Raw genomic sequence first — 140,259 nt, 5'->3', positions numbered from 1 at the left:
ACCCTTTTTCCATTCTTTAGTCTGGCTTCTTTCCAAGTGGCCGGTAGGTTTTCTTTCCCATCTACGTCATGAGAAGTAAGGCATTCCACAATTAGCTTTAGATGGTAGTAGTGTATCTTAGCCAACGTCAGACACAGCTTTAAGCATTTTGTGTACATTATCTCATTTGACCTTCCCAGTCAATAAAACCAAATCACAGAAAAGCTAAGTTCTGTGCCCAAGCTCACATAGTTGGTTAGTGGTAGAGCCAGCATTCAGTCCTCGAAAAGCTGGCTCCCGGGATCATGAGCTTCACCGTGTCAATGGGCTGCCCTTCAGAGAGCATGTTCTGCTGGGAAGAACATGCAATTTTAAACGCTCCTGATCTTCCCTTTTGCCTCTGCTATTGGTAGAAACCAGTCATTCCCCAAGCCTCAACAAGGCTCCCCAGTTCCCGATGTGATGGTGCTCCCACGGGCCGCACAACCACCCAGCTTCTAACCTCTCTGAATTTTTCTTTCCACTTCTATCAAAACTAATTTATATTTGCTACATTCATAGTCAAAGTAGAGGTAAAGATAAGTCAGCAGGTCAACCGGCCTCTTGCCTCAGAGGGAACCCCATTACAGTAGCCCCTCTTATCTATGGCTTCACTTACTGTGTGGTATCTTTCTTTCTTTTTTAAAAGATTTTATTTATTTATTCGAGAGAAAGAGAGAGAGCTCATGCAAGGGAAGAGGCAAAGGAAGAAAGAGAAGCAGACTCCTGCTGAGCAGAAAACCCGACGCAGGGCTTGATTCCAGGACAGCAGGACCATGACCTGAGCCAAAGGCAGACACTTAACTGACTGAGCCACCCAGGCGCCCATCACTTTCTATGGATTCAGTTACCCTGGTCAACCTCTGTCTGGAAGCAGATGGTCTTCCTTCTGAGCATCATCAGGTCAGGGTAGCCAGCACTACGTCACAGTGCCAAGTCATTCCCCTCACTTCATTTCATCACGTAGGCACTTTATCATCTCATGTCGTCACAGGAAGGGTGAGTACAGCACAGTAAGTTACTTTGAGAGAGAGGGACCACATTGATACAGCTTTTATTACAGCATATTGATATAATTGTTCTATTTTATTATGTTATTGTTGCTAATCTCTTACTGTGCCTAATTCATACGTTAAACTTTATCACAGGTACGTATGTATAGGAAAAAACAGTAGACATGGAGTTTGACACCATCCAGTTTCAGGCATCCACTAGGGGACTTGCAAGACAGGGACTGTCCTGGGCCATTATGGTAAAGTATTCCTCAGCCAATTCTGTATTTCAGCACTGCAAGTCCTTATATCCAGTTCTAACCATTATCCCAGAAGATCAGCTCTGGGAAGAGGCTGATATACAAACCAAGAGCCCAATTTACAGGGGAAGCTACTCCTGAGAGTAAAACCTATCTAGGGCATTTTCATAGGATACTAACTAAGAGGTCTTGTGAGACAAAAGGGAAGACTAACTGGGTGAGATGGAGAACATCTGGATCATAGATCAAGGTATTGTGTGGTGAGGACACATTGTCAGCCAAGAAATGAGATGCTTTTAAAGAATATTCCAATAAGTTAGTGCCATGAGTGAACTGCCCTCTATCCACTCTAGAAGTATGGGGTCCTGGAGCTTGGCAGTAGTCCTCAGGTCCAGAATAGCCGCTCTCCTGCACAGGGCCGCAGACCATATGGATGGACTTTCCTCTCTGGCTTCTCTGAGGCTCCATGTAACCCACCACCCCTCTGTCAGAGTCCTACCATATTCACACTTGTGGCAGTGTGCCAAGTGGAATGCATGTCATGTGCACACAGCACAGTCCAGGCTTTCCTGGTGACATGTCTTGCCCCACGGAAACTTAGGAGGTTCTCATGACTACTCAGCATGACATTAGCAAACCATCTCTTGGGTAGAGTTACATCTGAAATGACTCATCTCACATCCAGAGTGACACTATTTCTAACTTTCTGAGAAATCTCCCCATTTAGAGCTAATAGCTTCCTGATGCAGCAACTGGGGATTCAACCTTTGTAAATCAAGTGATAATATGTGATTGTGGTGATTTGCCCAAGGGAGAGGAAAAGAAGGAGAAAGGACACTGTGGTTGAGTTAAACCTGTGTAGTTGCCCATGATAATTTAGTCCACTAACTTTAAAGCTTTTTACTTGCCTTGTTTTATCTGCCTTGCAACAACTAATTTGTTGTTCTCTTGTTATAAGAATGACCTTGGAATTGTTACCCTTGAGTAAGGCAGAGGTCAAGTTAACAGAATCCAAACAGATCTCATTTGAATATCTGTAAGAACTGTAGCACTACATATAGGGAAAATATGAAAATAATACAGCTTAGAATATAACTGGCAATAATCTATTGGGTCCACTCAGTTGGTGAATCAATGTGGGTGGGGTGGCAGAATTAAGTCAGATGTGAAAATTAGATATCACACCCTCAAATGCAGCGTTAGTGGATTGTACGAGATCCCCTTAACTGGCATAGAGATATGGAAAGAGACTTCTAGTAGTACTTGTCTCCAATCATTGTGAGAAAACACATCTTACATGTTGAAATAAACTTGGAGGCCTGAGATGGAGCCGCTCCAACCCCTGATACCCTGTCAGCAAACCCCGCTTGCGTGCCCTTAAATGCTCTGCTTTATCCAGAAATGCAGTGTATCCAGTCAGCCAATCTCTAAATGCCAGGCCAACTCTGGACTCTATACTTATTTCTTTGTTCCTTGATCTTTCTAAATCAGGTCAGATATGCAACCTTAACCAACCATGCCCTATTTTGGAGCTGGAAATTTTAATCCTCTTAAAGCTCTCACTCTTTCCCAATGTCTTATGAAGAGCGTTCACTTCTTGTGAGGCACTGTATTCCCTCAATCCATGGATTGTGTTCCCTTGAAGAAAGAACATCGGACTTGTTAGTTTTGTCATTTGACAATGTCTACCAGCATAAATATTTTTATCCGAACAAAGTCTCAGGTCTATATGCAACCTCAGCTACCCAAAAGGACAATGTCAAATTACTTGGGAGGAAATGATTTACTCCTTTATGGGTAAATTCTGAAGAGACTTAGAATTAAGTCTAAAGATGGTCAAATAAACCAAACCCTGAGTTATTACTATTCTGAACTAAAATGCTCTGGGAATACTCCATAGCTATATAGTATTTTAAGTACCTAAAACATGTGAGAAAATTAAGATAATTTGACTTTGCTATACTTATTTGTTTCTATTTGATTTATAAGGTTTACTTAAGGTTTGTTTGTCAGTCACAAAATTGATGTACTTTAAAGAGAAAATTAAATATGTTATTATTATTATTATTTTTTAGTAGGCCCCATGCCCAGTGTGGAGCCCAATCCAGGGTTTGAACTCAGGACCCTGAGATTAAGACCTGAGCTGTGATCAAGTGTTGGACACTCAACTGGCCAAACCACCCATGTGACCCTAAATACATTAAGTTTATTAATAAAGTCTAAGTTTCTCAAGGGAGTTTAAATAGCATAACCAAATATTAATTGGGATGCCTGGCTGGCTCAGTTGGTTAAGCAGCTGCCTTCAGCTCAGGTCATGATCCCAGCGTCCTGGGATCGAGTCCCACATCGGGCTCCTTGCTCATCCGGGAGCCTGCTTCTCCCTCTGCCTCTGCCTGCCATTCTGTCTGCCTGTGCTCGCTCTCTCTCCCCCTCTCTCTCTCTGACAGATAAATAAATAAAATCTAAAAAAAAAAAAATCTTTAAAAAAAATATTAATTGAACTCCCCCTTAAAAACTGATAAAATCTGCTAAATTGTATGGATAAAATAAGGTTTATAAGTTGAACAAATTATTAAAGAATAATGTCTTTTATTACAACTTTAATAAATCGACATTAATTTTAATAATCGAAGTGAAGTGGGGAAGCTGAAGGGACTCTGTTTTAGAAAGACTCCATCTCTGCCAGTTTTCTGCTAGGCCCCATTTACTCTTGTTCTATACTTAGCCTCCAAAGAAGCCAAAGAATCTGTGTTCCCACTTCAAAGCAGAAGCAAGAAAGTGCGTCATTCTCTGAGTTTTGTCTTATGTCCCAAACACCTGATAACAACATTTATCAATCAATCAACCAACCAAGAAGAGCTCTATCCCAGGCACGTTCCAGGACATTAGCTTTGAAAAAGTCTTGGCTGATGCTGGCATCAACCCCTCCCCCAGCCTTCAGTGATTCATGAGATAACACCTGTCTGACACTTGACACTTGCCTTTGATTGGACCCTACCCTGGATTCCTAAAGGAACATGTACTCTAGACCCCTTTCCAGTGTAAACCCCTAACATCAAGCGATGACGAGACTCAATCTCCTTTCCTTTCTGAGTCTCTCAGACACTCTATCTGCTGTTTTCTGTTACTCACGCTATTCAATAAACTCTGCTTTCACTTCTTCGGCTCGCATTGGATTTCTAACCTGGGAGAAGCCAAGGACCCTCTTAGGCTGGTCCAGTGGAAATCCCTTCTGGGTGCTCGGACCCAACCTGCCTGCATCAAAAATAATCCCAGAAAAGTCTTTTCTGCAAAACCTCAGGTAACACCTATCATTACAAAATGGGCTTTGAGTCTACGGGTTCCTGGGTAGTAATAGAACTTCTATGTGAAACAAGGCATTCAAATTACTCAATAGAAAAACAGAAGATGAGAACACTCACTTTACAAATCAGGAAAACATCAATAAACATATGAAAAGAAACGTAACCTCCCCAGTGGTTAAAGAAATACCAAGTAAAACAAGAATGACTTTGCAATGACCAAGTATCTTGTTTGTTTTGGTTTATTTTTAATGTGGGTGTCCAAGGTTAACAAGAACTCAGGTTACCTGGGTACTTAGGCACTGAGGCCTAAGGGGAATTTGGTAGCTCATTAAAAAATTTTAAAACCCACATAAATTACGTATGCCCATAGGGATGGTATTATGTATGTACCAGTATTTTTATTCTCAAAAATTTATCTTAAGTTAATAATAAAATAACAACTTACATATTTAACCTCCTTGCAGTGCTGTGGATAATTGCTAAGAACTGGAGAGAATGCAGCCAGCCAAGAATAAATAAAATGTGACTTGTTAACAGAATAAAAGTGATGTGATCTAAATATGACATAAAACATATATAGCACTTCTATATATATTAAAAGAAAAAAGTATCATATAAACACTATGACCCATTTTAAAAGGATATAAATACATAAAGAAAAGTCTGCATGTGTGATCCAAAAAAAATTAAGACTGGTTATCTCTCAGTGGTAGAATTACGTTCATTATCATTTCCTCCTTTTGTGTTTTTCATGTGTTACAATGTCTTATGACTAGCCTATATTGCTTATATAATAAGGAAAAACAATAAAACTGTGTGTATGTTTGGCTTATTTGTTCATTCGTGTCAAGGTATGAGCAAAACTTAAGTTAAAAAGGGAGAAACAGATGAGAGGTCAGGACCTACAGCACAGGGAAGGTTTACTATATGTATAATTGAGCACTCACTTTGTAATCTGTCCAAAAACAATACAAACATTGCTGAAAGGGGGAAATACACCTGACAAATGCACCTTTTCCTCAGAAAGCAACCTAAATGTGACGTTTATCCTACAAACATGACTGAAAACTTCCTCTGAGTAGGACACGGTGCTATGGGTGGAGCGCAGAAATGAAAACAATGCCCGTGACCTCAAGGAGCTCAGAGTCTATGAAGGAAGAGCTTCATGCATATCAATAAAACATGGCAAGCATGCAGCTGTGGGAGTGGACAGAATAGTCACCTCACAGGGGAGGGATCTGGGGAAGGCTTCCCAGAGGAGATGATGCTTAAAAAACTCTCGAATGACTAGTGGGAATGGCTTGGGTGTAGAAGACATTGTGGGACATGATTTTCCCTTCTAGTAATGTTGCCTAGAATAGTTTTTAATCTCCAGAATAGACTGAAAGGTGAGGTTGATTCTAATCTGATCTGCAGATCTGTCTTAGGAAATAGGACTCTTTGTCTCCCCAGGTTCCCATCAACAACCTTTCTAAAAGCAAATGAATGAAACAGAGGCAATGGAGATCCTATCATATTTGTGCATTTGCAAGCCATTTTGGTTAAATGGGAATGAGAGGAGTGCAGTGAGCTGTTAGACAATTGGATTTTTTTAAAGATTTTTTAAAAATTTATTTTCCAGAGAGTGAGACAGCAAGAGCAGGAACACAGCAGGGGGAGTGGGAGAAGAAAAGCAGGCTTCCTGCAGAGCAGGGAACCCGATGCAGGGCTTGATCCCAGGACCCTAGGATCATGACTTGAGCTGAAGGCAGATGCTTAATGACTGAGCCAACCAGGCCCCCCAACAATTGGATTTTTTAAAGTAATCTCTATACTCAGCATGGGGTTTGAACTTAAAACCCAGAGTTAAAGAGCCACATGCTCCACCAACCGAGCCAGCCAGGCACCCCCAGACAACTGGACTTTTAAAAGCCTGCTCCAAAGGCCAATTAAAATAAATGATGGGGAGGGAGGGTGGGCATCTGAGTGACTCAGTAGTTTAAGGGCCCCACTCTTGATTTTGGCTGAGGCCACGATCTCAGGTTTGTGAAATTGAGCTCTGAGCTGGGTATAGAGCCTGCTTAAGATTCTCTCTCTCCCTCGGCCCCTCTCCCACTTTCCCTTACTTAAAAAAAAAACTGAGATCTTAACTTTCATGGGGAATTGGCTTAGAGAAAAGAAGAGACAGAGGGTCACCTGAGTGGCTCAGTCTTTAAGCGTTTGCCTTTGGGTCCGGACATGATCCTGGGGTCCCGGGATCGAGCCTCACATCAAAATCAGGGAAACTGCTTCTGCTTTTCCCACTCCCCCTGCTTGTGTTCCCTCTCTCACTGTGTCTCTCTTGTCAAATAAATAAATAAAATCTTTTTTTTTTTAAAGATTTTATTTATTTATTTGTCATAGAGAGAGAAGCGAGAGTGAGCACAGGCAGACAGAGTGACAGGCAGAGGCAGAGGGAGAAGCAGGCTCGCTGCCAAGCAAGGAGCCCGATGTGGGACTCGATTCTAGGACGCTGGGATCATGACCTGAGCCGAAGGCAGCTGCCTAACCAACTGAGCCACCCAGGCGTCCCTAAATAAATAAAATCTTAAAAAAAAAAAAGAAGTAGAGACAGAAATAAACACAGGTAGCAGAGGCCTCAAGGAATCAGGAATATGACTGGTTGTGTTTAAAACTACTGTTTTGCCCAAGCTTATCATGATGCTCTGCTCTGAGGACAACTCTTTGCTAACATGATCTCTCTTCACCCTTTAAATGACTCTGAGAAGCAAGATATAATTATCCTCACTGTAGTCATGGTGACGTGTGGGACACGGTCTGCGAAGAGGAGGTGTCATGAGCCCTCATGAAAGGTGGAAGTGGCCTCTTGAGCAATGGGATGTTCCAGCCCTAAGAGGACAGTGACCCCTGTTTTTGCTCACCATCAAAGGGTAGAGTGCCATTCTGACAAACTTGACTTTGACCAGGGCTACTGTCAACTTTCTACTCTGAACAAGTTATGTAACCTCTCTGAGTCTGTTTCCTCTCCTCCAAAACAGGAGAAATAAATCTTCCTAAGTCTAAAGGGGATAATGTATGTAAACATATGTATGTAAACGCTTACACCAGGAGCTGGCACATAGAAAGGGCTCAACAAATGTTTGTTCCTAGTATTATTTTCTTTTTCTCCTATCTTATTGAAGACTTTCAAACCTAGGACAGTAGGAGACTCCTACTTTGAAAGAGCTAGTGACCCGACACTAACTTTAAGGTATCCTTCTTTTCTACTGGAGGATCAAAAAGACACCCCCACTGGCAGGTTAGAATGGGTCTGTGGTAAACATTTCTCTCGTACCTTTGTCACTTATGAACAGCTCAGTCATTCACATTTAATCTTCCCCAAATGTAAGGAAAACTGACCTGACATTGCCTGACTGTTCCTTCCACCTCCAAACACATATTATTGGCTATGGATGTCTCACATCCTCGGGCTACCCACCCTGGCTCCCTGGATCATATCAGACCTCTGAGCTTACACTGAATGAAAAGGTTGTCTACCATTTTTCACTCCCAGCAGGAGTGTTAAAAGGGAAGCCATTGAATTCTAAAACTGGAAATTGGAAACTGGAAATGTTGGGTTGAGTCTTCAAGCTTACCTAAGAACTTCATATTCAGTCAGTTTTCTGAATCTTGTCTGTTGTGGGATTTGTCAGGACTTGACATTGTATTGGAATTAGTGTCACCAGTGCATTTAGCATAAACTGCTATATATGGCCCCCAGAGGGACCATAGAGTGGGTCTACTCACTTTACTATAGGTTTTTCCTAGTTCCAGTTGGACACACGGGTTCTTCCGAGAAAGCTAGTACAAGAGAATGATATAACATAACTTGGCAGAGTAGTGAAGATGGGGATATGAAAAGTCAATATAGGCCCCTTGCTGTCTGTCCCTACAGAGAGATTTGCTTCAATCAATAACATTTATAAATAGGTACAAGGGATAGACGCCTTCTTCAACAACGTGAAGGAAAGAGACCTCTGGGGAAAGTGTGGAGTAAGCCTGAGAGTTGCTGGGGTGACTGCAGGTCCTGGAGTTTCATTCCTAAACCCCAGCCCGGCACTGTAGGTAGACGCTTCCTCCTTTGAGTAGGGACCTCAGCTTGCTTTTCATGACACCACCCATTCTAGATCATTTCTAGTTAGCTTTGCAAAATAACCTGATTCATTTCATCTTAGAGGAGGAAGGCATCTGGGAACTGACTTACCCCTCTCTTTGTACTAATTAAAAAAAAAAAACAAAAACCTAAACCCAAGGGAGCCTAGAGATGTTAAGAAACTTGCCCAATATCACCCAGTCAATCAGTGGTAGACCAGAACTAGAATTTCAGGGTTCTCTTGCCCAACGCCCATCGGGGGCACAAATCTCTTCTTTAGATGCTCAGTTGGTTTTACATCACATGCTCAGGGCTGCCAGGAAATTTGGGCTTTTGTTTCTCAGTTGTCAGGTCAAAGATGGTTGTAACTGCTGCATACGGATCTTTCCAAATCTACCTGGCTTGAATAAATATTAAAATAAGTTGGCAATCCTGGAAGAACCCAAAGCAAATTACAGAGGCAGGGTGGAGCAAGGAGGCTGAGGGTGAACTAGAAGTAAGATGATTGGGTGGGAGGCTGAGTTAAACCTGCCTCGGTTGGAACGTTGGTGATTAATCCACAGTGTCAACTTGGCTGCCTGCCTAACCGACTCATTCTTTAGACTTGGTTCAGTGCAGAAGGCAAAATGGAGTCTCTGATGTCAAGCAGGGGCCTGTGTCAAGGAATGTCAAGCAGTTCAGACACTGCAGCTAGGGGATATCGCCGGGATCCATGTCAGCTGACACCCCAGAACTGATAACAAGCAGAACAAGATGAGGTTGACAAAGACACCGAAACTGATGAAATCACTTTAAAAAGGGGAGAATTTGGGGAGCAAACTGTCAGACTCTTCGGACCTGACCCACCTATGTCTGACCACTTGAAAAAGGCAGCTGCCACCCCAGGCTCTGCCCAAGAGATCTCCAAACAGAACCAAGATCCTTTGCTGCTTCAGTGTCAGATGCAGTAATTGCTGAGAGCTGACCCAGACCAGACCTTGGCTTTATCTCAGCTGCGGGCACAGACTGACCTTGCATTTGTTATGTTAACGTCCTGCACCCCTCTGTGGTCTCGTGGGAAAGATAGGCTAATGCTAGCACATTAAGGAGAGCAGCTACCACAGTGTCAGACCTTAGGAAGCTGGTTCTCTGGAGACTAAACCAGCCCGTTGAGAGACTTAGGCTACCTGTGGTGTAGGAAACAAAGGCAGAAGGAAATATAGATAGAATGAGAAGTCCTTATAACCTGACTCCCACTGACAAATACTTGAATCAGTCAGAGTACAGTTCTCCAGGATGCTCACATCCGTCTTCATGTTAATGCCTTGCTAGAGGGAGAAACTACCTTAGTTTTGACAATAGCAAGGCCTCCAATATCCTGTGAGTCTTGTTTAGCCTATGAAAATCTTTTTGGAACTTCCCTTATCTTTACTTTCCCAACCCCAAAATATATAATCAGCTACTACTCACAATCTGGGGGTGCAGTCGCAGCTCTTCCTACCCAGTGGGCCTGTTCCCATGCTTTAAGATATCTGCACCAAAGATATCTCACGTTGGCTCCGGACCCCAACAACACTGCTCCTCAAAAAACCATACCACATGGATCAGAGCCCTGGCTGGGGCTCAGAATCAGTTGTTTTGAACCAAAGGTCAAAAATACTTGAGTGGGGCACCTGTGTGGCTCAGTCACTTAAGTGTCCCAGCTGGATTTCAGCTCAGGTCCTGATCTCAGAGTTGTGAGATGGAGCCCCCCCCCCTAAGGTTATCTATCTCACTCTCCCTTTGCCCCTCACCTCCTCTAAAAAAAATACTTGATTGCTGGTAGGAGACGACCTACAGTTTTCAAAGAACTTCTACGTTTAGTTTTCTCTGCCTTCTGGAGAAACATGGACCTAGATTTCCTCCCCCCCAAGAATGCTGTTTACCCTTTGGGGGTGAAAGGGCTACACAAGGGTTGCCAGGTTTTATTTTATTTATTTATTTGTTTATTTAATTTATTTTTTTTAAGATTTTCTTTTTAAAATTTTATTATTTATTTGACAGACAGAGATCACAAGTAGGCAAAGAGGCAGGCAAAGAGAGAAAGGGGGAAGCAGGCTCCCTGCTGAACAGAGAGCCCAGTGTGGGGCTCGATCCCAGGACCCTGGGATCATGACCTGAGCCGAAGGCAGAGGCTTGACCCACTGAGCCACCCACGTGCCCCGGTTGCCAGGTTTTATGATGCAAACTTTAACTCCAAGGTAGTGAGGGAACTTCCAACTATGGGATGAAGAGATCAGCAAATCCTTTTGTCCAAAAGCAAGTATAAAATTGGACAGAACTGTCAGAAGCAATGGTTTAAGTTCTCCGGAAATTAACCAACAGTAAATAACGAATTGAGAATCATTTAGTCATGAAAAACTGCCAGCTCTTCAAATGAGATCAGCAGGAAACTGTGATCTCCTTGACTGGGGTCATTCCCCTATCCCCACTGGAGCTTAACAGGCAAGAAGGGCAGAGCTGCTTGGAAAAATTAGCATCTTTGTGCCTGAGGGGGCAGGCTTAATTTCAGGCAGAAGATGGAAACACATCACAGCCTTATCAGTAAGAGCAGCAAACTTAGTGATGTAGTTTTGGAACGTAGGTGAGTCTTGGTGGGTGAGGTCCAGAGCCAACCATCAAGAAAGATTCTTGAGATGTCCTTGGTGCACAATGGTGATTTTATTAAACCACGGGGACAGGACCCATGAACAGAAAGAGCTGTTGCACTGGGGCTGTGAGAGACAAATGATAATATACTTGGGAGCCGGGGGAGGTAAGGAAAAGGGAGGTTTCCAAAGGATTTTCATGTTAAAAGACTCACAGGATACCAGGGGCCTTACCATTTTTAAGGTAGTTTTTCCCTCTAGTCAGGCATTAACATTTTTTTTTTTTAAGATTTTATTTACTTCTTTGACAGAGATCACAAGCAGGCAGAGAGGCAGGCAGAGAGAGAGAAACAGGCTCCCTGCAGAGCAGAGAGCCTGATGCAGGGCTTAATCCCAGGACCCTGGGATCATGACCTGAGCCAAAGGCAGAGGCTTAACCCACTGAGCCACCCAGGCGTCCCTAGTCAGGCATTAACATTAAGAGGGTTGTGAGCTGCCTGCAGGAATATCACATGTGTCCCACCCAGTGGGGAAGGGGAGTTACAGAGTATCATCTCGTGCTTTGCCCTCAGCTTGTCTTCTGCTCCCTCATCAGTAGGACAGGGAGAGGGGAAAACTCAAAGCTCTTCTAGCCTCAGTTTATGGACACAGTTGGGGCAAGCAGAAGACCCACCAGAAATTTAGATGTGAGGTCCTGGAAATAAAAGAGCCACTAAAAGGCTGGAAAAAGCTTTTCATATGTAGGTCTCTGTCTAGAGCGCTCTTCACATGCACAGGAAGAACGGTGAACGGTGGGAGCCCAGCGGAAAGCTAAAGCCCGGCTAATTCGAAAACTGACTGAACTCTGAATGACTTCCCAGGGTGTGACAGTGACAAACGTCTCCAGCCATTTCCAGATATCCTTTAGCAGGAATGGGGGAGGAATATTGCTCACAGTTGAGAACCACTGCTCCAATTATTAAGGAAATAACATTTTTAAAAAAGCCTTAAAAATGAAGAGTGGAATTAAAATGGTCTATTAGAAACTTTTTTTTTAAATTTTATTTATTTATTTGACAGAGATCACAAGTAGGCAGAGAGGCAGGCAGAGAGAGAGAGAGGAGGAAGCAGGCTCCCCGCCGAGCAGAGAGCCCGATGCGGGGCTCGATCCCAGGACCCTGAGACCATGACCCAAGCCGAAGGCAGAGGCTTCAAGCCACTGAGCCACCCAGGCGCCCCTATTAGAAACTTTTTAACGTAAGATATGGCAGTAAAGGAGGAACAGAGGAAAAATGATATAAGACCTAAAGAAAATAAATTAATAAGAAAATATTATAAATTAAATGATAATAGAAATAGCAAAATAGACAAGAAAATAAATAGCAAAGTGACAGATACAAATCCAATAACATTAAGGTGCCTGGTTGGCTTAGTCGGTTAAGCATCTGACTCATGATCTCAGGGCCATTGGGGTTGAACCCTGTACTGGACTCAGGGAGAGTCTGCTTAAGGTCTGCTCCCTTTCCCTCTGCCCCTCCCCTCATTCATGTGCATTCTTGCTCTCTCAAAAAAAAAAACCACAACAAACTAACGACATTAATAACTACATTATTGTAAATGAACCAAACTTTCCAATCAAAGGTAGAAATTGTGAGACTGTATAAAAAACAAGACCTAACTATACAGTCTATAAGAGACATGTTTTATTTATTTGTTTGTTTGTTTGTTTTTAAGTAAACTCTACACCCAATTGTGGGGCTTAAGCTCACTACTCTGGGATCAAGAATTGCACACTCTACCAACTGAGCCAGCCAGGTGCCCCTAGAAGAGACATATTTTAGATCCCCAAACACAAACAGATTGAAAATATGAAGATCAAACAAGTTTTGCCATACAAATAGTAATTGTAAGAGAACTTAAATAGCTGTATTAATCAACTTTAAGAATACAAATATTACTAGAGATAGAGACATTGTATAATGTCATGATACCTTTAGAAGGATAAAATTTATAATGTATATGCACCTAACAACTGACCCCCAAAATAACAGGAAGCAAAATGAACAGAACTGGAAGGAAAAACAGACCACTGGAGATTTAAGTGTTCCTCTCTTGAGTATTGATAAAACAGAAAATTAGTAAGATAAGGAGACTTGAACATTATCAACCAACTTGACCTAACCAATAGCTATAGAACACTCTACTCAACAAACAGAATAACTTTCTTTAAAAAAAAAAAAAAGACTTTATTTATTTGTTGGTCAGAGGGAGAGAACACAAGCAGGGGTAGCATCAGGCAGATAGAGAAGCAGGCTCCCCAGTGAGCAAGGAGGCTTAGGTGGGGTTCAATTGCAGGACCCTCAGATCATGACCTGAGCTGAAAGCAGATGCTTAACTGACTGAGCCATCCAGGCGTCCCTAGAATAACTTTCTTTTCAAGCACACATGAAACATTCTCTAGAGTAAATAATATATGAGGCCATAAACAAATCTCAGTAAAATTTAAAAGACTGAAGTCATACAAAAGAGAGGAATTAAATTGGAATTCAACAAGAAAAAATTTGAAAGCACCCCAAATATTTGGAAATCAAGACACATCTGAATAATCCTTAGGGCAAAGGAAAAAATCACATGGGAAATCAGAAAGGATCTTGAGTTGAGTGAAATGAAAACAAAATTTATAGGATGCCACTAAAGCTGTGTTTATAGGAAGTTTTATAGCATTTCATGTGCTCGGTATCATTAATAACAGGGAAGGACAAATTTTTTTTTTAGGAAAATACAAATTAAAACCATAAAGGGATACCACTGCATGCATAGTGGTGTGGCTATAATCCAAAAAACTGACAATGCTAAGGGTTGTTGAGGGTATGGAGAAAACAGAACTCTCACATATTGTACATTGCTGATGGGAATGTATAATGATAAAATGTCTTTGGAAAAACAGTTTGGCAATCTCTTAAAAAGTTAAAAATATCATATGATACAGCAGCTCCCCTCCAAGGTATCTACTCAAGAGAAATGAAAGCATGTGTTCACATGAAGGCTATTTGAATTTCACAGTAGCATTCTTTATATTAGTTCCAAACTGGAGGCAATCCAAATGGCCATCACTGGTGAATGGAGAAAATGTGGTAAATCCATATTATAGAATACAATTCAGCAATAAAAAAGAATGAACTCTTGAGTTATGCAGCAACATGGATAAACCCAAAAACATTATTCTAAGTAGAAAAAAAAGCCAGACACAAAAGATTACATGTTGTAGGATTCTGTTTATATAGAATTTCTAGAAAAGTAAATCTATAGAGACAGAAAACAAATCCGTGGAAGTGGGAACTGATTTAATGCACAAGAGAACATTTTGGATAAAGAAAATTTTTTTTCAGTACTGGTTTGTGTGATGGTTGCACAAATTGTATAAATTTAGTAAAAAAATATTGAATTATACAGTTACATAAAATTCAATAAGTGAAGTCTGTAAATTATATCTCAACAAAACTATTTTAAAACAAAGGTAAGTATCTCTATCCTGCAAAGGAAACAACCCAAAGACCAAAGCTGATTGATTCTTAGAAGTGTTTCCAAACTCTTCTCAATTCTCTGCTGTTAAGAGAGGCCTGGGTTCCTAAGAAAAGGAGAATTCCTGGAGTCTTCATAGACACGTCCCTATCATCTGACCTAAAGATTCAGAAGTATAATTATTAAACCTGTCAAATACCAGAGACTATAAAAGAAGAAGCTATTGCTAAAGATCCCCCAAAAGAATTGGTTTATTCTGTGTGGCAGAGACTGCCAGCTTTCCCACAATATACATTCTCTCCATTATCCACCATAATTGGATTTTTAGCTGAATCCATGGCTACTCAGAATGAGAACAACCTCCCTTGCAGCTAGGTCTGACAATGTGACTAAACTCTGGCCAATGTACTTGAGCACAAGCAAGATGTGCAAAACATCTGTGCTGTACCCTTAGAGGATAGAGCCCTGTCCTTCTTTTCCCCATTCCAGCTGGCTAGAGCCATCCTGGACTGTTGGATAGCAAAGCAAGAAGACTGAAAAACTCTGAGCCCCTGACAAATCAATAGAGAGAAGATATCATACCATGCCAGGTTTTTCCATGAGAGAAGAAAGAAATACCTGTCTTGTGTAATCCACTCTTAATTTGGGTATCTGCAGTAAGAATATGATCTTTGTATACAATCCAGAGGCTATTGAGTGTGTCAGTTATTTTCAAATGTATCCATTAACCATTCAGAAGTAAAGAAGAATGAGAGAGGGAGGAGGGAAAAGAAGGAGAGAGTGGAGGTGGGGCAGAGATTTCTATCCAACATTGCCATCTGAAGCATTTTCTTGCTGAGCAACAAGGAGACCATTATATACCTAGGGAGGACGGTTCTGATTGGTAAACTTCTCTTCCTTCATGTAAAGGACAACAGAAGCCAATGTGGAAATCCCAGCAACTACTGAAGCCACACTACCATGGGAGGGGAGGTTCCTTCAGGATCCCAGTTCCAAATCTTAGCACAGAGCTCATGAGAAGCCCCTATAAAGAGGCACCCTAGGTCCTCCTCTTCTGTCTTTTGGGAACTTATCCTCTCTCCTGGTTTTCCCAGGACCCCGATTCCTACAGCTACTTGCCAACAGTTTCCTTCTTTTTCTAGTTCACAGTAAGACTGTGCTAGACACTCCAGTAGACAGAGGTCCAAAGTCCAAGAAATTAGATGGATTCAGAATGGACAAATGAAATTTGGGAAAGATCAGGAGAAGAACCACCTTTTTCCAGAAACTGCTATGGCTCCCCATTGCACAGAAGAGAGAATACCCATTCTCTAACTTGACCTGTGACTCACTCACCAGGTCCATTATCTGACTCTATCTCTCCATTTCAAAGTTTTTCATGTACATTATCTCAGGGATGCTTTATCACAGTCCTACTTTACTGGGAAAAAAACACTGGATCACTGAGAAGTTAGATGACTTACCTGAGGTCACACAGAGTGGAGCTGGAATGTTTTGCAGGTATCCAGACTCCAACTCGCATATGCTCCATTGTACCAGTATGTGCAGGAGCTCTGGGCAAAGACCTTGAATGTGGACAAGCAAGACCCATTAAAAAAATGTTCCGATGATCTGAGGTGAAAGAAAACTTTTTTAAACAGGACGTAGGGTATATAAAAATATTTTTTTATAAAATTATGAAGTACTATACAAAGATTACTTGTTATTAAATAGTTTTTACTAATAGGAAGCATGTTTATATACCTATGGCTACATACCATAGACTATGACTAAGTAGAATTAGCTGCAGTCTTGGATCCAAATCATTATTCTTTTCTGCCAAAGTAGGTAATTAAGAGCAAATTTTGCAATTTAATAGTGTCTCTCTCTTATTTAGCAGGCTGGTGTCATCTTCTCATGGGACCAGTATTTGGAATAAGAGAACATCTAGATTAAGAGAAATATATCTATGTCATACCTCCGCCCTCACACACTCCTTCCCCCACTGGGTGGCTGCAGAGATGTTCTCTGTCTTAGGGAGGCCCAGGACCACCGACTCCAGCCTCTCTGACATCTGGCCTCCCAGCTGCTGGACCTTCTCCTTCTGACACACAGCCAGCGCCCTCAAGCCTTACAGGTCCAGCTGCCTGGCCAACAGGTTCCCGAAGCATGAGTCACACATAATAATTAAGCCATTGTTGTCTTGGACGTGGCCAACCCATCACCTGCCTCTTCTGGTACTAGTATGGAAGGTGGTAGAACCCTATGTGGGGATGGGGGATGGAGTGTGTGGGGATGGTGCTCCTCATTCTTCAGTAGAAGGAGAAATTCAGACCTCTCCTTCTCTGGCAAACTTAGAAGAGCTGGCATTTCTGTCCTTATTTTGAAAGGCTCTTGAAATTGCACAAGACAGGAGATGTCACAAGATTTCTAAGGAGAGTCTCAATTCTGCCTTTGAAGCTGTTTACTGCCAGTTCATTTTCATATCCTGGTTGAAACTTGCCCCTGACTATTAAAAACACACACACACACACACAATTTTAAAGATCCTTATACCTCCTGCTCCTCTGTTGGACATTACCAAAGGAACATTTTGTTTGTTGTTCCAAGTTTGACATTAAAATTCTCTGTATCGGGGCGCCTGGGTGGCTCAGTGGGTTAAAGCCTCTGTCTTCGGCTCAGGTCATGATCCCAGGGTCCTGGGATCGAGCCCCACATCGGGCTCTCTGCTAGGTGGGGAGCCTGCTTCCCTTCCTCTCTCTCTGCCTACTTGTGATCTCATTCTCTCTCTCTCTCTCTCTCTCTCTCTGTCAAATAAATAAACACAATCTTTAAAAAATAAATAAATAAATAAATAAATAAATAAATAAATAAATAAATAAAATTCTCTGTATCCATTTGTTCTGGTCCAGATGCAGTATTTACACTTTTGTTGTTCAAGAATGTCTCAGACAGTCTGGCCAGGTGATAGTTCAGTGACCAGGCAGCCCCATGATACTCTGGATTGCGCTCTCTCCTCCCACCTCCCCCAGCTTCTGGGTTGAGGTTCACTGGAGATCAGAGAGCTTGCCAAGCCTCGGGGGAAAGGCAGGGCAAAATCCTGTAGAAGAGGAGACCTATGGATGACAGTGGTTCCTCTGCCTTCACAGGGAAAATGCTGGAAGAGAGGCTCAAGCAAGGCTGGTTAGAAGAGGTTAGGAGAGGTTTCCAAAGGTTCATGGGAACAGAAGCAAGTCACATCACAACTCCTGGCTAGAAAACCCTGCTCCAAATGTGTGGGCACAGAAATGTTCCCTGGGATGAATAAACAATGACACATTCAAAGATAGGATTTTAGAACTAGAAGGACCTGTTCTGCCAGTTGCTTGTAGGGTATGTAATTATTCTCTCTGGGCCTCTAGTTTCCTCATTAAAACTAGAATAATATCTATGAAGGTTCTTGTGAAGATTAAAGTGCCTAGAACAGTGCTTGGCAGGTAGGAAGCACTATATAAGTGTATGCCCTTGTGTGGGGGCTGGAATCCTGACTACCACTTGTTAGCTATATAATCTTGTGCAAATGACTTAATCTCTCCAAACCTTAGTTTCCTCCTCCATAAAATAGGGGTAACATCAAAGGGCTTGTTAGGAAGATTAAATTAAAATTAAAACACTAAGCACTTAAAACACTGAGTGCTTGGGATTGAGTAATGTCTGATAAATGTTAATTATTTCTGTTTCTATTATTTTATTGGTATATTTCTCTCATCATATCTACTCTTGCTCCTCCTGTATCCCTCCAACCAGGTTCATTCTAACTAATTCCCCAATGGCAGCAAAAATGATCTTCTTTAAAAATAAGTAGCCTCAAGGGGAACCCTCTTACACTGTTGGTGGGAATGCAAACTGATGCAGTCACTGTGGAAAACAGTATGTTGGTTCCTCACAACGTTAAAAATAGAACTACCCCATGACCCAGCAATTGCACTGCTAGGTGTTTATCCAAAGGATACAAAAATAGTGATTCAAAGGGACACACGCACCCCAATGTTTATAGCAGCAATGTCCAAAATAGCTAAAATATGGAAAGAGCATAGATGTCCATCGACAGATGAATGGATAGAGAAGATGTGGTATACATACACAATGGAATATTACTCAGCCAACAGAAAGAATGAAATCTTGCCATTTGCAGTGGTTCAGTCAGTTAAGCCTCCTCCCTTCTGCTCAGGTCATGATTCCGGGGTCCTGGGATCAAGCCCGTAGTAGGGTACTCTGCTCAACAGGAAGTCTGCTTCTCCCTCTGCCCCTCCTCTTGCTTGTACTCTCTCTCACAAGCCCCGCCCCCCATAAATAAATAAAATCCTCTTTTTAAAAGATTTTTTAAGATTTTATTTATTCATTTGCCAGAGAGAGAGAGCACAAGCAGGGGGAACAGCAGGCAGAGTGAGAAGGAGAAGCAGGCTCCCCACTGAGCAGGGAGCCCAATGCTGGATTTGAACCAAGGACCCTGGGATCATGACCTGAGCTGAAGGCAAATGCTTAACTGGCTGAGCCACCCAGGCATCCCAAGTAAGTAAAATCTTAAAAAAAAGGAAAAGAAAAAGAAAAAAAAATCTTGCCATTTGCAATGATGTGGATGGAACTAGAGGGTATCATGCTAAGTGAAATAAGTCAGAGAAGGGGTGCCTGGGTGGCTCAGTTGATTGTCTGCCTTAGGCTCAGGTCATGATCCTGGAGTCCTGGGACAAAGCCCACACTGGGCTCCCTGCTCAGAGGAGAGTCTGCTTCTCTCTCTGACTCTCCCCCCTCTCATGCTCTCCCTCTCTCTCAAATAATAAAAAAAAAGAAATAAGTCAAAGTAAGACAATTATCATATGATTTCATTCATACGTGGAACTGAAGAAACAAAACAAATGAACATAGGGGAGGGGGAGGAAAAAATAAGATAAAAACAAAGGGAGGCAAACCATAAGAGACTTTTAAGTATAGGAAACAAATTGAGGGGAGGGGATGGTGGGTGGGGGGTGTGGTAACTGGGTGATGGGCATTAATTTTTTTAAGATTTTATTTTATTTTTTATTTATATTTATATTTATTTTAAGATTTTATTTATTTGAGAGGGCATTTGATATAATGAGCACTGGGTGTTATGTGCAACTGATGAATCACTAAATTCTACCCCTGGAACTAATAATACACTATATGTTAACTAAATTGGATGTAAATAAAAAATTTTTTTAAAGGAAATGAATAAAAATAAGTAGCCTCAAAAGAAATCTATAGAGACAGCAGGCTCATCAATGGTTGTCTAGAGACTTGGCAGAAACCAGTGTTATTGAAAGGAGGAAAGATTTACCTCAAAGAGGCACCAGGGAGGGCACCCTGTGGCTCGGTGGGTTAATCCTCTGCCTTCAGCTCAGGTAATGATCCAGGGTCCTGGGATCAAGCCCGGAATCAGGCTCTCTGCTCAGCAGGGAGCCTGCTTCCCCCTCTCTCTCTGCCTGCCTCTCTGCCTACTTGTGATCTCTCTCTGTCAAATAAATTAAAAAAAAAATTAAAAAAAAAAAAAAAGGCACCAGGGAGCTTTTTGGGATGAGATAAATGTCCTATATCTTGGCATGGTGGTTGCACAGATATATTTGTAAGTCAAAACTCATCAAACTTTATAGTCAAAAGGATGCATTTTGTTTAATATAAATTTTATCTCAATAACATTGGTTTAAAAAAAGGTAAACAACCTCCTTGGTCATCTATTAAATTACTAAATTTTCTCTGCTTAATGGCATTTATCAGTATATAAAATTATTTCATTTATTTTTTTATTTGTGTATTGCCCAGCACCTCCACTCCATCAGGATATAAACTGCTTGGAGGCAAGGACTCAGTCTTGTCTACTACTCTAACTCCAGAATCTAGAACTACACCTGGCACATAGTAGGAGCATAATAAATTCTTTTTTTTTTTAAAGATTATTTATTTATTTATTTGACAGACAGAGATCACAAGTAGGCAGAGAGGCAGTCAGAGAGAGAGAGAGAGAGGGAAGCAGGCTCTCTGCTGAGCAGAGAGCCCAATGTGGGGCTCGATCCCAGGACCCTGGGATCATGACCTGAGCCGAAGGCAGAGGCCTTAACCCACTGAGCCACCCAGGCGCCCCGGAGCATAATAAATTCTTTTTTGACAGAGTAACTGATTAAAATCCTTCAATGGTTCTGCCTCCAAATTATATACTGATTTCATTCATTCTCATTATCCCTACAACCACCACTTTAACCTATAGTACCATTATTTCTTTCTTGGACTATGCATTGCTCCCTTATTTCTGTCTCCACAGAGCCCTTTCCAAAATTTATTTTTTTTTAATTTTTTTTTAAGATTTTATTGATTTATTTGACAGACTGAGATTACAAGTAGGCAGAGAGGCAGGCAGAGAGAGAGGAGGAAGCAGTCTCCTTGCTGAGCAGAGAGCCCTATGTGGGGCTCGATCCCAGGACTCTGAGATCATGACCTGAGCCGAAGGCAGAGGCTTTAACCCACTGAGCCACCCAGGCGCTCCCCCTTTCCAAAATTTAAATCAGATCATATTACTTCTATGCTTGAAATCAAAACAAAACAAAACAAGAACATGTGGAGATAATTTGATTAAGAAGTTGAGTAAGTGCGGGACGCCTGGGTGGCTCAGTTGGTTAAGCAGCTGCCTTCGGCTCAGGTCATGATCCCAGCGTCCTGGGATCGAGTCCCACATCGGGCTCCTTGCTCATCGGGGAGCCTGCTTCTCCCTCTACCTCTGCCTGCCATTCTGTCTGCCTGTGCTTGCTCTCTCTCCCTCTCTCTCTCTGACAAATAAATAAATAAAATCTTAAAAAAAAAAAAAAAGAAGTTGAGTAAGTGCAAAAAAAGGTAACTTAAAACTTCAGGAAAATACAAAAGCTATACAAGAAAAGTTATCCTAATATGAAAGAAACTAGACTGTAATACTGGAGCAGATTTTATTTTATTTTTTAAAGATTTTATTTATTTATTTGACAGACAGAGATCACAAGCAGGCAAAGAGGCAGGCAGAGAGAGAGGGAGAAGCAGGCTCCCCACTAAGCAGAGGGCCCGATTCGGGGCTCGATCCCAGAACACAGATCATGACCCACTGAGAGGCTTTAACCCACTGAGGCTTTAACCCACTGAGCCACCCAGGTGCCCCTGGAGCAGATTTTAATCTCAGCCCACAAATTTAAAAAAAGCAAACAAACACCTTAACCATTAATGATAGGGTGGGAGGCGGGGATAGCCCTTAGAGCAAAAAATCAAGTCTTCTGTATGCATAGATTACCACTTAAGTGTCTGCCATCCCAGTCTTTATATGCTCTTTATATACTCTTTGTATCTGGTGAATCTCTACTGCCTTCCTGTTATGGTGGGACACAGGTGTCTTACATGAAGTCACCCAGGGTCTCATCTACCTAAACACACAATGAAGCTGTCACTCTTTCGAGTCTTGCTACCTCCCCAAGGTTCTTCCACAAAGTGAATGGCCTTTCCTCCTCTGGAAGAGCCAAACCTCATTTGCTTATCAGCCAGAGTGAATCTCCTTGTCTTGGGGAAAGGGGCCTGCTTCTCTGAGGCACTGTGTACATCCACAAGTAACATTCCCTTTTGTTTATTTCCCCAATTCCAGTGTTTTCTCTAAAAATATTAAGGTTGGAGGAAGGAACTAAAGGGGGAGAAGATGCAGGAAATGTATTTGTTCAAATATCTCACCCTAGGTAAAGCAGTACTAGATTATCCTCCTACCTGAGTAGGGAAAGGAGAAATGGGAAAACAGGGAACAATGAACATGTAGAAATTAATATCTCAAAATATTACCTAGTCATGGTCTATCCCAAGTATTCTGCCTTCAGGAAAGAAAATTTGTTTTTAACCTAGATTCAACTCTCTTAATAACAGAGTCTAAATTTTGAATTTTTCTGGGCAGTAGGCATTATGACTCACTCCCCACCATGTCCCAATTAATCTAAACTATTCATAGCAACTTACCCCCTTGTCCATGATTTGTTCAGGGATGGACAAACCTAAGCCAACTGGGGACAAATTTGTGTCTCAAGGAGAGTCTTGGTGAAGGCTCTGGGAAATAGACTTCCTTAATCTTTAATGCCATGAAAAGACAGGCCCTTTCTTCCCCAGTAAATTGTGAATGGAAAAGCACAGAGTCCCCAGTGCCACTGGCAGTCACACCACAACAATAAAGATAAGTAGGATAAAGCCAAAACTGGATGGCAGAGCAAAGTAGAAGGAATCTGCATCATCGATGCCATTATTCAAACACTGAATCCTGTCCTTTCTTTATTGCTAAAGCCATAATTCCTGGAACCCGTGAATGTGACCTTATTTGGAAAAGGGGTCTCTGCAGAGGTAATTAAACATTCATTTTGTCATTTTCAAGTTCAGTCGGATGTTGAAGAGACACCAATAAAGACATTTTAATTTTAAAAATTCACATTTGACTTTTATTACATAACCACTCTCAAGATCAAAAAAGTCTTTTCAATAGAATTTCACATGACTTAGAAGTTTGGTGGGTTGTTTTTTTTTTTTTTAATTTAGTTTCATGACTTATTTGACAATGTTACTAATGTCAAAAATATATTCTCTATAACTATAACTCTGGGAATCTGAACACTGAGTTTTGTCTTGGCCATCACGTTGGGAGGCCTTGGATAGGTCACTTCCTCCTCTGAGCATTCGGTACTACTGTGGAGCTATATCGGTGGTTCCCATGAACCCAAGGACGTCAGAATCATCACCTTGTTACAAACACAGATTCCTGGGCCCCGTCCCAAGCTACTGAATCAGATAATCTAACATTGGGGCCAGGAATCTGTATTTTTAACTAACCAGGCGATTATGATGTACAGGGAACTACTGGATTAGATGGCCTCTGGGTTCCTTGTAGCTAAAAATGTGATTTTCTGATTTCTGTTTCTTCTGTCACTCTTTGTCCTATCTCTGCTACTAGATATTGTGTTAAAAAACAGAACCACAAAATAAAAAATAAAAAAACCCAAGACCATGATTTAATCCTCTTTACATCCTTCCAGCACTTACATAGTGCCTGGTATGTTGTAGGCACTCAATAAATACTTGAAAAATTAATCAATGGTGATTAAATAAATGAATGTTATTTTATGTGGATCCCAATCACCTATGAACAGAGAGATCTATATAGAAAGAAAACGTCATAAACTTTTACTTGATATAATCTTGCACTCCCTGTCTGCTCTACTACATATTATAAATAATGGGTTGTGGGAATGAGGTTAATACATATTTAGAGACTCAGTAGGAAAGTTGTTGAGATGCTTCTGTGGGCTAGATTATCCTGCAGTATTTCCCAGTGGTGGTGATAACTGACAGAGGCTCATGATTCAGCAGGAGCTCGGTTTCCTCCCCTTGACATTTTCACATCCAGAAAAACCTGAATCTCTAATGAGTCACAGATGTTCTTGGGGCCATGCTATAGGTCTTTGCATCTGCAAAGGCCACCTGGGGTTTCTGTAGAGTCCCAGTAAGTGGGAAGAGGCACTTGTCTTCTGCTAGAAGTTATCCATAAATTCTCCGACAGTGAGTGTCAGCCAAGCAAAGCGTCCCTCAGAATGTCTGATACCACCTCTTTGGACCCTACAGTCTCTTCTCCCACCCTCTTCCCTCCTCCACACTCTACTGACCACCCCTGGACTTCCCCAGCTCAGACACTGTCTGCTGGCTTTGGAAGGTACCGGCTCAGGATGAAATCTGTCACAGGGGTGGGCAACTTAGCTAATGGGATGTAGAGGAGTTTGGCATCCAGGCCCGGGTTATAGCGGATGCGGGGGCTCCGGGAAATGATGGCGTGCTCCATGCTGTTGGTGACCTCACTGATCCTTGGCTCTGCCAGCTGCATCATGTTTTTTAACTTGTCAGTATCTGTTTGAGGGCACAAGAGGGAAGGAAAGTCAACGGCTCTGTTACTCTTCATAGGACATGGTTTCTTCTGAATTCTATCCAAATTCCCTTTCCATCAGATCCTGGATCCCACGTTTCAGGCAGATCTACCACACCCTGCAGGTTGTCCCTTAGGCAAATGCCCTGTAAATAATCTTCTCTTCCTGAACTCAACAACTGTATGTTGAATTAGCAATGAGAAGAACTGTGCCCAGTTCTGCCACTTATTAGTTGTGTGGCTTTGAGCTTAAACTTCCATCATCTGTAAAATGAGGATAATAATACCTGCTCTGGAGAATAATAAAGATGAAGGGTAGACGATGTGGGAGGACAGAATAGAAAACAAGTGTATACAAGTGCATGGGAAAAATTGGAGGAAAATAAGTAAAAATACTGTCTGGCTGGTGGGATTCCTAGTCACTGGAGGCTCTTTTTTTCTCCTATATAGGTCCTAGAGTTCCCAGATTTTCTACAAAAGCATGCAAGAAAAAAAAATGTTATTAAAAAATAGTAACAGGGGTGCCTCAGTGGCTCAGTCAGTTAAGCATCTGTCTTTGGCTCAGGTCATGATCTCGGAGCCCTGGGGTGGGGCTCCCTGCTCAGTGGGGTGTCTGCTTCTCCCTCTGCCCCTCCCCCGTGCTTGTGCACATGCGCGCACTCTCTCTCTCTCTCCCTGAAATAAATAACTTAATTAATTTTTTAAAATGTTAAAAATTTTAATTTAAAAAAATTTAAAGATTTTTTAAAAATCTTTTTTTTTTTTTTTTAAAGCCCTGGCCTTTGTCATGAGACCATTGTGGGGCTCAAATGATCTAAGGCACAGACTGGTCTGTTGTAAGGCTCTAACAAACATGAGGGGCTATTCTGTTTGCATCTTGTGCACAAGCCTGAGGCTATGAGGAAGGGAGCAAGGCATCTGAGTGCTCCAAGTCTGCCAAAGCTCACAACACAAATAGGAGACAAGCCACATGGCACACTTACAGGTCCCTGATGTACACCTTTGCCCGGGACACCGGCAAGTCACTGGGACTGCTTCAGTGAGAGCCCCAAGAACTCCGGAGGAAATGGTACCTGAGAGTCAGACTTGCCAATAAGGGATTAAAACTTGAAAACCACAGTAACAACAGCTGGCCCAACTTGGGAGATGGTCTGAGAAGATAGAGAATTCACCTCTTCTGGGCAAGACCTGGGTGAGTGGTGGATGAGGGCAGGACAGTGTAGTTTAAGTACCCTTCAGCCAATGCCAATGAACCCCCTCTTTGTTTCCTAAAGAGAAAACTACTGCAGTGAACCAGCTGTGCTCTGAATAACTTCTCTGCACTCATAGCAGTGCATTTTCACCTGTTTGCTTACAGAATAATGAATACCAGGGGTCAGGAGTGGGCAGCATCTCCCCTAACACTCCTCTCCCCACGAAGGCTATGGTTCTGCCACTCTGAGCAGTTGCCCCTGGTCTCAATCGTCAAATCCCAGCCCTGCCACTAGTTGTGTGACCTGGGGTCCTTAACCCTCCTGAGCCTCTGTGCCCTTAACTCTGCAATGAAAATGAGTCAATGATCCCCAAGGTCTTGCTGTTCCTGTCAGAGACCCCCTCTCCCTCCCAGAGAACTCACAGTTGCGGAAGTACTCCTCCCCATAGCTATCCCGGGTCTCCTGAGGCAGCCGCTCCCAAAGCCTTTGCATGCGGGACACCAGGCCCTCCTTGCCCAGGATGGATGTTCGATAGTTCCCGGGCTCAATGATGCTGACTTTCACCCCAAAGTAGTGGAGCTCACGCCTGGGAAAGAAGAGTTGGACTCAGTCTGGGGCCCCAAGATGACAAAGCATCGTCGGGGAGAGTCACTTCTGATGCCTCTACAGGGGCTTACCTCCCCAGGAACCTAGAGCCACTCCCCCACCCCTGTACCAGGTTGGCACTGCCTTCATGCAAATAAGGGCCTCAGCCCTTTCCCAAGCAATCTGCATTAGGCAAACGCAGCGGGAAAGAAATCAATGGTGAATCTAGACCAAAGTTCTGCCTCCTACCAGGTTCCTCCCACTTGGCCCCATACCTGACAACCACATGGCAAAGGGAATGAGGGGTCTGGAGAAGGCCTGACTCCTCCTCTGAGGGTCTCCCTTGGGCCTGTCTGCCCCCAGACTTCTCTGTCTGCATGAGAGACTCCCCCTCCTACTCCCATAAGCCCAAACATAGTTTCAGTCGCTTTGGGACAGCTCAAGGGAAGGGCAGGAAGACAGCACCCATCACCAGCCTCCTCTTCTCCTCATTCCTTCTCCTGGTCCTTGGGGAAGGCCCCTGAGGACGAGGCTTCTTCCTGCTACTGTGTTAGGTCCCCACCTCCAGAACTCCCCTGCCCACATGCTATCCTCCCTAGCCCTCTCTTCCCGAGGTGAAACCCACAGGACTCCCACCCAGAGTGGTTTGGTCCCGGGGCTCAGTCACCTGATGCTGTCAGAGAAGGCCTCGACACCAAACTTGGAGACACAGTAGCCGCCACCAATGACAGCCACACGACCTCCAGAGCTGGACATGTTGACGATCCTGCCCCGAGCTTTTTTGACCAGGGGTAGCATATGGAGGGTCACTTCGATCAGTCCTACCAGGTTCACGTTGATCACCTTCACGAAGTCCTCCTTCATCAGCCATTCATTGGGTCCACTGGGCAGGCCTACACCAGCATTGTTCACCAGGGCCCAGAGGCCTGGGGGTGTGATGGAGGGAGAGAGAACCACACAGAAATCATTCGCGTCTCTGGAAAAGCATCAGAGTCCCCCACCCATCAGCCCAGGGCTGCCAAGGCACAAGATGGCCTGGCTGGTGGCTTGTGGTGGGGAGTTGTGATAGGCCAGAGGAAGAAATACCTTTTACTAATTAGTTTTCCTAAAGTCCTTCAGCCCTCATGCTTCCTCTTCTCTATTCACCTAAGTGTAAGAAATGCACTCCATTTTGCACATTACCAACTCCGTTCATCCACTCCCACATTCATCCATTCATCCCTCCATTATCTAGTCTTGGTCAGTTACAGGGGAAGGTGATAGAGACATAAAGTGAACAAGACAGGGTCTTATCCCTCAAGGAGCTCACAAACCAGAGAGGACATTAATAATATTCATAAGTAAATATGTAACACATTTAAATAAAACATGAAACATTAAATAAAACATGAAAGAAATGTAATAAGGGCTCTCTTTCAGATATTTAATTTGAGTTGGTGTAAATGGAGAGAAATAATGCTGAGTATTATCATTCAACTCTGCAAGGACCCACGCTTGAAGGGCCTTAAGTTCTAGTCCTGGTTCTACCTCCAGCTCCTGACAAATCACTTCCTCTCTCGATGAAAGGCCTCAGGTCCTTCATCACCTGGGCAGAACATCTGCTTCCAGCCTGCAGTCTGCAATCCGGAGACCGTTCCAGGCTAAACCCCAGAACCTGCAGGGGAGGCCTCACTTTCATTTGTTTTACACACTGAGCTTCCAAGTGAAATTCCACTTGGAGGAGGATGTTTGATGCTAAAAACATGTTGGAAAATCTCTAAATGATACCTAAGGACACTTTCCAGCTCTTTCATTCAAAGATTCCATAAACCCCACTGTCCTGACTCCTTCCCTTCCCTTCCCCTCCCCTCATTCCACCAGCCCACCTTGACACCTGCAGCCTCAAGAGTCCCTTCCCAGCAAAACTCCACTCTTCCAATGGCAGGTCTAATGTAAACACCACTCGTGGTCCACTGCTCATTTTAGGCCTGGGGTCCACACACAAGCCATGCTCCCACCATACCTTCCTGCCTTCCTCTAACTAGAGAGATGCCAGGAGACCGGCTGCCCGGTAGGACTCGGACCTTCCCAGGCACAGGAGACTCTTTTTCTTACAGATGAGGCAATGAGGCTCCTGGGACCCAAAGACTATAAAACCCAAGTGGTCTCTGTCTGTGGAGAAGGGATACACACTTGCCATGACCTGTGATCACCCTGGCCAATAGCTCTGTCTGCTGGCAAACCATTTTTTTCCTGCAAAGAACAACTAGAGAACCATCAGAGCGGTGTGAATAGCTCTAAGGCTGTGCCAACCTGTGATGCCCAGAGATCTCAGGGGCAACAAGAAAGCATGCCAGAAACCCCGCCCCCCCGCTTTCCCAGCACTTTTTAGACCAAGGATGTTGCCCATTAGGGTAGGCAGAATAACAGCCCCTCCAACATGTCCCCATACTAGTCCCTAGAACCGATGAACATGGTTACAAGGGAAAAAGGAATTAAGAAAGCACATGGAAGTCAAATTGTTAATCACCTGACCTTAAAATGGGAAGATCATCCTGGACTAGCCTGGTGAACCCAATATAATGAGAGAGGTTTTTTAGGTGGAAGAAGGAGGCAGGAGACAGAACCAGAGAGAGAAAGAGCAGTGTAAAAAGGACTTGGCCCTACCTTGCTGGTCTTGAAGATGGAGGAACAGGATCATGAGCTAAGAAATGCAGGAAACCTCTAGAAACTAGGAGAGGCAATGAGATGGACTCTCCTCTAGGGCCTCCAGAAGCAACGCACCTATGTTGACACCTTGATTCTAGCTCAGTGAGACCCATTTTGGACTTCTGACCTCTAGAAGTATAAGTTAATAAATTTGTGTTGTTTTATATATTTTTAAAGATTTTATTCATTTATTTGAATGAGAGAGAGAGAGAGAGAGAGCAACCAATGGTGGGAGGGTAGGGAAGATGCAGAGGCAGAAGCAGGCTCCCTGCTGAGCAAGGAGCCTGAGGGTGGGGGAGCTCGGTCTTAGGACCCTGGGATCATGACCTGAGCCAAAGGCAGATGCTTAACTAACTGAACCACCCAGGCACCCCTAAATTTGTGTTGTTTTAAGCCACTAAGTTACTGCTTTAATTTATTACAGCAGGAACAAGAACCTAATATACCAATGACTCATGAACACAAGTGGCTCAAGGCTGAATGTAGGGCACTGGGCAAGGCGGCCTATTGAAGAAAGAGACTGACTCTCAGTGAATTATTCATCAATTAGTTCATTCAACAAAAATTTACTGAGCACCTTACTAGATGCCAGACACTGTCTGGGTACTAAGGATAGATAAGGTAAAGAGACAAAAAGCCCCTTCCCCTCCCACCTCTGGCCCTGCCCGGGAAGCTTTATTCTAGCAGGGGAAAACAGACAATAAATAAGAAAAATAAGTAAGTTGTAATAAGTAAGTTGTATATTGGATAGTGGTAAATGCTAAGGAGAAAAGGAAAGGAGGGAGTTACTGTTTGGCCCCTCCTGGGCCCCAGGGCTCTCTGGCCCCCACCCGCTGTGGGGGCCCCCAGACCAGTCCCCTTAGGAATCAGTACTTCCCTTGGGCTGTTCCACACCAGAGCCATCCCGTTCCTCCTGTTCCTGAGCTCATGCCCTTCGTGCAGGAAGCTTCCTGGGCAGCCCAGCCCAGCCAGCCCACAGTCTCTCTTCCCAGAAGGAGTGGTCACTCTGATGTCAGCATTTAACCTGAAGTCAACCCAACATCCATCATGATATGGGGAAGAGGACAGATCTCTCTCTCTCTCCTGCCTTCTAGCCTGACAAAGTCAAGGAGAACAAACACCCCCACTCAGGGAGTCCAACTTCATGTTCCCTTTCCCCTCCCCCCAGTCCAATCCCAAGAAACGTGCTCTCATTGCCATAGGAGCTGATGGCCGGGACTTCCCAGGTCCTGGAAAGGCAACTCCATCTTTAGCGCCTTGGATGTACAGAACACATCTTCCTTCTCCTGCCTCCTATGGCAGCCTCCCTCCACCCCTCTGAGTCTCTGGCAGAGAAAACTTCCTTGGGAAATCATCCCCTTCATATGAACTGACCAAACCACACAACGGTTTCCAATCCCGCTGAGCCAGAGCCCCAGCCCCCTTCTCTCCATCTCCTCTCCCACCGCATCTGAACAACAGTGTCCTTGGTCACTGTCAGACGTCTGGGGGGAGAAAGAGAGAAGAAAACACCGAGAGAGCCGAAGAATGCGATTTGCCCCACCTTGCTCGCCCACTTGGTCTCTCACCCACTGGGTCGCTGCCTGTATGCTCTCCGTCTTGGTGACATCCAAGAGGATGGTCTGCAGCCGGTAAGAGGTATCCTGCCGAAGCTTCTGGGCTCCCTCCTCCGTGAAGCAAGCAGCCAGCACCCGCATGCCCCGATCAACCAGCTGCCGGGCTAGCAGGTTCCCGAAGCCCGAGTCACAGCCCGTGATGAAGACGTACTTGTCTGGAAGGTTGCGCACCAGATTGCAGTTCTTAAACCAGCGGTACATAAAGGAGAGATCCGTGAGAGCCGCCATGGAGCAGGGGGAAGGTGACCGCCAAGAAGCCTGGGCTCAGGAGACGGTGGGAGAGGCTGGTCCTCTGAGCCCCGGCTGGCAGTCTGCTGGAACCCACTGAGAAGAGCTCTCCTCCCTTCTACCACTGGCAACAGACCCAGGGCTCCCGGGTGAGCCACTTTATAATTTCTAGAGGTGGATGCATCAACACACCAATTAGCCTAGATGCAAGAAATTCAAGTCCAACCTGAAGTTGTGTGACCTCAGACAGTCCTGGTGGCTGCCTCTTGCTCTCCCCCAGCCCTGATGGGGGAAGCTGCCAGGGATGGGAAAGACCTTGCTGGTGAGGTCGATGCTGAGACGGGGCTCGTCCTGGGTGGTCTGAGCAGTGCGGGTGAGAAAGGAGGACTCCGCCCAGAGAGCCTCCCTGGAAATCCCCACCTCCGGCCCGGGGACCGAAATCATTTGTCATGAGGCCAGACACATTGATAAACTCGATTTTTATTTTCAGGGGAAAAAGTTAAGACAAATTCATTAATGTAAAACAAACAGAATTGGTTTTGCCCACTCCCCCAAAACCCCCAAAGAAATGAGTTTTAGGTTACTAGCTCTTTGGAATTCTCTGCCCTTAGGTGAATCTCCATGATAAGAGAAGAAGAAAAAGAAAGCATCACTCCCAGAGTAGATGTGCCTCCAAGATCCTGAGGCCAGAGGTAGCAGGGCCCGCCTACAGGGAGGCTATTTCTGAAAACTGGAAAGAAGAGAAGTTCCAGGCCTGGGTCCTTAGGAGGTGATACCAACGAGGAACCTCACGGCACTCCAGGCAGGCCCAGCTCTCCTCAACCAGTGACCAGGCAAATACACAAAGTTAAGAACAGAAGACACAATAGCTACTACCCCAGGGCAGGGCCCCCAGTGGGCATTTCCTTCCACCTCTAGGACTAGGCACACACTAGGTGATCTGGTGAGTTGAGAAGCCTGGCGGGGGTGTGTGACAGTGGAAGGAAGGGATTATGAAGTCAACCGACACAGTGGCTAATCGGATGTACAGAGGGTAGTGGAGACCAGGAATCAAGGGGAGAATCCCTTTAGAGAACCCCATTAGAATAATGTATGGGGCTGATAACAGGTAGAACCATAAGTGGCAAGAGAAGTCAGGGTCGAGGATGTTTTGGGCATAAGGAAGGGAGGCAGGAGAAGAGACAGTTATGATATGAACATCGTTGAGATGAAGTCCAGCCAGATGATGAAGACAGGCCATGAGATCCCTGGGCAGATGCAGGAAAGACCTGACTCTTAGCTCTGAGAAGGGATGACATATGGGAAAAGCAGAGGACTAGAGTCAGAGACTTGGAGAATTCTCAGGGTCAGGATGTGGAGAGTAGGGACAGAGTCCAGGAAATTGAGCAAAGAACTCACCGAAGTTAGGAGGGAAGCTGATAAAGAAAAAGAAGTAAGAGATGAAAGAGAGGAGCCACACCTAGGACCCTGAGATGCAGGGACAGAAGGATGTTGGGGTCTATGGCAGCTCTTGGAATAAACCTCTAGAGACATCATTCCCCAAGATGACCCTGGCCACCAGCTCATCCTGAGGGACTAGGGGCCAGCCACCCACATCTTCCGGGTCCAAAGGCTCTGACAGAAGCAGAGCCACAAATTTCCCAAGGTGAAGAGCCAAAGAAGCATCTCTATGCACCACTATCCATGAAGGTTAGTGAGCTTCAGAATCAAATAACATACATGTTGCCTCAGGAAAGACCAGAGAGCTTGGCCATTCTATAGAAAGGATGGTGGGAGCGAGAGTTCATGGGCACACCCCTGGGGTGCAGATCCAAACCCTGTGTGGGAGAGAGATGGGAAGTGGTGGAGGCAAACCTTACCCACGGCACACCCAGCCCAAGGCACAACTCCCACGCTCTGCTGGGGAGGTATGTCCCAACTCTGACTCCCAGGTAGGTGAATAGAGCAATCTTGGCTAAGGGAAGTCCGACAATGTCGCTCAAGGGCTGAGCAGTCCCAGGAGTATCCTAGTCCTTGAGAAGACAGGTGACATCCAGGGGTTGTCTCTGGATTTAGAAAAGGATGACTTGGAACGATTCCAACACAGGACCTGGCCTGACTCACCCTTTCATGGGCCTCTGTGCTGACGGATGATCACGGCAGCGCTCCCCTGGGTTCAGACTCTCAACAGCTATGAAAAGCAGGTCATGCAGTGGGGAATGGGAACCACGGAGAAGGGCTTCTTTTCCTAGGGCTCAAAATGCCCCCTGCTGAGTAGGCACCTGAGGCTGACAGGTCAGGCCGGTGGTTGGGCTCCATCCACACCTCTGCTCACTAGTATGGTCAGCAGAGAGGGGCTTCGAGCTCCTCCAGACCATTTCTAGCATCTACTGCATGGGTCAGAATGAATGACACACCAACATCTGACCTCGCTTTCTGTTTTCACCAAGAACACTGATGTCATTCTGTAGTATCAGATCCCCCTAAAGGCTCCATGGCCTTGGTCTGAAACTGAGGGAACAAAACTAAGACACCTGATAAGACAGCTCCCAGCTCATTTGTCCTCAGCTCAGGAAACAACACCACTCTCTGCAAATGCTTTCTCTGTTCAGTCTCTACTCAGAGAACATCATCAGAGCAGTGGGGACATAGAGAGTTCCCGGTTGCAGGAAGCGCTGGGTAATTGAGGAAATTCCTGCCTGGCACACAGTAGGTGCTCAGCAAAGGTTAGCAGGAAACGAAAGACTGGGGTCCAGAAGTGACTCCCACTCTCCTCCCCTGGAGGATAGGGGAAGGGAGACCTGGGCTGCGGAAGCTGGGGAGGGCCGCAGTTGGGGGCATAAATCTAAAGGAGGGGACAGAGGGCTGCAGAGAGGATGCTGCTGAGGGAAGAGGCTTGATGTCCCTGGGAAAGGGACCGGGGCCTGCCAGTGCTTTAGCGACTTCTCCTTGTCTGTCCACCCATGGGTTTCCTGTGACCCCACGTTACTTGATAAATCCTGGAAAGGAAACATTGGCCCCCCACTTCTGTGGAAGGAAGGGGGTGATCTAACTCCCCTCTTAAAATCCCCTCAGGTTATCCCCCTGCTCCCTTGATCTCCATAAAGGCACCGGGCTCTTCCTTTCATGGACTCACACCCCACTGCTCCCCAAGGCCACAGTTCGCATCACTGGATCTAGGCAAATTTTCAACTTTTGAGTAAAAAATAATCAATGGACATCAAGGTTTCAAGACAACTCAACAACTGGTTCGTTCATTTGTTCATTCCTTCCTTCCTTCCATTCTTTCTTTCTTTCTTTTTATTTATTTGCTTGAGAGACAGAGAGCACGCAAGCAGGGGGAGTGGCAGGCAGAGGGAGAGGGAGAAGCAGACTCCCCGCTGAGCAAGGAGACCAACCGGGAGGCTTGATCCCAGGACTCTGGGATCATGACCTGAGCCAAAGGCAGATACTTAATCGATTGAGCCAACCAACTGAAAGCCGGTAACTGGTTTCTGTGTCCTGTGTCATGATCCCAATTTTAGACATGTCCTTTCAGCCAAGGTCTGGGAGCTGGCCCCTCAGGCTAATGGCGCAGGCTGGGGTCATCATGCACATCTCCATTCTATCACAGGTATCTTCAGTGGAGAGGGACATTAACTCCCCCAGGCTGTGTCCATCCTGTGGGAGAGGGACACCCTGTGTAGGGGGACAGAGGCAGAGCAGGTGGGGGGCTGAGACCCTCCCCCTGCTGCTGACACTGCCAAGAGTATGGATTCCTCAAGGTGGCAGGAGGGCCAAAAATGCTCAAAGCCTTGAGAAGCCATTCAAGGAACAAGGCATAGGTGTGTGCTTTGGAATCCCTATTCCTCAGCCACAAAACTTCTTTCCTCCTGATAGCTCCAGAGTCCTGAGTAATGTCCCAGGGAAGCCTGGGGAGGAGGTGGGGAGGAAGGTGAGGCAGGTGTCCTTTGTGATGTGAGATCCCCCCTCTCTCCATCTCTCTCCCTCCCCCTGAGGCATCCCCACCCTCACATTGGACCCAACTCACTCTTACCATGCACTGCAGCTTGGGTTACAGAGCCTTAAGGGGCTTCAGAGAGCTCCAGGAAATGATGGTGTCCACCAGCATGGTGGGCATGTAGCTCATGGGGAGGTAGAGGAGCTTGGCGTCCCAGCCCGGGGAGTACCGGGTACGGGGGTGGCAGGCCATCAGTGCGTGCTCCATGCAGTCTGTCACCAAGTACAGGTTGTTGCAACACAATGACTCCAGCTTTTTGACTGATTTCTTGTCTGTCCAAAAAGAACGACATAGTCTCACATTCCAGTCTTCTTGCTTCAGGATCAACTGAAGGAAAGAGTTACCAAAAGCGCCCCACCTCCCCACTGCTCCCAGGTCACCTCCAGGTTGACTCCATGGAGTTCAGCGGAGCCTGTCCCACCTCCTATCACAGCAACACTTTCCTCACTAAGCACCTTCTGGCTCCATCATGGGAACGTCTGTTCTGCAGAAACCGAGGTCTCTGCAAACACTAGCCATCTGAGCACCTGAAAACCAGCGGTTCTCACCCCGGCTTGCCAGGTATCCATGTCTGTCTTCTTCCCTCTCTGGCTTCGGGTTCCTCCCCAAACAACGAGGGCATCAGAAGAAACAGTGGTCCCAGGTCTAACAAGCCTGGGTCTTCCCTGAGGTCACCATGGGGATGAAGGAAATGTCCTCTCAGTGTGGGGGACTCCGAGCCTGGAGGAGGGGCCCAGGTCTGTAGGAGGCGCTAGGGATGGGCTTTACTTCCCTCTCCCCAGCCCACAGCTCACTCACCAGATGCCAGGAACTTCTCCCCATAGATCTCCTTCACTTCCGGGCTGGCCTGATCCCATGCCTCCTGGATGGCCCTAGAAATATTCTCAGGGCTGCAGATGTTAGTGCTGAAGTAACCAGGCTCGATCACAGCTACCTTCACTCCAAAGTAGGAGAGCTCCCTCCTGCAAGGCAGACAGGCAGAGGGGCAAGCAAGGACTTGGGAGGCCCCGGGGAAAAACACAACAAACAAACAAACTTGGTATACACTGAACTTGACATTGGGGTGGGATCAACTCAAAAGCTTGGGAAGGTTCCAAGAGCAGCGGCCAAGGGGAGAAAATAATGATCGGCGTAGTCTGTGCGTAACGTGTGTGTGTTTCCCAGCACTGTCTGCACTCCTGAGCTCACGTCCCACCTTGGCTGCCGCAGGACACTGTTCACGGGCCATCTCCTCCTGTTTCCGCTCACATCCAATCCGTCTCCAGACTTGGCCCATTTTACTCCAGCTCACCCCTCCTCAGACCCCCTCCCTTCCTCTTCTGCCTTCGGTTCTCTGAGGAACACCTTAGCCTGCATCTCAGCTCCCTCAGACCCAGAGCCAACTTCTGCCTGGTTCACCAGAGGCTGATTTGGCAAACCTGAGTAAACACCTTCCACGGAGTCCTGCTGCCAGCAGAATGAAGGTTTGCAACCTGTCTGGACCCCCACCCCCACCCTATCCCCATGCCCAGGTGCCCAGTAGGCCCCCTGTCCAGCCGGGCTTTGTCCAGTAGCCTGGAGGACCTGGCAGTGTAGGGAGGCAGCCATGATTCAGCTCTGGCCCTTCTCCAGGACCCTCTCCTCATTCCACTAGCCACCACCACCACCATGGCTAACTGGCTTGGTCACAACCATCATGGGAGATGGTCATAACATCTGTGTCTCTCTTGTCCCTTTTCTCAGCTGTCAGACTTTTTTTTCTTTTTTTTCTCCAATATTTTATCTATTTATTTGAAAGAGAGAGAGAGAGTGGGCAGAAGGAGAGGGAGAAGCAGACTCTGCACTGAGCCGGGAGCCCGAAGTAGGACTTGATCCCAAGACCCTTGAGATCATGACCTGAGCTGAAGGCAGATGCTTAACCAACTGAGCCACCCAGGTGTGCCTCAGCTGTCAGACTTTTTAGATCAGACACATATGTTGTATACTCACAGAAGTGTCAAGAGGTAATTACTGAACGAAGTCAAATGCTGAACCCCTCATGTGAAAGGCCCCCCAAAGCTGAACATTGTAGGAATTACGGACATGAGTTCTGTAGCCAAACGATCTCAGGTCCAATGCTGCCTCAGAAACTTCCCTACTGTGGGTCCTCCCCCCGGGCAGTGGTGGGTGAAACCAGTTCTATACACCTGGGGCCCATTCCAACACCCAGAACACAGGATGGTGCTTCCCAGGGAATGTCTGGCACAAAGGAAGAAAGAAGCATCTGGAAGGAAGAGCCTCTGAGGCTGTGAGGAAATGAAGCCCTAGAAAATCCTCCCCCAGAAGCACAGAAGCAGGAGGACTGAAGGAGGGCCTCTGTCCTAGTCCAATACCTGAGGGAGTCTGAGAAGGCCTCGACGCCATACTTGGAGATGCAGTAGCCCCCACCCAAAACGGACAGCCGGCCCATGATGCTGGAGACATTGACCACGCGGCCCCTCGCCTTCCTCACTAGCGACAGCAGGCTCAGGGTCACCTCCAACAAGCCCAACAGGTTCACGTCGAGTATCTTCATGAAGTCATGCTTGGTCAGCCACTCATTGGGTGCCGTGGGCACAGAGACGCCAGCGTTATTCACCAGGCCCCAGAGTCCTGGGCACAGGGCAGGGAGAGAGCAACATTGTCTGTGTGCCTGAGTGAGATGCAGCTATGGTCCCAAGTCACCTCCCAATTCACTTTTTTACAGAACCAACAACAATGCCTACATGGTACAAAGGACAAGAGTGCAGGAGAGGAACTGGGGACGAGGTGGCTATGAGAGGGCCAGGGTCTACACGCACACTGATCTTCTGGATGCCCACTGAGCTAGAATGAATGCTCCTTCTCGTCTTCCTGCTCCTATGGACCTGGCACACAGGAGGTAATAAACCCCTTTTTGTGAAAGCATGCCCAGAGTTCTAAATAATAGCATGGCATTCACAACTCTCATAGGAAAGAGACAGCAAGAGGTAGATAGGAATGGCTAAGTGACAAAAATGAAGAGGAAACCAGCGAAGAAGGGAAAAGAAAATTTAAAAATAAGTGAAAGGAAGAAAAAACACATGAAAACTGACTGCCCAATCTCTGTTGGGAAAGACAGACCTGAAATTCCAGCATCAGGGTAATCTAGAGACCAGGTCTGCCCTGGACACCTGGGGACAGGCTTTGCAACAGCCCGTACCACATCCAAGGCTGTATCTGTCAGGAAGCCAAGGCCGGCCTTTGTGCTAGGGAATTCCAAAGTCCCCCCACGGTGAGCCTGGGCCAGGCTTCTGGAGGAGGTGAGACTGAAGGTCTTACCTTAGCCCCAAGAAGGGTCGCCCTCTCCTTCACCCTCCCAAAAGGTCACTCTCACCCCCTCCTCCTAAGTCCCCAGCCGCCTCAGCTTTCAGGAAAGCTCCCCGGAGAGAGATGGGGAGAAGAGACACACAAGGGATTTGAAATAGTCCTCAGTGACAAAGGGCTGGTGGTAGGGAGAGGTGGGGGGTGGGGGGAGGCACAGGGTTTGACCCTGGGGATACTGGATAGGGAAGAAGGCCCCCTGTGATACTCATCCCTCCCTTGCTCAGAAACCTTCTCCGGTCTTAAAGAAATGCATGCTCTCTGATCCAATTCTTGTATTTTACTTAACATTACTGAGAATGGAAACAAAGCTTTCGTACAGAAATCTCCACTGAGACATTGTGTCTGCCAGCAAAAGTGGAAAACACACGTCAGCAGACAACGCTATAGGATGGCTCCAATGAATGGTGGTCTCGTAGTATGCCTGGATATACAGACATTGAATATTACGTTTTGGAAAAGATGTGATGATGAAAATGCTGATCAGAGGATACATAATAATATAGAGAATGACTATGGAAACCGGCCTTTGGGAAATGTTCTTTTATCTTAATCCTCGTCTATGTTTTCTATGAGTGTGTTTTATACTTTTAATCACAAAAAAAGACATCAGTGATGTCCTCTTTCCCGAGAAGAGCAGGCAGCATAATAGAGGAGAAAGAGCAGGACTCCTCACCCATGTTTGACTAGAAATCCCTTCAGTTCTCCGAGCCTCAGTGTCCTCCTAAGTCAAGCACGGCTGATCTTAAAGCCCTACAGAGGCCCGGGTGTGAAGGCCCCATCCAGAAACAGTGCACCCGCTGGGACCAGGAGCCTGGGTCCAGCCTGGCCCAGCCCTGTGCTGCCCCATCACAGCCTCGAGGGCCCAACACCTCCTCCAGAATTTTGGCCCCAAACTTAGGCTGGGCTCATCTAACCCTGAGCTCAGACCCAGGCACTGCAGGCCTTCTGCTCTGGAAACTCCAGAGCTTGAGGCTTTGAAAGTCAGAACATCTCAGGAACCTCCCCAGTTTCACAGAAGAGAGGTCTCCCCGGTGCAGAGAGAAGAAACAAAGAGACACAAACAGGAATTGGGGCCTTACCTCTGTCCCCCACTCGCTCCTTCACCCACTGGGAGGCCGCCGATATGCTCTCTGTCTTGGTGACGTCCAGGATCACTGTCTCCAGCCTGTCTGACGTCTGGTCTCTCAGCTGCTGGGCCCCCTCCTCCGTCAGACACGCGGCCAGCACCCTCAAGCCTCGCAGGTCCAGCTGCCGGGCCAGCAGGTTTCGAAGCCCGAGTCACAGCCCGTGATGAAGACGTACTTGTCTCGGAGGTGGCTCACCACCTGCCTCTCCCGGTACCAGTGCAGGAGGAAGTAGAGGCCCACGAGGGCCGCCAGGCACAGCCACATGGCTTTGCAGGGAATGCACAGGCTGAAATGAAACAAGAGTGTGGCCAGTGGTCAGGCAGGATGACTTAAGAACACATGCAGCTGGCCAGCCTCCAGGGTGTCTGACAGAGCGTCCTTGAGTTTTTCCCGGTCGCCATCTTCAGTGGGTATTATTGATTCCGGTGCCATCTTCCACGCTCTTTGGTACACTTATGCCCTTTCTACTAGATGCCATCGGATTTCACCAAGAATCCTTTGACACAGAGATGCTTTTCCCAGATGCTTTACCTTCTTCTGGTCCTTGTGCTCCTCCCATTTCCCTCTACCCACCTTCTCTCTCTCTCTCACACACACACAACCCCCCCCCCCCACACACACACGCATGCACTGGGGTCCCCTATGTCCTAGATCTCATGCTTCAGAACTGTCTTCTTCATTCTTACTCAAGGCTGGAACCCTGGTCTCCCTGACTTACTGGAGATTCTTATAAAGATGACAGATACACCGTGAATCAAGATGCATGTGGTTTTGGGGCACCTGGGTGGCTCAGTTGGTTAAGTGACTGCCTTTGGCTCAGGTCATGATCCTGGAGTTCCAGGATCGAGTCCCTCATCGGGCTCCCGGCTCTGCAGGGAGTCTGCTTTTCCCTCTGGTCTCTCCCCTCCATGCTCTCTCTCTCTTGTTCTCTCTCTCAAATAATAAATAAAATCTTTAAAAAAAAAAAAGGCACACGTGGTTTAAAAACACAGCTTTGCTACCAACCAGCTGTATGACCTGGGCCTGCTGGCTTACACTTGGGCCGGGGTTTCCTCCTTGGGCTCAGGATACAGAGCTCAGTCCTCAGAAATCTAAGCCACTGTCAGCCTCTCCAGAGGTTAGAAGGAGAAGGCACAGAATAGAAGGTCCCCTCCAGCTGCACTAGTTCTCTGAGGCAGACAGATGTTCAGGAGCCTGAAGGGGAATCTGACCTCAGAGGCAATGAAGGGGGAGAAGGGAATGGGAGAGACACGCAGGAGAAACATGGCTCCCAGTCGATGGGAGGGTGGAAAGGAAGCACTTGGCCCAAGGGGGTCTCACTCCGTGGAGATGCCCCGTCCCCAGGCCCGGGCCGCCAGCTTGCCTTGTGCTCTGCCCTCCCACAGCCAGAATCCAGCCCAGACACAGACTCCAAAGGCAGAAAAGACTGGAATCCAGCCCAGACAAGACTCCAAAGGCCAAAAAGACCAATTTGCACAGGGGCCAAGGTAGGGGGTGTCCTAAACCCCATCCGAGCAGGCAGGGCTGTAATCCCATGTAACTGCAAAGATGTTGGTTCGGTGTGTGTTTGGGTGATGGTGGGAGGAGGTGGGAGCTGCCCCCTTAGCAGACTAAAGAAAGGACTGGAGAATGGCTATCCATGGAGGGGGTTCAGGGTGAGGCAGAGGACCCCACTTCCACAAAAGGAGAGTGGACAGAGCTGAGGCTGGGACAAGAACAGAAGCCATTTGGACTGCTCTGGGTGTAACTGGGTATCTCCCGCACTATCCACATTTATACAGCTCCACCTGGTAAATGAGAAATAGGAGAGGCACGGCGGGGCGGGGGGAGCGGCAGAGAGACTGCCCCACAGGAACCAGAGGCTCACCTGCACCCAAGTCACCCCCAGCAGGTGAAAAAGACATGAAGGGGCACCGATTAAGCCTTTAATTTTTTTGTGTGGGGAGCTGAGTACAGTCTTAAAGTGTTTGTCTCTTAAGGTGGGAGGCTGTGGCAGCATGGACAGGGCTGCAGAAATGAAACCGTCCCTGCTTCCTGGGGTCACCACCAGGACCCTCCTACACAGGCTGCCCAAAGGCTGGGGGAGGAACAAAGAGGAAGGAAGGAGCCCTGGAAACGCTCAGGGGTGCAAGGCAACATGCGCATCCTAACTGGACACCAAACCCCAGTAAGGGAGCAGACCATATTCCTTTACTTGCAAGAAACCAGAGGGTTTCTTCCTCGGTGACCACAAATGCCTTCCCCACTAGTTTTCAAGGGGGCCAGGCAGCAGAGACATCTCCCAGCCCTCACGGCGCGCTGGCGCGCTGCTGCACTCTTGGAAATCCTCAAAGCAACGTGACAGCTTGCCGCTGCTCTCTGGGGTTGCGAGGAGCTTCAGAGTCCATTTCAGGTGGGAAGAACCGCAGGAAATTCAGAGAGGGCAGTAAGAGAAAAGAGGCTGGGGTGCCCCTCACTTACCTGGGAGCTGTGGGGGCTCGAACGAGAAAGCCTGCAGAGGCCCCAGGGGGATGGAGACTGGTCGCTGCGAATCTCTGCACTGAGATCCCCAGTGGCGCCCTGAGGAGGGAGAGTCAGGCTCCTGGACCGCCCCTTTAAGCCAAGTGCGCGCTGGGACGGAGGCGCGCGCCCTCTGGTGGTGCCCTTCTGGAGGCTCAGCGGGACCACCTTCCAAGCGGCGCGACCCCCACCCCGTTCCCTTTTCTCCATCCAGTGTGGCTCTTCTGAAAAGGGGAGCCACAGGTGATGGGAAAGGGAGCTGGAAAGGGCAAGGCGTGAGTACTAGCTGTGCAAGCTGTGCAAGTACTAGCTGTTTCCAGCTCTACAGGAATGCCCCCTCTGCCCCCCGGAGTGGGAGCCCCGAACTGTAGAAACACAACTCTGCCTTCAGTGTGAGGATGGGGCGCATGGATTTCAGCGGAGCTTGTCCCACCTCCTACCACAGGAACACTCTCCACACTAAGCCCCCTCTGGCTCCATCATGGGAACGTGTGCTCTGCAGAAACCGAGGTCTCTACAAACACTAGCCATCTGAGCACCTGAAAACCAGCGGTTCTCACCCCGGCTTGCCAGGAATCCATGTCTGTCTTCTTCCCTCTCTGGCTTCAGGTTCCTCCCCCAAACAACCAGGGCATTAGAGGAAACAGCGGTCGCAGGTCTAACAAGTCTGTGTCTTCCCTGAGGTCACCAGGTAATCACATGGGACCATGGGTATGGTAAGAAATGTCCCTTCTGTGTGGGGGGACTCTGAGCCTGGAGGAGGGGCCCCGGTCTGTAGGAGGTGCTAGGGATGGGCCCAGGATGACCACACAAAGGTTTGCTTCCCTCTCCCCAGCCCACAGTTCACTCACCAGACACCAGGAACTTCTCCCTATAGATCTCCTTCACCTCCAGGCTGGCCTGATTCCATGCCTCCTGGGTGGCCCTAGAAATCTTCTCAGGGCTGCTGATACTAGTTTTGAAGTAACCAGGCTCAATCACATCTTCACTCCAAAGTGGAGAGCTCCCTCCTGCAAAGCAGAGGGGCAAGGACTGGGAGGCCTTGGGGACAAACACAACAAAGAAGTTTACCAAGACATTATGTATATTGAATGAAATGAATACAATGTCGGAAACAATTTCACAGCATACTACGAGGTACTGTTGAAGTGCTGAGAGCAGGACCCAGCCCTGGCAATGTCCCCAGCCACCGATGACAACCTTTAGGCAGGTCCCCTGTCTCAGCAACTCCTCCAGGAAGTGAGCCTCCCGAGACACTCAGCATCAAGAAATCCAGAACTTCTGCTGAGAGAGGGCACCATAAAGGGGAATTCTGGGAAGGCAAATCCTCATCAGGTCACACTCTCCCCAAAAGTCCAGAGATCCAAGGTCTCAATGTTGGTGGGCAATGGGGAGAGAAGAGGTTCTGCTGATAAGCTGGGTGAGGTGAAGAAAGCTAGCATGACTTCAAGATCTGGAAAACATCCTGGGAATCTTCCCAGTTAGCAGAAGAGAGGTCTTTCTTGTACAGAGAGAAGCAATGAAGGGACACAAATGAATCTGGGTGTTACCTCTGTTCCCCACATGCTCCCTCACCCACTGGGCAGCCCCAGAGATGCTCTCTGTCTTGGTGATGTCCAGGATCACCGTCCCCAGCCTGTCTGACATCTGGCCTCTCAGAGGCTGGGCTGCCTCCTCTGTCAGACACGAGGCCTTCACCCTCAAGCCTCGAAGGTCCAGCTGCCAGGCCAGCAGGTTCCCAAACTCCGGGTCACAGCCCGTGATGACGATGTACTTGTCTCAGAGATACAAGCCCAGGAACTAGTCGAGGCCCACACGGGCTGCCAGGTACAATCACACGGCTTTGCAGGTAACAGATGGACAAGCTCTGATCAGCAGTCTGGCCTCCTCAATCCAGATGGCTGTGAAGGCAGTCGGGCCTCCTGGCTCTCTGGCATCTTGAAGTCTTTCATTTCCCTCCTGATCACTGTCTTTCTGGAACATTTTTTCCTACCCCCAACCTGTCTGCTCTTTGGACTACTTTTATAAGTGCTGACATATGCCCTTGAAAAGCCCCAGTCCTGCCCAGAAAGGAAACATGGCTAGTGCAGTTCCCCCTCACCCTTTCATGGCACTCTGCTCTCGGGATCCATGTGGCCACACTGAGTGACACGGACCACTGCTCTGGCTTCCAGCTTTAGAACAGTTCCACTTGTCTGCTGACATGCAGGACCTGGAGATTCCCCAGCTCAGGAAGGTTCTTACTAGAAAATACACCTTTTGGGTTTTTTTTTTTTTTTAATTAACATATAATGTAAGGAAGCTACACTTTGATTCAAGACATATTTGCTGGGGTGCCTGGGTGGCTCAGTGGGTTAAGCCTCTGCCTTTGGCTCAGCTCATGATCCCAGGGTCCTGGGATCAAGCCCCACATCAAGCTCTCTGCTCAGTGGGGAGCCTGCTTCCTCCCCTCTCTCTCTGCCTGCCTCTCTGCCTACTTGTGAGCTCTGTCTGTCAAATAAATGAATAAAATCTTAAAAAAAAAAAAACAAAACAAAACATATTTGCCTTCAACATGTTCCCTGAGCCCGGGTTTCCTCTTTGGGCTCAGGATACAGAGCTCAGTCCTCAGAAATCTAAGTCAATCTCGGCCTCTCCAGAGTTAGAAGGAGAAGGCACTGAGTAGAAGGTCCCCTCCTGCTGCACTAGTTTTCTGAGGCAGACAGATGTTCAGGAGCCTGAAGGGGAATCTGACCTCAAAGGCAAGGAAAGGGGAGAAGGGAATGGGGGTGGGTACACTCAGGAGAGACATGGCTCCCAGTCTCTGGGAGGGTGGAAAGGAAGCACTTGGACCAAGCAGGTCTCACTCCATGGAGATGCCCCGCCCCCGGCCCAGGGCGCCAGCCTGCCTTGTGCTCTGCCCTCCCACAGCCAGAATCCAGCCCAGACACAGACGCCAAAGGCAGAAAAGACCAGTTTGCACAGGGGCCGAGGGAGGGGGTGTCCTAAACCCCACCGAAGCAGGCAGGGCTTTAATCCCGTATAACTGCAAAGATGTTCTTTTGGTGTGTGTCTGGGTGATGGTGGGAGGAGGTGGTAGCTGCCCCCTCAGCAGACTAAAGAAGGGACTGGAGACCGGACAGAACAGCTGTCCATAGAGGGGATTCAGGGTGAGGCAGAGGACCCCACTTCCATAAAAGGAGAGTGGACAAAGCTGGGGCTGGAGCAGCTTCCTCAGGGCACCCCAGTAGCCTCTGACAGGATTGGGCTCAGGTCCATGCCTACATCCACTGGACTACACCAGCCACCTTCTCCCAGAAAAGAGGCCTAGGAGGGAGGTGAGTCATGTGGAAGCTCAGAAGGATACTGAGCCTGGCTCATTTTGGCCGTCTTTGTCCTCACAGCTGTCCTGCCATCATGGCGGGCCCTTGAGCTGTAGCTCAAGCTACAGCAAGCTTCAGTGTTTGTGTCCTTCAGGAAGCACTAGCAGAAATAAGACCCCTAGCCAGTGTACAGCTCCCTGACACTCTGGAAAGGACATCTAGATGTGGTCCCAAACCTCTTGAACGTCCTTTCCCAAGGAGCCACAAAATGGCTGGATGATCATTGTTTGAGGGGGAGAGATATGGTAGAAATCCAGAAGCTCCAGGTGCAGCCTGACACAATGATTTCATGTGAATGAGGCAATGTGGGGTGTACCCCATTGTGCTAAACCCCTAGAGCATTGAGGACTGCAGCCTCTCGGGGGTAGGGACAGGTCTAGCCCCCGGCAGTGCCCCACATCCTGCAAGAGGAGTGTGTGCAGAGCTAGGTGACTGCCACACCCCGCCTTGTGCTCCATTTTCACAGTGCGTTTCTCACAGTGTCCAACCATGTGAGAGTGCGCAGGACCTCCATCTCCTCTTCTTTATAACGAGGGAGGAGGATCAGGAGGGTCTCATGAGTCCTCTCAATTCCAGCTCCTGGGGAGTTTAAGAACCCCTATGTTGTCATCAAGACGGAACCCTAGGAAGTCGAGGCCTCTGGAAACTCTGGAGAATTCAAGGGGCATTTCTGCCCAGTACCCATCAGGCGCTCAACCAAAGTGAGCACAACAGAAGAAATCTGGAATCAGCAAGGGACTGTCAGGACATCTACAGAGCCCCCCAGGGGAGGTGCTGGAGATTAGGAAGTGGGGGGATTCTACGGGAGGAACTGAAGCCAGGAGATGGACAGGAAACTGCAGAGCAGGGAAGAGCTGAGGCATGCCTGGAGGCTGCTGGGGGGTGCCAGTTCCCTGGGGGCCTCCCAGCCTTCAGTCTCTCCTCTTCCTTGCACTAACCTTACTCACCTCCACATACACTCTCTTGGGAAACCACGGTGAGGAAATGGTTGTTCTTCTTCATCCTGTGAAAGCAAAGACAATTCTCCTCCCCTTTCTCAACCCCTCCCCAGGTCATCCCATGAGGGGGGTGTTCACCCTCACTCAAGAAATTTCCCAGAATTCCACAGGCTGAGTCACCTCCACAGAAGCCTATAGCATACCCCACTTATTTTTTTTTTATCCCAGCCCCATCCATGAGAAGTGCTTCAGGGCAGTCATTTTTGGCATGATGGATCCTTTTGAGAATCCAAGAAGACTCTAAGCCCCATAAAAATGACTTAACAAAATATATGGGATTTTGAATATACTTTTCAGGGGGTTCACAGATCACCTAAAGCCATTAGGTGCCAGGAATCTAGGTCAAGAATCCCCACAGTACGGGTTTACTGAAATACTACAACAGTGGGACTCAGGCAAGTTGTTTGACCTCCCTGTGCCTCATGCTATGGTAGAATCCTTGTCTCTTGTAGTAGCCACCTCCTCAAGTTGTTATGGGGATTAAATGAGGCACCTGGCGACATCAAGCACCTCGCAATCATGCCTGGTAAATGGTAAGTATTCAATAAATGTTAACTGTTACTATTACTACATCTCTTTTGTGGTAGTTCATAGCACCATTGGGGATGTTCTTGACCTTCTATGTAAGAAACACAACACCAGACAACTAAATAAAAGAGGAAGCTGGTGTTGATCCAGTGCAAAGAAGAATGGTGGTGGGACCAAGGAGAGGTATCTCAAGGTAATTCCACAAGAAGGAATCTCTTCTTCCTCATCCCTAGAAAGCGGGTAAGGGACATATTGTACATATCTCATCTCTGGCGTCCCATACAATAACACTTATCCTCACTTCATATAAAGGAACTGAGACTCAGAAAGGTAAAGTGGGGGTGGCTTGGTGGCTCAGTTGCTTAAGCATCTGCCTTCGGCTTGGGTCATGATCTCAGGGTCCTGGGATCAAGCCCCACATCAGGCTCCTTGCTCAGCGGGGAGTCTGCTCCCTCTGCCATTCCCCCTGCTTATGTGCTCTCTCTGTGTGTCAAATAAATAAAAACATAATCTTTTTTTAAAATTTAATTTATTTATTTGACAGACAGAGAGCACAAGTAGGCAGAGAGGCAGGCAGAGAGAGAGGGGGAAGCAGGCTCCCTGCTGAGCAGAGAGCCTGATGTGGGGCTCGATCTCAGGACCCTGGGTTCATGACCTGAGCTGAAGGCAGAGGCTTTACCCCACTGAGCCACCCAGGCATCCCAAAAACAAAATCTTTAATAAAAGAGAGAGAGAGAGAAAAGAAAGGTAAAGTGGTTGTGCAAAGTCACATGGCTCCTAAGTGGGAGAAACAGGTATCAAAGCCAGGTCTGGCCCCAAGAAAGTGTTATGTCCGCCATGTCTCAGTGAAGAGTGAGTAAGCAGGAAGGACCTGAGCAGAACCAAGGACAGGGCCACTGGACCACATCCTTCTTTGGGAAACCTTGGGGAGCTCCTTATCTGGTGCTGTTGGGCAGACAAGGCTGCCACTCTGGCATGGGGAAGCTGTGGGAGGAGGGCAGAAGGGCTTCTGCGGCTGGGCTGGGCTTCTGCACACAGGGACTTCCGGGAAGCTGGCCAAACTCTTCAGCCTGGACCCATCCACAATCCATCTGCCCTCCACACATGAAGTGGGGTTCTCAGCCACACAAACCAGCCAAATGGGGGGGTGCCTGGGCTGGCCTGCCCAGCCCCTTCCTCTGGCATCCAGGCACAAGCCCTTGGCCCCCACCTGACCCTGGGAAGCTGCCTGCTTTTATCTCTGTCTCCAATAGCTCCTCCTTGGTACCTTCCTTCCTTTCTGATTGTTGATTACAATGTCTTGTCTACATTTTTTGAAGAAAAAAAAACAACTGGGGGGGGTGGGTAGGAAGGAGAAAGAGCAAATTTCCAGGAATTGTTTTGCTGCTGCTGTTCCTGTTACTTGGAGCAAAGCTGTTTGCCACCCCCCTCCTACTCAGGTTGGCAAAAAGCCTGGGTCCTCCCCCTCTGTCTTTCCCTTCCTTCCAATCTCTCTCCAGCTGCACACCTCCTCCCTCCAAAGAAAAACAGCCCAGTGAAAACTGCAGAGCTGTCAACTTATCTCTTCCTGAGGGAGCAGCTTTCCCTCTGAGCCTCTGCCAGAAGGCACCGCCAGCATTTCCTCCTGCTGCAAATACACAGTCAGTGATGTGAGGGCAGGGGCCTGGGAGCAGGTGGAGGTGAGGCTGCAGGGAAGTGATGTCTCTGTATGAGAGGGAAAAAGTCAGGGGTTGGAAGATTCTGAGACCCCAGAGACACGAGCCACTAAAATGTAGTCTTGAGAGGACTGGAAATGGCAATGAGTCAGAATGTGTAGAGAGAGCAGAGACAAGAACTAGGGTATCCCTGGAGGGTTGGTCTAACAGAGCCTCCCTCTGCATGGGTCAAAGGAAAGGAGAATCCTCAGAAGGCTCCCTATTGAAAAATGATATCCATAGGATAGAAATTGAGATCTTAGAGAGAGAGAGAGAGAAAGAAAGAGTAGAACTGTCGGGGAAAAAATCAAAGTAAACCACATTTTACATCATCAGAGCTCATCATGACAGAATTCTTGATCTAGGGGCCATCTGATGTGGGAGGAGAAGTGTGACATAATAAGAAATGTATCTGCCCCCAATTCCTGAGCTCCTAAATCCCTTAGGAAATTTCCTAGATAGCTTCAGGATGGGGACTGGTTCCCAGAAAGACCAAAACTTGATTAGAAGCTTAGAACTTCCAACCTCACCTCCCATCCTCTGGGAAGAGGTCAGGGACTAGATATTAAATTAATAATAGATCACGCCTATGTGTTGAAGCAGCCACAAAAATGCCTGAACTATGAGGTTCAGAGAGCTTCTGTGTTGATGAACATATCTACATGCCAGGAGGGCAGCATACCCCAACTCCACGGGGACAAAGCTCAGGACCCTTCCCAACCTCACACTATATATCTTTTTATTTGCCTGTTCATTTGTATCCTTTATAATAAACCAGTAAACACAGTGAACGCTTCCCTGAGTTTTGTGAAAAACTCCAGCCAATTATTGAAACTGAGGTGGGGAGGGATTGCGGGAACTTTGTAACCATGTTGGACAGAATTGTGAGTACCTTAGGGACCAATGATTTGTCACTGGCCTCTGAAGTGAGAACAGTTGTGTGGGACTGAGCCCTTGAACTTGTGGAGTCTGACACTAATTTCAGGTTGGTGTCAGAAATGATAAATTTCAGGACACCCACTTGGTGTCCGGGGGAGGGGGTTGGAAAATTGGCTACCCCTACATGTTTGGTGTCAGAAGTGTTGTGCGTAGAGAACCAGTTTTTCTATAGGAGGCTTTAGGAAAACTGAAAAATTAAAAATATCCCCTCTCATGGCGATGATTGGTGGTGATGGTTGTATAACAGTGCGAACATATGTATTTTTTTTTAAGATTTTTTTTTTTTTAATTTGACAGCAAGAGAGATACAGCAAGAGCAGGAACACGAGCACGGGGAATGGGAGAGGGAAAGTAGGCTCCCCGCTGAGCAGGGAGCCTGATGCAGGGCTTGATCCCACAACCCCAGAGGATCATGAATTGAGCTGAAGACAGACGCTTAATGACTGAGCCACCCAGGAGCACTGAACACACATATTTTATTATTTATTTAAGTAATCTCTATGCCCAGTGGTGGGGCTTGAACTCATCATACCCCAAGATCAAAATTTGCATGTTTTACCAACTGAGCTAGTCAGGCACCCCTTACTTAAGGCTACTGAACTGTATAATTAAAAATAGCTAACATGGGGGCCTGCTTCTCCCTCTCCCTCTGCTTCTGCTCTCTTTCAAATAAATAAATAAATAAAATCTTTTAAAAAATAGCTAAAATGGTAAATTTGATGCTATGTTTATTTCATCACCATATAAAATTAATTATTAAAGTGAAAAAGAAATCTTCTCCTTGAATGAATAAACAAAATGTGGTGTAGCCTCGCCATGGAGTATTACTCAGCCACACCAGAGAGTAAGGAGGTGCAGATACCTGCCACAGCGTGGATGAAGTTCCCCAGCACTGCCAAGTGAGAAACGAAACAGACACCAAGGTCGCACGTTGTATGATTCTATTTCTATCAAATATCCATAACAGGTAAATTTGCAGAGACAGAAAGCAGAATGGTTGCTGCCAGGGGCTGGGAGAAGAGGGAAACAGGGAGTACGTTTTGGGAAAACGTGAGGACCTACGGAGAGGTGGTGGTTACGCAACAGCGTGAATGTACTGAGTGCCGCTGAACTGTACTCTTGGTTGACATTGGTATGGGAACTTCACTCTGATTAAATACGCACACCTAGACCCCTTGGGCCAGCACACCCTTGGCCCTACAGGCCACAGAGCCTGGGCCTGGCTCCAGGGGGCTCTGCCCTCTGCACCGGGGGGCCTGTGTGTGACAGGTGACCTCTCTGTGCTTAACCAACAGAGGATAAGGAAGCCCACCATTTATCCCCACAGGGGGTACCACAGGGTATCTCAGAGACCAAATGCTTAACAGCAGCGAAAATGCTCCGAGAAGCCGGAAGCTCTGCTGGCACAAGACAACACAAACCCACGGGCTCTAAGCCTTCGCCCATGGCTTGAAAGGAGAGAAGCGTGGTGTCTACCTGCCTCTCCTGACCCATCCTTGGCCACACTTCGTGAGAAGTGTGAAGCAGCAGGGGAAGGATGCTGCTCTCCCCGCCCCCCCACCCAGGAAACTCCCTGAAGTTCAATGCAGCCCCCTTTCCACCCCCCACCCCCCGTTCAGTCTTCCCTCTCTCTCCAGATTCTCCCCCTCAGAGCCCAAATGCAGGGTGGGTGCAAGGCAGTGGGGAAAGGCAGCATGACTGAAAGTCTGGCTGATTTTTGGATTTATTTTCGCCTGCCCACCCCCATCCAGTTTTGCTTTAGTAGGAATCAACAGACAGGGGAGAGCGGGATTCCAAGCCCACTCAGAATGGAAAACAGAAACGTAGGTAAAGCATTTACCACAGGCCTGGCCTTGTGCTAAACACTTCACCTTGTGGGCTCACTGAATTCCCACAACACCCCTATTAGTAGACAGTATTGTCCCATTTTGCAGAGGAGACCAACTGAGGCTTAAAGAGGTAAATTCACACAGCTGGTGAGTTAGGAGTCGGGATCTTCGTGCTTGCAGCCTGACTCCTCCCTGCCACTGGCATACGGGTCATCTGCTGTGACTTCCCCTCTATCTGCATTGGGGGAAGGCAGGAAAAACCCTGACCCTCTCCCACGGAGCCTCAGCCAGTGATACTGCTTCCCGGATGAGAAGGACGGCCCTGAAGCCCACAGCGAAGCCAGCCTCACAGCCATCGGCCCTCCATTCTCCTCACGGCACTGCAACAGCCCAGACCAGAAGCGCTCCTGACAGAAACGCAGGTGGGTATCTCCCTCTTAGGAAAGAAGGGAATCAGGGCTTGAAGACAAACTGACTTTTTTGTGCATGACCCACAGATGTCCCCGGGGATAAATGAGAGGTGTGTGTATGTGTGTGTGTGTGTCCCACATCCATAGCCCGAAGGTGAGACAGAGTAGACTTCCTAAGGAAGGCCCAGGTGAAAGGGCTAAAAGGTGAGGTTCCAGGAGAGAAGTAGAGGTTGGAGCCAGCCTGTGGCCCGAGTTACGGTGGGGCCCCCCAGGCTGGGAAGGAATCTGGCTGGGCACAAATAGCTCTTGTCTCTCGAGCCACCGAGTCCTAACAAAACATCTTGGCTCACAGGTCAAGGCCAGCAAGTGAGCTGCGTACTAGTTCTCCACAGTCTGTACATTAAAACTCTCTCTCTTGCCTCTTCAGACCCAGAATCCTTTCCCAAAGCCTCCTGGTCCCTGTGGCCCGCTAACTTGAGACCTAAGGCTGCTTTCGAGGTCTCTATTCTCTTCCAACCCTCTCTTCTCCCCACCAGGCGTGCACCAGTCCTAATGTCGGTCAAGGACAACATGGCACCTGCCCCCACAGAAGGCTTCACCACGGCACCTGCTAGTGACTTTGGAGAGATCCACAACTGGAATGAGCTGCTCTCCTTCTTCAACCACACCTTGCCCGAGTGCCACATGGAGCTCCGAGAGGACACCAAGCAGGTGATCCTCTTTGTCCTCTACCTGGCCATCTTTGTGGTGGGCCTGGTGGAGAACCTCCTGGTGATATGGGTCAGCTGGCGCTGCTTGGGCCGGGCAGGGCTGCTGAACCTCTACATCCTCAACATGGCCATCGCAGACCTGGGCATCGTCCTGTCTCTGCCCGTGTGGATGCTGGAGGTCATGCTGGACTACACCTGGCTCTGGGGCAGCTTCTCCTGCCGCTTCACGCACTACTTCTACTTTGCCAACATGTACAGCAGCATCTTCTTCCTGGTGTGCCTCAGCATCGACCGCTACGTCACCCTTACCAGCACGTCACCCTCCTGGCAGCGCCACCAGCACCAAATGCGGCGGGCAGTGTGTGCAGGAGTCTGGGTCCTCTCGGCGATCATCCCACTGCCCGAGGTGGTGCACATCCAGCTGGTAGAGAGCTCTGAGCCCATGTGCCTCTTCATGGCGCCCTTTGAAACCTACAGCACATGGGCCCTGGCCGTGGCCATGTGCACCACCATCCTGGGCTTCCTACTGCCCTTCCCGCTCATGGTGGTCTTCAACGTGCTCACGGCCTGCCGGCTTCGGCAGGCGGGATGGCCCGAGGGCCGGCGCCACTGCCTCCTGGTGTGCGCCTACATGGTCATCTTCGCCATCTGCTGGCTGCCCTACCACGTGACCCTGCTCCTGCTCACACTTCACGGGACCCACATCGTCCTCCACTGCTACCTGGTCCACCTGCTGTACTTCTTCTACGATGTCATCGACTGCTTCGCCATGCTCCACTGTGTGGTCAACCCTATCCTTTACAACTTCCTCAGCCCGAGATTCCGGGACCAGCTGCTGAGCGCCGTGGTCCATTACCTTCCCAAGGCCCGGGCCAGGGCGGACAGACGGGCTTCCTCGTCCTCCTCCTCTTCCACTCAGCATTCCATCGTCATCACCAAGGAGGGCACCCAGCCTGCTGCGGCAGGCCCCTAGGACCACCAAGCCTGAACCGGTAGGCGCCAAGGACCTCACCCCTCTCCGCCCCTCAGTGTAGATCCCACTCTCCATCAGTGAAGAAGAAAGCTGCGGATGTAAGTGAGAGATTTTGGGGGGAGTGGAGGGAAGGGCCAAAATGCTTACGGTCAATTTTGAGTATGTCTTATAAAAGTGAGATGGGGAGGGGGGGGCCAGGGAGGGGCAGAGAATAGGTCTTTGGTGGTGTCCTGTTGGTTTCAGTCCTCGGGACTCAAGAACACGCTCAGGGAAAATGGTGAAATAAGTAACAGACAGACGTGACTCTGGCTCTTTCCAAAATCTGTACTTCCAGCTGGGATAGGCTAAAGAGAGGCTCAGCAGAAACTTGACACACTCATTTCAACAATCACCCTGGCCGGAAAGAGTGTGCTCCCCGCGGACCTCCCACAACTTTCCTTTTGTACTTGTGTGTTTGCTGATTCCTCCCCCGGCCCCACCTCACCACACTGTGCAGGCTGTGAGGACAAGCGGTCAGAGGCCAAGGAACCAGGAGGCCTCAGCAGTTTCCTAGCATCCTCGGTGATATGATGGATGGAGGGGGTGAAGCAGAGGTCTGGTGCCCCACCCCCACCATCCAGGAAGTGGCTCCATTTCCTTGCTGATACTCTCCCCTTCATCCATTCTGCTTTCCTCCCCACGAAGCAGAGGAGCCATCCCAGAGTCGATGCTCCTTGGAGCCCACCTGCTCCCGCCTTCAGATGTAGGACATTTCCAGACTTCTAGGAAGAGATGCTATCAGAAATCCACCCCCATCCCTCCCTTTCTCTCTAGATCATGGGAAAATATCAAGGGACATCCATTCTGACAGCGGACCTTGGGAGAGGCAGCGGCAGACGCTCCCAGAGGCTCTGTCCCTCAGCCCTTGTCCACTTAGCAGGGGATGGGGAAGTAGAAATTTTCCGATTCTGTCACAAGGCAGAGCTCTGGCATTCTAAGTCAGTCCTCACCCTTAAACTTCATTCTCCCTGGCCAGGTCTTCCATTAATTTTCCTGTCCAGCAACTTACTTCTATTCACGCTTGTCCTATAAATAGGAAAAGAAGCCTTCTTGTTGACAAGTAGGTCTTCTGGAAAAGACTCATTTATCAGTTTGGGAATCTAGGACCATGTCCATGAAGGAAAAATCTAAGAACCGGTCCCCAGCCCACTAGTTCCAAGTGCTTGGTGTCCTAACCCCGCCCGAGCAGAATAAAGGGTTTGTGAACATAATCACTGATGGCCTCTGCTCTGCTCAAGAGCTCAGTATTTCTGGAATGTTTCACTTGGAATAACCATTCACTGACCTGGAGCACGTCCCGCCTTTAGAAATCTGAGAACTGCATTTATCTGATGCACTAAACATGTGCTCTGATAGTGTATGTACCCGTCAGTCAGGGGCACAGAGGGAAATGCGGCTGCAGTCCCGCTCGCCGGACCCAAATCCAAAAGGGTCTTAAGTGACAGGCAGCTGCTCCGTGGCACAGAGCTGAAGGCTTTTTCAGCCAGGACAGTCCGGGTTGTGACTTGGGGTTGCAGGAAGGGATTAGCCGAACAATACACAAAATGCATTAAAAAAGACTTTCCTCCTTTGTGCCCATATAAAAACCAAGCCCAGGGGCGCCTGGGTGGCTCAGTGGGTTAAGCCTCTGCCTTTGGCTCAGGTCATGATCTCAGGGTCCTGGGATGGAGCCCCGCATCGGGCTCTCTGCTTGGTGGGGAGCCTGCTTCCTCCTCTCTCTCTCTCTCTCTCTGCCTGCCTCTCTGCCTACTTGTGATCTCTGTCTCTCAAATAAGTAAATAAAATCTTTTTTAAAAAATAAGTAAATAAAAATAAAAACAAAAACCAAGCCCAAGGGACGCCTGGGTGGCTCAGTTGGTTAAGCAGCTGCCTTCAGCTCGGGTCATGATCCCAGTATCCTGGGATTGAGTCCCACATCGGGCTCCTTGCTTGGCAGGGAGCCTGCTTCTCCCTCTGCCTCTGCCTGCCACTCTGTCTGCCTGTGCTCACTCTTGCTCCTCTCTCTCCGACAAATAAATAAATTTAAAAAAAAATCTTAAAAACCAAGCCCAAATCTGATGCCCTTATCACTGCCTCTGCTAACTTGAAGCTCCAGAAGTTTCCTAAAGGGAACCCAATGTCACATCTGTCACCTCCTGGGTTACCTGGGACACCAGCCCCCCAGGGGGCTCACTCTTCTCAAGGATTTCTTTGGCAACACATTGTCACCCTGGGTGGCAGGAATACCTCCTTAGGGGCTTGGGAGGCAGAGCCCAGGGTGTGCTGACAGCGGCAAGGCTCCTCCGTTTGGCATTCTCTGAGCCCTGACCGGCGCCACACCTGACCCACGTGTGGAGACCAGATGGACCACGTCATGCCCCAACTTCTGATGTCTAGCTCCTTCCTTGTGGAGGTACGTTTGTTAACTACCCCATGAGACCATGCCAAACTTCCACCTCCTCTGAGTCTGCCTCTGTCCGCCCAGACATGCCACATCAATGAATCAGATGGCACTGGCAGGACAATCTGAGGCTGAACCTCTAGCCCAACTAGACATGAGCAGAGTCCACTACTATCTGGGCCAACAGATCCCCCCAGGGAGGTTTCCCCTGGAAAGGCTGGGCTATTGACTTAGTTTGCCGCTAAAAACAGGTCAACAGGTTAACCCCGGGGAACTCCAGCTACAGGAAAGGAAACCTGTGGGGGGGTGCCTGGGTGGCTCAGTTGGTTAAGCATCTGTCTTCAGCTCAGTTCATGATCTCAGGGTCCTGGGATTGAGCCCTGTGTCGGGCTCCCTGCTCAGCAGGGAGCTTGCTTCTCTCTCTCCCTCTGCCTCCCTCCCAGCTTGTGCTTTTTCTCTCTCTCAAATAAATAAAATCTTAAAAAAAAAAAAAAAAGGAAAAGAAACTGTGCTACCCGAAAGAATCCTGGCATCAGGGGTGCCTGGGTGACTCAGTTAGTTAAGCTTCTGCCTTCGGCTCAGGTCATGATCTCAGGGTCCTGGGATAGAGCTCCAAGTTGGGCTCTGGGCTCAGTGGGGAGTCTGCTTCTCCCTCTCCCTCTGCCCCTCCCCTCTGCTCATGCTCTAATAAAGAAAATCCTTTAAAAAGAATCCTGGCATCTGCTGAGTACAATGCTGCCGCTACCGAGTGTTGGGCCCCAATCTTCTGAACTCAAGGGACAGAGTAACCCCAGTCAAGAGGAAAAGAATTCCTGTTTCAAGTTTCCTTTTTTTATTCTAAATAAAAACCACACTTTGTGCCGAACAATGGAATATAAAAGAATCAGATGTACAACGATTTTAGACATCTACTATTTGGGAAAAGAAGTTTACAAAATATACAAAACTTTACAGCAATAGATAGTAAACACTTAAATATTAGGAGGTCAGTACTTATTAATTTAATGGAAGGAAGTTAGGCGTCAACAACTCTTCTCGGTTTCATAAGAGACTTTCACTAGCAGAGGTGGGAGGGAAGGGTGGACTGGACAGGGGAAGGGTGTTAAAGAAACAGCAAGATCAAAACAGTTTCATTTTCATTCTGATCTTAAGTTTGCCGATGAGTGATGACAGTGAAATGAATGCTGTGTGCCCCCGGCTTCCTGACCCAATCAGGGCGGGACTGAAGCAAAGGATGTGAGGGGACATCCGGACGGGCAGACTTCTCCACAGCCCACTCCCACACCAACAAAATCAGTGTCCACCTAGAAAAGGATTTAAATTCACTTCCAAAGTTGAGTAGTCTCAGGAACAGGGCACAGTAAGAGGCTAGAAGACAAAGAAAATTCATCAGTAGCAAAACCTGACTGGGAGAAGGTATTTAGGCCCAAAGGTTTGTCCTGGAGACAAAGGGGTGCTGATGGATCAGAAGGGAATAAAGTAAAAAAAAAAAAAAAGTTTACCCATTTCCTGGTTCTTAGGGGTCACCCGGGCCCAACCCCCACCTCCTTTCTTTCCACCTAGCCATAAACTATAGAGACTCCCTGGGGTCTTAAAATGTAGGACCAAATACTAAAATGTAGCAGAGCTTCCCAGCAGGCACTACGGCATCAGCAAGCCAGCACCGGCTCACAGGAGAGGCGGGAGACGGACCCCTTCCTGTGGCCAAAAGCAGTCTCTGCTGTTTATTCTGACGTGCTATGCAAGTATTACCTTCTTCCCTTAAGGAACAGGTCAGGAATAGCCTCGTGCCTGATTTAATGCTCTACAGTCGCCATCTTGAAATTCTTCATTTTTAAACAAAGGACTCTGCAAATTATGTAGCTGGTCCTGAGTACAGAACAACAGAGAAGAAGGGGAGGAGAAAAGACATTCAGGGGGTCAGAGAGAACCTCAGAACATTACAGCAGACTGCTAAACTGGGCTCCAAGGCAGAGGGGCAACAAAACAGAAGGCTGAAAAAAAGTTTAAAAAACTCAAAATAAAATGAATACCTTCGACCAGGGATCCCAGAGTGCCCTTTGCCACAACATAGAGTTTCAAGTAAAACAGTTCGGAAAAGGGTGAGCTGGAGGTGGAGGCAGCAAACATGACTCTAAACAGGGGGAGGGGTCAGGTGTGAATATGGGGACAAGCAGAGAAATGGGGTTTGGTCAGTGAGCCTCACAAGCTACTGACCCCTGCTACACGTCTGACCGCAACCCACCCCCCACCCCCCAATCAAGCGCTTGGCCTCAGGACGATCAGGGGGTGCAGCTTTTTGTTTAGTGTTTCAGGGGCAAGGTTCAAGGATTTGCTTTTTGGTTTACTGGTAAAAAGGGAAAACTTCACAGTTTCAGGTTAAGTATACAGACTACCCAGCATCCACGATGCCCTCTGTTAAGGAAAAGGATTTCTCCAGCACACTGATCCATGCTTGGCCAGCTGGCTGGGTTCCAGTAAGTACCACCTCTCTCAAATCTGACCGTTCAAAAATTGGTCCTCATTGACAGTCTAGGAGGGATCACTCAGCCTTCAAAAGCTTAGCAGATACTTGACGGCGGTCTTCCGCACATTCGCCTTCTTAAAATTTCCAACGGTCAGTGCGGGAAAAGAAAGGGAGAAGCCAGTCAGGGACAGAAAGTCTCAGCACTGCTTTCTTGACAAGAATGACCTGAGGGGACGAATAACAAGTTCGATGGCGAAAAGCGGCCACTGGTACACATCCCTTCATGGAACAGTCACCCCACCAGAGAGCCAGGCACCCCAACTGGGAGGCTTTACCAATTTAGGGCTAGAGAGAGAGGCAGCAAGTCTGACAGGGACGGAACTTTGGCTTGCCTGTGTGTCTTAATATAGCTTTCCAAGTTTAGGAAGGATGAGAAAATGTGCAAAAAGTTCCTTCATTTAACTTGTTCCCCTCAACCCGGTCCCCTATCTACTCAAGCGCATGCAGGAAAGGCCGAGGAATTTAATAAGCTCCAACTTTCTAGAACTCACATCCATTACCTAAAGGGTTCCCTGGGCTTATTCTGCAAGAGACTATCTGGACAGAAAGAAAAGGAGTCGCTTGTTTAAAGGCTAGACACCTTCTCCCTGAGTCCGAGCCCCCATTTCCAAACCTCTGGCCAGGACCATCCCCTGGACTATGGCTACTCACTGGGGAGAAACTCATTTTCCTTAAGTCACTTATCCAAAAGAGATGCTGGGTACTATGTATATAAAAGCAAAAATAAATAAATATCAATGTTCGAAAAGGCTCTGTGAGTTAATTAAAACCACTCGCTTGTGAAACAGCCCGGGTGCTGCTGAGTCCCCCCAAGGGCAGTGTCAGGGCCTAGGCCAGGGACTCCCAGAGCTCGCCTGAGCAGGCTGAGGTAGTATGAGTTACTGAGGTGCTACCTTGTGAATATGCGGGATCCGAAGGCCCTCTCCCTCAAGCCTTCTTTGGGCAAGAACCCCTCAAAAGCCACAGAGAATGGAGCAACCAGCCCCAAGGACTGGGCAGACTCCATCCCAGCCACCTGGGGCAGGCCTGCACCAGCTGCCGTCCAATAACGCCCCCTGGTGGCGATGCAATGACAGATCAGGATAAATTCCAGCAGGTCAAAGGTGAGCTGCCAAAGCTCCTGGCAGTTAGCACAAAGTAAACAACAGGTTACCCGACTGGGACAGACAGACCGCACATCCCGCTACACTTGGGTCCCTTCGATCCTGAAGGGCTCACAGTCCATCACTCCGCCACCCCGTGGGGTCTTCTCATCTACACCACAGGTCAAACACACTTCTAGGTGGGAGACTGGATGTAAATTAAGGCAAGGTTGCTGCTGTCAGAGACATCCCCACCTCTCCACCAGGAAACTCAAGGTCGACGGAGGTAGCCAGATGACAGATGACTGCATCAAAGGGCTCCCTGTCCTCTTTGCCCCACAGGGAAGGCCTAACCAACCACCTGGGCTACAACTCCATAAAATCTTATTTCTTTGGAATCGAGGAGAAAAGAGAAGACTCCCTTCCTGTCCGTCCAGGCTGCCACTTCTGGCGGCCCTGGAGGACACCTCTTCTGACCAGCAAGGATTCATCCCAAAGCTTTCTGACCTAAACAGAAAGCTCTGCCCCCAGTTTGGATCTAGCTGCCGAAAGATTTTCCTCCCCCCAGCAGATGAGAGCGTGGAAACGAGCAGGCGCCGCCGTCCCATCTGCTGAGGGCCGGGCCTGGCGCCTGAAGTGAGCTGCCCTGCAGACTAGTCTTTTCTGAAAGACCACATTCCCCAAATCTCTCTCAGAGCTGGGCATCCCAGTTGGAAATCTGGCAATAATACCCACAGTGAAAACCTCTCTCCACCTCCTCTATTCAGTGAGGCTGTTGGTTGGATTCTTAGCAGCATAAATACCTATCAGTAAACTAAAACTTGAGAGGTGTGGAGAGGGGATCTAGTCAGGGGATCTAGTTGACATCAACTGCCTGACCAGATCCCAAGCCCGGCCTCCGAAGACTCGAAAACACAGCCCACCGTGGGCAAGAACAGGTAAGGAGGTAAACATGATAGGGCCATTGCTTCTCAAAAACAGTAACAGCTTGTGTGCTCTTTCTTCCTCTTTCAACACAAGACAGAACAGAATTTCCTAGCAAGGCCAAATTGAAAACTGCAGAGGGCCCAACAGCCATTAGAAAATCAACGTCCTGGCTGCTGCCTGGGAGCTGCCCTTGGCTCCGTGGGGACCCAGTCAGCTGTCCGGGTTCTTCTCCGCCTCTTTGGAATGGATAATGTACATGAAGGTCTGCTCAATGGTGAAGTCAGGTGGGAGGCTGCCTTTGTGCACGCCCACGTGCTTGCTCATGAGGTTGAGCGTGGAGCTGTAGTGGCCACAGACCGTGCAACGGTACATGAGGGCCCCCGAGTGCGTCTTCAGGTGGCACTTGATGGTCGAGCGGCCTCGGAAGAACTTGTGGCACACCTTACACTGGTATGGCTTCTCGCCCGTATGGATGCGCCGGTGGTAGTTGAACTCACTCGTGTGGGCAAACCTTTTGCCACAGACCTTGCAGCTATACTTGCTGTTCCCGGGCTGGCCCTGCAGAGCCAGTTCCTCACTCAGGAACTCCTCCGCCGGCAGCTTTCGCTTCTGGAGAGTGGGGTGCTGCAGCCCCGCGGTGGGCCGGGCGTCAAGGCCACTGCTGCATTTGTGCTGGCTCACGTGGTAGCGGTAGGCGGCCTCCGACTTGAAGCTCTGGCCGCACAGGTGGCAGCGGAAGAGGGCATCCTCCAGGCTTTGGTGCACGGCCATGTGCTTCTCTAGAAGGTGCCAGTCCACAAAACTGTTTGCACAGACGGAACAGGAGAAGACGGAAATGCCCAGGTGGGACAGCGTGTGCCACATGAGGCTGCAGAGGTTGAGGTGGCGCTGGTCACAGACACTGCAGGCCTGGCCCTTCAGGTGCAGATGGTCAAGGATGTGTCCTCGGACTGCATGGAAATCTCTGGCCAGTGCCTTCCCACAGGCAGCACACTTCAACTCTGCAGCGGCTGCCCCAGAAAAGAGAGCCAGCTTCCCAGAGAGGGGGTCGTTGGGGTGGACGATGATGTTGTTCTCAAATATCCCATCCCGTCGGTGGAGGGTAAGCTGCCACTGGGTAAAGAACTTAGTTTCACACATGTCGCAGGAGAAGAGGAAAATGCCGATGTGGGACAGAACGTGGGTCACCCTGGAGTTTCGGTCCTGGAAGTGGGTTTCGCAGACCTTGCAGTTGCCTGTCAGCAGGTCCACATGGTCCCGAGCATGCTGTCGGATGAGCTGAATGTTGGGCTCTAGAACTTTCTTGCACACCTGGCAGGGCATGGCCTTATTCTCCCGGTTGTCACTCTCGCCAAAAGTCAGCTCATCCTCACTGTCGTCACTCAACTCAATCACCTCCTCAGCTGTGCCTATCTCCTCGGTGGGGTCTTCAAACTGCAAGTCATCATCCCCCAGTTCGTCCAGCTGGAGCTCATCCATCTGCCCGAAGCCCGGATCTTTGGAGTGGTCGCTATTGCTCAGACACGAGTTGGTCCCCGGGGCGATGTCAATTGCACGGTCAGGGGGGAAGAAGCTGTTTTTGCTGAAGTCTCCGTTGCTCTGAACCTTGTACGGCTGACAGGAGCTCGCGCTGGTTTGGATGCCCATGCTGACGGTGCCTAGGACTGGCTGAGTCACCAGACTAGGGACGGGGTTGAAAGGAGCAGGGCCGTCGTGGTCTTCCGTCTTTGGCGGCATGGGCTGCTGCGACAGAGGCAAGCTATGGTTAGTGTCACTGGTGACATTTCTCTCTTCCTCTTTACAGCTTCCTCCAGCATCACTAGGTAACACATAGTTCCTATCAGGACCGAAGTGCTCCCCGCCCCCCCGGAGGTCTCCAAGCGGACAGGCAGGTTCTGCCGAGCTACAACTCTGGGTACCGGAGTGGCTCTCCCCGCTGCTGGTCAGGGGCTTGGCCACGGCGGTGCTCTCCAAGTCAGGAAAGGTGGAGTGACAGGCCCGGAGGAGATCCTCCATGCCCAGGCGCTCGGCCACCTCATAGATGACCCCAACATTGATCAGGTCTGTGAAGAGCTCCGACGTGTAGACAAAGCTCAGAATCTTCTCGAAGTTGGCAGGGGTGATGAAGTCCACCACGTAGGTCCTGGCAGCATCCAGCCCTGTATTCAGGAAGAGGTTCTGGAAGTAGCCCGCCGCACAGGCCAGCACGGCCTTGTGGGCCGGGAAGGAGCGGCTCCCCACCACAATGGTGACATCGCACATGGTCTCCGAGAGCCGGCACTTGTTGAGTTCCTTGAGCAGGTTGTTGGGGTGGTTGGTGCTTTGCAGTTTGATCCTCATGCCCATCTTAGCAGCTCCTAGGACGTTGCCTCTGTATCAGCACGGTTCACCTGTGGACAGCAAAAGGAAGAGATGGATGGCCAAACACATCCCTGCACACGAGGAGCTCTGCCAAAGAAAATACTGCCAGTCTGAGTGTTTGTGAGCCCTGGGCGGGGAGGAGCCAAGGGACACCTCATAGATGACCCCAAGCTGCTCCATGCTGCCGGGGGCAAGGACAAGTGACGGGACAATGATCTCTCTCCCTGCATGTTCCCAGAGACAGAGCAGTCACAACAAAACCTGAAAGTATTGAAAAAATCTGATAGCGCCATCTGTGAGAGTCAGTAAGAGAGGGGGTAGGCCTGGTGGGACAGAAGCTAGTACCTTAGGGCCAAGTCAGAGGCAACCTCTCAGACACAATCCCTCACTTCATTAGCAGATGGAGGGCGCAAATGAATCTCCTAACTTCTTCCCCAATACAAGCTTTCCTATCTCGTTCAGTACTTTCCCTTCTCTTACAAACGCCGTAAAAGTACTTGAACATAATTACCAAAGTTCCATTAGCTGCTGAGTGCAAGAGAAGGTTGCTCTTTTATTTTCTTATCAATGCTCTGTCCTTCCAGTCCCTAAATAGACCTCTTGCTCATTCATGAGTTCTGATCTCTCCCTCCCTAAACCACCTACCTGCCTAATCTCTTGTCTTACTGTAACCCAGAGCCATCCAGATACTGCTGTCTCCTCCTCCTCATGCTTAAGATTAAGCTAAAACACTGAAAACCCAAAGAAATAAAGCAAAATAGAATACACTGTAGCATTTACTATTACTTATATATGCCTTTTTTTTTTAAACCACCGTTTTTGGGATCTATGCATATGCTGGTCAGAACGAAAAGACTTAATGCCCTAAGAGGGCATCTAATTATACTGGCAAGACTCCTAAAAGCTTGCTGGATCCCACTCCCCCCGACCCAGTCCTGCATGAGTGAGGAAGACAAGCTAGCTGCATTCTCCTTCAGTCTCAGCACTCGTCCCGCGCAACACAGCCCCTTTCTCCACCTCACCACCTCTACAAACTCCCAACTTTTTCTGGGGTCCAAGAAGCTTCTGCGCTTTGCTGGGATACAGGGAAGGGTCTCCCGGGCCCTGGCGGCCACACATCAGGTCGGGGCACTGGCAAGCCTGAGTGGAGGGTGGGAAGGGGGGCACACTGGGAACTTCCGAGAAGGCACCCCAACAATCCCGTGGTGCCGCAGTCTCTCCTCTGGAGGGTCAAACCCAGCAAGAACAGGGTTGGATCGGGCCAGGGGGGTCCATCCGGGGGCCACCGAGCACCTCGGTCGCTCCCCAAGCGGCAGGGGATCCCCCCGGGGCGGCTCCGGGGGCGCCGGGCCAGACGGGAGCTAAAGGATGGGCGGCGGGACCGGCCGGGGTCGGCGCGCGGCCGGGTATGATGGGTCCGGCCGACGGGAGCGGGCAGGAGGGAGCCCCGCGAGAGCGAGAGAAAGGCCGGGACGGGGGTCGGGCCTCGACCCGAGTCAGCCCTCGGCCCCGCCGCGCTTACCCGGCTCCGCGGGGCCCGAGCACCATCGCCACCGCCGCCTCACACAAAGGCCCCGGCCCGCCGTGCCTGGCCCGACAAGGAGGCGGCGCCGCCGGCCGCGGCCAGACTCTCCATCCGCCGCGCCTCTCGCCGCGACCGCCCGGGCCGCCCCCGCCGCCCGGCCCGCAGCGCCCCCCGCCGTCCCGGAGGAGGCAGCGCCCCCCGCCGCTTGGCCGCAGCGCCCCCAGCCGCCCGGGAGGAGGCAGCGCCCCCCAACGGCGGGGCCGGGAGAGGGGTGGGGCGGGCCAAAGCCCGGCGGAGACTCCGCTCTCCTCCAGCACCTTTGGGGACCCCTGCAGGCCCCACCTCCCACTGTTATACCCCAGTTTTCGCGTAGGAGAGACCACCAAGGAGCCATCACCGATGTAATCACACCGGGGTTTATTCAACAAGCTTAAGCTTGGACCCAAGTATACCCGACACAGCGGAGTAGGGACTTGGACGCCGAGCTTAGTTAAGGCAGGGGTATTTATGAGTTCCTGTTACTAAAGCAGGGTGGGGGTCTCTGGAACCAAAGCAGGGTGGGGGTTCTTGTTACTAAAGCAGGGTGGGGGTCCTTAGAACTAAAGTAAAGTAGGGGAAAGTTCAGCCCTTGGGCACAGGGGTCTGAGATGGCTGCCGGAGCTAAGATGGCTATACTTAGGCTAAGGCTAAACCGGAGGTGGGATGGCCTTAATTTTTCTCAGCCTCCACATTTCCCCCTCTCAGAGGAACCTAAGGAAGGCCCCCAATCATGGGCCCAGGCTGGTCTCAGCAACAAGGTCCGATGGTTGGTATTGCTGTCTGAGTACCATGAGCTGAACTGTACTGACTCTGTCTTTGACAAAAGTAAGCAACATTAGTGGAGTAAGTGAGAACGGCACAGTCTTAGCTTTAGGGGATTGTCCTTGTCGGGCTGACTTTTCCATTCTGGGATGAAGTCCTTGAGAATGGCATGTGGGTCAGCTGGCCAGATGTGGGTGTAGTGGACCCAGGGAGTAATCCTGTCGACCTTGAGAGCGGTGGGAGTGGTCAGGATCACAATGTAGGGTCCCTTCCACCATGGTTGAAGTGTCTGGTGTTGGTATCTCCAGACGTACACCCAGTCACCCGGCTGATATCGATGGGGGTCTGGGTGTAGCCCAGTCTCGTAGAGGGCCCTCAGCTTAGGCCACACCTGTTCATGGGTTCGTAGTAACATTTGGAGGGAGAAAAGGAGTTGGTGATCATCAAACTCAGCAAGCAACTCAGATTTTAAACTGGGAATAATAGGTGGAGGAATACTGAACATGATCTCGTAAGGGGTAAGTCCCATCTTAGATGGGGAGTTTCGCACCCTATATAGGGCGAAGGGGAGGAGAGTCACCCAATCCCTGCCAGTCTCCAAGGCTAATTTAGTCAAGGTTTCTTGTAATGTTCTGTTCATCCTCTCTACCTGTCCTGAGCTTTGGGGCCTATATGCGCAATGTAATTTCCAATCTGCCCCAAGTACTAGTGCCACTCCCTGTGTTACCTTAGAGACGAATCCTGGTCTGTTGTCTGATCCAATCTTAACAGGAAAACCATACCTCGGTAAGATGTCTTCCAGCAGTTTCTTGGTCACGGTCTGTGCAGTTTCATGTTTGGTGGGAAATGCTTCTGTCCATCCTGAAAAAGTATCTACAAATACCAGTAAATACCTGTATCTGTATTTTCCAGGTTTTATCTCGGTGAAGTCCACTTCCCAGTAGGCTCCTGGGCGGTCCCCCCCGGATCCGGGTGCCCAGGTTAGATCCATGGGCGGTGGCATTAGTTAATTGGCATGCGTGGCAGTTTGCCACAATCTGTTCGATCTTTGATAGGGAGTCTTTGATAGTGATCTTTGCATGTCGCACCAAGTCTTCCATTTTTTTTGTTCCCATGTGTGTACTTCTGTGCATTTTGGATAGGAGTCGCCGTCCCAGTTCCTCTGGTAGGATTACACTGCAGCATAATCAGCAGCAGCTGATTATCCACCAGCCATGTAGGCATTGTGTCCCGGGCAGACGCCTAATCCATTGTTAAGTCTTCGTCAGCGTAGTTGGGGTTGTCTGGCAAGCTCGGTGCTCCTGGATCGGGCAGTGTGGTCACTAAGACATGGTCCACTGAAAGAGCTTTCTCTTTTGCCTTTAAGTCGGCCAGCCTGTTTCCCCTGGCCACTGGCGTGTCTGCTTTTTAATGTCCTAGACAATGGATAATGGCCACTGCCTTAGGCAGCCAGAGGGCCCTTAGGAGCTAGAGGGTTTCTGCCTTGTTTTTAATAGTCTTTCCTTCTGCTGTTAAGAGCTCTATTTCTCTATAAATGGCTCTATTTCTCTATTTCTCTATAAATGTGGGCTGTGGCAAAGGCGTAGCTGCTATCAGTATTGTTATTTATCCGCTTGCCTGCTCCCATTGTTAGCGCCTTGGTTAGCACAATCAGTTCTGCGCGTTGGGCAGACTCCCAGCCACCAACAGTTCCGCCCAGACACTCTCTGTCTTGTGGTCACAGCTGCCCCCGCATACCTGATTCCTTCCTGGACAAAGCTACTGCCGTCTGTATACCGTATAGCAGGTGTCATCTGCATTCCGATGCATCTGCATTCGGTCCTGGAGATGGGCTCTGACTCCGTGCACCTGAGCCAGGATTTCTTGGCAGTCATGTGGGTGGGGGGTCCCCGTCAGGGTTAGGGAGCAGTGTCGCTGGGTTTAGGCTGTTGGCGGCTGGAACAAAATTCTGGTAGGGTTCAAAAACAAGCTCTGGTAATGGGTCAAGCGGGCATTGCTGATCCATTGGTCCAGGGGTTGTTCGAGTACCCCTTCAATGGCATGTGGGGTAGTGACATATGGTTCCTGCCCCATAATCAGCTTATCTGTATCTTTAACCTTGGTGGCCTCTGCAGCAATAATTTTTAAACATGGAGGCCATCCAGCGGCCATGGCATCTAATTTCTTTGAGAGGTATGCCACCGGTCTCTTCCAGGGGCCCATGTATTGAATTAGGACTCCCTTTGCCACCCATTCCTTTTCATCCACGTAAAGATGGAAGGGCTTAGTCAGATCAGGCAGCCCGAGTGCCAGGGCTGAAAGCAAGGCTGGTTTAAGGTCATTGAAGGCTTTGTCCATGGCCTCAGTCCATACAAAGTCCTGCTTTTGTTTCATGGCCTCATAGAGGGGCTTAGCTATGTCAGCGAAACCTGGGATCCACAATCAGCAGAACCCAACCAACCCTAGGAATTCACGTACCTGGCGGACATTTTGAGGCTGTGGGATTCTCATGACGGTCTCCTTCCATGCATCCATTAACCATCTTTGTCTATCTTTTAATTTGTACCCCAGGTAGCTCACCTCCATTCTTCAGTTCTGGGCCTTCTTAGCTGAAGCCTGGTATCCCAGAGTTGCTATTGTTTGGAGCAAGTCCTTGGTGCCTAGTAAGCATGTTTCCTGGTCCTCTGCTGCCAACAGGGTATCATCTACATATTGTAATAGAGTCAGATTAAGGTGTTTGGCAGGGAACTCACCTAAGTCTTCGTGCAGTGCCTCGTCAAAGATGGTGGGCAAATTCTTGAATCCTTGTGGTAATTGATTCCAGGTGAGTTGGCCACTGATACCCTTCTCCAGGTCTGCCCATTCAAAAGCGAAGAGGTCTTGGCTCTTTGGGGTCAAGGGCAAGCTTCTCCTGAAGCCAGCTTCTTGAGACGTCTCTGTTTTTCATGTGGGTCATCCATGGTCGTGGCCAGTAGGATCTTAGCCAGGTTCCGAGTCTGACAGTCACTTAGCTGTTGCTCCTCCAGGGTCTCTCTGTTATTATAGACTCTTTCTGCCACCACTATCAGATCCTGTAGGCTCTTCTCTCCTAGTCTTTCTACCCTCTGTAATTTCCTTTTAATGTCCAGAGCGGCTTGGCTAACAAAAGCCATAACTATGGCAGCTTTGGTCTTTGGGGCCTCTGGATTCATAGGGGTGTACTGTCTGAACGCCTCTATGATCCTTTCTAGGAATGCCGCCGGACTCTCATCTTTACCCTGTTTTACATCATATACCTTGGCCAGACTGGTAGCCTTGCGTACCGCAGCCTTGAGACCTGCCATTAGAGTCTGGAGGTAGACCCGGAGCCTCTCCTTACCTTCTGCCATGTTGTAGTCCCAAGCGGTTGAGACAAGGGGAAAGCTGCATTTATGAGATCGGAGTTCTGAGTTGGCTGTCTGTCGTCACCCAGGACGGACTTCCGGGCTTCCATCTGGATTCACTCTTTCCTCAGCAGTAAAGAGAACCTGTAGGAGCTGCCGACCGTCATCCCAGGTGGGCTGATGGGTGAAAAGAACAGTATCCAAAAGACCAATCAGATCTTTTTGGGTTATCAGAGAACTTTGCATGTTGAGTTCTCCAATTGTATAAATCACTAGTAGAGAATGGGCAATATATCATTGGTTGTCCCCCCGTTTCATCGAGGTGGGACATCGAGGAGGTGAAGGACAAGTGGAATCGGCCGGTCCCAGGTTTGAGGCTGGGGCCACTCGATGGATCCATCCACATGTCCCTGCCACTGGCCCATGCATGGGGGCCCCTCCACTTGCGGGGGGTGGTATTCCCTTGACAGCCCCTGATGCCTCTGCTGGAGGGGCAGACGGGGAGGGGGAGACCTGGTAGGGCGGCGGAAAGATCAGGTCCTCCGTGGGAGTGTCTGGAAGACGGGGTAAATCGGAGTCTTTGGTTTAGACTCCGCTTTCTTGTTAGACTTAGGAGTTGGTTTCTGCAAGGCCAGGATCTTGGGTGTAGGTCCTGCTTTGGGAGGGAGAAAAGGTTTAAGCCAGGAGGGAGGATTCTCTGTCATGTCTTGCCATCTGGCAAGACATTTGGTCAGGGTGGCCGTGTGGTTTTTCTCTGAAGATGATGGCCTTAACCTGTAGGATAAGAGGCAGCTGAAAGGTTCCCTCCCGGGGCCATTTTACATTAAAAGCTGGCCGCTCAGACATGCAGAAAGTCGGAAACTTTCCCGTTTGTACGTCTGTGCTCAGATTATGAGCTCTCTCCCTGACGTCCGAGAAGTGGTTAATCATCAGGGACAGAGGGGTAGTCTGTGTCTGTCCCATCATGTCTTCAGTCCACAACAAGGCACATACACTTACAACAATTAACAAGAACACACTCACACAGACAAATGATCCGGCGCAGCCACGAAGACAAAACTGAAAGGAAGTTAAGGGAGAATCTGACCACAAAGGCAGCCGGCTCTTCTCACAGATGAGGATCTTGTCCTCCAGGCAGGGGTAAGGGACACCTCTTCCAAAAATTCCCATAAACTTAACAACCAGCACAACAGACAAAATTCCCATACATTTAACAGCACAACTGACAACAAAAACAAGATGCCTGACCACCTAGGGGGACTCGAACCCCCGGCTGCCTTGGGGGACCACGAACCCCCTGGTGACTGCTTAAGGGGACTCTGACCCCCTGAAACGGCAGGGGACCCGAACCCCCTGGTGACTGCCTAGGGAGGCTCTAACCCCCAAAACGGTGGGGGATTCGAACCCCCTGCGGGGGCAAGGGACCTCTCTCAAGCCCCCCCCCCCCCCCCCCCCCCGGTCGATGGCCTGCCACGCGTCCGCTTGAGCCAATGTCGACCCAGATACAAGTTGGAATTCCTAAAGGTAAAAATGCAGATTGGAGCTCCCAAAGTATGCGCACAAATAGATATAAACGAGTGCACTCACCAACCGGTGCAAGACCCTCCTGGTTGGGGTCCTGGGCGTCTCCCAGGTCTCGGTGGAACCTCCAAATGTTATACCCGAGTTTTCACGTCCGAGAGACCACCAAGGAGCTAACACCGATGCAATCACACGAGGGTTTATCCAACAAGCTTAAGGTTGGGCCCAAGTACACCCGACACAACGGAGTAGGGACTTGGACCCCGAGCTTAGCTAAGGCAGGGGTATTTATGGGTTCCTGTTACGAAAGCAGGGTGGGGCTTCCTGTTACTAAAGCAGGGTGGGGGTCTCAGGAACTAAAGCAGGTGGAGCTTCCTGTTACTAAAGCAGGGTGGGGGTTCTTGTTACTAGAGCAGGGTGGGGGTCCTTAGAACTAAAGTAAAGTAGGGGAAAGTTCAGCCCTTGGGCACAGGGGTCTGAGATGGCTGCCAGAACTAAGATGGCTGTCCTTATGCTAAGGCTAAACCTGAGGTGGGATGGCCTTAATTTTTCTCGGCCTCCATACCACTCCCACACAGCCCGGGGACTGCCGGCCTGGCCACAGAGGGAGCAGCTGCGGGGACGTTCCCAATCCCCGCAGTCCCGGGTTTTCTGAATTGCCCTCATCGACCAGGTGGAGGGCCATCCCCTCCTCACCCTGGGGCATGGCATCCCGACTCTAAACTGTCATGCTCTACCCTGTCCTACATCTCATCGTCCCAGAAGCTTCTCCAAACGTTGCAGAAAAAGGTAAAAATGAAGTCAGGTTGTTTGTGAACTTCTGAGCGCGCTGGGCTGAGAGCTTCCTGAAGACAGGGCTCTGTGGTTCTTGATTCTACTCCTGGCATGGTTCACCACACACTATCTGGTCCTGTGACAGGTACTTAATAAAGCCTGCTTGAGGGAAAAAAAAAAAAAAAAGCCTGCTTGACTGAATGAACCAATGAATAAACAAGTACTTGAGGTCTGCGCCTCCCGAACACTCCATGTCTGAAAAATCGCTGCTGCCCCTCCGCCCACCTGGGTGGCCAGAGGGAGGAATTCACAGGCTCCCACTGCACCTTGAGAGCCCAACCTGTTTCCTACAGCCTGTCGTCCCTGAAGGGGAGCAGAATTTACCACCCCCAAATGCCTCTTTGGCATAAGGATTATTTTAGGTTGCCTTTTTATTTTTTTTTAGGATTTTATTTATTTATTTGAGACAAAGAGCACAAGAGTGGGGTGAGGGGCAGAGGGAGAAGCAGACACCCCAATGAGCAAGGAGCCCCATGCCCCCGGCTGCATGCTGGGACACTGTGATTCTGACCCAAGCCAGAGGCCGATGTTTAACCCACTGAGCCACCCCGGCACCCCCTCGGCTACTTATTTTTTTAAAACGGCAGACGCGGGAGAAGCTCTGGAAACACAGAAGTTATATTTATAAGAGAAACCTTTATCTGCACGGGTGTCTCTTTCTGTACTAGGAAGACAAGGATGACTTAAATCTCCAGAAATGCTCATCAGTGGAGAAGGCAGGGACCTCAATATGCATAACAATCACTCCCTTATTTACCGGGCTTGGCCTGAAAACCCCCCATAACTGGCTCCCCACCCCCAATATCTTCTTTTGTCTTTAGCTGGGGATGGTATTTAAGGCGGTGGCTCAGGCTGTTTTAGGGAGTTACTCGGTCCTCCTGAGCTTCTCCCATGTTTACAGGAAGTATACTTGTTACTGAACTTATGTTTGCTTTTCTCCAGTTAATCTGTCTTTTATGATGGCTTGGTCATAGCCAAGAACTTAGAAAGGTAGAGGGGGGTCACCTGGGTGTCTCGGTCAGTTAAGCGTGTGACTCTTGGTTTTGGTTTTGACTCCGGTCATGATCTCAGGTCCTGGGGCCCAGCCCCACATAGGGCTCCACACTCATGATGGTCAGGGAGTCTGCTTGAGGTCCTCTCTCTTCCTTTCCCTCTGCTCCTCCCCCCACCCATGCTCTCTCTTAAATAGATAAATAAATCTTAAGAAAGAAAGAAAGAAAGAAAGAAAGAAAGAAAGAAAGAAGGAAGGAAGGAAGGAAGGGGGAAAAAACGTGTAGGGGTGCCTGGGTGACTGCATTGGTTCACACTCAGTGGGAAGCCTGGTTCTCCCTCTCCCTCTGCTTGCTGCTCCCCCTGCTTGTGCACTTTCTCTCTCTCTCTCTCTCTCTCTCTCTCTCTCTGTCTAATTAATTAATTAATTAAAAAAGAAGGATAGAGGGAAAATTATTTTTCCTTCCTTACATCACCAACTGTTTCTAGAGCTCGGGTTGTGCTGCTTCTCCCCACCCTTCTCCCGTAGCACTGCAGTGACCCTCCAGATCCTATCCTCAGGTGCTCCTGCCCAAGGATTGTCATCAAACCACAACTGCAGGCCCTACCTGCAACCCCCCCCCCACCACGGCCACCAAAGACGTTAGAAGTCACGGTCACCCCACTATCCCTCCTCAATCGTAGGAACCCCTCAGGCTCTGGGACCCTTCTGCTTCAGCCTCTCTCCCATCATATTCTGTCCCCTGCTGGGTGATAGAAGACGGCCAGGCACGAACCCTCAAGGCAGGCACACGGTAGAGTTCAGTAATTCCTTGACCGGAGAATGGGAAGAGGACACACAGGATGTTGCCAACTGATCTAAGACAGTTTGCCAATTTGGCAACCATCAGTTATCTTGATGCATTTGGGAGATTGTGTGTTCCCGGTTTTACAACCTCACTAACAGGTGGTAGGTTAGAGTGAAAGCAAGCGTTACACCAAAGGGTGCCGATCATGTAATATTTATTAGCAAGGAAATACAAAGGCAGACTTTCTGGTAGTTTGGGGGACAGGTGATCTCCCTTAGCTCTCTCATGAAAGGGTCATTTAGAAGCTGATACGTGTTCCAATGGCAGGCCCAACCCCCACAGCTGGAAGAGATGACCGAGTGGACCCTCATGCAAACAGTAGACTCAAAACCTCCAGCATGACTCCACAACATGAGGCTATAGGAGTCGTGGGCCTCCCCACCTTCCTAGCCAACTGTCTTAACCATCTCTGGAGTGATGACCCCACCACGTGTACGTCAGGTGCTAAGAAACCCCGCTAACGGTGTAAAATTCATACATTTCTACATGTGATGTGATTTACAATAAGAAATATATATTTGGTCTTCATCTCCATTTCTGACAAAGAGTTCCTAAACCCATTGGCATGTCCTAAGTGATGACGATCACAAAGGCGTCTTTTGTCATGTTGTTGGGTAGCTGTGGGGCAGCACCTAAGGATTGGAATTGGAGGTTGAATCAATTGCCAATGGCCAATGGTTTAATCAATCCCAACGATGTCATGAAGCCTCCATAAAAACCCAAAAGGATGGGATTCTCAAAGTTTTCTGAGTTGATGAACACGTGCTGAGTTGGGGAAAGGAGAGTGGTGCCCTCAAAGAGAATGTACAAACTCCACACCCCTCTGCCTGTGGCTTATTACCCTACCCATCTCTTCCATCTGGCTGTTCTGGGGTTGTGTCCTTTTATAATAAACTGGTCACTTAGGAAGTAAGCAGGTTTCCTGAGTTCTGTGAGCCACTCTCACAAATTAATCAAACCTAAAGGGGGAGGCATGGGAACCTCCAGTCTGTAAGCAGTAGGTCGGAAGCACAGGAAATAATCTGGACTTGAGACGGCGTCTGAAGTGTGAGGCACGGCCTCACAGGACTGAGCCCTTCACCTGTGGAGTCTGATAGCATCTCTGGGTAGATAGTATCACGGAATTGCTTGTTTGAGTGGTGAAACCACCCCTCCGCACACATTAGAATTAGTCCAGAACTTCTAAGATGGAAATCTTTTTAAAGTAAATCACTGTGCAGGCCTCCTGGGGGACTCAGTTGTCTAACTTTGGCTCAGGTCCTGGTCTCAGGGCCCTGGAATCAAGGCCCTGCCTTCACATCCAGCTCCTTGCTCAGCGGGAGGTCTGCTTGTCCCTTTCCCTCTGCCTCTGCTCCCTCCCTCCCTCTCTCTCTCTGTGTCAAATAAATAAAATATTTTTTATTTATTTTATTTATTTTTTATTTTTTTTAAAGATTTTATTTATTTATTTGTCAGAGAGAGAGAGGGAGAGAGAGCGAGCACAGGCAGACAGAATGGCAGGCAGAGGCAGAGGGAGAAGCAGGCTCCCCGATGAGCAAGGAGCCCGATGCGGGACTCGATCCCAGGACGCTGGGATCATGACCTGAGCCGAAGGCAGCTGCCCAACCAACTGAGCCACCCAGGCGTCCCAATAAAATATTTTTTAAATAAATAAAGTAAATCGCCATGCAATCCCAGTAACACACACACACACACACACACACACACACACACACACACACACACACACAGCTAAACGCACAAGGGCCAGAAATTCGGTCAAGGTCTTTTTGGCTAGGTCTCCTTAGGCCCCAACCTCTTTACAGCAGGAAGAGGAGAGCAGGGATTCCTTTACACATTCTTTAAACACAAAAACAGGACTGCGGCTTAAAATTGGGCTTCATTTTTCTTGTGAGCCCCAGGCCTGCAATTTTTGTCTGTCCCACCAGAGAGCAACCTTTCTGCATTTATGCTCCTACTTGGCAAAGCCCCTGAGTCATCTCCGCAGGCTTGCCCATCCCCCAAGTCTGAGCAGAACCAACTCTTGAAGCTTTTATGACCCAAATACATGCCCCAGACTCTGCAAGTGTTACCCTACTTTAAAACCCTCTAGATAGATAGTTTTGAAAAGCCAACAAGATGACTCACTGAAGGAAGGCTTGAGGCTCGGTTAAGAACATTCTTTGACCTCTAGCGATAAAACCTGACCCAAGGGACACTGAGTTGAGCTTTCTCTCCTCCCTCATCCCCTCGATGCAGCTGTGGGTCCAAAGTTGCCCCATGCGGGTTCTGGGAAGAGAGAACTTTTGCAGGGGTGAAGGACCTGTAGGAGGCCACCTCTGGCTTCATGATGCTGTCTCTACATTGCCTCGGGACAGTGGAGTATCAGTTTAAGGGGATGGCCAGGTTCCGCACTAGCTCCGCACTAGGCTGAACTAAGGAATCTGAGGATTTCTCAGGCTGTTCCTTTAGGATACAGAACACCCCTTGGGGTCCCTGGTCTATGATAGTTGGCACATCAGATAAATAAAAGACACTCACACACCTCATTTCAGAGCCTTCCAGATTCTGTGGACTGCTAGACCAACCCTGCAAGTATGGTTGCATGCAAGTATAGTATGGGTTGCATGGCAGAGGAATCTGAAACAAATGTTTTCCCTTTAAAATAACTAAGATAGCCAGTTAACACTGAAGCTAGCAGCTCCCTTCCTGGTTTTTGCGGGAACTTCCCCAATCACACCCCATCCTGGCAAGACCAAGTTTTGTTCGCTTGTCCGCAGCCCTGCTACACAATAAACACTGTATATAGGTCACCCTCTCCTCCTGTGGCCTGTTACGGGACCCCTGCTCGACATTTGCAGACAGAGAAATGGTGCGGCTCTATGGATTCGTCCTCCTCTGGGGCTGGGTCCTTGCACAGCCCTGCCTCCCACCCCCACCTCCCGCCCCTCTCTAAGTAGAGTCAGATTCAGGGATTGACATCTCCTAGGCTCATCCTCGAAATACGGACAAGCCATTCAGGGTACGTTTTTCCTTTATCTGAAGTTAGTCTGTGAAAGACTGTGAGTACTAGAAACCATCTTCCAAATTTGTTCATTTATTTTTTTAAAAGATTTTATTTATTTATTTGACAGAGAGAGAAAGATCACAAGTAGGCAGAGAGGCAGGCAGAGAGAGAGGGGGAAGCAGGTTCCCTCCTGAGCAGAGAGCCTGATGCAGGGCTCGATCCCAGGACCTGAGATCATGACCTGAGCCGAAGGCAGAGGCTTAACCCACTGAGCCACCCAGGTGCCCCTCGTTCATTTATTTTTAAATTACTAAATAAATCTTCCAATACCAATTATTTGAAACACTGACTAAGGCACTTTTGGGAAAATCAATATATGTACAAAATAAAGATGCTTCTATTGATATATGATACATGTATGTATGCATATCATGTAGGTGTGTGTGATGTAGCTGGAAGAGTCAAGGAAGAGAACCACTCCCCTCCCCTGCCAAGCAGCAAAACAAATACAACACTCTGGGTCATATTTGAAAATCCTTTATTGTTGGGGAGTAGAGAGAGACGTCATATTTTTGATGGAGGACACTCCAGAAACCCCAGGGGAATCTATAGTCAATGCCCACAGGGACTGAGGGTGCTCAGTCTGTGGTTTCTACATCACTGTGGAGTAGAGGGATGGGGAAGGAGTCCAAGTGCAGGGGTGTTACAAGGCTGGAGAAAAGAAAGGGAAATCGGAGCACGTGCAGGTGGGGGTTTCAAGGAGGTGACAGATGTCTTCATGTTGCAGCCCAGGGGTCCAGAAGTGGAGTGCTGGGGACATGAAAATATGAAATCACATCTTCTGTGTCGTAAAACTCACACCGTCCACAGCTGGGGAAGTAGGGATGTGTGGGTGGGGGGGTAGTATGTAAGGGAGGAAGAGAGAGAATAGAAGTTTTAGCCCTCAGCTCTCTGTGTAGCCTTTGAACTAGAGGACCAAATCCTTCTAGCCACAGGAGCGTGCCCCTTTCTGGTCGCATGTTTACCATGCTACTTGCAAACACCTGCAGGACGGTGTAGTGACAGGGTCCCTATCTGTCGCCCTCGCATCCCCATGATTCAGGCCCACACAAAGCCCCATTCATTGTGTCCCGATGCTAATGCTCCCCCAGGTTCATCCATGCCCTCCTCCTCTTTCTAGAAACCTCCCAGAGGAAGCTCAGGCCCAGGGATAACGTCCTTTGTCAACAGATTCACATGAATGAAATAAGATGACCCAATGAACTGTGTTGATCCATCTCATCTAATCTCCTTTAAATGCCAGCCCCCAGGGACTTTATGTGCTGTTCTTCCTGGCTCCTAACAGGTTGAATGCTCCATCAGTGGTGAGATGATGAAGGCTACAATTATGCGACTGGCCCTTCTGAAAGAGCCTGGATTCACCGGTGAACATTAAAAGTAGATTTCCACAATGCACTTGTTTCCACCATTTGTATAAAATACTATGGCAAAATTGCACTGTAATTATCTTTATGGCCGATGCATAGTGCTGGGGGAAAGTATGTCATCCAGATAGAGCTGCCCGTATAATTATCTGGCGGTCGGCAGGACTGAAATAACCATCTAATGAGAGCAAAATGATACGGTAAGGACCATGTAATCAGTGAGTTACGGTCATTACGGCTCTTTGTGCCCTCTCACCCAGCACTGAATGGGGGGCTAGACCTAGTCTCCGGGCCCAAGGAGCCCTGCACAGGCAGCTTCATCAAGAGCCATCGAGAGCTCTTGCTCCTTTGGTCTCCCCTGAGAGCAATGACCGTGTGTAACAGAGACACAGGGCGAGGGGCAGGAGTCTCTCTGTGGGAACATAGGCTTTCCAATCCCACTCTTTTTCTCCCCCCACACCTTCTTTCTTCAGAAGGTAGTGCAAAGAAAGCCATCCCTCAGGCTGCTATTGCTATGTGGGGGAAGATGGGGTTGAGAAGGAAATTTCCATGTTTTGACTAGACACTCCCCTGGGGACTCTCATGCTCACATAGTAAGTGAGATATCTGTCAGCCCACTCAAGCCCAGGGTCCAGCCCAGACAGCTCTAGAGCAGATAGACCAGAGTCAGCCAGGAGGGACACTGGGACATGACCCATACCTCCCAGACCACAATCATCATAACACACGACACTGTGTACGCTGTGCCAGGCACTGTTCCGAACACTTTACCTATGCCCAATCCTCAAAACCACAACCCTGCAAAATAATATTATCACCCCCGTTTTTCAGACGAGGAAACTGAGGTACAGAACAGTTATGTAACTTTGCCAAGGGAACACAGCCAGTGAGCTACAGATCCAGGAGTCAAACGCAGGCTGTGCTCTTAACCATTACACCACATAGAGCAACTCAGATACGGTTTCTAGTTACTCCCCCTAAAATTTCAGAGTTCGTTGCATTTCTTCCTAAATCACCCTTGTGAAGAATTACACAGCAGACCCCGTCAAGATCTGAATGGCTTGTGCCTACCTAGGAGGCAGAACACTTCACCCGGGAGTTGGCTGTGGTGCCTGCAATTATCAGATGACGGTCTCTCCGTCGTGTATACAGATAATGAGAGAACGGAACCCAAACAACCGAAGTTGACCATCGGAGAAGCCACAAGGAAAACCTCTCGCTCCCCATGTCCCACGACTCACACCTGCTCGAGCGTCAGCCAGGGTCCATGATACTGGGGCAAGAGAGGGCAAGTGGGGCAGGTATGCATGCACGTGTGTGCGTGTGTGTGTGTACATGTTCTTCAGACGAGCATGCCCCCTGAGTGACAGTGTGTTTGACAGTGTGCTGGGCACTAACAGTGCATTTTAGGGCAAAATTATGAGTATTAATGCCTGTTGCGTCAGAGGAAATGCCTCTCTGGCAACCCCCCCAACCCCCCCCCCACACACACACAGAGTCCCCTCTCCTCTCCTGACCAACAATCCTTACCTCATTCCACACTGGGGCGATACTTGAGGGTGCCAAAGCTGGGAACATTCTCTTGGTTTACATCAGTAGAAGTGTCTGGGTTAAAGTAAATAGTATAGTTAGGAGGGATTTTTCTGAATGTGACCTTCACCCAGACACAAAAACAAAGCGCTAGCCACTAAGGGTAGTGTTGGAAATAGAGTTGGAAAGAAGAGGTATGCTGTGTTTGGAAGATGGGGAGGAGGACAGCCCCCCCAACTCCTTCCCGGCTGCAGCAGGACTAGCTTATAAAGGTCTCCTCACTGTGTTCCCAGGGAGATCTGGACTGTGTATCCAACCTGATTGGGTAGAAGGGCCAAGGAACCCTCACTATAGCTAAGAGAAATCCTGTCTTTCCCTCAGGTGACATAAATATGAGGCCCTTGACTTTTGCCATATCTTTACTAGTACCCTAAGCCCTCCCACTGTAGCTCCACCCACACCTACCTAGCTGGATGTTCCTCTTGCCCATAAGTCCCACAAAGAAGTCATGCATGTCACCTGTAGAGAAAGGGCCAACATTGCCAACAGTGATCATGCAGTAAGTGGGGAATGGGGATGCGTTCCCCCAGACATGTATCAAGACTTCTGCAATTGGGTTTCTGGTCTTTGGTTCTTTATCATGCCACAGCATGAATCCCTCATTATCAGGGTATCCCCTAAGCACCCTCTCTGCCCACCTCTCCCTCCTCCACATTTGAAGAATTCTCTGCCCCCACAGATGCCTGGTTTAGAGTCTTCACAGCCGCCACGAGATTCTCTTGGTGCCCAATGACCAGCTGATGGAGGGAGAGTCCATCACTCTCCTCACATCTGTTTCCTCCGGTTCCCAGTGACCTCTCACACCCAGGAAAGGCTGGTCAAGCAGTTCCAGCCATCATATTGTTTGGGCCAGCTGAGATGGGGCCAGCCAGAGTAGTCACTGGGACCCATGCCCATGGAGCTGTAGCAAGCAGTCAGCAGACAGGGAAGGAGAAGACACTACTCACGTTTCTGGGGAAGTGACGATTCCTTAGGGTCTGTGAAAGCAAGAACAGTGAGTTGGTGGGGAATGGAATCTGGAAAGTGACAGAGAGGGTTCAGAGCACAACCCTCAATTACTCGTCAAGCTATCTCCAGTCTCCGTCCCACCCGAAGTCTCCTCCCAAGCCTCCTTAATCATCAGAATCCTGCCCCCCAACCCCCTCTCCCCAGGGCTGCTTCCTACCCACGCTAGCCTTGCTAAGCATTTTGAGCAATCCATCCAGAGAGACAGAGCGGCTGTCATAGAGTTTCCGGAGCAAGGACGAAGGCAAGTGGTAGAGGTCCAAGTCCTTCTAAGAGACAGAAACAAAGAGGCCTGAGAAAGGAGGCTTGCACTTAATCCACTCACCCCTCCCCACAAAGGACAGCCTCTTCCTGAGACCATCACAGCTGAACCTGACATCCTGTAACTTTCAGAATTTCTCCTGGCTTACACTGGAAGAGAAGTGGGCTCTGAAAGTGTGGTCCACGGACCAGGATCATCACTACTGTAGGCTTGTTAGAAATACAGTATCTCAGGGCACCTGGGTGGCTCAGTCAGTGGAGTGTCTGATTTCAGCTCAGGCCGTGATCCCAGCATCCTGGGATGGAGTTCCACATCAGGCTCCAGGGAGTCTGCTCCTTCCTTGCCCTCTACCTCTACCCCTGCTCATGCTCTATCTCACTCTCAAATAAATGGAATCTTTAAAAAAAAAAAAAAAGAAATACATCATCTCAATCTTGGTCCTACCCCAGACCCACTTCGACAACCTGCATTGTAACCAGGGCCCCAGGTGACAGGTGTGACCAGCAAGATTTGAGAAGCCCTGGAGAAGGGAGCGCATTGGGCATCCCCAGAGGCAAACAAGCCGTCCCGGTTTGCATGGGACTGAGAGCTTTCCTGGGATGAGACGACTTTAGTGCTTAAGCTGGTGGTCTGGGAACACTGGGACAGTTGGTCACACTCTATCTCCCAAGCTCAAAAGGGACTGTCTCTTGGGGCTCTCTCCCAACTACCACCGCATCTCAGTGAGAAGGGCCATTAGTTCTCTTCTCCTTGGCACATCAGGAACCAGTTTGCTCCAGGATATCGTTGCCCCACTGTGTGAGTGAGCCATGAATGCCAAGAAAGCCCTGTCAGACAGAGCAGGTGTCCTCTGTACTCCACGATGGAGTCACAGACAGGACTCAGTCCCTGGGATGGGTGTAGGTAGGCAGCCAGCACCCAGCTGCGATCCTGAAATCCCCCCGACCCTGCGCTGTGTTCGTGATGCATGCTTCTCTGGCTAAGCTTCTCACCACCTCTCACTCTCTTTTCTTCTCCATAGGTTTCTGCCTCTGACTGTCCCTCCATCTCTTTCTTTCTTTCTTTTTTTTTTTTAAGATTTTATTTTTTTGACAGAGAGAGAGATCACAAGTAGGCAGAGAGGCAGGCAGAGGGGGAGGGGGGAAGCAGGCTTCCTGCTGAGCAGAGAGCCCGATGTGTGGCTTGATCCCAGGACCCTGGGATCATGACCCGAGACAAAGGCAGAAGCTTTAACCCACTGAGCCACTCAGGCTCCGCCCCCCCCATCGCTTTCTACACAGAATTTGGAATTTCTGGAAGTCTATGTGTTTGGAATGACTCTTCTTCTCCTCCACAAATGAACCCCATTCCGGATCTGCTGCCAGGCAGAGGCTCCTCATTGCCTTGGTGATTTTTTTTTAGCAACCTGGACACAGCTGGATGGTTGGTGGGCACACACCACACAGCCAGTTAATTACAGCTGCAGAGAAACAGTGACCGTGATCATGTCTGGAGATTCTCACCTTGAGTCTCAGCGGTGCCTCTCTCTCTCTCGAACCCAGATGTCCTTGGATTGCTGAGCACGCAAGTAGCACATTTACATGGAATGTACCCTTGTGCATACCAACACGCTTGCCTAGGCACACACAGATCCTACCCTGCCTCACCCCAACTTCCCTTGTCCTCTCAAACCTTCGGAGAGAAGGTGGAATGGCAATCTCTCCCTGTCATTGACCAAGAGGAAAAGACCTTGAAGCAAATTTGTCTTAGAAAAATATATGCAGATATTCTATCTCCAGCTGGAACTTTGGGCTCCAAACATAAGGGCCAGCCCATATTTGGCACTCCTGATGTGTTTTTTAAAAGACTTTATTTTTGAGTAATCTCTATACTCAATATGGGGCTTGAACTCACAATCCTGAGATCAAGAGTAGTGTGTTCTACTGACTGAGACAGCTGGGCACCTGTATTTTTTAAAAAATTGTATTTACTTATTTGCCAGAGAGAGAGTACACTGGAAGAGGGAGAAGCAGGCTCCCCACTGTGCAAGGATCCCGATGAGGGACTTGATCCAGGACCCCTGGCATCATGACCTGAGATAAAGGCAGACACTTAATTAACTGAGCCACCCAGGCGTGCCTGTCTTTTGTATTTTTGAATTGGTTCTGATCTTTTGAATCTGGTGCAGCAGCCACCACCTGCAAGGTTACCAGCCTATTGTGCCCTGGGACACGTACAGATAAAGACTGATTTCTCTCTCTGCCCAGCACACGGCTTCCTAGGCAGCCGCTTTCCCTAGATTGTTCAAATATTCTGCCCACCTCCTGTAATGAGATGCTAAACAGATCTGAGCTGGAGAGGCAGTTAGACTTCACACGCTGAATTTGTAATAAGTTCCATCTATAATCATCTTAAAAGCATGTGTATCAATGTAATTGCTGTCATTTCAAAACCTTGAAAAGAATTCCTCCCTGCTCTCTGCCTGTACCCCTTCACTGTCAACTCCTGTTCTCTTTCTCAGAGAAACTTTGGAAATCAGGCCCAAGTCTGTGTTGTAGGGATTTTGCCCCCTATCCCAAGCAGAGGCTAGAGTGGGGGCAAGAGAAAGGAAAGAAGGCATTGGGGAGTCTTGGGAGCACCTGACATCACTGGGGGTGGATGAGCAGGGAATAATGGAATTTATTTGGATTTTGGAAACAAAATGATATACATAGCTGATAGGTAAAATGGCTTAAAAATGCCCATTTGGGAGAGAATTTCTGACTGTGTGTCCTCCCATCCAGGGAGTGGACAGTATCTGCCCCCTGCAAAGGACAGAAACTGAGCGAGACCACCCTAGCTTACCCCCCTCCCTGGGATCCAACCCCCAGGTTTCCAGTAAATCAACCAACCGCACAACATACTAGTAGGGCACTTTTTAGGTACAAGGTTATCAAAGACACACAGAGGGACTGAGACCCCCCCCCTTGTCCACATAGCTAGAGACAGTGAGAACATGACACCCCCCGAGAGGCAGGCAGGGAAACCCACCCTCTGGTGCGTCACCCAGGTAGCTCCCAATCTCACCCATCCCACCTTCCTCTCAACAGCTGTGGAACAGGCAGAGTGTGGGCTCTCGTGATGTTGGTCCGAGCTCCGCCGGGGTGGGCACAGCTAGAGGGGGTGTCTTACCTTGTTGTGCCCCCCAGCAGGCACCACCTGCTCCTGTGAGTCCTCACAGACAGCCCCCAGACTGTAAGCCAGGCTGATGGCCAGAATGGCTGCAAACAGTAGGGCCCTCCGCATGGTGCCTAAGAGGACAGAGAAACAGTACAGGAATGGGGGAACAGAGGGAGGATACAGTATGTGTGCAGGTGCAGGAGACATTCTGAGACAATCTGTCTTGATCCTGCTTCCCCAGCCTCCAATTCTCCCATCTAAGCCCTGGTCCAGGGAGAGTATCTCTGAGCAGGATGGCCAGCCCTTGGGCTCGGTGTCCCTGCTCCCCCATCACACATCTCCCCACACTGAGCACCTGGCAATGAGCCGTGTTGCAGTAGTCCCCCAAAGAAGATGATAGATTCGTAGCACATGCACAGGTCTGCCTTCTTAGTCAGCTTAAGGAGGGATCCTGGATTCTAGTTTCTAGCACCAGATAACCCAAGACTTAGGCAAAACTTTCTAGTATTAGAAGAATCAGTCTGAACCCACAGGCTCCAAACATTACTCGTTCTCAACCCATATCAGAGCTTTCTGCTTCCCTTCCCTGTACCCAGTGCTGAGATCGTAAGCTGCCACCTCTATTGCCTCCTAACCCTGGCCCCTGTCCTTTGGTGCCAGCTCCAGTCCCTCCAACATTCTCCCACTCGTGCCTACCTGTGGAACAGCTTTGAGCCTGGGGCAGGCGGTCTAAGAGGATCAGGGAGCTGGCCAGGAGCACTGCCCACTCCCCTAACACACACACACACACACACACACACACACACACACACACACACACACACACACGCTGGTGGTATCGCTGCCTCCGTGAAGAGAGAAGCTGGGAGTGGAGGGGATCTGAAGATGTGGCAGCAACTCCCGCCCAGCTCACAGATAAAGGCTCTGGGAGGGTCTGGGGGAGCCGGGGGAGGGGCTGCGAATCACCAATCCCAGGGTGGCTGGAGGGGAGCGGGGAGGCTGGTGGAGAAAAAGGAGGCTATAGGCTGCAGGCAAACACACACACACACACACACACACACACACGCACACACACACGCACACGCACACGCACACACAGGCCCTGCAGTGTGCTCACTTTCCAACAGCTCCGGAGCTGGGCGCACTAAGGAATGATGTCGTGTATGTTTTGTACCAAAATGTCCATGATGGTTATAGCTCAGTAGGTGTGGTCCCAGCTCGTTCTCCTCATTGTTCACCCACCAGCTCCTTGCCCTTTAAACCTTCAGGCTCAACTGCCAGACCAGAAGCATTTCAGGCAGGTGCTTCTCTGGCCCTCCCACACCCCCGGGACAACCAGACACAGGCCCCTGAGCACTGGGAGGTGAGTCTGGCATCCCTTTCCATCCTCATTGCTCCCTCTGTCCTCCTTCCAGCTGCAACTGACCCATCACTTGCTGAGGACCAAGTGATGGGTCAGCGCTTCTCCCCTGCTGTATAATGCAGAAACTTCCAGTGTCTGCCTCCCTCTTCACCAGGGCAAATGCTTCTCCCTACACCACTCCCTCTCCAGCCCGTAATCAGCCTGATTTTGTTGCATTCTTCCAGAGTTCTAACTTCTATTCCTCTTGCTAGAATCTCAGGAAGGAGGAAAAGAACACTGTGGCCGAGCTGTCACCACCACCACCCCCCATTCCTCTCCCTGGCCCGGTCCGGCCCAGTCCGGCCCAGCCCAGCTCAGCATTGATCTCTTAACTGCTTCTTTTTCCTCACAGTTACATGTTTTCCCCTCTCTGATCGGCCTCCCTGCAGCCAGGCATCTTCTCCCTGGACATTTCAAGCCTCTCCTTCCTTTCCCACTCTGTTGAAGGAGCTCCTGCTGCTCATTTCATACCTGAGGTGGAGCCCCAGGGGAGAGTCAGAGTCAGAACTGGGCTGGGATGGAAGGAGAACTGGAAAGAGAAGATGCTGCTCAAGGGAACCAGGCGGGGGTGGGGTGGGGGGACAGCAGAGTGAAAGCAGCTTCAGAGCCATTGTCACTCTTAGCATTTCCTATTTTTCAGGGGAGGAAACTGAGGCTCAAAAAGTTCAGTCCTGGGGCACCTGGCTGGCTCAATCGGGAGAACAGTGGTTGATCTCGGGGTCTTGAGTTCGATCCCCACTTTGGGTGTAGAGATTACTTAAAAATAAAAATAAAAAAATCTTTAAAAAGAAAGTCAGTCCCGTGCTCCAGGACATACAGTTACCAGAGAAGAGCCATAAATTCAGGTTTTGTTTGTGTGTTTTTCACTCCAAACCTCCCCTTTGTTTTACTGCACTGGTACGAACTTTGACCAGTAAGGGAGCCATTAATTCTCCCAGAGGGAGTGGTGCTCCCCCTCTCTGAAAGACCTGGAGATTTGGGACCTTGCTCTCTTCTTCTGGGGCAGTGAGGAGAACTACAGCCGTTGTGTATTTACTCCAAAGATGCTCCGCTCACCAACGTCTTCCCTAGTCACTCTACTTCAAACGACCGCCCTTTCACACTCCATATCCCCCTTCTGTTTCTTCTCTTCATCATTAATTACATCCCATATGCTAAATGCTTCACTTACAGCCTGTCTACCCCACCAGAATGTCCGCGTTCCATTGGCAAGGACTTTTGTCTGTTCTCTTTACTACTGGATCCTTAGCTCTATAGTGTTTGGCATATAATAAGTGCTCAATAAAAATTTACTCAGAAAACAAAAAAGGAAGCCTGAGCCTCCTTCTTGACTGCAGCCCACAGTGTGGATCCTCCGCAGAGTTTCTCAGTGCTGCTAGTGCTGAGATGCTAGCCTCCCTACTCCACACTCCCAACAGCCACCCACCCTGGGACTCAGGCCACACTGACAGAAGTCTCTCTGCCAGCACATGGCCCCACCCTCACCCCTGGTGAGGGCAGCAGCTGGGTCTCAAGGCCCCTTTATAATGTGAGAGGCTAGTGGGGCCTCATTTAAAGCTTCCCATTATCCAGGTAATTACAGCGCTGTATGGGCCAACCATGGGCCGGCACCCAGGCTTAGGAGCCTTCGGTGGGATGAGGGATAGAAGCTGGAGCCTGTTTACATGTAAATGTCATGGAGGGTTCATGCCTTGGAGAAGCTCAGGAGCTGATTCTAATTGCAGCCATCCCCTACCTTTTCTCCTCCCCATACCAGTCTGGAGAAGGGAGTCCAGGCTAGGCAGGCTAGAGGGAACCGGGGTGGTGTGAGATGGGGTGGAGAGCAGTAGGAGGCGTGTTAGACTGAGGGCTGAGAACTAAAGGCTCCTGGGTCCCATCTCTGAGGCAGCCTCTCTCCATCCGCCTACCCCTCCATCCCTGCCTCCGCACCCTGGCAAGCAGGGAAGCAGGGCTTCTGCAAAGGTCCACCATGAATAATGTCCTTTGATGATGCAGCCTCTCACAGAGGATGGCAGGAGCCAAGGACGGGGGAAGCAAGGGCATGGCAGGGAGAACTGGAGAATTGATCTCCTCTTGATCTCTGGGATGAGCAGAGACTTGAAAGAGCTGATGCTAAATGAAGCCAGAAAGGTGAGGAAGGAGGGAGGCTTTGAAGGGCTGGGGCAGGCAAGGCTTCATGTTGCCCCCACAGGCCATGTGCAAATGCCCTGTGGAGTGTGTGTTGCAGCTCCCGAGCCCCTAGGTGGTTTTCCCTTACACACTTTTCACTGGAGCCACATCTTGGACAGCCATCACCAGCCTAGAGGAGTAGGGTCCCTAGCAGATCCTCCCACTGGAGCTCTCCCTCTTCGTTGCTGGGGTGGTTTGGAGATGAGGCCAGGACAGTATGTGTTCTGTGGAGCCGAGATGGTGTTTGGTAGAAGAGGAGACCTATGAGCGTGCATTGTGATGCACGATGACCGACATATGTCCGCCACGTGCAGGGCTTGGGTGCAACATGGCAACTCCCCCAGCCTCCCGGAGGGGTGCTGCAGGGTGGCGAGGGAGGGCCCAAACCCTAGGCGGAGATACCAGAAAAGAACAGGAGGATGGCAGCTTCTGTGTCCTGCCAAGTCCTGCAGCCGGGCGACAGCTGGCGGATGGCCCTCAGCAAGGAACTGGAGGGGATGGGCTGAGCCAGGAACGCGGCGCCAGAGCTGCTGTGAGCTGAGGCGCTCGGATGGCTCCTCACGGGGCCTAGGGGCCTCCAGGCCCGAGCCCTCAGAGAAACCACCCAGACTTCGAGAATGCTGGACTGGCCGAGCAGGAAGACAGCAGAACGGCAGCTTCTCCCGGCCCAGTGGAGCCATTTCAAGCCCTATTGCACAGGTGGGACAACAGAGCCCCCCTAGAGGCTTTGGGGGATGAAAACCCACACTCCTTGGCCCCAGAAGAGAGGCAGAGATGGGCAGCAGGGGAGGGAGGGATGGGAGAATAAAGGAGATGAGCCCGCACCCTTCCTCAGACTAGCATCAGTCCACATGAGAGCTGCAGGGAGGACAGGAGGATGACAGGGACTGGAGCCCTTCCCCTCCTCCACCTCTCCCCAGTCCAGAGAGCAGACAGTGCCTTCAGCCCTGGGGAAGGAAAGCAGGATGGGGAGCAGCAGCTGCATATTCTCCTGAAATTGCTTCTGAAAATGACCAGACACTTCACTGGGAAAGTGACGACAATTTGGGCCCTGGGAGCAGGAGATGAGGCGGAGAGCGGGGGCGGCCAGGCTCTGGTAACCAGCCCCCTCTCGCCAGACACGATCTCCTCCTTGGCCTGATTCTGAGAAGTCAAGGATGGGGTGAGCTGGGGCGGCGGGGTGGGGCGGGGTGTGGGCAGCGGGAGGCTGACTAGGATCCTGAGCTCCCCTCTCTCAGGACACAGACCCACATGTGCCCAGGAAAAGCAGACTCCCTGTGCCCTCTCCCAGCCCAGAGCGGGGTGTGCCAGAACAGGACTGATGCTCAGAGAGCGAGATTAATCCACAGGCAAGAAGAGAAGTTAATCAGGGCTCCCGCAGGCGTGATTACCTGGGGCCGTGAGCCGCCTGCTGCTGATGGAAGCTCTGGAAAATCGAGGTAGAGGGAATCCCCAGCCTCAAGGCACAGGGAGCTCAGTGGTGGAGACAGGCAAGAGGCAAGGAAGGTAGGGATGGCGAAATGAGGGAGAGACATCCAGAGACAGGAACAAAGGCGGCCGTCTGTACACTCTCACAGAGCACACATCTACATTTTATGGCAAACACAGGAGCTGCTTGTTCCCTAAAGGTAGAGACGGGGCTGGGAGAGGCTGAGACAAGCACAGTCTATAAGGAAACAGATACTAAGGGAAAGGGGAGATATTCAGAGCATGATACAAAATATTACATACTGATATTAGTGAGAGCCCATAGAAAAGGGGACGAGATGGTGTGAGACAGTTGAAAATTAAGAAAAAAATAATGGCAGTGACCCAAGGGAAATAAATGAAGCGGGGGCAGTCCTAGGGGTGGGAGAGTCTGGGACCCGGAGCCTCCCCACCCCCGCAAGTGCTACCAGCTGCAGGCCCCAGCTGCTGGGCAGTGATTAGCAAGAAAACTGTTGGCAGAAGCCTAGCATCTCTGGTGTACAGAAAGGAAGAGGATGCTGGGGGGCACATGTGGCAGAGCCCGGTGATGAGCTGGGGGATGGAGGGGGCAACTCCTGGGTGTAGGGGACCCTGCATTCCCAAGCTCACCTCAGCTCCCATGAGCCCTCCAGCCTTGGGCCTCTTTTCAGGCTAAATCTCCAAAGGATCCTAGTTTCCGACAAGACAGGGATCCTCACTTCTTCCCTCCAGGGACACACTTAATGAATCAGCCCGATGGCCACCTGGGACCTGAGCCCCATCGCTGGCTGCCCCACCCCCACCCCAGTCTCTCCAAACCCCGCCAGAGCTCAGCCGGTCGAGGAGGCCAGAGACAATTTCCCTTCTTTTCCATTCTTATTATCTGCATTTGCTAGCTCCAAGGAGCCTGAGGAGGGGGAAGGGGGCGAAGGCAGTCAAAGTACAAGTCCTGTGAAGGCCAGGAAACAGGGACTCACCCACACTGAGCAAATGTTTGGAAAGTCACTTGTTTTATTAGTGGTCAAAGAGCCTGAGGGTGGGAGGAAGCTAAGTTCTAAGGGAGAGGAGACTGGAAGAGTGTGGGAGAAAGGTCCTCTTCAAGGGCTCTTCAGTCTCTGAGCCCCATCTCCGGGATCAGAGGGGTTGGACAGGAGATTCTCTCACAAACACGGGTGGGCAGGATGGGCACTGGTCCAGGAGAAGAAGCTGCTGTCTCCGCCTTCGGCCCCCACCTCCTCACTATACGGTCACTTCCAGGCCACGGCTCCCTTTCTTCTTGCAGCTTAGCTTGCCATTTCTACCGCCCTCAGGGCCCTGGATGACCTTGACAGTCACACTGCTCTCCTTGAACCTCACTGAGAAACTGGAGGGCGAGCAGGCAGAGGGGCAAAGCTAGTACCCCCATCCTCTCACCCCTACTCCCGTATTTTCATGATGGCCTCCCCTCCCCTTCTTGAAGGAAGCGCATCTCTCCTCCCCTTGCATCAGAAGACTCAGGGCCCCAGACAACTTGGGTGGGGAGACTAAGAAGACCTCCGAGGCTTGCCCTGACAGAGTGTGCTTTGGTTTCTGACTACACGGATTTTTCCGGTCACAATGACCAACAGCTTGGTTATCTGCCCCCAAGCTGGCCCTCAGCCCCAGCTCATGGCCTTACTTCTCAGTCACGGTGACTGGAAGCTGCTTCTGTGTGGCATCCAGCACAGCCCGGGACATTCTGGTTAGCAGTTCAATCACATGTTCGCTGACCAGCAGGAAGTCCCCCTTGGAGCCCGCTGATGATATCTTAGGAAGGGGGAGAAAGAGTGAGGACGGGATTCCTTTTTCCTCCATAGGAGCAGCCTGAGAGGCATGGAAGGCCCAGAGTGAGAGGTCTGGGCCCCATCACCCCCAGCCCACCCCAACCCCATGATGCCCACCGCCTTCCCCAGCCTAAGGGCCTGCAGCCAAGGAGCTCTGATACCTCACTCATATGTAAGCTGAAAAGCCCATCCTTGAAGCTGGTGACTGACACCCCAGCCACACTGTCCAGCCCAATGACAGTTTTGGGCTGGGACTTCTTGGTGTCTATGAGAATCACATGCCCCTTGGTCAAGAGAAGAATTCGGGAGGAAATCTAAGACAGAAGAGGAAAGTGTGAGGAAAGGCAAGGATGAACCCCCACCCTTCCAACTCTGGAGCAAGCTCCGGAGAGGGGTTCAGGATGCGGGCCTTCACCTTGCCATTGCCACGATTGACTTTCTTCACGGTCTCTGCCATCAGAACAGGCCCATCCGTTCCGTTCGTCAGCTTCTGCAGCTTGGGGTTCCCTTGCAGCCCAATGTAGTCACCGTGGAATGGGATGGGGACACTGAGGACACACAGGAGGTACACGGTGGAGACCAGGTCCTTATCACTGACCCCTAAGGCCCTGGGCCTCCCCGCAATGAGTTCCCCTCGTAGTCCTCCCACGCCCCTTTCCCCATCCTCCACCATATCTTCTCTCTCAGTGGTTCTCAGAGCGTGGGCCATGACCAGCAGCAGCGTCCCCTGGGTACTTGTCAGAAAGGCAAATTCTTGGGCCCACAGCCCCAGACCTGCTGAATCAGAAACTCTGAGAAGGGAGTGCAGCCATATCTGGGTGTTATCAAGCCTGCCAGGTGGTGCCTATGCACACCCAAGTTTGGGAACCATTGCCCTAATCCACCTGGGGGATGCTCCTTTGCTCGTGATGAGACTGACTGCGCGGGGTCTGAGGGGCCCTCACCTCTGGGGGTAGGAAGCCTTCTTGCCCTTGAACAGCTCACTGGCACAGACCTTCTCCCTCAGGATCTCTACCTGCTTCGGGGACAGCTGATCCAGGAATTTCTTGCACTGTGGGGGGAGGGGCAGGGGCTAAGCTCCGGGAGGCAGGGGGCAGGCCTGGGGAGGGTGGGTGGGAAGAACAACCGAGAAGTGGAGAAGAGGAGAGACAGCAAACAGAATAGGCTCGAGGCACTTCAGAGAGGGCAGGGGCTGAAGGAGCCCTGGGGCCCGAGGGTCTCTGGGGGAGAGGGTTGGAAACAATCAAATGCCAGCCCTAGGAGGGAGGGCTGTATGCCCAGCACACAGCACAAGGCCTAGTCTAGACAGGTGCTCAGTAAGTATTTCCTGAACGGAAGAACACTGTGCTAAGTGAAATAAGCCAGACATAAAAGGACAGACATAAAAGTATGACTCTACTTGTATGAGGCCCCTAGCATAGTCAAATTCACAGGGAAAGTGGAGTGGATGTTCCAGGGGCTGGAGGAGTGGGGGAGTGGGGAGTTATTGCTTAATGTGTACAGAGGTTCAGTTTGGGATGATGAAAAAAGTGTGGAGATGAACGGGGTGATGGTCTTACAACGATGTGAATGTGCTTAATGCCGCCGAACTGTCTACTTTAAAAATGGTTTAAACGGCCAATTCTGTTATGTATGCTTTTTCACAATTAAAAAAAAAGGCGGGGGAGTGGAAGAGGGAGGCAGATGAGGAAAATCAGAAGGAGGAGGGAAAGAGAAATGAGAAGTGCCGCGCCGGGCCCCCCTCACCTTCCAGCGGTAGAAGAGCTGCCGCAGCTCCTGGTTAGCTGCGTGGAAGCACCTGTAAGGGGCGGCCGGCCACGTGCTGTCCAGGATGTTGGTTGACGGCAAATTGTCCTTCAGCCCCAACAGGAACTTCTGTGTCTACGTGGGGAGGGGGCGGGATTGGGAGTGGACTGATAAGAAGGAAGTTCTCCCAAGAGGCAAACTCTCCTCTAGATCCTGCCACACGAGAGGAGGGAGGCCCCCCCAGAGCAAGAAGCATCAAGTGGAGTGAGGAGATGGAAGGGAGTCCCCTCCCCGATCTCTTTTGGTGTCAAGTGTAGGCTGGAGGCTGGCCAGTAAGAGTGTGATCGGGAGACTAAAGGGAGGGAAGGGTTGGTTCCAAGCAGAGATTTGCTGCCCAGGGTAGGAGAGGTGAGAGGAACCAAGGTGAAAACTGGCCTCCATGTTTTGACAGTTCCCTCCTGTACCTTCCTGTTGTCTTGGTTCACAATTGCCTACCGTTAGCCACCACTATCTGCGGGGGCCGCCTCCCCTCCTCTCTGATCAGTCCAGCCCAACACCTCCACCTGGCATTCAAAGTCTTCCACTTAGAGCCCAAGCTCGTGCCACAGGATCCCTGCACTACGCTGGCACGCCTCTCAGACAGGACTCCTCGTCACGCCCTCTGCCCAGCCCACGTGTTAGCTCTCTGTGCCTTAGTCCATGCTGCTCTCGGCTCAGCTCTGCCCACTCAGACCCTACCCGTCCTTTGAAATGCACCTCCATACCTAAGAAGACTAACATTAATTAGATACACTCATCCGACAGCGATGCATGCTCAAATTTCTCCTAACGTCCTTTATAAACTTCTAAAAATGTTCTTTTTAGCTTTGTTTTTATTTTTCCTGTTCTGGGATCCAATCAAGTTTCACCCATGGCATCTGTTTACTCTCCCCAAATAAAGAACAAGGATTCTCAAGTCTTTATATCCGAGGGAGCACCGAGCACCCTGTTTGTTTGTGGGGTAGAATTATTGAAGATATGGAGAATGGCTTGATCTTGGGGTGCCCAGATGGCGCCATTGGTGAAGCAGCTGACTCTTGATTTCAGCTCAGGTCATGATCTCAGGGCCTTGAGATCAAGCCCCACATCGGGTTCCTTGCTCAGCTTGGAATCGGCTTCAGGATTCTCTCTCTCTCTCCTTCTGTATCTCCCCTGCCCCGCTCCACCTCGCTTGTTCATAATCTCTTCTTCTAAAATAAATGAATCTTTTAAAAAAAAAGAATAGCTTGATTTTGAGCACTTCTAAGTTTTCAGAATATTTTTTTAAAGATTTTATTTATTTATTTATTTGACAGAGAGAGATCACAAGTAGGCAGAGAGGCAGGCAGAGAGAGAGAGGAGGAAGCAGGCTCCCTGCTGAGCAGAGAGCTGGATGCGGGGCTCTATCCCAGGACCCTGGGATCATGACTGGAGCCGAAGGCAGAGGCTTTAACCCACTGAGCCACTCAGGCGCCCCAGTTTTCAGAATTTTTATGGAAAATTTTTACTAAGACATTAGGTTAGAAAAATTAAAATAGAAAAAAGGCAGTGTACTCAGTATATTGCTGTAACTCTGCAGGAATTATCCCAGCTCTTTGATACTTCCACCACAAAGATCTAGCAGCCTTGGTCTAACCGTTAAGTTCCCGGTCCTTGGTCAAGTCTAGTTTGATTTAATTCAATGAACATTCCTAAGCATTTTCCACAATCCCCCATGTTCTAACTGATGTGGAATCTCTGAGTATTTTCTCTTTTTAATTGTTTTTCTTTAGATCTAGAAAGTCTTGCCTTTCCCCTTATAGCCCTCCTGCCCCGGGTAGGCCTCTGTCGGGGGAGAGGGGACCGTGTGGGGAGACAGTCTTAGGCAGGCATTAAAACTCTGGAGTCAAACAGTGTGTATCCCAGCTCTCTTGCCCTTACCACCTGCAGGACCCCTCACGAGTTAGTCAGCTTCTCTGGGCCTACCAAATGCAGGAAAGAAAAGGGTCTACCTCACAGGATTTTGACAGCATTAGAGTCAATGCATGTAAAGGGCCTAGGGCATAGTAAGTATTCAAAAAATAGTAGGTATTCGCATTAGTTACAGGCAAGGCAATAGCAAAATACAAACTCGTCAGAAACACTGAAGGAATCCATGCTGCCTGGCCCTGTACACATGCTTCTGTAGGGGCTGTGGTTCACTGAAATACTGGTCTAAACCCAACAGCTGCTGGGGTGACATTCAGCAGATGCCTGATAATATGCAGATAAAAGAAAAGGTAGACGAGCGGCCAGTCAGGAGGTAAGAGTTGAATCAGATTACTGGCCTCAGGGATGCAGCGAGAGAGCATGTACTCTAGGAAAGCAGACAGTCTGGGGCCATCCTGATGGAGCCCCCCTGGGGCAGGAGAAGGAGGACATAGCAAAGGCTCAGGGAGACAGTGAGGAGGCCCAGTAAGGATCCCACCACTCCAACCACAAAGGGGAGCTCCAATGAGTGTATTCCAGAAGCATAATTAGTAAGAGTCCTAACTGTCAAAAATGGAATCAGCAGAGGTCAACTCTGCTTTACCCCAGCCCTCTGTCCAACATGTCCTGCTCTCCGTCCCTCTCTCTGGCTTTTTGCAAGGCGTCACTGGAAGTGCTACTCTCTCCCTGTCTGCTTTCCCTTGCTGCTCCTCAGAAGCACCATTGCTGTTGGATGGGCGTCTCTGGAAAACACCCTCCTCTGTCCACTTTCCTCTCCCTGGAAGCTGCCCAGAGTTTGAATGTCCTGGCTTCTTCCTGCCACCTGGACCCAGAGCCTCCAGAATTAAAATCTCTCCTGAGATTTAATTTTGGACTCACTTGCTATGGTTTCAGAAGAGGTGGAAGGGAGGATTCCTCCACTTTCACCCCAACCCTAAAATGGATCTTGGAAGGCTGAGTTAGTTAGCCCTATGTGCGTCTTCACGGCGCTCTTCCAGAAGGGTCAGCCTCTTCCATGGCTGTTAACCACCCAGCCCATCTCTTCCTGAGCCTATTCACCACGGCTCAGTCAGTGAGTGTGCTGGGAGCCCTTCTGGCCACAAGGTTGCCAGCCGTGTCCGCTCAGGCCAGAACGCCCTCCCATTCTGTCCCTGGGCCCTGGGACACTGTAGCCTGCTTCCCGCTGGTGGCTGTCCCACTCCCTTTTATCCCCCGACTTCAACACTAAGTAGGAGCAGATGGAAGAAGCCTGTTGGGGGGAAAGCCTTGAGTCACCTCTTCTCAAACCACTCATCTTCCTTTTCCAAACCTGTGCCCCACCCAACCCTCCACCTTCCACCCCTGAACCCCACCACTTACTATGCTCTTATAGATGAAATTTGACAATGTGAGGGCAGCCCCTGACCGGAAATACTTTCGATAATCCTTGCGGGCCTGGCAGGGACATAGGAGAAAGGAGTCAAAGAGAGACAGTTAGACCTAGATGACAGAAGACAGATCTAGAAGAGGTTCTATATTTTTCACCCACACAAAGAACACAGTAAGATAGAGCTGCGACTGTGCTGCAGGGAGAGGCAGACGGGTTGGCCAAGAGGAGGGCCCTCCAAGCAACAGGCAGAGCTCTGTTTCCAAGTCGGAGACACACCCCTGCACACAGACACATCCCCCCCGCCCGCGGCCACCCTCCCAGACCCACAGCAGACCGCACAACTGCGCAGGTGCAGACCTGCCGTCACACCGCACTCCCTGCTCCACTTTCTGCCCTGCACTTGGCACAATCAGGGAGAAAGCATGTGGGGAAGGACCTGTGTGTGGGGAAGAGGCCCCTCTGCCCTTCCCGGTTACCTTCCACCCTCTCACAAAAGCCTGGATCAGCAATACCGAGGACTTTATCTTCCCGTATAGTATCCTTTGCTGCAGAAAACAATAGGACTGTTAGAAAGAAACTCCATCTCCTGAACCAGCTGTCCCGCTTCCCAGTCTCTTATGAGAGCCAGGGGGTGAGCCCTGGGGGGGTAGGGGTGGTAAGCGGTACCCTGCTGCCCCGAAACCAGGCGGAGATGACGATCTGACTCTTGCGCATGAGCTGGTAGTGGGCCCGGCAGCGCCAGCCCCGGTAGGTCTTCTGGATGATTGTAGCGAGCTGCTGCAGCCGCAGGCGCCGCTGCTCCTCCAGGAAGAACAGCTGTAGAGAGTGGAAGGGGGGGTGGGTGGTGAAATGCTGGCCTGGTGGCACCCAGGGCTCCTGGCCTTCCCAGCCAGTGGTGTCCTCAATGCTCAGTCACTCCCTGGGCACCTACTGAACTCTGTCTCAGTATGTGTACAGGGCCAGGCAGCATGGATTCCTTCAGTGTTTCTGACGAGTTTGTATTTTGTTATTGCCTTGCCTGTAACTAACCTATGCTAGGTTTGGACGATTGGACACAAGGGGCGCATCCCCGGGACCCCCAGGAGTCCCACCCCAGCCAGAGGCACTCAGAGTGGGCTGTGCAGGCCCCTATCTGCCAGGGCTCAGGGCAGGGGCATAGCCCAAGGATTCAGTTCCCAGGGATGAAGTCCTGGCTGAGAGCAGACTACCTCACCCACCATCCGTCCCTAGTTACGGATGCTTCCCTAAAGCCCGGCCTCTTACTGGGGGGCTCTCCAACCTGGCTGCCTCCTACCCCCTGCCAAACACAAGTGCCTCCTCCTACTCACAGTCTTGGGGCTTCTGATGAAGATCTTCGTCTTCCCGAAGGCCAGCTCCTCTGAGGACAAGCTCAGCTCCCCGACGACCTTCTCAACCCCCTCCCTACAGGAACAGATGGGGAAAGTTGCCCAGGCCCATCCCAGGGAGGGCCTTCTTTTACTTTTCCCCAACTCCCTCTACCCAGGGAGAAGAGCTCCAGGCTTGCACAGATTTCAGAGCCCCTGAAAAGTGAGAATTCATTTCCCCAAGTATCCATTCACGAACCTTTGGGGATTTCCACTGTCTGCTCCCTCCCTGGCCCAGATGGTCCCTGGCTGCCCTTCCCTGCTCCCTTGTCTCCCCCAGGGGTCTTACCGGTCTTCCCCATTCCAGCGAGGCCAGGTGCTCCGGCTCAGCAATCGGTATCTTTCAAGGAAGGGCCCGTACCTCTGGCGGTAGGCGTAACCCGCCCGTCGCACCCGCACATTCTCTAGCAGTCCCAGGTACCGAGTCTGGACGTCCACCAGCTCCGATGAGAACTGACCTTGCTGCTGATGCTCATTGGGCTTTATACACCTTGGGGTGGAGGCACAGGCTTCAGGAGCTTCACCTTTGCAAGTGTGACCCATTCTGGTCTCCAGAACCCTGTTCTGCACACATTCCCCTGAGTAGAAACATTTCAGAGGAAGTGAACACACTGGCCTTTCCAGCTTCACTCACTGAAGCACGGTTCCTACCAAAGTCTGATGGCTCTCCCTGCTCCAGGACTCTCAGCAACTCATCTGACTTTGTTTTTTATGAGGGAGGGGCCTCTGACACCCCTATTCCGGAGACACCCCCCAAAGGACATTGTGTGTGGACACTGCATGTGTCATCACATACAGTGCATTTTCCTATGTGCCCAGCATGTCACCTGATGTAGTTGGGGTTTTTGGAATACAGGTTCTTCATGAGTATGGCCACAGAATTCTTGAACTGGGCCCCAGCAGTTGGGGGGCGTTTGAGAGATGCCTGCTTGGGATCTCCCTCAGGGAACAAGGACCGAAGGAGGGGGTGCCGGGCCTTCCACATGGCCTCGGACAAGTCCCGGAAGAGTAGGTCATTGTTCTTATCAATGAAGCTGTTCACGTTGTAAGTCACCTGTAGAGGAACAGCTGTTGGTCTGGAGGGCCCATGACCTTGCCCCAGCAACTGGTGCTCCCAGTCTCAGCATGACGTATTCCCAGATCTCATCTCCCCTTAGTTTCTCCCCCATTGCCTTTCGCCCACGCCCAGCCCTGGTCTCTACCCTCCAGCCCTGCCATGTCACCTTGCCCGCATAGTGGCAGATACGGAAGCTGCTGAGGCCCATGGTGTGGTCATACTGGCGCTGGGCATTCTGGGTGACTTTGCTCTCATAGTGATTGTGCTTGGAGAAGAGCTGGTTCAGCTTCGCTAGGAAAGTGGTGTCGCTGACCACCCCAGGCCGTAGGCACTCCTCGTCCAGCATGGCCAGGATGCCTCGCTGATTCTGGTCAGGGAAACAAGATCAGCCCAACCTAGGCCAGGGCCTCCAATATGTCCACATCCTCACTGCTGTCCCTCTGCCCCTCATCCTTTGTCTTGTTTACCATCTTTACCAAGTGGGGCAGGGAAAGGCGGGTAGGAGAGACAGGGCAAGGATATTCAGGCAGTCTGGAAGAGGAAGGAGGTCTCAGGGATGAGAGAAGGATAACTCACATGCTCAATGAGGTTGCAGATAATGCCATTATCAAAGTAGTCCACCTTTGTCCATGGTATGCCCTGGCAAGAGGTAATGTGACAGGTTACAGGAGCAGGTCCAAGACAAGTCTCTGAAGACCTCATGGGACTCAGGCTCCCTTTGACCCACCCCACAAAGGACTCAGAAAGCCCCATAGTTAAGGGGGTGCTTGGTGTGATTTCTGTTTAGGTCCCCATCCCTCCAAGGTTTTGATGGAGAATTTGTGGGGTGGGTGGCTAGACACGTGGGAGGACCCAAAGCAGCTGTGAGGGACAGGGAAATGCTTCAGAGTGCCCTATAGGCACTGTGGGCTGGAGAGGGAGGTGTCATATGTTGAGTGAAGGCTGGGCTAGGGGTTACCCCACTGTGGCAGTAGAGAAGGGTCCCCGAGTATGTGGAAGAGGGAATGGCTACGCTGCTCTCACAAAAACCTCTAAGCCAAAGTGCACGAGCCAACTTCATCAAATAGCAGACCTAACTTAATACATCTTCAAAGACTTACATCAGGGCTTCCCGAACTTGGATCGCGGTGATCTGGAGGGCTTGGGAAAACAGACTGCTGGGCCCCACCCCCAGGCTTTCCGACTTAGCATGTCTGGGACAGAGCCCGGGAATCTGCCTTTCTAACACCTGATGCTCCTAGTTTGAGAACCACTAATCTACCTGATACTTTGGGATTGTGTAGTTTTTGTTTTTGTTTTTTTAAAGCAAGAATGGGGGTGCCTGGGTGGCTCCGTCAGTTAAGCTTCTGACTCTTGATTTCAGCTCAGGTCTTGATTTCAGGGTCACTTGTTCTGTGCTCAGTGTGAAGTCTGCTCGAGATTCTCTCTCCCTCTGCCCTCCTCCCCCCAGCCCCACACATACGTGCGCACTCTCTCTCTCAAATAAATAAATAAAATCTTAAAAAAAAAAAGATTTATTTATTTGAGAGAGAGAGAAAACGAGAGCAGAAGTAGGGCAGAGAGAGAAGGAGAAGCAGACTCCCTGTTGAGCAGGGAGCCCCCAACACGGGGCTCGATCATGACCTGCGCCAAAGGCAGACACCCAATCGACTGAGCCACCCAGGCGCTCCAATAAATAAATCTTTTTTAACAAAGGCAAGAATGGTACAGAAGAAGACCCAAAGATAATTGCTCCCCGCTTTAGGGATAGCTGCAGGTGAGATGGCTCCTGATTCCACCCCAAGGGCAACACCTCCCAGGCTCAGGCCATTCCCGGGTATGGGGATGTGGCAGGGGAACACAAGCCTCTCTCTCTTTTTAGGGATCCTTAGGGAATCACAGATCTTTAGGGAACTCGTAGTGGAATTAAGTAGAGTTGTCCTCCTACTTCATCCCCAATATGCCTTCCCCAACTAGTTAAATGAAATATGAGATCCTTACAATCCTAGTAGCAATAAAGATGCTTCTTTGTTTACCGATACAGAAAGATCTCTTGTTAACTGATGAGAGCACGATATGGAGCAGATTGTATTCACTGCCATTTGAATAAATTCTGTGGGCAAATGTACTTATAGATTTGCTTGATTACATATAAAAGACCTGTGAAAAGAGGGCCCCTTCAGTTGGCTCTAGATGGTAGGAGTTCTAGGAGGCTGGGGACAAGCTGGGAGGGAGCTGAGCTCTTCTTTATGGGCTTTTTAAAGAAGTTTTTGAATTTCGAAGCATGGGAATGTGTTCTCCATTTGATCATTAAATTTTTAAAATAAAAATATACAAAACAACTAAGAAAAAAAAAATAAAACCTTTCCCACACATTGTGGCCACATTGCCTGAAATTCTGCCACAGCGGATCCCTGATGGTTCCCGGGCAGCATCCCTCCCCGGGGGGGGGGGGGGGTTGGCGAGTGAGACTCTCAGCCATTCACACTCTGGAGTGGGTTAGCTCAATCAGATAGCTTTTCTCACACCTAGCCACAGAAAACAAGGGTTCTTGGCAAACAGGGGAAGGAGTGTGGAAATGTTGAGCCATAGGGCACTTCTGGGGAGGAAGTCTGGGATCAGAGTGCCACAGGCGGGGACAGTGACATCAGCCAGGGCCCCAGGAGACAGAGAATTCTGAGACGTTAAAGAAAAGCACCAAAAGGGATGTGGTAGGGTGATGAGGGCAGGAGAAATGGCCCTTCTAAATCTGGTTCACAGTGCGCTGCAGGCCACGCACAGTTGTCGCCACACCCGCGTGAGGTCTCCCCCCACACACCCCTCCATCCGTCTGCCCCTTCCCTGCATGGCCCGAGGGCCGGGGGAGGGGGGGGCGGGGAGGGGGATGGCACAGAGGGCCTAAGGGATGGAGAGCAAAAACCAGGGCTCCTCGGTAATGCTGGACTGCACCTGTGCAAGGGAAACTTGTTGTCCGTTGTGTTCCCATCTGGGGACAAGTGAGAGGAAATTGTGATGGGGGAAAAGGACAGATCGGGCACGTGCCCAGAAGCAATTTCCAAGAGGGTAAGCAGGGGAAGGCTCGGCGGCGTACCTCCCTCTCATACTCCTCTTGCTCCTCTTTCAGCGTCATCTCAATGAACACCTGCTGCAGCTTCTCGTTGCAGTAGTTGATCACAAACTGCTCGAAGCTATTATCCTGAGGGAGGGGCCCCAGGAAGAAAGGGAGCCGCTCAGCCCAAGCCCCTTTCTGCCTCTCGGCCCTACGCCTCCCCTCTCTTACCACCCCCTCCCCAGCCCCGAGTCTACGTGCCCCAACCCCGGGGGAAGCAGGGTGCTGCAGCTGGGCAAAACTCTCTCACCTCTAAAATTTCAAAGCCGTAGATATCCAGGACCCCCATTACCTTCTTCTTCTCCCCAGTGCCCACCTGAAGAGGAGGAAAAGATAAGTCTGAGGATGGGCCTCCTCTGCAAACCGGGCCAAGCCCTTCTGGGGTGGAGGTGACTGGAGCAGAGGGTGAACAGAACTCGGGTGAGCTTGACCATGCTGGGAGAAGACTGCTGTGATTTTATCCTTCTTCCTCCTCTGCATGGTAGAGGACAAGTAGAGGGAGGGAGGGAGGGAGGAAGGGAGATGTGAACAGATTCTAGGCTGGTGCTCCCAGGGAATGAGGCAGGAAGACTGTAAGATCCTCTGTGGACAATAGCCATCTCTTAGATTTGTAAGGCATTTTACAAAAAAGTCTACGTTCTTACTTCAAGAAACCTCACAATAACCCTAGAAGGTGTGATTATTCCCATTTTACAGATGAACAAATCAAATTTCAAAAGAGCTAAGCATTTACCCAGACCTAGATTTAAATCCTATTTTTCTCAGCTGCCTTTCAGTAATAACTTCTGAATTAATGGCATTTTCATGTACAAAAAGCTTTGAATACTAGCTCCATTTTTATCTAATTCACATTCCATAAAATTTACCCTTTAAAGGTGTATGATTCAGTGCTTTTTTTTTTTTTTTTTGGTATATCCAAAAGGTATATGACCATCCCCACTACCTCATTCCAGAACATTTTCATCAGCCCCAAGAGAAATCTTATACCCATACCCATTAGCAGACACTCCCCCCTTCTCCTCCATCCACCCCAAGTCCCTGCTAGACATCAATCTGCTTCCCATCTCCATGGATTTGCCTATTCTGGATATTTCATATAAATGGAACCATACATAATGTGACCTTTTGTGTCTGGCTTCTTCCACTTGAATGTTTTCAAGATTTGTCCATGCTGAGCATGAATCAGTACTTCGTTCCTTCTTAATATCCCACTGTATGAATATACCACATTTTGTTTATCCATTCATCAACTGATGGACATTGGAGTTGTTTCTACTTTTGGGGTAGTATGAATAATGCCTCTCTGAACTTTTGGGTACAGGTTTTTATGTGGACATCTGTTTTCAAATCTCTTGGATATATATCTGGGAGTGGAATTTCTGGGTTATATGGTAACCACGTACATAATTTTATCCAGTCCTCACTAAGCCCTGTGAAGCAGGTAGCCATTAGTGTCCAATTTTCCAAGTCAGGAAACTGAGGCTCACAATCTCCGTGAAACGAAAAGGCCACGCAGGCAGTAAATAGGGGATCCAGAGAGTCAAACCCAAAAACTAGAGATGTTTCCACAACAACACACTACTGGAAGGAATGGAACCCTACGCTTCGTCCTTCCTCCTCTGCTCGTCTCAGAACCTGAAGTATGGGGATGGTGACCAGGGCAAGAAAGGTGAGGCAGACAGGAGAGTGTTGGGAGCAGAGAGCCACCTCTCACCTTGATGCTCTCATTGATTCGATTCACGATCCAGTTGAAGAGGCGGCTGTAGATATTCTTGGCCAGAGCATCGCGAGCATACTGAGCCTGCAGGCAGGGCCAGCTGCTTAGGGGAGTAGCCACAGAAGAGTCCCCAGATCAGCCTCACCCCATAGGGCCCTTACCTGAATGACATTCAGTGCAGTGACCACCTTTTCTTTGGCTGTTTTCATGGTCCTTGAGCACAAAGCTTTCTCTAGTTCCTCTGATTTCAAACCCATCATTTCCCCAATCTCCTGAATTCCTGGAGTGAGGAGGTAAACACAACATGGCCTGAAAAGAGGGCTTTCCTCCCAGGGAAGGAGGGCTGAGAAGTGACACTGCTGGGAGACAGGTGTCCCTGGGTCTTGCTGGGGATATCCTTATAGCCCATCCAGAACACAGCCCAGGAGGAATTTCTGGGGGGGGAGGAGGAGGAGGACAGAGGGAGCTCTGGACACTTTGAATGCATTCTCCACTTCAATAGGACAATCTCCCGAAATGCTTTGTAAAAACACTGAGATTCAGAGAGGTCCCAGAATCTAGGTCTATCGAACTTCATCACCTCATTCCAAAGTGTCTCACTGGGAATCTCCATCAGTGTGTCTAGGGAAGAGCTCGAGAATGGGCGGAGCGGGACTGAATCAGAGTGAAGTCAGTGACATGGGAGTTGGTGGAAGAACAGAAATCGTAGTAGAAGATTCGGGAGCTGCTTGGGGTTACCAGCAGGGCGATGCAGACCTCTCCCATCCTGAATGCCACTTGCTGATATCCCATTGGCCTGGAACTCATCTGCCAGCTCCACGTTCCCCAGCTTCAGCACGAGGGCCGTCACCTCAAGCACCTGTTGAATCTCCTCCTCCGAGAACCCAATCACAGTCATTGCACTCTTGAGGAGAGAGCAGAAATCAGAAGCTGAACAGTGGTGGCAGTTCAATGCGTCCCTTCTCAAAGCCAAAGCCTGGGCTCAGGAGCTGACCTAAGGGCCCACCCTGGGCACCCACCTGTACGGCCTTGAAGTTGGAGGTGTCGTCCATGCCGTCCACTCTGGACACTTTCTGGTTTAGGTAGGTGTAGCCACTTGTGTCCCTCTCGAGCTTCAGGGCCTCTGGGAGGGCCAGTGCGAGGGAAGAGGGTTAGTACACAGGCTCTCAGGAGGCTTATGGCCTTGACTCTCACAGTCCCTGACCTAGCTTGGTATACTCATTAATTCAAAGGAGCCATTTTTGTTTTAGACTTTTCCCCTGCCTCCTTTGTTTGGGGATCATTAATTCCCATGAGAATAGACGAAATTTTTAAGTAGTATTTAGGGTTTGGGCATTCTTAATCCAACTTTTATGATCTTATTTCTTTCCAACTTTTATGAAAGAAAAGACTCACTCCATGCCTCGTCTCACCCTCAGGGTTCTAAACAATGAAAACAAGCAAACTCTCCATCCTGCTCAGTTCTCGGTGTCTCTGAGAGGACAAAGGTGAGGAAAGAAGGGTGAGCACCTATCTCCCACCCACTCCAAGCCTCAACACCTCACCTAGACCAGAGTTGGCCCATTCATTATTTGTTCATTCAGCACCAACAAAGTGTCAGATGCTCTGTTCCCCAAACTTGACCCCTCTTCTGGACCCTTCTCTCTGACATTGTGGGGCTGAGCCAAAAGTCTCTCTTGTGTTCCCCGCATGGTGAGCCTCTATCCCAGCCCACAACATATGGGCAAGGTTTTGTTTTCTTCTGTCTCTCCCACAAATGAACACCTTGTGCGTTGGGACTGTGTTTTTCATCTTCATATCCTGTGTGCCTGGCTGCCATATACAAACTTTTTTCTTAAGAAGAAATGAATCAAGGGAATGGTCAAAGCTGTTCACCTGAGGTGGGAAGGAGTAGGTTAGGCATGGACCTTGAAAGATACCAATTAGCTGTTATTTACCCAATCTGAGAATCAGGGAATATCCCTCAAACTAAAGTGTAATGGCAGCTTCCCCTGAGACACAAATTTTGAAACAGGAACCTCCTAAAGAGGGGTGTCTGGACAAAGAATGAGTCAGAAAGGCCCTGGGATGATGACACCAGGGAGGCCCTATCCAGACTTGGCTTCAATCAATCGTTGAATCAACCAGAACAGGCTACTAGTGCCTATGATTCAGACAACCTGAACACAACCAAGACTATGGAGCCAGGAAGGAAGTATGTGAGCTATAGGGGCTCTTGAACCGGGAGACCCCCACAAGGGGCAAGGAGAGAGTCACAAGTCCAGGGGAGAACAACCAGAAACCAAAAGGTAGGTCCTTGGGGGCCAGACACCCACAATGCTCACAGCTAGAGGCTGGATTGGGAGGCAAACACTGGCAAGGCCTGAAGTCCCACCAGACTCCATGGTGCTGCCCACCCAGAGCCACCTCGGGCCGATCTAGCATCCAGTGCTCCCCCAGACAAGGCAGGGTACTCCATGACTAGTGCTCTGACAGCCTCCAGCACAGGCCTGTGGCACTGATCACACTGTATTTTGCTGTGTTCCTGTTCAAATAGCTGTCATCCCTGGGAGACTGTAAGTTCTTGAGGACAGGGTCCATGTCATCTTACTCAACTCTGCATCACTAGAGGCCAGCACTATGTTCGAGCACAGTAGGTATTCAGGAGATGTTTGATGAATGAATAAGTGAAACCTCCATAAAACCATCTAAGAAGAGTAAATCAAGGACAGGGCCTGGGTGAGGCAGATGTAGACCCGGAACAGCTTCTACTACAGCTCATCAAACATTCTTGAACACTTAGAATATCTTGCCAGATTTTCTGCTGAGCTATCGATAAAGCCCCTTAAACTGAAGATAGGAAAGAATGATAGATGGAAATAAGTGTTCCGTTTTTGAAGCCAGCCTGGGGAAACAGGAAACCAAGCAGGACAGAGGAATAAGAGTCCAGAAGGTTCATTCCTAGCAATACAATCCCAGAAAAAGAAGAGAACACAGAGGTCAGGGGATTGTACGAGTGGCTGAGATTCAGAGCGCGGAATACAGGGAGAAGAAGCCTGAGGGCTGCAGGAGCCCAGAGGAAACGGAATGGAGGTTGGGCTCTTCGGCCTTGTGTCTGGGACAGGCACATACTCAACAGATGGGCATCTGCTCCGGCCAGTAGCTGATAGAAGATGTGGAAGTTCCTTTCTCCTTCAAGCTGCTTCACCACTCGGGATTTCTCCAGCAGATCTGGCAGTAGATTAGAAAATAACATCCTGAGGGGCTGGGAGATGCCACAGCTTCCCTCTAAGTTGGCCCTCATCACTGGCGTTCTGAGGGCTTGGGCAGTCTCAGTGGCCTACTATTCCTTCCTAAGGTAGCAAATCAGCAGAAAGGGACACCGTGGGGTGGGGAGGAGAGAGAGGTGGTGAGCAGAATGGGGATACACGTTTGGGGAGCCTGGGTTCAGTCAGTTAAGAGGCGGCCTTTGACTCAAGGCGTAATCTCAGGGTCCTGTGATCGAGTCCCACCTGCTCAGCAAGGAGTCTGCTTCTCTTTCTCCCTCTGCCCCTGACCCCAGCTTGTACATTCTCTCTCTCTCTCTCTCAAATAAAAAAAAATAAAATCTTAAAAAAGAAAAAAAGAATGGGGAGACACGTACAGTTTGTAATGACGCCACCAAGGGGGGATCCCTTGAAGTCGAACTCGATATCCATGTATTTTCCCTTCAGAGACCAGAGAGAGAGAGAGAGACTTTGCTTCCTCCTCTTCTCACCACCCTGTCCCACAGGGGTCTGTGCCTCATTCCTCCATCTCAAGCCCCCACACCCTCTCCTCCCAGGCCAGGGAGATGGTCACTCACAAATCGAGAGGAGTTGTTGTTGCGAATGGTCATGGCATTGCCAAAAGCTGCAGAGATGGGGAGAGGGGAGGTGAGGTGACTGAGGGGAGGAGAGGGGCTCTTGAGAAGGGGAAGGAGGAAGGTCTTCCAGCCATCATGCCAATCCCGGATTTTTCAGGCTGAACAAGAACGGGGTGAGAGGGTGTAGGGCTAAGTGTCTCTGGGGCCCGTGGGGAGGGGGTGCGGGGGCAGAGAAGGCAGAGACTGGAATCCTCACCCTCCAGCACCGGGTTTGACTGAAGCAGCTGCTCCTTCACAGAGTTCACCTCCTCCCCTTTCCCACAGACAGCCGCCACATAGGACATCACCAGCTTGCTAGCCTCTGTGTGAGGGAAACCTTCACGTGAATCCCCACCCCCCCAACTCCCTTCAAGTCCAGCACCTCACACCCCTCAGAAGCAGAAAAGCCGGGGAGGGATTCCTGGGGTGGGGCAGGGCCAGACCTGGCTGGGAAAGAGATGAGGAGGGAGCTCGAGCAGTGACTCCATGCCATACCCCCCCCCCTGCCCCCAGCCAAGGCCCTCACCCGTCTTGCCCGCTCCGCTCTCGCCCGTGATGAGGATGCACTGGTCTCGGTCTCGGTCCCTCAGTGACTGGTATGCCACGTTTGCCAAAGCATAGCTTCGGGGGGGAGGAAGCAGGTGATGACTAAGGTGGGGCTAATCCAAGACCCCATATTTCTCTCCATCTCCAGCCCCCAGAGTCATCTGCCCTTCTCACTTGGATTAGACTGAGCAAGGGATAGGTCTAGGAAGGGCTTCCTGGGACCAGGGTGGCGGGGGGGTGGTGGGGAAGCTGGAGAGCCTCCTTCAGGAGAAAGGATAGAGGAAATCAGGGTGTCCGCTCTCAGGAAGTGCGGGCCCTGTCAGCCTTCCCTCGGTCCCTTTACTTACATATGGGGCTTCAGCTCATAGAAGGTATAGTCCCGGTATTTGGCAATGAACTCCGGGCCATAGATGGGCAGCTGTTGGTAGGGATTCACTGAGATCAACACATTACCAATGTACGTCTGGAGGCAAAAAAAAGGAAAGAGGATGAGCAGGGCTGTAGGGGATGCTGGGAAGGGTGGTGGGAGCACAGGACTGCTCTGGCCACACCCCCGCAGCCAGGGGCACCCACAAGCACTCACATAAATCTCCTTCTTTTCATAGCGCAGCTGGAGGTTCCTGAGCAGAGGCTCCTGTTCCAGGGGTTCCAGGAGCACCAGGTCCTCCACCCCCACACAGCCTTCCAGAAGAGCCATGTCCAGAGGGGCTGCTGGTCCTGGGAATAAGGGGATCAGTTGGCTGAAGTCTGCTCAGCTTTAGGGGCCAGTAACTGTGTGAGGAGAAGAGGGCAGAAGGAGCTAAGAGAGCCTCCCCTCCAGCTTCTGGCCATAGAGACCGTCCTCAACCCAGGGAGGCCTCTGGACTAACCCAAGCTAACTGTGGGAAGCTGTGGAAATGCTCGCCAAGTGGGGAGAATCCCCTGCTCCCCGGGCCAGGCCCGGGCTGGTGGGGGTGGGGCAGGGGTGGGAGGGGACCACCTGACTTTGATGGATGGTAAGTAAGGCACCCAGCAGGCAGCAACCTACACCAGGGGAGCACGGCTGTGCTTCCAGGAGAGCAGCCTGGGGAGGAATGGTAGGCTCTGAAAGCTCACTCCCTGCCCGTCCACCCCCAGCACGGAAGCCCTGGCCAGGGTCCAGCCTCCCTGACCCTCTGCCCCCAGTTCTCCTTCTCACCTCCTACCTCTCGCAACCTCTAGTTCAGTTACCCAGCCCACCCACACCCAGAGCAAACATCCTTGCGAAGGTCCCTCTCATGGCCACCATGAGATTCACCTTCTTCTTTTTTTTTTTTTAAGATTTTATTTATTTATTTGACAGACAGAGATCGCAAGTAGGCAGAGAGGCAGGCAGAGAGAGAGGGGGAAGCAGGCTCCCTGCTGAGCAGAGAGCCTGATGCGGGGCTCGATCCCAGGACTCTGGGATCATGACCTAAGCCAAAGGCAGAGGCTTTAACCCACTGAGCCACCCAGGCACCCTGAGATTCACCTTCTAAATGGGGGTCGGATGAGATGATTGGTGAATTAGAGGACATGACTTAGAGAAGTTCCTCCAGCAAAGATTAGAATACCCTAAATAAAAGTGAGGTTGGTTTCTCCCACATCAATTAGCTGTCATGATCCCTCCATGTGCCTACATGGCTATCCCTATGTTTCCATCTCCGGCTTTTACACACATTGCTGTAAACTTCCGGCATGGACTTTGCCCCAGAGGGACACTCCCAGCTTTTTAGCTCAGGTAGGAGTGGGCAAGGAGGAGCAGAGTTATTGTGGGGCTCCTCACACAATGAGCACATGGCAGGGGCAACCTAGGGAGAAAGCCCGACCCTCCTGGGTCTTTCCTGCGGCCCAAGTAGGTGGGGTGGCCTGGTGCAGGACAGAATCATTAGTACAATGGTCAGGGCTACTCCCTAACAGGAATAAAAAAGCCACATCCTTCTAGTCTCCAGCAATACTGAACCTGGGTGGGGGAGGGAAGGGAGGCAGAGATGGAAGGTGGGGCAGGAGGGGAACGCAGGCTGCCTTCAGCCTTTGCTCTGCTTTCCCCAAGTTTCAGAAAATGAGAGCGCTTGTCACTTCCTAGAAGGACACAACTGCAAGAGAGCAGTAATCATGACAAAAGCAATCTCTAACAATCAGATACCGCAAGCCAGGCAGGGCTCCAAACCCTACATACACGAATTCATTTGATGCTTACAAACAATATCCCCATGAAGTGGTACTATTATTATCCCACATTTTCCACATTAAAAAAATAAAAGTTTTTAAGTAACTTGGCAGGCAGGGGTGAGCAGGAGAAGTGGGGCTGGTGGAAGGCATCTTCTTTGGATTTGGATTGGAGGGGAGTGGGAATGTGATGGTTTTGGGGGGGGAGGGGAAAAAGGAAGCTGTCCCCAGATAGGGCACCCCTAGATGGGCAGAGCAGTGACAGGCCAAAGCAAGACTCACCCAACACTGGAACTAGGGTATAACTTCAGTGTCTCTTGGAGAATGGTGAATGAAATCCCAATTGGACAGGAAGGGGGCATAGGAGTCCCAAGGCCCCGAGGGTAGAGAGGTGCGTTCGTTAACGGGAGCTGTCCATGGTGTCGGAGAGGCCAGGAAAGAGGTTGCCCTCCTCTTGCCAGTGTCCACTCTTCTGACCTTCTACAGTGCTGCCTCCTCTCGCCAAGTCTCCCTATGCCAGTCAAGCCAGGAGAGGCCAGAGACCGCTGCTCAGCACAAAGTCCGAGGCCGTTCCTGCTGAGGGTGTGGCTCGATTAACTCTTCCAGGCCTGGAGCCCCAGAGGGAGATGCTCAGTCACATGAGAAAGTGCCCCTCACACACTCACACGCTGTAGGTAGGAAGGGTATCTGGCTGGGCTTAGCTGAAGGGCTCAGGTAGAGCTCTTGCCCCACCCCCCACCCCAAATTTGGAAATAAGAGCAGGAGTGGAATTTATAGCCAAGGAAAACTTCCCAAGAAGTCAGGAATTTTGTCAAAGAGGAAGGCAGGCTGGGGTGTCTTCCCTAGCAAAGAAACAGTACTTCTCTCAAACCTACCTTATTGGGAGTCAGAGGGTATTAAGGACATTACTTGGGGAACTAAACAGACAAAATCCCCAAATTCCCTCCCCCCGAGTCAGCCCCCCACAAACAGACCCAAAGGCTACAGGTAGTGATACCACCTGGCATTTGTGTACATGTCAGTTTCAGGGACTCCCACATGTACCAGTCATCTCCAGGAATCACATCACCCAGTCAGTTAGGCAGCACAGCTACTCACTCCATTGAAAATGAAAATTAGAGGCGAATACGAGGTCCTACAGACAATACGTGGCAGAACCAGGAATAGAATACAGCTCCCTGACCCTAAGTCACCCATAGGGTTCAGCCCAAGTTTTGGTATTTCTGATTTTTAACCTTCTGGAACCTGAATGAGACCCTGAGATGCTGCTTCCCAGCACTAGCCCAGCTGGAAACAGCTGCCTCCAATAGGTAAGAGGCTTACACAATTTTCCTGGATAACTTCTCAGCCACCCAGGAAAATTCCTCAACAGGCTCCGTCTGCCCACCATCCTCTCTCCCAGGCATGCACAAAGAGCAAATGGGTCATTACACACACTTAGCTGGAGAGAGACTTGATCCTCCAACTCCCAGGCACAGCTGCTTGGTTCAAGGTCCAAACTCTACTGCTGTCACAGAAGCATTCTGCATACGCCAGGCCCATCAGCAGTTCCATTATCAGCCTCCCTGTACATGATTTATTGATCTACTAGATATACCCGAAAGGAGAAAAAGGCAAGGGAGAGAGCGAGGAAGCCTAGCGGAAGTGCCATCAGCACACTATCCCAGGTGTATGTGGACCACAGACCCCCTCTTTTCTGTGGAGGAAACAGAGCTAGGGTGAGAAGCCACTTTCCAACGGTGTGATCCCGGCAAACTCAGTCTGGAATCCAGGTCTCTGTTCTCCAGGCCAGGAATCTGCAGCTGTCCACAGTGAGGGGTTTATCTGTGTGTCCACCCACTGACTCGTTTTCTGAGTGCCTCCTTTGTGCTCCATGACAGAAGGCATCACACAACAGCATCAACATCACAGCTGGGGTGACCAAGCATCCTAGTTTGTCTGGGACCTACGGCGAGTCCTTTAAACATGGGAACTTGAAAACTAAAACTAGGAAGGTTCTGGCCACACTGGGATGAATGGGTCACTTTAAATTGATGAGGAATGAATACACTTCCAAGTCCGTGGGGATTTCAAAATCTGTCAAAGCATTCCTGGGGTGATGGAGAGGAGGCGGCCTGGGGGATGCAGGACTGGGATCTGATCCCCAGGCAAAATTCAAGTAACTGGAGCTGCTGGTTTTCCTCCACCACGATTCTGAAACCCCCTTCCTCTTCTCTCCATTAACATTTCTAGTCTGTATAAGGGGCATGAGGGAACTCTGGGGGCGATGGAAAAGCTCTATATCATGACTACAGTCGTGGTTACACAACTGTCAGTTAACTCCTTTTGTCAAAAGTCAGCAAAACCTAAACCGAATTTTATTATATATAAATGATATTTCAATGGAGCTGGCAAAAAGAAAAAAAAAATAATTCTAGATCCTTTAGCACTGATTACTGGCAGGGCTGGGAAGGCAGTAATCTGATTAATTCATACGCGGAAGTCCTCCCAAGGATATTCATTTTTAAAAGATGCTACACAATAAAAACACAGAAGTTTTCAGATATAGTGAAGACGTTTGGTGGTAGAGGGTCTTCTTGACTCTTACAAATTATTTGGGGTCGTAACATTGACTAAATACTTACTGTGTGCAAGGCAACAAGCTAAGTGTTTTACACCCTCGCTATTCAAAGTGAGGTCCACCCCACATCTGAATCACCCGGGAGCTTATTAGAAATGCAGAATCTTGGGCCTCAACCCAGACTTATTGTATCCGAAGTCTGCAATTTTTTTAAAGATTTTATTTATCTATTTGAGAGATAGAGCACAAGCAGGAGGAGAGGCAGACAAGAGGGAGAAGCAGACTCCCCAGTGAGCAGGAAGCCGGATATGGGGCTCGATCCAGGGCTGGAGATCACGACCTGAGCCGAAGGCAGATGCTTAACCATCTGAACCATCCAGGTGCCCCTAGAAGTCTGCATTTTAACAAACTTCCCAGATGATACTATGCATGTTCAAATTTGAGAAGAACTTCTTTACATACTTTATCTTTTTTTGTCCTTACTAAAACCCTATGGTGTTGCAGACCTAGCAATAATGCTTTTTTTATTAATTCAATGATTAATAATCACCTCCATCTCTTGTTTATCTAGTATAGTTATAGAAGGGAGAGAAGATGCCATTAGTGTGTGTTCATCTACATAAATTTACATATGGTCTCCACCCTGGTTCTTCCAATTTTATGGTCTTTGAAAAACGGACAATGGGGCGCCTGGGTGGCTCAGTGGGTTAAGCCGCTGCCTTCGGCTCAGGTCATGATCTCAGGGTCCTGGGATCGAGTCCCGCATCGGGCTCTCTCCTCAGCAGGGAGCCTGCTTCCCTCTTTCTCTCTCTCTGCCTGCTTCTCTACTTGTGATCTCTCTCTGTCAAATAAATAAATAAAATATTTAAAAAAAAAAAAAAAGAAAAACGGACAATGGATTTCCATGTAGCCTAAATAACTGGGAAGAGAGGACACAGGCAGAGAATTAATGCAAATGCTCCAAAGGATCCCCAGAGCAAAGGAAATAGCTAAAACATAAAAGAAAATGGAAGGTACCAGACTCCTCCCACAGAAGTCGGGCCTACACATAATTGAAGTTTTTATTCCATGGCCCCTAATACTCACTGCAGCCCTTCCCTCTCTCTCCCTACAAAAAGCTCTTGGCAGACATCCCACAGCTGGATCCACGGGTCCATCTCTCATCCCAGCAGAGAAACAAAGGATATTTTTTATTTTTTAAAAGATTTTATTTATTCTTTTGAGACAGATAGAGCATGAGCAGGGGGAGAGACAGGAAAGGGAGAAGCAGACTCCCTGCTGAGTCAGGAGCCCTAAGTGGGGCTCGATCCCAGGACCTGGAGATGATGACCTGAGCTGAAGGCAGACGCTTAACCATTTGAGCCACCCAGGCACCTCACAAAAGATACTTTTTAAAAAGAAAGAAGTAGGGATGCCTGGGTGGTTCAGTCAGTTCACCAAGTTGACCAAGTAGACCAAGTTGAACCAAGTTCAGTCAGTTGACCAAATTGACCAAGAGTGTCCGACTCTTGGTTTCGGCTCAGGTCATGATCTCAGGATTGTGACATCGAGCCCCAAGTAGGGCTCTGCCCTCAGCAGGGAATCTGCTGGAGATGCTCCCTCTCTCTTTGCCCCTCCCCCCTGCTCAGGCTTTCTCTCTCTCTCACTCTCAAATAAAAATAAATAAATCTTAAAAAAAAAAAAAAGAAGAAGAAGAACTAAAATACAATTGGAGTAGCTCTCTGAACTAGGAATAGCCTATACATGTTTTTTCCCTGTGAGACTGCATGGTCACACTCCATGACTCCTGCAGGAATAATTCCCCCTTGAAATTGGGCATGCTGAGAAATCATCTAGTCCAAGGATGGAAGCAGACCAAGGCAGACCCAGGGTGGGCAGTGGTGGGTAAGAAAAAAAAGGAAAACAGATGGCTTGCAACACCATCTCATCAGAAAGATGAAACTTAGAAGCTAATTGCCTCAAGAGATCCAAGTAAGAAAAGTACACGTTCATTGAGAGAGACTACTACATAGTCTATAAAACTTTATTAAAATTGGCATTACTTACAAACTTGTACAATAAAAATGAAAAATATATAAGACATTGTTATTTTTTCTTACAGAAAAGAGTGAAAATGAGACCCATGGCAAAGAGCCATCCCTGATCGTTTTGTTCTTTTCAAACATTCATGAACATTTATTTTAAATATAAATGGCAAATCTTTTAAAACAACACTAAGGCATTACCCACAGGTTAAAACTTACCTAGGAATTCCTTAGCCCTGCTATTTTACCACCAAGTCCGCAAACATGGGAAACAGAAACCATGGCAGGCTCTAACAGTTCTAACACTCACACTACGAGCTATCTAGTATGCTAACATGACACGAATGTTGCCCATACTGTAGGAGAGTTCACAGAAGATGATTTCACCATTTTCAAGTTACTGTCAAGAGTGTGAAGAGGAAGATGACACACGCAGGCAGGGAATATGGGAGCCCTAAGTCCCAAATGTGGGGGAGGCTGTGTGCCATTTCCACCCCCCACTAAAGCTGAGTGTTGATGTGGACATGAATCTGCTTTGTCTATTCCTAGCAGGCTCTGGCTCCCATCACATAAGGCACCAAACACCCTTTTCAAGGTAGTAACCACCTAGAATCTAACTTAGGCAACCGGGGCCGTAAGCTACGTTACCAAGAGATACCACTGGCTCACCATAACTGCATAGGTTTCCTTAAATATAATCATCAATTTCTGCTACATCAAAACAAGAGGTTTTAGGTGCATCTGCCTTGTGCAAATGGCTATTTTATATGTTTATTACTTGGTTTCAGTGCCTATGTAACATGAAAGCATAATAAATCTGTCAAACTGTCCTCTCCTTGGTTGAGATAAAGTTCTTGGCATTTCAATATAGGTTATTATCTCATATGTCAGACCTGAGTCCAAAGGAATACTAGAAGGACATTTAATTTCCTTTCCTCCTACTTCAAATTTCACTACTCAATTCAGAGAAAAGTTATGAGTACACAGCTAAGAACCATTTTTACGCAGGCATCCATCTGAGCCCATCTTTTTTTCTGGAACAAAAAGATTGAGGGCAATTGCATAATCCATTTCCAAGCTTTTTATGGATATCAGGGCCGGGGAGGACTATCTGGCCTATTTGGGTCCTTTCATTCATCAAATCTCTAACGTATATGCCAGTTGGGAATTAGACTGAAGGGAACACAGTCGGTGGAGAGAGGGCTAGGCCCCAGATGGGATGTATCTGCACAAAATAGAACACTGGAACCCAAAGCCTGTGATCAGCAAAACTCCCTTTGTAACAGACATAAAAGTCATGAATTTGGGGGAGAAGATAAACTAGTTTTGGTGGGATGAAGTAGCTGGTAGGACTTCCTTATTAGAAGACATCCAAGTTGCTAGACTCGTCCTTATTTTTGGTGATTGGCTCTGCAGGTCTCATGAAAGCAATCTGAGTGGGAAAGTGAAGAGGGAAAGGTTTTAGGCCAGCTGGCTCTCATATTCCCATTAATGGCAGTCGTGCTCTCTATAACTTGGTCAGATCAATTAGGGGTGATAGATTTCCGATGCTGAAGAGACCCTCAGCCCTGGGGCCAATTTACAGCTTGGTATTTACAAGCAAGATGCTGACGCTGACACTGACGTGTCAGGAGACGTGGCTCCAGTGTCGGTTCACTCCATGGTGAACTCCCCTCAATCCTTTTGGATGAGATCAGTCTGAGAGACGAGACTATGCTGAATTGCAAGAGCTGTAACTGCCAGAGAAAATTAAGTGGGGGCTTCAAGTAGTGATGGAGCCAGCAGACTAAGTGGCCAAGAGGGAGACAAGAGCAGCTTATGGAGTCAAGCAATCTGTGGGCACAAGGAGGCACTGAAGCATCTGGAGCAAGGCCACACGGGCAGGCAGAGCAAGGACACACAGCACACCAAAGGCACCGTCGTCCTTCCCAGTCTCAGAGCAGCTGTCAAGCTGCGGGACACACGGTCACCTCCACTGCCTGCAGCTCCGGTCTCCGACTATACCTACACACACACACACCTACACACACACACACACACACACACACACACACACACAAATTGGGTTTGACTATACTTCCCCCAAGTTCAAAGTCAGTGACAAAAAGTGATCTGGAGATGGAAACGAGATTTCATGAGGAGTTGAACAAAACAGAAAAAGAAGACTCTTTCCCTGTTTCTTAGCACTTTCTCACTGAGATAAAGATAAGAGGCAGGGCAGGGAAAGTCACCCTGGAGGCAAGCCACCGCCTCCAGAACAAGCTCTCTGGGGGAAGGCACCAAAGTCTCCAGGTAATCCTGAGACCACTTGTACAGTGGTACAGAATTATTTTTTCAAATTAACAGCTGCTCAAATATGCTGGATCCTGATTTCTATAAATATAGAGCAAAAAATAGTATATTCCAGAGGCCCTAACAGTTCTCTGCAGAGGGATAAGATTTTTACCATGTACATAATTTACAAAGGCATTAAGGTCTCCCAGTACAAAGCTCCTTTGCCCTGCAACTTTAACCCACAGCATCTGCCCAAATCCTGCCCTTTCACTTTCCACTGTATGTGGATTTGCTGCCAATTGAGGTAGTTGTCACTTTAGGACAGTGTAAAGCTGTGGAAAACACTGGTGGTAATAATCAACTGGCCACCTGGACGGGAGTCTCAGAGCTGACATTCTGGAAGTCAGCACTGAGCCCCGGGCCCGACAAGATTATCTGCTAAATGGCTAGCCTGAAGGAGTCATTACAGTTTTTTTAAAAAATCATCTGCCTTCTCAGTGATCCCAGTGGACCAGGGCACCTGTGGCTGTGCTCTGGCCGTCAGTGCCCATATTCCTGGCTAGAGTCATTATGGCCTCTTCCAAGGTACGGGGGTAAAGATCACTGAGCCAGAACCAACCAAATGACAGACACTTGGGAATTTGCTCCCTCATAAATGACATTGCTGGTTTATAAGGGTACTTTCCAATGGCAAAAGAATCTGAAACTAATGCCACTGTAATAAAAGGCAGCATGAATCTCTGGTCAGAAATGGAACTGCAAGTAAGTATACTAAGTTCATGGAAAACTGTGTCTGACTCTGAGAGATGAATGAACATCCGGAGGCATGAAGGTGACCTGGAGGACTATTTCGTGGCAATGCAACTTGTGACCGCTACATAGCTACAGTTTTATGTTATATCAAGGAAACTTCACAGACAGTCTCAGGGCTTGCAAATTAGCCAGATTATGGTGGGGGGAGCAGAGTACATGTGGTAAGGAGAGGCTGAAAAGAACAGGTAGAATGGGTAGACAAAGGAAGAGAAAGGAAAAGGAGAGTTTCTTGATTCCACAGCAACTCAAAGATATGTGTCCCACTGACAGGAAAATGGAGGATGCATAAAAAATTCTCTCAAAAATGATCACTTCTCCCAACTTGCAGGAATAATGCTACAAATGAAGGGGAAGAGAATGTAAGAAATGAAACGAACTCTAAATTGTACATACTTCACAGCTGAGGAAATAGACACTTCCTGGAAGGGCAAAGGGGGCTGGAGGAATGGCAAGGAAAGAATGCAAATGTCTTCTTAAGATAGAATTAAAACTTGAATATAATAAAAGCCTGACAGACCTCCCCTACAGAAGAGTTCACAGGCATGTTCCTAAAAACAAGCAAGACTTAGAATATCATATGTGTGAGAACTAATTCAAACCCCAACACAACAATTCTGGGGCTTTAATGGCTGACCCATACTAACAAACACGTAAGGGCCCATGGGCTTGTCGATCCGGAGTACTCCCTGGTTCTGGAACATGAATTTGTGACATTTAAAAAAATATATTCATTTCAAAAGCAAGACAGAAATAAAAATCTATATTCCTCTTCAAACAGCTAAAACAAGGATTATTCTAAAGTCACTGAAAGAAAAGCAGAAGTGAAGGAGGCTCAGATTTGTGGATTTCTCTCTGGAAGACGCAGCCTAGGGTCCACAAAGAGTTACCACACATGTAACACAGTTCTCACTTTTGAGTGCCAGCTGTGGTGGCAGAAACGCCACCACCGAGTCAATCTTTAAGAGGAGCTAGAACGCCGTGCTAGCTGTGGTCATCTGGTTTTTTGTTTTTGAAACATAAACATGGGAAGCATTGAAAGCATTCACTGCTTTACCCATTCTCCCTCAGAGATCCCACGGAGACCACCAAGACCATTTCCAGAGGGAAGCCTATTTCGGCTTCTAATTTCAGTGGGAGAAGTTTTGCACTATCTCACCCTGTTTCAAGGAGTTGAGAAGCAATGGTGCATACATGCAACATGGACCACTGAGGTGCCAAGCCAGTCCATATAAAAATAACGAAGCACCACCTAAGTCAGGAGGTGATCTGTTGTGTGATAGCAGGATACGGAAAATCTGAGTCCTCCTCCTCAGTGGATGTCTCCTCATAGATTTCATCCTCAGCAATGATGCTCCCTAATCCATATTCCTGCTCATGGACAGAAACCTCATTTGGTGTGAGGTGAGAAGAACCTTCCACAAAGTCAGCAAATCTGGAAGAGAGAAGATAATACTCATTAAGAACCTGCCTTCTGTCCTTTCTGGTTTTCTTTCAAAATAAGAATGAAGTGAAACCCTCCATATACTCACAGCTCAAATTTTACAGAGCCTGCCTTACTCCGGCAGGGAAGCAGACTAAAAGCAAGAAATAAGGAGAAAAGGAAAGCTGGGGTCAGAGGCCAACATCCCATGAAACCCTATCCTGCTTAATAAGCACTAGCCTATCCTTTTAGTTAGGAAAGTGCTAAGGTTCCTTTAGTCATCTGTAATCCTGATAAGAGAAGATTATGGGGCATTACACATTTATTCACGTTTATGGCCCTATAAAGTTTATGCCATCAGGATTCCAAATTGAAGCTTCACATACTCATCAGTATGGTGGTGCCCAAGTAAAAAGGGAACACCCCACCAAAAAAAAAAAAAAAAAAAAAAAAAAAAAAAAAAAAAAAAAAAAACCCACTCAGAGAGCAATGTAAAATTATCACATAGGAAACTTAATATGGTACTGGAGTCTTCTCCTCTCAATGCTGCCATCAAATCTAGAGTAGACGGTTCCTTAAGGAAGCAGAAAACAGGCTACTGCTTAACATATGATGATACATTTATCTTTTTCCCAACTACCCCTCGATGAGCAGGAAAACAAAGCTATGAATACAAAATGTTTATCTAGAAGTATGATCTCTGTTAAAACTCAAGGTCACAATCACCCTGATAGATTCCTGGCATAGATGGCCAAGAGTTTACCTCTTTGGAGACTGGATTCGAGAAACAGTCTTCCAAGCAGAGCAGTCTGGACTGTTACAATATTCTCGAAGCTCCTCTAAAGCCTTTCGCGTCTCCACTTCTCCTTGTATCCGATATTCTTCTTCTGTCAGGAGACGAGGGGGGACAGTCTTTTCTGCTGCCTTACACATCTTTCTGTGCTCACCAAAATAACATCATGAATCATTAATCAGTAATTTCTATCCAGCCTGCCCTCTAGCTTCCTTCAGTGTGCCAAGTATACAGCAGAGAGCCTGGACATTAAGAGTCATCACCCCACCTTTCTTCTAGAGACATCTTTACCTATAACATACCCCTGACGTGTTAGACTAGGAATGACAAGTCAGAGTGATCAATAGTATTCACTAATGTGAATAAATTCACTTATTTTCCTATAAATGATAGACAAAATATTTGGAAAGTGGAAAAATGACAAGAAAATGGTGTAAGATTGTGGTCCATTAACTTGAGATTCCCCAAACTGATGGCATCACCTTGACTACGTAGAACAGACCCACCACTGACAACCTCAGAATCTATGACCACTCCATGTTCACTGTGCAAGACGATAACACGCTTTGAACTACATCTTAAGACTAGAACTCTCAAAGCAATCTGAGAGCCAGTATGAAATAATCCAGAACCAGGTGACCAGAGGCATGTGGTATAAAAGTGCTATGCTTTGCACCACCTAGTGGTAAAAGGAACACATGACACTTTACTGGACGCTTTTATTTTAGATAAAATGACGAAAATAAAATGAGAAAAATGCCTTGAGAGAGTCTAAAAAGAAAGACTTGGAAGGAACAAAAGCAGAAGCATAATAAGATCAATTTCCATGAACAAAGAGGTTCCCAGGTCAACGCCTCTGTACCCTTTTGCCGCAATTGCATCCCACACGGTGTGTTTCAATACAAAGTTATATTGTGTTTCGGTCACCTGTAGGTGATGAACAGCCACTGAATAGGGTACTCCAGGTTCTTAGTACACAGTGCAATGATGATAATGGCAAGGGCAATATGTGGTATCTGGATACCGGAATACATGAAAAGTAGGCCCATCAGCTGCAAGGTCCAAGTCAGCAGGTTGATGCTCCGCTCATTCTCCAAGGGTCCGTACTTGTAACAGACTGCGAAACTTATGAATCCGACTGTGAGGACATAGCCTAAGAGAAGAGTTATCAGAAAAACATTCTTTCTGATCTATAACTGGTAAAAATAATTTGTGCAGGAAGCAGCAGTGCATTCGCTATATGGCGCCTACCGAACTAGGAAAATGGATAAGATATTTACCCAGGATTCACGCTTTTTTCACTACTCAAACATATTTATCTCTTGAAGTGTCTACTCTTTCTGTTGTTTCCAAATTTATCTGGTTCAAATGGAGGATTAAAGCTACATGTTGAACAACTCTAGGACAGTCTGTTTTAAAAAGCCTAATATATGAAAATCCAGATTAATCACCTCTCAAAAGATAGATTAAGGGTTATCAACTGTATAACCAAAGGATCTTCACTTCATAGAAAAATTCACGGCAGAGTCCTTTGCTTCTTAAGGTCTTCAAGTGCATTTAAAATATGATACTATTGGGGCGCCTGGGTGGCTCAGTGGGTTGGGCCTCTGCCTTCAGCTCAGGTCGTGGTCCCGGGGTCCTGGGATCGAGCCCCGCGTCGGGCTCTCTGCCCAGCAGGGAGCCTGCTTCTCCCTCTCTGCCTGCCTCTCTGCCTACTTCTGCCTACTTGTGATTTCTCTCTCTGTCAAATAAATAGATAAATCTTAAAAAAAAATAAATAAATAAAATAAATAAAATAAAATATGATACTATTAATAAAGTCAATTTATAACTTTTCAGAAAGATGCCTATTGTGTAAAGAGAGGTATACTTATACACACCAACCAATTAAAGTCTTTTCCCTGGCAGCACCATTTTCATTTAATGTGACGACTACACAGGGTTAGAACTATGATTCTTAAAGATTAATAAAAGGACATGGACTGTAAGCAGGCAACATCTTTTCAGGATCAAATGAACTAAAACAACCTATAAACATATAAAAAGGAAAGCAAAACCGACAACACTTACTTAAAAGATACTGCCAGTAACACCTCCAGATCTCTTGTAAATTTTTTAAAACTAGCTGAATGAGGTACAGAGAAAAGGACCAGCCTCCCACCAGGATGACGTAAATGGGACTTTTCTAAGACAGAGTAGAAGTGAAAACAAAAAGTTACGACAGGCTTTCCATACATAAAAGCAGCAAAATGGAACTACGATTTTTTAAAAATTCAACCTACTGAAAATGCACAAAAACCACATCCCTTAAGAAGACGTCCTTTATATTTAAAATGGTACAGTGTGCAAAGACCACTGGGGAAACGAGGGTGCTAAATAACTTAAAAGCCTGGCTATGTAATCAGCAAACAGGGAAGGAGACTTTAATTCCCCTCTGTGCACAGGATTTAAATAAGAAAGGGGAGTTTGTACGCAATCAGACTCCAAGTTTCATCATGGAAAGTACCTTTCTGAATCAAGGAAAGATCAGTGAAAAAGGACATTAACTTATCAGCCACAAATGCAAATTTTCAGTGCTGTAAGATTATCCAAGAAACAGTCCCTCACTTTCCAAGTTCCTCCTGACTGCAGATGAGGATTCTGCTACTTACCTTGGGCATGAACTTGGACAGTACGAAAATGACGATTAGTAGAGAGGCCGCAATTCCCACACTCATCCCAGTGGAATAGTAGAAAAATCTGGCTTCTGCAGAGAGAACATTACTTCATGACTATGTGCGCAGTCTTCACACACGGCATTGTTCGAACAAGAACAAGTAACCCAGGGGCGCCTGGGTGGCTCAGTGGGTTGGGCCTCTGCCCTTGGCTCAGGTCATGATCTCAGGGTTTCTGGGATCGAGCCCCGCTTCGGGCTTCTGCTCAGTGGAGAGCCTGCCTCCCCCTCTCTCTCTGCCTGCCTCTCTGCCTACTTGTGATCTCTCTCTCTGTCAAATAATAAATAAAATATTTAAAAAAAAAAGAACAAGTAACCCAGCCGAAAGACAGAAAAAAGCTATCATATGAGAGCAGGTGTATGTCTAAATCTTGAGGTCTGAACACTGACGGGACTGGTACAATGCGGTTGGTGCCGGCTCAGGAGGATGGGGATCAGTAAGACCCCTCAAACATATGCCGACAATAAGCCTCTGCCTAGTTGCGCAATCCCATCACAGCATCTCTCCCAACCCGGTTTTAAGGAGAATCTTTCTTCTAAGGAACTGCCCAGCTTCACTGGGGAAAAAGAAGGTACAAGGACACTGCCTGAGTGGACACTGGAAACTGGAACTGGACTGACTGCCCAGAAAGATAAACGTCTTTCTAGACCAGAATCAGGGCCTAGAATAGAGAGCTCCGGCTCCTCCGCCGGGCTCTTCCTGCCAGGCATTCCTCCCTCTCTATGAGTTTCTCTCAGGATCCCCAAAATAAGGAACCGCTTCTACCTATCTCACTCCAGCCCAACTTCAAACTCCGATGGGTAGCTTTCATTCATTATTCCACAAATATTCTTTTTACTTTTGTACAAAGTTAATGTCAATTCTACATTTGTTCAATGTTTAGTTACCTGTGTTTTCTTCTTATTTGTACATGTCAGTTTTACCTAGCTTAGCTGGAGGTTCCTAAAAATAGGAAATGGTAAGTGGTGGTGTTTGTTCCTTTACCTCTGAATGGCATGAAACTCACCAACACATGGCCCTGGAAAAAGGAGGACTTAACATGTTATTCCAAATGGTGGAAAGGGTGGTGATGTATTGGCTAAATCCCATCACATGATGGCTCAACCTAAAAGGAGACTTTCAGGGGCGCCTGGGTGGCTCAGTGGGTTAAGCCTCTGCCTTCGGCTCAGGTCATGATCTCAGGGTCATGGGATTGAGCCCCGCATCGGGCTCTCTGCTCAGCAGTGAGCCTGCTTCCTCCTCTCTCTGCCTGCCTCTCTGCCTACTTGTGATCTCTCTCTCTCTGTCAAATAAATAAATAAAATCTTAAAATAATAATAATAAAAAATAAAAATAAATAAAAAATAAAAGGAGACTTTCATTCTTGCCAATCTTGTTCAATATAAGAAAAAAGCAAAAATTGTAACATGTATTAAAGTATTTAAAGATTTTTTTTTCCCAAGCAGGGAATGGCCTAGCCATAAAGCTCATGGAAAAGGGAAGGGCAGCTCTTTCCCCATGATAAAAGTGAAGCAGGGTGGGTCTAAGCCTCGTCATTCTGCACTCCAACCTTGGAACCTACCTGCTCAGCAAATCTCCACAAAAAAATAGCATAAGTCCAAGAAGGAAAATGAAGAAGAGTTTGGGGTCAAATCCTGAAACAAATAAAGACTTCTGTTTGATCAGGAAAACAAACAGTATAAAGGATTATAGAATGAAAGACAATGTTGGCATTATAGGTCAGCTAATAAAGTACAATTGACCCTTGAACAACATGGGTTTGAATTGCACGGGTCCACTTACATACAGACTTTTTCTGAAAAATACATCACAGTACTGTAAATGCATTTTCTCTTCCTGCGGCTTCTTAGTAACATTTTCTTTTCTCTAGCTTACTTCATAGTAAGAATACAGCACATAATATGTATAACGTATAAAATATGAATTAATTGACTGTTTATGTTATCAGTGAGTCTTCCTGTCAATGGTAGGCTATTAATGATGACGTTTTGGGGAGTCAAAAGTTATATGCAGATCTTTGACTGATGGGGTGGAGTAAATCAGCCAGCATCTCAACCCCGTACTGTTCAGGGGTTAACTATAAACACAAACAACCTACCTAAACAGCATTGTAAATGCCACACAAAGCCTGGGAACCCTTCCAAACAGGAAACAGAAGTAGGTCTCTGTATAACCTCTGCTTTTTTGGAGATCTTATATTTTTTTTTGGTTACCTATGCTAAGGCTAAAAGAAACTAGGGTTGCTTCAGATAGAGCTAGGCCTAATGCTCTCAGCACTTCATGCAATCGCCCACAAGGGGTCTCTACCACTCCGGCTTTCACTCAAAAGTCTCTCGCGGGTTCCGATTCAGCAGATTTGCCTAGAACTTTGGGTCTGGGCCCTCTGTTGTTCTCTAACTGGCTGCTTTTCTTGCCCAACACCACCACCTACTTCCTTCTGCTACACAAGCACTGTGTTGGAAAAGCCTACACTAAAACACATCTCACCCAGGACCAGGGGGCGCCCCCGAGCAGAGGCCTCTCGGTGGCATACCAGACACTCCCACGGCATTCACATTCAAGAGCTCTGAGTCTCAGGAGCTCTCAAACAGAGCAGGAGCAAGAAGAATCAGTACATGTGAAAGGGGCACAAAAACAAACAAAAAAACCCCCAAAAGGCAAATTCTATACAAGCAAAAAAGCCTGGGAACCATAGGGCAGTTAGAAGAGCACAACCTATTTTGCAGCAAAACCCAGGGATGTTTCTGCTATTCACACATCCCAGGACCTCGGTAGTAACCAAGGAGAGACCAAAAGTCAGAAAGTTCAACAGGATACTTATTCTAGTCCTCTGTGAAACCTTCTCATACATATTCAGAAAAGGGAAAACTTCTCCCGGTTCCACTGAATAAGGCTTCAACTGCAGTGATTTTCATAGTTTCTTATGGTTCCACAATCCTTTTTACTTGTGAAATATTCATATTCAGTTCTGCTTGCCTTCAGTTTTTATTATTTAACGACTCAGGTCTTCAAATACGGGTCTTTATATCCAGGACATCTAACTTTGTCTAGGAGTGCCCAGAGAGCAGGAATAAATGTGTCTTACCCTGAAGAACACTAAGCATATCAGCTCAGGGCCACTGGAAGTATTAGGACACAAGTCTTCACAAACCTAGGTAAGGAGGTACTCCGAACCACCTAAGTGAGGTCTTTATTCTAAGCCTAAAGGGTTGTATGTAGGAGAGAGACTCTCTTAACCGTTTGGAACAGTGGTATACTCAGGTTATGATCAGAATCAAAAGGGAGTTGTCTTGAGCTAACTTCTCTGTCTCGCTAATTACACTCTCCAAAGCCCTTTTCACGATAGAATCCACCAGAAAAACAGAGGAAAGACTTACTCCGGGTCACAGTGACATTGTACTGGGTGTCTTCCTCTATAATCTCAACTTTGAGGCAGGTTTTTTGGGCTGTATAGACCCACGTTACATAGGTGTCATTCAACTTCTCTTTTAAAAAGGAGGAAAAAAAAGTTCCAGATACTAAACTGCTCTAACTCCTTCAGTTTCTCTTCATTCTCCACCTGGGTGACTCGTACCAGTTTGGAACTGTTTACCCGGATCTGTAACACAAGTAAGACCAGCATGAGAAAGAGTAGGAACTTTAAATTTTCATAAATACAGATTTTAAAAAACCTTTAGAGTAAATAGCTAAATCAGTAATAGTGCCAGTTTTCCACAAGGCTTATAAGAAATATAGAGATGCAACAGCTCAAATATAATTGGGCAAATAACACTGCACATAGCACACAGAGGCAGCTGTTAGAATGTCTTGTTGTTAACATGATCTGAATCTACTATTAAGCAGAACAACACAGGAGGAAAAAAGACTTCCGAGCTGAGTTAGCCCTATAGCTATTTATGAGAGATCATACAAAACAAGGCTCTAGAATATTAAGAAAATTGCCAGGCAGAAACAGCCCCAGAACACTGAAAATGTTTCTGTAATGACAGACTAAGAAGTTCAACCCTTTGTCACAAATCACTGATTATGGGTAAATGTTGGTTATAATGTGTCTCAGATGGAATATGATCTTTATATCAGACAATAAAATAAAGAAAATTCAAAAAACCCACAAGCCCACCCTTAGGTTTTTGATGTGAACAACAAACGCTCTTATCAGTAACTATGCTTACAGCAGCAGCGGCGTTTCCAAAAGGACTCATTTTGTTCAGTTATTATTACAGCCAGATGTTCTCGCTTGCCAGGTGGCTTAATAGTGTTATGAAATAAATGAAACCAAAGCCATTCTATCAAGGGAAAACTTCAGGCATGGGGTTTACGAAACATTTCGTGCTGAATCAAAATTGAATAAGAACAGCAAGGCAAGAGTTTACATCCTGACAGGCATGCAACAGTTTCCAGGCCAAAGAGGGCATAAGGCCTGGCGGGGGGTGGGGCGTGCGTGTGTTCATGTACGCATGTACATGTACGTGTGTGTGCGCGCGCGCACGCACGCACGCAAGGAGAGAGAGGACAAGAAGGAAGCTTCTTTGGGAAAAAGAGGAAGGAAGGTTACCTCAGGGTCAAGTGTTATAAGCTACTTAAAGGAACAGAGACAGAGAGGGGAAAAAAGTATAAATGATTACTGATGAAAACCCAATTCAGAATAATCTGAACCCTACACCAAGGTTGCTGATAGGGGACAATGTATCAAAGTACTCACTAATCACATACAGACAAGATACTCACAGAAGCTGCCCCAGTCAGGGGCCTCCAAATTACCTGTATCCGTGTCCACACATCATGCCACTTTGGGATAAGCACATTTTTATAACAGAATTGTTGCCTGTGATTCGAATTGTGAACTTCAGATTCCTGAAGCATGACCACGCTTGCATTGATTCCGGCTTTATGCAAAGAAAGGAAACAAGAACAGAGTATAACAGAACAAGTTAATAGCTACAATTCATTCCATAAAAAAGAACCTGACCACAGTTTTTGTTTTCTTTTTTTTAAAGATTTTTTTTTTTTTTTTTTGAGAGAGAGAGAGAGAGATCACAAGTAGGCAGAGAGGCAGGCGGTGGGGGCGGGGAGCAGGCTCCCTGCCAAGCAGGGAGCCCAATGTGGGGCTCAATCCCAGGACCTTGGGATCATAACCTGAGCCGAAGGCAGAAGGCCACCCAGGCACCCCAATGTTTTCTTTTTTTATTCAAGTAGAGTAGACACACAATGTTACATTAGTATCAGGTGCACAATACAGTGAATTCTTTAAGTCTATCCCTTATGTTGTGCTCACAAGTGTAGCTACCACCTGTTACCAGGCAATGCTGTTACAATACTGACCCCTGACCACTTTCTCAAAATTGGGGTTAAAATGTGAGGGACTAAGAAACAAGAAAACTGAAATGAGAGAAGAAATTAGATATTATAGGCACTAACCCTGAATAAGCAATAAAAGCTACTAGTAAGTGCTTATTTTTTAAATTTATTGATTTATTTGACAGAGAGAGAGAGATCACAAGTAGGCAGAGAGGCAGGAAGAGAAAGAGGAGGAAGCAGGCTCTCCACTGAGCAGAAAGCCCAATGTGGGCCTTGATCCCAGGACCTAAGACCACAAACTGAGCTGAAGGCAGAGGCTTAACCCAGTGAGCCACCCAGGCGCCCTAGTACGTGCTTATTAAGACAGTATGCTGTCTTTCATTTCACTCTCCAACAGTGCTATGAAGCAGGGACTCTCATAATCCCTGTTTCACAAATTTTTAAAAAATGATGCTTAAGGGGCGCCTGGGTGGGTCAGTGGTTAAGCATCTGCCTTAGGCTCAGGGTCCTGGGGATCGAGCCCCACATCAGGCTCCCTGCTCGGCGGGAAGCCTGCTTCTCCCTCTCCCACACCCCCTGCTTGTGTTCCTGTTCTCGCTGTCTCTCTCTATCAAATAAATAAATAAAATCTAAAAAATAATAATAATAATAATAATAACAAAAATTAATGCTTAAGAAGGATTAAGCAACTTGCCCAAAGCCACACAGCTAGTGAACAACTTAACTGAGATTTACATCCAGGTCCTGCTTCCCTTATAAAGGCACAGCCAAAGTAACGCCATCTACTTATTTCCTCTACCCTTTTTCTGAGAAGGATGAACAGACTTAGCAATGTTTTTGCATATACAGTACTTTAAGAAGATACTAAAATATCATAAAGTTCCTTTTTTCCAGCTGCTTTGTTTCAGGTTTTAAGAGCAGTCATTTAATACACGCACTCCTTTGATTTTTGCCAAGACAGACGAGCCTCCATTCAGAAGTCTGTATTCAATCCCAGCCAATGCAAGGCTTAAAAGTGACCGCTCTCATACCTTCCCACCCAAGTTTGCACAAGCTACATTCTTTTTTTTTTTTTAAGATTTTATTTATTTATTTGACAGACAGCAGAGAGGCAGGCACAGAGAGATGGGGAGGCAGTCTCCCTGCCGAGCAGAGAGCCTGATGCGGGTCTCGATCCCAGGACCTGAGCCGAAGGCAGAGGCTTTAACCCACTGAGCCACCCAGGTTCCCCCACAAGCTACATTCTTTACCACAAAATAGTTTAATAACTTTTTCCTTGAGTTCTATGTTGTACTAACTTATTAAATGCTATTATAAGTGGAAATTAAGTTATCACTCTGGTCTAGGTACAAAGATAGGTAGATTTAAACTAAATAAACTAAATATACTAAATAATAAATAAATAAATAAACTGAATATAATAAATAAACAAAACACAAAACACAAAAAAACCCTCAACCAAACATTAAAATACCGAAGTTACACACACAAAAAAGGCAAGGACACTTGTCAGTCCAAAATGGCTTTGGTAAAGCTATGACTAATTTAGAAGTTAATTCCTGCCTTAAACCTAACCATGAGAGCAAAAACTACAAAACTCTTAGAAGAAAACACAAGTTGAGTCTTCCTGACCATGGATTAGGCGATAGTGTCTTAGATATGACACAAAAGCACACGCAACCAAAGGGAAAAAACAGATGAATCAGAGTTCTTAAGTATTTAAAACTTTTGTGTTTCAAAGAACCTTATCGGGATACCTGGGTGGCTCAGTGGGTTAAAGCCTCTGCCTTCGGCTCGGGTCGGGTCGTGATCTCAGGGTCCTGAGATGGAGCCCTGAATCAGGCTCTCTGCTCAGTGGGAAGCCTCTGCCTTCACTGAGCAGAGAGACTGCTTCCTCCTCTCTCTCTCTCTCTCTCTCCCCGCCTACCTCTCCGCCTACTTGTGATCTCTGTCAAATAAATAAATAAAATCTTTAAAAAAAAAAAAAAGGACCTTATCAAGAAAGTAAACAGACAGTAAAATGCACAAAATGGGGGGCGCCTGGGTGGCTCAGTGGGTTAAGCCGCTGCCTTCGGCTCAGGTCATGATCCCAGGTCCTGGGTTCGAGCCCCACATCGGGCTTTCTGCTCAGCAGGGAGCCTGCTTCCTCCTCTCTCTCTGCCTGCCTCTCTGCCTACTTGTGATTTCTCTCTGTCAAATAAATAAATAAAATCTTTAAAAAAAAAATGCACAAAATGGAAAACAGTAAAATGCACAGAATGGGAAAAAATATTTGCAAATCATATATCTGAGAAGGGTCTACTAGCCAGAATATATAAAGAACTACAACTCAACGATAAGAGGAGAAATAACCCAACTGTAAAAATAGGCAAAAGGATCTGAATAGGTATTTCTCCAAAGAAGATACACAATGGCCAAGAAACATGAAAAGATGTTCAACATCTTTAGTCCTCAGGGAAATACAAATCAAAACCACCAGGAAATACCACCTTATATCCATTAGGAAGGCTAAAATAAAAAAGAGGACAGTAACAGGAGCTGGCCAGGATGTGAGAAACTAGAACCCTCATAAAGGGCTGCTGGGGATGTAAGATGGTGCAGCCTCTTTGGAAAACAGTTTGTCAATTTCTCAAAAAGTTAAACATAGAGTTATCATATGACCCAGCAATTCCACTTTATGTATATACCCAAGAAAACAAAACACAAGCTCACCCAAAAACTTGTACATGAATGTTCATAACAGCAACATCCACAATAACTAGAAAGTAGAAACCCAAACATCCACCAACTGATGAACTCATGGATAAAACAAAATGTGATATACCCATCTATACAGTGGAATATTGTTCAACCATAAAAAGAAGTACTTGTTTCATTTTTCCTAACCCCCAAGCCCCCCACCCTGCCTCTCAAATTCCTCATATCAGAGAGATCATATGATAATTGTCTTTCTCTGATGGACTTATTTCACTCAGCATAATACCCTCTAGTTCCATCCACGTAGTTGCAAATGGCAAGATTTCATTTCTTTTGATGGCTATATAGTATTCCAGTGTGCATATATATATATATATATATATATATATATATATATATAATCACATCTTCTTTTATATATACCACATCTTCTTTATCCATTCATCTGTTGATGGACATCTAGGTTCTTTCCATAGTTTGGCTATTGTGGACACTGCTGCTATAAACATTCAGTGCACGTGCCCCTTCGGATCACTACATTTGTATCTTTAGGGTAAATACCCAGTAGAGTGATTACTGGGTTGTAGGGTGGGATCGGGAGGGAAACAAACCATAAGAGACTCTTTTTTTTTTTTTTTTTAAGATTTTATTTATTTATTTATTTGACAGACAGAGGCAGAGAGGCAGGCAGAGAGAGAGAGGGAGAAGCAGGCTCCCTGTAGAGCAGAGAAGCCTGATGTGGGGCTCGATCCCAGGACCCTGGGATCATGACCTGAGCCAAAGGCAGAGGCTTTAACCCACTGAGCCACCCAGGCGCCCCCATAAGAGACTCTTAATCTCACAAAACAAACTGGGGGTAGCTGGGGGGAGGTGGGATAGGGAGAGGGTGGTTGGGTTATGGACATTGGGGAGGGTATGTGATATGGTGAGTGCTGTGAAATGTGTAAACCTGATGATTCAAGACTAGTACCCCTGAGGCAAATAATACATTATATGTTAATAAAAATAATTAATTAAAAAAATAGTAATAAAAAGGTAAATAAAACTTTAAAAATCCTTTAAAAAAAAGGAAGTACTAACACATACTCCAATGTGGATGAACCTTTAAAACATTCTCAATGAAAGAAGCCAGACTGGGGCGCCTGGGTGGCTCAGTGGGTTAAAGCCTCTGCCTTCAGCTCAGGTCATGATCCCAGGGTCCTGGGATCGAGACCCGAATCGGGCTCCCTGCTGGGCGGGGAGCCTGCTTCCTCCTCTCTCTCTGCCTGCCTCTCTGCCTACTTGTGATCTCTCTCTGTCAAATAAATAAATAAAATCTTTAAAAAAAAAAAAAAAGAAAGAAAGAAAAAGAAAGAAGCCAGACCAAAAGACCACATATCGAGTGATTCCATTTATATGAAATGTCCTGAATACACAAATCCAGAGAGACAGAAAGATTTCTCCTCACTGGAAGGAGAAGTGAATGGTGAGTGACTGCTAAAACACATGGGGTTTCATTTTGGAGTGATAAAAATACTCTGAAATTAGTCAGTGGTGATGGATACACAACCTTGTGAACATACTAAAAACCACTGAAAGGGTGAATTTTATTATACATGAATTATATTTTAATTTTTTTAAAAATTCAGTCTTAGGGAACCTGGGTGGTTCAGTTGGTTAAGCATCTGCCTTCAGGGACACCTGGGTGGCTTAGTTGTTGAGCATCTGCCTTCATTCGGCTCAGGTCATGATCTTGGGCTCCTGGGATCGAGTCCAGCAGAGCCCTGCATCAGGCTCCCTGTTCAGGCTCCTTCCTTGATGGAGAGCCTGCTTCTCCCTCTCCCTCTGCTCCCCCTGCTTGTGTTCTCTCACTCTCTCTGTCAAATAAATAAATAAAATCTTAAAAAAAAAAAAAAATCTGTTCAGCTCAGGTCATGATCCCAGGGTCCTGGGCTGGAGCCCTATGGGCTCTCTGCTCAGCAGGAAGTCTGCTTGTCCCTCTCCCTCTGCCCCTCCCCCCACTCATGCTCGCTCTGGCACTCTCTCTCCAAGAAATAAATAAAATCTTTAAAAAAGAGAGAAAAGAAAAGGGAAAGGGAAAGGAAGAGGGAAAAAGAAAGGGAAAGGGAAGGAAATTCAGCCTTCATATTGTAGGGGAAGAAAGTTTTCCTCTATCCTCTTAGGATCCCTGGCTGGGTCTGAAAATTTAAACTGACAAAGATTAACAACAGAAAACCATACACATTTAATAAAAGTTTTACATGACACAAAAGCCTTCATAAGGAAATGCAGACCCAAAGAAATAGCTTGCTTCATTTCATGAAGAGTACACACTTGGGAAAGAGTGTGATGGGGTAAAGAAAATTGTGGTAATGGTAGTAAGCTGGGGGAAACTGAGTGAGGCTTGTTTGCTTGGATTCCTCTTGCCATCCCCTTATCTGCATTTCCTCAGGTAGAAGGAGGGAGGGCACCTCTCACAGGGTTTTATGGTCTGTTTCACAGAAGGGTGAGGTGGGGAGGTCAGAGAGACCTTCCTGTTTCTACTGTTTTCTTAAACTCCCTCAGCTTAAAACATTCAATATGCCAAGATGCTGTATTTTGAGGTAGCATGCCCTGATTCCCACCCCCCCACCCCATCTATCAGCTTCTCACTAGGGTTTAGTCCAGTAGTAATTAGGATTTCCTCCTAGACTATCTTTTATAAAATGAAATTTTTAAAGATTTATTTATTTGGCAGACAGAGATCACAAGTAGGCAGAGAGGCAGGCAGAGAGAGAGAGAGAGGAAGAAGCAGGCTCCCTCCTAAGCAGAGAGCCCGATCAGGGGCTCGATCCCAGAACGCTGGGATATTGACCTGAACCAAAGGCAAAGGCTTTAGCCCACTGAGCCACCCAGGTGCCCCCAAATGAAACTTTTTAAAGAGGTCTCACTAGCAAGCCCACAAATGTACTGATAAAATACCCACTCGTAAATATGGTTCAAGAGTTTATTTTTCTTGGAGCACCTGGCTGACTCAGTGGGAAGAGCATGCAAATCCTGATCTCGGGGTTGTGAGTTCAAGCCCCATGTTGGGTATAGAGATTACTTAAATAAATAGAACTTTTTAAGAAAAGGCTTTTTGGGATGCCTGGGTGGCTCAGTCGGTTAAGCCACTGCCTTCAGCTCCAGCCATGATCTGAGGGTCCTGAGATTGAGCTTGATGGGCTCTGTGCTTGGCAGGGAGCCTGCTTCCCCCCCCACCCCACCCTTCTCTGCTTGCCTCTCTGCCTACTTGTGATCTCTCTCTCTCTCTGTATCAAATGAACAAAATCTTTAAAAAAAAAAAAGAGAGAGAGTAAGGTTATGTGAATGCTAAAACTACTATACTGACAAATTCATTGAGGTATATAAAAACACTGGATGTATTAAAAAAAAGATGTTGTACAGAATCTATTACTTCCTTAAAAGAACATCCAATCTGTGTACAAAGCCCTAAGTAGGGGCACCTGGGTAGCTCAGTCGTTAAGTGTCTGCCTTCTGCTCAGGTCATGATTCCTGGGGCTTGGAATTGACACCTCTATCCAGCTCCCTGCTTGACAGCATCCTGTCTCTCCCTCTTCCACTCCCCCTATTTGTGTTCCCTCTCTTGCCATCTCTCACTCTCTGGCAATTAAATAAATAAATAAAATCTTAAACAAACAAACAACAAAGCCCAAAGTAAAAACATACACTTGTTCAATAAAAAAACAAAAACAAGAGTCACACTTGGTAACCCCTTCTCTCCCACAGCACCAAGTAATAGAAAACTACACATTTTTAAGCCCACTGTTATTTTCAAGAAGATAGAAAAATACAAATAATGTCAATAGTACAGGGCATTTGAAAAACTTAATGCCAAGAAAAGGCATCAGTGTTTCGAAACTAATTTTAAAATTCTCTGATACCATTTTCTTAAAGAAATAAAATGGCTCTGTAATAAGCAACATCTTTTAAAATCTAGTTTGTCAGGGCCCCTGAGTGGCTCCGTGGGTTAAAGCCTCTGCCTTCCGCCCATGTCATGATCCCAGGGTCCTGGGATCGAGCCCTGCATCAGGCTCTCTGCTCAGCAGGGAGCCTGCTTCCCTTCCTCTCTCTCTGCCTGCCTCTCTGCCTACTTGTGATCTCTGTCTGTCAAATAAATAAATTAAATAAATAAATAAATAAAATCTAGTTCGTCATTTTCCCAAGTTACAGAACATTCTAGGGAAACAATTTCAAGTAAGTAAGTAAGTAACTAACTAACTAACTAACTAACTAACTAAATAAATAAACTAATGTCCTTAGTAGCAACCCCCTATGGAAATCAGCACCTTGGCCAGCCACATCTTTGGGAAAGTTACTGAGCTGTGAAATACACCAATTCAGCCAAAAGGGATACTCTGTGAAACAATCACCACTCCAGCTCTAGGTTAAATTGTTAACAACACAGAACTAAACCAAGTAACCTTAAACATACACAAGTTGTCAAAATGCTCACTTAAAATTTTGCGCTTCCTGTAGCAAAAGGATATACACCACCTTTCTTCCTCTCCCCTCAAAAGCCAGCATGTTAAAAAGCAGAACAGATTAAACATTCGAGAAAATGCCTTCTGAGCCCAAAGATTTTAGAAAATGCCTTCAAAGAATGTAGTGAATCATAACTTGCTTATCACATTTACCCATAAAGCAGTTATTCAAAGGTTAATAACTTCATACTTGCTTACAGTCATTATAAACTAATCAATAGCACTAATCACTTAACGTCTACAGGTAGAATCAATAAAAATGATTCAAACTATGTGAGGACAGGAAGAAACCCTAAAAAGTCATGAAAAACAACCTCTTAAATAGCCTCTGTTCATTTCTTTCAAGAGGTAATTCAGCTCATACTTAAAAGCCTTCTTAAAAAATAACATCTTAAACAGTGCACTTAGCAAAGCATCATTCAATGGGATGCTGGGACAACTGACTGGTTATTTGGAAAATAAGACCTATCTAGATCCTCACCTTATACCAAATACTAACATTAATTATAGATTAAAAAGTAAAATAAAAAAATTAAAGAGTAGCATAAAAATGATAGAAATTTAATTTTTGAGGGCTCTCTAAGCATAAAGTAATGGAAATAACTAGAGAATAAAATTGACTACATAAAAATATAAATCTATTTAAAAAATCAAAAAAGGGGCACCTAGGTGGCTCAGTCAGTTAAGTGTCTGCCTTCAGCTCAGATCACAATCCCAGGGTCCTGGGATCAAGCCCCACATCGGTCTCCCTGCTCAGCAGTAAGTATGCTTCTCCATCTCCCATTCCCTGTGCTTGTATTCCCTCTCTCTCTGTGTCAAATAAATAAATAAAATCTTCTTTAAATAAATAAATAAAATAAAATAAATTTAAAAATAAAAAGGAGGGTGCCTGGGTGGCTCAGCCGGTTGACTGACTCTTGGTTTTGGCTCAGGTCATGATCGTGATCTCGTGGTGGTGGGATCAAGCCCCACTTGGGGCTCACACTCAGTGTGGAGTCTGCTTTGGATTCATTCTCCCTCCTCCCCTGCCCCTCCCCCCTCATACTCTCTCTCTACCCTAAATAAATAAAATCTTTTAAAAATAATAATAAATAGGTGTGCCTGGGTGGCTCAGTGGGTTAAGCCTCTGCCTTCAGCTCAGGTCATGATCTCTGGGTCCTGGGATCGAGCCCCGAATCAGGCTCTGTGCTCAGCAGGGAGCCTGCTTCCTCCTCTCTTACTGCCTACCTCTCTGCCTACTTGTGATCTCTGTTAAGTAAATAAATAAAATCTTTAAAAATAAAAGCAAAAAATAAATAATAAAGAGGGGCGCCTGGGTGGCTCCGTGGGTTAAATCCTCAGTCTTCAGCTCAGGTCATGATCCCAGAGTCCTGGGATCGAGCCCCGCATCAGGCTCTGTGCTCAGCAGGGAGCCTGCTTCCTCCTCTCTTATTGTCTACCTCTCTGCCTACTTATGATCTCTGTCTGTTAAATGAATTAAGTAAAAAAAAATTTTTAAATAATAATAAATAAAAATTAAAAAAAAATAAAAAGGTAAAACAGGACTACACCTATTGTGGTGAGTGAGCATGGTGTAATGCATAGGTTAGCCAAATTACTATGCTGTATTCCTTAAAATAATAACATTGTATGTCAACTATACTTCAATTTAAGAAAATAGGGTAAGGATGCCTGGGTGGCTCAGTAGGTTAAGCATCTGCCTTCAAGAGAGGGGAAAAAAAAAAGCCTCTGCCTTGGCCTCAGGTCATGATCCCAGGGTCCTGGATTGAGCCCCAAGTCAGCTCAGCAGTGCCAAGCCAGCTTGGTCATATCACTGTCCTTGGGGAATCCCTGCTCCCTCTACCCCTCCCCCAATGTGTGCTCTCTCTGGCTCTCTCTCTCCCTCTCAAATAAATAAAATCTTTTTTAAAAAAATGTAAAAGAAGGGTGCCTGGGTGGCTCAGTATGTTAAGCCTCTGCCTTTGGCTTGGGTCATGATCTCAGGGTCCTGGGATCAATCCCTGCATCAGACTCTCTGCTTAGCGGGGAGCCTGCTTCCCCCCCTCTCTGCCTGCCTATGCCTGCTTGTGATCTCTCTCTCTGTGTCAAATAAATAAATAAAATCTTTAAAAAAAAAAAAAGTAAAAGAGGGTAAACAAATTAAAGAATTTTTTTCAATAAATAAATAGATTATAAAATATATATACCCTTAATATATTAGAAAGTTCATACAAATTTATTTTTATTTTTTTAAAGATTTTTATTTATTATTTATTTGACAGAGAGATCACAAGCAGGCAGAGAGGCAGGCAGAGAGCCCCATGAGGCTGCCTGCTAGCGGGAGTCTGCTTCTCCCTCTCCCTCTGTCTGCCCCTCCCCCTGCTTCACGTGCTCTCCTTCTCTCTCTGTCAAATAAATAAAATCTTAAAAGAAAAACTCCAATAAAGAGTAATTACAAGTACACCAAGAACAAAGGACACACACATTCCAAAAAATCTTAGTCTAAAGAAAAATTAAATAGCTACTAAAGGAGATGCTCCCTCAAAATAATGCAAATGTAAAGAAACGCCATGTTAAAACACTACTTTTGGTCTATCAAATTAACAAAGGTGTATATCTCCAATGCTGAAATACCAATACTGGCAAGCATATGGGTCACAAGCAATTAGTGCTGTTAGTGGTGTAAACAAGCACACCTTTTCAGGAAATATTTCAGCAAGGTGTTTCAAGGGCCTTAAATATGTTTTGGTTTTTGATCTAATAAATCTATTTCTGAGAATCTATTCTAAAAATATAATCTAAATGCAGTAAAAAATTATACACAAAAAGTTCACAAAGTCTTATCTACAATGAAAAACTAGAAACACAACAAATGTCCAACCAACAATATAAACACCACACATTTACTTCAGAAACATTAAATGGTCTGTCCAAAAAATAGAATACAAATAAAAATAACATTTAAGAAGAATTTTAAATGATATAAGAAAATCCTTATGGGGGCGCCTGGGTGACTCAGTGGGTTAAAGCCTCTGCCTTCGGCTCAGGTCATGATCCCAGGGTCCTAGGATTGAGCCCCGCATCAGGCTCTCTGCTCAGCGGGGAGCCTGCTTCCTCCTCTCTCACTGTCTGCCTCGCTGCCTACTTGCGATCTCTGTCTGTCAGATAAATAAATGAAAAAAAAAAGAAAAAGAAAAAGAAAATGCTTATGTTACAAAATCAAATGAGAAATAACGGGTGGCCTACAAGGAGAACTGGCTTGCTGACAGGTCTATGAATGTATTATCAACTAAAAAAAATTTTTTTAAGATTTTATTTTTAAGTAATCTCTACACCCTATGTGGGGCTTGAACTCACAACCATAAGATCAAGAGTCACACGCTGCACCAACTGAGCCCTCCGGGCACCCTCCAAAATTTTTTTTTAAGATTTTATTTATTTATCTGACAGACAGAGATCACAAGTAGGCAGAGAGGCAGGCAGAGAGAGAGGAGGAAGCAGGCTCCCTGCTGAGCAGAGAGCCCGTTAAGATTTGGGGCTCGATCTCAGGATGCTGGGACCATGACCTGAGCCAAAGGCAGAGGCCTTAACTCACTGAGCCATTCAGGTGCCCCTTCAAATTTTTTTATTAGAAACACATTTAAAAAAAAGACCAGGAGAAAGTGTGCTACAATGGATTGTCTCTGAAAGGAATAAACAGTGAGGGTTTTTTTCTACTTCTTTTTACTTAATTGTGTTTCCCAAATAGTCTAAAATAAACTCACATCATTTTTATAATCAAAAACTTCCAATGAGAAAATACTACCTACCTTTTGAAATACTGCATTTTTTTAGGTACATCTGGCTTTTAGAAAGTTCTTCTGTACTACATGATCAGCTGTTTGTAGCTGCCACACACATGATCTACCTAGCCACGCAGAACATCAACCTGTCTACCCCCCTCCAAGCTAAGAAGCCCCTGTTCCTCTCATAAAAGTGTCTCATTAAAGTGTCTGCTGATTGAGCACTGACTAGAGACATTTTTGAATTTATTTTTCTCTTTCAACCCCCCAATCCACTACCCCATTTTAGAGGTTAACCATCTGGCCCAAGTTCATTCGGACCAAAAGTAGCCCTTCAATGTTACTCCGGCCCTCTCCTCTGGAAAAGTACCTTCTGGCAGACCTACTACCTTCTCTCCCTGCCCCACACCCCCACACCGGGGTGGGGGTGGGGGGACCCAAACCATTGCCGGAGGATGGAGGACGGAGGACATTACACTTGGAACTAGATCTATGGATCCTGAGACAACCTTAAAGCTGCAGCTACGGATAATCTTACGTGACTGCATGAGATAGGCAGCAAAGGATGGGAGAGGTGAGAGCATACTGTGTTTCCAAGATACGATTATCCCGAACCCCACGTTTCAAACTCTCTCCAGCGGAACTTGGGAACCTCACTTATTTTTGTGTTGTGCATTTGATAAGAGGGTAGGAGGTTTTTAGAAACATTCTAGGTTTTATGAGTTAGAGCGTTAAAGGGAAACAGTTTCATTTCAGTCCAAAGCCAATCATCCACCAATAGGTAGATAGCAGTAAATTTGCTTGAGAAATGATGTTTTTTTGTTGTTGGTGGTGGTTTTTTGTTTTGTTTTTTTGGAAACGCGAATTTAACAGCGCCAGGATCTTACAAGAACAGAAGACGTTAGATAGAACTCACTCCATTTCAGTGAATTAAAATGATCCGTTCAGCCACACCCATGCCCAGAGTCTGGACAGAACAGACGCTCAGAAGGTGTTGCTAACTTGCTCAATGAATGGGATGCCCCCATTCCAGTGGCAACTCTGCCCGCTAGCAATGGAACTCGTGTCCCCTCACTTTTAACCAGGAAAACCAAGGAGGCCCAGGCAGCGCGACTCAGCCCCCAGGACCGCATCTCACCCAGTCCAGGCCTCCCTTCCAGTCTCTGCCAAAAGGCTCCAAGCTCCTCCCCACTCTAGTAGCTCCCCCAGGCCATCCCATAACCCTGATCCCTCAGTGACGACGACGAAGCTGCTTTTTCCGCACCACGTCCGCACCTCACTGCGGAAAAACGGTCCGCACCCTAGGGACACTCCCCACTTTTCTAAATATAACCCTCTCGGCACCCGCCCCCAAGGCGGCGGCTGCCCCGGCGGTACCTGAGCCGCAGGCCAAGCAGCCAAAGATGATCAGGAGCAGCCGCACTACCCCGCCGCCCTCACGGCCCCCAGCCCTCCAGCCCCAGGGCCCAGCACCAACTGCCGGGGAGACCGCCACTTTCATTCCTCCCGCCGTGGTCGCCTCACGCCGCCTCCTCTTCACGTGCCTCTCCCCGGCAACTAACCGGAACAGGCAGGGCCAGCAGCCTATCCACTGCAAGACCTGCCCCCTACCCACCAATCGGATGGGTGGAGCTTCGAACCCTCAGTCCTTTACGAACTCTATAATCCCGCCTCTTAGCAACTGCTGCGAGAGGGCGGGAAAAGCAGCTTCCAGCCTATTAGAGAACGAACCCTCCACCTTAGCAATGGCGACAGGAAGGTCCCACCCCTTAACAACATGCTTCCGTATCCAGTTTATTTACAACTGGTGAGATTGATGGTAAGCTTAGCCAATAAAAAATGAAAACGGGCGAGGCCCCCTTGACCAAATTTGATATTTCCATCGAAACTGAAGTTTCTTCTGTTCTCTTTCCTTTTTAACCACGATCTGCTTGTTATGGGAGACTTACTCTTGAGACCTCTTTATAAGTAGGAGTCCCTGACGGGACAATATTTTAAAGACTACCTGTCATCCAAAGTCCTATATGATTTAAAACAAGTCACACAGAAAAAATTGTGTCAATGTTTTATGGGAAAAAAAATTAGCATTTAAAAATGTAGGATTAGGGCGGTGCCTGGCTGATTCCGCCCCTTTTGATCTCGGGGTCGTGAGTTCGAGCCCCACATTGGGTGTAGTGATTACTAAAAAAACAATATTTTTTTTTTAATAAAATTAAAATGTAGGTATAGGGTTTTGGGGGTAATTTTTTTTTAAATCTCTACAGTCCACGTGGGGCTTGAACTCCACCCTGAGATCAAAAGTGGCATGCTCTTTAGACTGATTCAGCCAGGTACCCATAAGATGGGAGGATTGGAAGTGAAATGAATGTGAGAATTAGGAGAAAATTTTTTATTCCTTGCAGCAAGATGCGAAACAAATATCTCCATTTAAGAAGCCAAGGCTAGGACACAGAACCTGCCCAAGATTGCATAGTTAATTGGTCTGGACTAAGGTTTGAACCCAAGTCTTACCCAAAAGCCCGAGTTCTTTCTATGCATCAGGCTGTTTCCCATTAAATTATTTAACACAATGAGGGCCTAGAAGAATGTCTAGCACATAAACAGATATTCAGTTAATGTTAGTAAAAATTGAAGCATCTTACTTTTTTAGAGGATCTGATAGTGGTGGGTGGGAGCAC

The 140,259-nt window shown here is 48.1% G+C and overlaps 7 protein-coding genes and 2 long non-coding RNA genes across 17 annotated transcripts in view; 2 read left to right on the top strand and 7 right to left on the bottom strand.

The window, feature by feature from the left end:
- LOC125106176 (uncharacterized) overlaps positions 1-15,561 on the top strand; it is a 17,516-nt gene extending 1,955 nt beyond the window's left edge. The window contains exons 2-3 of the long non-coding RNA XR_007129258.1: positions 4,046-4,048; positions 15,451-15,561. This is a non-coding gene — a long non-coding RNA (uncharacterized LOC125106176). The remainder of the gene's footprint in view (positions 1-4,045; positions 4,049-15,450) is intronic.
- Positions 15,522-17,110, bottom strand: LOC125106174 (uncharacterized). The gene is made up of 3 exons (XR_007129254.1): positions 16,751-17,110; positions 16,257-16,358; positions 15,522-15,654 (listed from the first exon to the last, which is right to left on the bottom strand). It is a non-coding gene; the product is annotated as an uncharacterized LOC125106174 (long non-coding RNA).
- Positions 17,111-22,672: 5,562 nt separating this feature from the next.
- SDR9C7 (short chain dehydrogenase/reductase family 9C member 7) lies at positions 22,673-34,324 on the bottom strand. Its single transcript, XM_047742703.1, has 4 exons — positions 30,734-34,324; positions 27,170-27,428; positions 26,340-26,503; positions 22,673-24,708 (listed from the first exon to the last, which is right to left on the bottom strand). Exons 1-4 carry the CDS (start codon positions 31,032-31,034, stop codon positions 24,491-24,493), a joined length of 942 nt encoding a protein of 313 aa, XP_047598659.1. The 5' UTR covers positions 31,035-34,324; the 3' UTR covers positions 22,673-24,490.
- A 69-nt stretch (positions 34,325-34,393) lies between these two features.
- RDH16 (retinol dehydrogenase 16) lies at positions 34,394-42,050 on the bottom strand. Its single transcript, XM_047742702.1, is given in 7 exon segments — positions 34,394-34,673; positions 35,050-35,285; positions 35,812-35,975; positions 37,365-37,623; positions 39,435-39,623; positions 39,626-39,768; positions 41,943-42,050. Coding segments are annotated over 5 exon segments (951 nt in total). The 5' UTR covers positions 39,747-39,768; positions 41,943-42,050; the 3' UTR covers positions 34,394-34,673; positions 35,050-35,067.
- An 8,369-nt stretch (positions 42,051-50,419) lies between these two features.
- Positions 50,420-54,345, top strand: GPR182 (G protein-coupled receptor 182). 2 transcript variants are annotated; one of them, XM_047743395.1, is made up of 3 exons: positions 50,420-50,469; positions 51,582-51,753; positions 52,278-54,345. In XM_047743395.1, the coding sequence occupies exon 3, from the start codon at positions 52,294-52,296 to the stop codon at positions 53,422-53,424; it is 1,131 nt and encodes a 376-aa protein (XP_047599351.1). In that variant the 5' UTR covers positions 50,420-50,469; positions 51,582-51,753; positions 52,278-52,293; the 3' UTR covers positions 53,425-54,345. The 2 variants fall into 2 exon arrangements, with proteins under 2 accessions (XP_047599351.1, XP_047599352.1); XM_047743396.1 differs by lacking the exon at positions 50,420-50,469 and having other exon boundaries at positions 51,564-51,753.
- A 2,313-nt stretch (positions 54,346-56,658) lies between these two features.
- Positions 56,659-64,397, bottom strand: ZBTB39 (zinc finger and BTB domain containing 39). The gene is made up of 2 exons (XM_047742209.1): positions 64,263-64,397; positions 56,659-62,769 (listed from the first exon to the last, which is right to left on the bottom strand). The coding sequence occupies exon 2, from the start codon at positions 62,723-62,725 to the stop codon at positions 60,590-60,592; it is 2,136 nt and encodes a 711-aa protein (XP_047598165.1). The 5' UTR covers positions 62,726-62,769; positions 64,263-64,397; the 3' UTR covers positions 56,659-60,589.
- Positions 64,398-76,109: 11,712 nt separating this feature from the next.
- On the bottom strand, positions 76,110-84,332 carry TAC3 (tachykinin precursor 3). 3 transcript variants are annotated; one of them, XM_047742306.1, is made up of 7 exons: positions 84,123-84,332; positions 83,018-83,136; positions 79,766-79,874; positions 79,548-79,577; positions 79,006-79,059; positions 78,541-78,615; positions 76,110-76,396 (listed from the first exon to the last, which is right to left on the bottom strand). In XM_047742306.1, exons 2-6 carry the CDS (start codon positions 83,129-83,131, stop codon positions 78,542-78,544), a joined length of 381 nt encoding a protein of 126 aa, XP_047598262.1. In that variant the 5' UTR covers positions 83,132-83,136; positions 84,123-84,332; the 3' UTR covers positions 76,110-76,396; position 78,541. The 3 variants fall into 3 exon arrangements, with proteins under 3 accessions (XP_047598262.1, XP_047598261.1, XP_047598264.1); XM_047742305.1 differs by lacking the exon at positions 84,123-84,332 and adding an exon at positions 83,702-83,898; XM_047742308.1 differs by lacking the exon at positions 84,123-84,332 and adding an exon at positions 83,702-83,898 and having other exon boundaries at positions 79,766-79,871.
- Positions 84,333-89,013: 4,681 nt separating this feature from the next.
- On the bottom strand, positions 89,014-110,107 carry MYO1A (myosin IA). 6 transcript variants are annotated; one of them, XM_047742991.1, is made up of 29 exons: positions 109,741-110,106; positions 109,008-109,298; positions 107,143-107,332; positions 106,907-107,022; positions 106,540-106,634; positions 106,231-106,335; positions 105,975-106,021; positions 105,774-105,837; positions 105,263-105,361; positions 103,171-103,274; positions 102,908-103,055; positions 102,313-102,431; positions 102,149-102,235; positions 100,685-100,750; positions 100,417-100,521; positions 97,923-97,985; positions 97,513-97,713; positions 97,117-97,343; positions 96,579-96,779; positions 96,233-96,326; positions 95,571-95,720; positions 95,381-95,449; positions 94,895-94,969; positions 91,571-91,705; positions 90,769-90,875; positions 90,240-90,372; positions 89,986-90,138; positions 89,680-89,807; positions 89,014-89,385 (listed from the first exon to the last, which is right to left on the bottom strand). In XM_047742991.1, exons 3-29 carry the CDS (start codon positions 107,254-107,256, stop codon positions 89,262-89,264), a joined length of 3,129 nt encoding a protein of 1,042 aa, XP_047598947.1. In that variant the 5' UTR covers positions 107,257-107,332; positions 109,008-109,298; positions 109,741-110,106; the 3' UTR covers positions 89,014-89,261. The 6 variants fall into 6 exon arrangements, 5 of the variants coding, with proteins under 5 accessions (XP_047598947.1, XP_047598945.1, XP_047598946.1 ...); XM_047742989.1 differs by having other exon boundaries at positions 107,143-107,276; XM_047742990.1 differs by having other exon boundaries at positions 107,143-107,276; positions 109,008-109,236.
- A 3,187-nt stretch (positions 110,108-113,294) lies between these two features.
- Positions 113,295-139,150, bottom strand: NEMP1 (nuclear envelope integral membrane protein 1). Its single transcript, XM_047741510.1, is given in 9 exon segments — positions 113,295-117,828; positions 118,580-118,753; positions 119,537-119,762; positions 121,261-121,355; positions 122,885-122,957; positions 124,701-124,830; positions 124,832-124,921; positions 126,085-126,209; positions 138,959-139,150. Coding segments are annotated over 9 exon segments (1,215 nt in total). The 5' UTR covers positions 139,083-139,150; the 3' UTR covers positions 113,295-117,650.
- Between the last annotated feature and the right edge of the window lie 1,109 nt (positions 139,151-140,259).

This window comes from Lutra lutra, chromosome 8, assembly GCF_902655055.1.
Source record: "Lutra lutra chromosome 8, mLutLut1.2, whole genome shotgun sequence".
Lineage (NCBI taxonomy): Eukaryota > Metazoa > Chordata > Mammalia > Carnivora > Mustelidae > Lutra > Lutra lutra.
This window is presented reverse-complemented; position numbering and strand designations above follow the sequence as displayed.

Bases quoted from the DNA above. Each gene is read 5' to 3' on its own strand.
- SDR9C7 (XM_047742703.1), bottom strand. From the start codon at position 31,034: ATGGCGGCTCTCACGGATCTCTCCTTTATGTACCGCTGGTTTAAGAAC. The intron at 26,504-27,169 runs GTGACTGAGCCC...CTTCTTTCCCAG, and splicing joins GCCTTCTCTGACAGCATCAG to GCGTGAGCTCCACTACTTTG. The intron at 24,709-26,339 runs GTGAGTTCTCTG...GCCCTCAAACAG, and splicing joins GGAGGAGTACTTCCGCAACT to ATACTGACAAGTTAAAAAAC.
- GPR182 (XM_047743395.1), top strand. From the start codon at position 52,294: ATGTCGGTCAAGGACAACATGGCACCTGCCCCCACAGAAGGCTTCACC.
- ZBTB39 (XM_047742209.1), bottom strand. From the start codon at position 62,725: ATGGGCATGAGGATCAAACTGCAAAGCACCAACCACCCCAACAACCTG.
- TAC3 (XM_047742306.1), bottom strand. From the start codon at position 83,131: ATGCGGAGGGCCCTACTGTTTGCAGCCATTCTGGCCATCAGCCTGGCT. The intron at 79,578-79,765 runs GTAGGAAGCAGC...TTGCTTTCACAG, and splicing joins GCTTAGCAAGGCTAGCGTGG to ACCCTAAGGAATCGTCACTT. The intron at 79,060-79,547 runs GTGAGTAGTGTC...CTTTCTCTACAG, and splicing joins ATCGTCACTTCCCCAGAAAC to GTGACATGCATGACTTCTTT.
- MYO1A (XM_047742991.1), bottom strand. From the start codon at position 107,256: ATGGCTCTTCTGGAAGGCTGTGTGGGGGTGGAGGACCTGGTGCTCCTG. The intron at 107,023-107,142 runs GTGAGTGCTTGT...TTTTGCCTCCAG, and splicing joins ATGAAAAGAAGGAGATTTAT to ACGTACATTGGTAATGTGTT. The intron at 95,721-96,232 runs GTGAGTAGGAGG...CACTCTCTACAG, and splicing joins TCATCAGAAGCCCCAAGACT to CTGTTCTTCCTGGAGGAGCA.